General features: G+C 44.8%; 3 protein-coding genes, 3 long non-coding RNA genes and 1 pseudogene across 8 annotated transcripts; 4 read left to right on the forward strand and 3 right to left on the reverse strand.

Annotated features, from left to right (window-relative positions):
- Positions 1-345: 345 nt before the first annotated feature.
- On the reverse strand, positions 346-1,994 carry LOC123603829. The gene is made up of 2 exons (XR_006715061.1): positions 1,763-1,994; positions 346-717 (listed from the first exon to the last, which is right to left on the reverse strand). It is a non-coding gene; the product is annotated as an uncharacterized LOC123603829 (long non-coding RNA).
- Positions 1,995-3,383: 1,389 nt separating this feature from the next.
- Positions 3,384-53,890, reverse strand: LOC123603830. Of its 2 annotated transcripts, none has more exons than XR_006715063.1 (3): positions 53,562-53,890; positions 45,513-45,641; positions 3,384-3,772 (listed from the first exon to the last, which is right to left on the reverse strand). It is a non-coding gene; the product is annotated as an uncharacterized LOC123603830 (long non-coding RNA). The 2 variants fall into 2 exon arrangements; XR_006715062.1 differs by lacking the exon at positions 3,384-3,772 and adding an exon at positions 26,418-26,914.
- LOC123604791 lies at positions 41,726-41,850 on the forward strand (annotated as a pseudogene).
- A 212-nt stretch (positions 53,891-54,102) lies between the features above and the next one.
- On the forward strand, positions 54,103-74,473 carry MEIOC (meiosis specific with coiled-coil domain). Its single transcript, XM_045489186.1, has 9 exons — positions 54,103-54,351; positions 54,931-55,065; positions 58,350-58,507; positions 60,965-61,069; positions 61,984-63,856; positions 64,395-64,529; positions 67,902-68,082; positions 68,506-68,753; positions 74,462-74,473. The coding sequence occupies exons 1-8, from the start codon at positions 54,286-54,288 to the stop codon at positions 68,733-68,735; spliced, it is 2,883 nt and encodes a 960-aa protein (XP_045345142.1). The 5' UTR covers positions 54,103-54,285; the 3' UTR covers positions 68,736-68,753; positions 74,462-74,473.
- On the reverse strand, positions 73,379-82,897 carry CCDC43 (coiled-coil domain containing 43). 2 transcript variants are annotated; one of them, XM_045489191.1, is made up of 5 exons: positions 82,694-82,897; positions 78,669-78,756; positions 76,729-76,864; positions 75,205-75,263; positions 73,379-73,658 (listed from the first exon to the last, which is right to left on the reverse strand). In XM_045489191.1, exons 1-5 carry the CDS (start codon positions 82,895-82,897, stop codon positions 73,471-73,473), a joined length of 675 nt encoding a protein of 224 aa, XP_045345147.1. In that variant the 3' UTR covers positions 73,379-73,470. The 2 variants fall into 2 exon arrangements, with proteins under 2 accessions (XP_045345147.1, XP_045345148.1); XM_045489192.1 differs by lacking the exon at positions 75,205-75,263.
- A 17-nt stretch (positions 82,898-82,914) lies between these two features.
- LOC123603836 lies at positions 82,915-89,619 on the forward strand. The gene is made up of 2 exons (XR_006715064.1): positions 82,915-83,117; positions 89,287-89,619. It is a non-coding gene; the product is annotated as an uncharacterized LOC123603836 (long non-coding RNA).
- Positions 89,620-106,924: 17,305 nt separating this feature from the next.
- DBF4B (DBF4 zinc finger B) lies at positions 106,925-140,542 on the forward strand. Its single transcript, XM_045489190.1, is given in 15 exon segments — positions 106,925-107,390; positions 107,889-107,954; positions 120,860-121,014; positions 124,287-124,472; positions 125,090-125,140; positions 125,911-125,998; positions 128,346-128,422; positions 130,076-130,109; positions 131,556-131,601; positions 134,143-134,259; positions 137,275-137,383; positions 137,510-137,634; positions 138,440-139,108; positions 139,110-139,222; positions 139,225-140,542. Coding segments are annotated over 14 exon segments (1,902 nt in total). The 5' UTR covers positions 106,925-107,390; positions 107,889-107,920; the 3' UTR covers positions 139,323-140,542.
- The last annotated feature ends 2,558 nt before the right edge of the window (positions 140,543-143,100 follow it).

Consider the following 143,100-nt stretch of genomic DNA (forward strand, 5'->3'; position numbering starts at 1 on the left):
AGCAGCTTGAGGTTACCAGCTGGGATAATTGGATGGGTGAGCCATCACTCACCAATGGAAGGAATAAAGATAACATGCAGATTTGAGAGTAGAGAATCTGTTAGGATCATGTAGATTATGCTACAGTAATTAATAACTTCAAAATCTCATTGGCTTAACAAAACAAAGATTTGTTTCGTTTTCTCACTCATACTATAGGTCCTATGTGGTCCACAGGGGTCTCCACTCCATACAGTCACTCAGGGATCCAAGCTCCACCATCTTGTAGCCACACCACCTACAACACATGGCTCCTTTAGTCACGTCCTCAGTTACATGACAGGAGGAGAGAGAGATACTAGAGAATTGTGTACAGGGCTTTTTATTACCCCAGCCCAGACATGACGTATGTTGCTTCCATGCACATTTCATTGGCCAGAACCAGTCTTATGGCCTCTCCTAACTACAGAAGTTTGGAAAGTAGAGGGGAGCACATAGAATACTTGGTGAGCATGATTTTCTCTGTTTATTACAAGAAGGTAATAAACTCAGTTTTGAACGCATTTACTTCAAGCAGAAGATATCCGGTAAGCATTTGGAGATGTGGTTCTGACATTCAGACAGGAGTTGAGAGCTTGAGCTGTAGGTTTGAGCACTGATCTTGTCCCTGCCTTCTGGAGGGTTTATCAGTCAATCAATCTGAGGGATGGCGGCCTGCCTACACCCATGTGAGACATTCTGGACAAGAAGAGAAACATATATATAAATAGCTGTGATCTGCAAGAGGTCAAGTTACATGCTATTTGGCTACAAGCGAAGTGCCATGAAAGGAAAGATGGAGGAGCAGTGAATCCCATGACGGTGAGTAGGAGTGTCACAAGCAAAGGGCAATGATAGCCGACCTCTCAATGGATTGGTGAACTGACACAGGTAAGGAGTGCATGAGAGCAGCAAAGTATGGTAGATTTGGGGAGAGAGGCACCAGGCAAAAGAGAGAAGTCTAGAAGCGGAGGTAGGCAGGGGGCAGATAGTGGAATGTTTTAATGCCAGGTCAAGGAGCCCGGACTTTATGCTGTAGTTATAAAAAAAACCACTGGAGGCTTTGGAGAGAGAGGGGACAGATAGATATGTGAAGAAGAGATGGGAACATTTTTTGGATTACTTTCCTCCCTTCAGTGGAAACCAGGCTCCTCAGTTGCAAGCACATAATGTGTACACACACACACCTTACACACCCCTCTTTTTCTGCCCAGATCCCAGATCCCACTTCTGTATCATAATCCAAGATGATAACTCCTTTATCACTGTTACCAACTAGGCAATTTATGTGACTATCTGCCCACATTATTCCTTCCTCCCTTTTTTCCTCCCTCCCTCCCTTCCTTCCCTTTCTATTTTCTTACTGAGATATAACCTAGAGGGAAATGCACAAAGTGCATGTTAAGTATAGATTAATGAATTTTTACGTGTGTCAACACTCACATAAACACTATTTAAGATATAGGACACTTTCTTCCAGTGAGTTCTGCTCTAGAGGCAACCACTATTCTGACTTCTATCACAATCAATTACTTGTGTCTGTTCAAGAACTTCTAGCAATGAAATAATATAATATTCCCTTGTTTGTATCTAATGGCTATGAGGTCCATCCACATAGTTGAATCCTGGTCTTATCCTGAGCTGTTCCAGCTTTTAAACCAACTTCCTATCCTTCTCTTTCCCTCTCCTCTTCTTTCTTCTTCCCTTCTTCCCTTCCTTTCTTCCATCAGTATGTAGAAAGTACCTTTGCAAAGGTGCTAGGGAAGCAGCAGTGAGCAATGCAGATTTGGTTCCTGTTCCTTTGGAAGGGTATGTTCTGGTGGGAGGGCGAGGTGAAACCCCAGGTAATTACAACACAGCGTGATGAGCACAGTGCTAGTCAAGTCTAGGGTGCTATGGGAATTCACAGAAGAGGCGTCAAACCCCAACTTTATGGACCACGGAAGACTTCCTGGAGGAAACAATATCTAAGCAGAGACCTGAATGATGAATAGAGTGTTGTGAGCAGCCGCCTGTGTAAAACCTGCAAGGCAAAAGAGGAAATGGCGCTTTCAAGGAACTGCAGGAAGGTCAGAGATGTTCCGCTCAGCTGGAGCGCAGAGTGCAAAGTGGGAAGGGGTGAGGCTGTGGGGGCTAGGTGGGGCAGATGCTGAAGGGCTTTGTGAGCTCTGCTAAGGAATCTAAACTTGAAGGTGTCGTGGGCCGTCACTGAGGGGTTTTCAGGAGAAAAATGACACAGTGAGGATTTGGTTTCTTTTGTCTATTAATAAATTTGACTTTGAACCGATTTTTTTAAAGCTTTTCAGTTCTTTTAATTTTTATTTATTAAAAAATTTTTTTAAGTTTATTTATTTGAGAGAGAGGGAGAGAGTGCACCAGCAGGGGAGGGGCAGAGAGAGAGAAGGAGAGAGAGAATCGCAAGCAGGGTCCACACTGTCAGTGTGGAACCTCATGAGGGGCTCAAACTCATAAACTGTGAGATCATGACCTGAGCTGAAGTTGGACGCTTAACCGACTGAGCCACGCATGCACCCCTCATCTGGTTCTTTTTTTTGAAGTTTGTTTGTTTTTCAGTTTTATTTATTTAAGTAATCTCTATACCCACGTGGGGCTCAAACCCATGACCTTGAGATTAAGAATTCCACGCTCTATTGGCTGAGCCAGCCAGGCGCCCCCTGAATCGATTTTTAAAAGGCATTTTAGGGGCACCTGGGTGGCTCAGTGGGTTGAGCGTCCAGCTTCGGCTCAGGTCAAGATCTTATGGTTCATGAGTTCGAGCCCCGCATCGGGGTCTGTGTTAACAGCTCAGAGCCTGGAGCCTACTTGAGATTCTGTGTCTCCCTCTCTCTCTGCCCATCCCCAGCTCATGCTTTCTCTCTCTCTCTCTCTCTCTCTCTCTCAAAATAAATAAACATTAAAAAATTTTTTTCTTTTTTTTTTTTTTTTTTTTTTTTCAACGTTTATTTATTTTTGGGACAGAGAGAGACAGAGCATGAACGGGGGAGGGGCAGAGAGAGAGGGAGACACAGAATCGGAAACAGGCTCCAGGCTCTGAGCCATCAGCCCAGAGCCCGACGCGGGGCTCGAACTCACGGACCGCGAGATCGTGACCTGGCTGAAGTCGGACGCTTAACCGACTGCGCCACCCAGGCGCCCCAAAATTTTTTTCTTTTTAAAGGCATTTTAGTTTTTGGAAAGGTACGCACATGGTACCAAAAGGTGTATCATGAAGCACAGGTCTCCCTGGCTCATCCGTCCCCCACTTTACCAGCCCCCCATAGGTGATCTCTCTGTCTGCAGTGTGGAAAGCAACATGGCAATGAAGCAAGAGTGGAAAACGGAGAACTTCTAGGAAGCTATTGCACATTCTAGGTAAGAGAGAACAGTAGCGGTGGTGGGAATGATTTGAAAGACGCTTAGGAAGCAGAAACAACAGCACTTGGGCACAGATTAGAAGCAGGGGTGAAGGATGACAGCCCAGGGAGGAGGACAGTGCCTTTCAGTGAGCCAGGGGGAACAAAGGGGAGCACAGGGAGGGGAATGTGGTAGACGGTCTGCAAAGAAATGCCTTCTCCATTCGGAGCCTTTCATCTAGTTTTCACTCTCCTTGAATCTGGGTGGCCTTTGACTTGCCTTTATCAATAGGATGCAGTAAAACTGATGTCCTGACAGTTCAGGTGTAGGTTTTAGGAGGCCCGCCACAGCTTCCACTTTGGCGTCTCGGAAGCCAGCCACCATGTGAAGCGTAAGCACGCTGCAGGAGAGAAAGAGGCTACTCAGAGAGGGAGAGAGACACTCTGGAGGATGAGAGACTAGGCAGGAAAGAGAAGCACCCCCATCTCTCCCTGCCACGTTAGCAGAGGCGCCAGACACATTAGTAAGGCCACCTCAGATGCTCCAGGCCCAGCTGAACTTTCCCCGGCTAACACTGCAGGCAAGCCGTCCACACCAAACCCTGTCCAAACTGCAGAATCGTGAGCGCATAAAAGATTGCTATTGTTTTAAGCCACTCAGTTTGGGGTGGATTGTCACCCAATAGATAACTGAAGGAAGTAGGGAGGGATGGGGGAGAGAGGGTATAAGTTCTGCATCCATGGTCTTTCCTTCTTTTCATTCTTAAAATCCTCAGTGTCCCTGCGAAACACCTGCAGCTTTATAATTCAGCTTTATAATCTTCCACCTAGAAGGTTCAGGTGTCTTGGTCTACTGTTTCTCCAGTGCCCACATCAACAGCTCTGAAACCCAACTGCATGTTGATTACTGTTTCCTTGGGTCAACCTAGGGTTGGTTCCAATTCTATCTTTGTTTCGGCGGGGGCAGGGCGGGGAGGAGGAATTTGTTTTTTCTAACATCATACCCCAGGGAGAAATGTTATTTCTTTGTATTCCTCATTTTCTAATGCAGGGCTAACTGTAAAGTATAGTTGTTCACTAAATGCCAGACGAATGACTAATGAGGCTCACTTGGAGAGAATCCTAAATGGGGTTCAATTCCTAACTTCCTGTTCTAACCAGAGGCCTTCAGTTTCTCCATTTATGCAAGAAGGTCTCACCGCACTCCTTCCGACTCATGTACAGTAATGAGTTAAGGGGCTTCAACGTTATCAGAGAGCCATCCGTCTGTGCCTCCATGGAGAAATGGCTGGGCCCAGGAGGAAGCAGGTGATGTGACACAAGCGGGTGTGGGGACCAAGACCCAGAGAGGTCTATGTTCCTCAGCAGGAGAGGGGACGTGTATATTTGCTGCATGAGGGCGAGAGGGTGACTGACCCCATGCTCCCTGTCTCAGTGGCCCTCCTCTGCCCTCACACGGGACTGCCGCCAAGAACTGCCAGTCGGGAGAGCCTGCCATCACTCCCCTCCTCTGGATTGCCTCTCCAGGGAGACCTGGGTACCCTCCATGCAGTCCCTGTTGACTGCTCTTGGTAGCCTGCCCAGAGCCCATTTCTCCACAGGTCTGAGGAGATGGGCATCTTCCTTGTAGCCCCAAACCCAGTTCTAGTGACAGTGGAATCTAAGAAGGAACTCAGAAGACACTCTAGTCTAACTTTCCCATATTCAAGATAAGGAAACTAAGGCCAGGTCAGGGAAGTGACTTGTCCAAACGCCCCAGCTGGTTCATGGCAGAGGTGAGGCCAGCACCCACATTTCTCAACTCCCAAATTGGTGCCCCCTGTTGCTTACACAGCCTCCCACAGGGCCCTCCCCTCTCTGACCTCCCTTTCCTTTTTACTATTCTTTCTCTTCTCAGCCTCTCTCCGGCACATGCCCCACGGAGGGACGCTTCCAACAGGGGAGGGGGTGGCTAGCAGGCAGCCTGTCCTAATGGATGTGGGGCATACAGAAGGCAGATGAGGTGTGTGCACTCCGAACATGTCAAGCGGCGCCACTTAACACAGCTGCTCAGGCTTGGGCATTGATACACATGCACACGTGGACAGTCACACCCCTCCTTTAGGGTCACCTATGCTTTCCGCCAGTCCCCCCAGTCAGATGGACCCTGGCACAAAGTCAAGTCACAAGACTCCTCACCTGGCCTCAGCCCTTGGTGTCCCACAAACTAGCTAAACTGGTGGCACCTGGGTAAGGACAGCTGAATGACCCGTTCTGGCCCTTGATCCAGAGATGGGAAAGAGAAGACAGGTTCAGAGCTGTCATCAACGTGGCACATCTTTATGGACTTAGAACTCCTGCCTCTGGGTCCCTAAATGTCCCTCCCTGAGAGGATAATGGGAGGGTGAGGACCCCACTTTCCTTCTTCTTTCTGCTCCCTTTGCTACCCCCCTCTTCCCGTCTTGATAAGAATCTGTTTGAATGGAGCTCCTGCCAGGCCATAGATTCCATCTGAGACACAGCTGGATCTCTTAAAACACAAGGGGAGATGTTTATCTTTCCTCCCAGCTCTGTCCTGTCACCTACTCCTGGGCATTGCCAGCCAAGGGCACCGCCTGGTGAGACAAATTAGGTAAGTCTGAGCTGGGCCCCTGGTACCTACTGCTAAGAGGGTAAGCAGTGCTGGGGGAGGGGCGGGCCACAGAGCCGAGGGGAGGGGCGGGTAGGGCGGGAACTGAGACGTCCCTTCAGAGTTCGTTCACCTCTTCCCTCCTCCTCTGCTCCCCACTTCACCCCACCCCCAGTCATTCCAATACCCCCCACCTCTGGAAAAGCCAGATTGGGATTCGATCCCCAGCCAGTTGCCGGAGTTCCGGAGCAGCTGTCCCAGGCTTGGGAGGGGGAGGGGGCCAGGAATGCTGGAGCTGAGGCCTGGGCCGCCCCAGACAGAGCAGGCTCTGAATTCTGGGAATGTTTGTGCAGCTGGAGCCCATTAGGGGAGGGAGCCGCGCCGCTTATTAATCCCAGCCTTGTTCCCCGGGAGGGGCCAGGGCCCTGCACACGAGTGGAGGGGGACGGGGCTCTGCTGCAGGAGGCGGCCCCCAGCCCTCAGCCCCCTGCTTGGTTGAGACTCCATCGGGAGCTTGGAGATCTGGGGCCCTGTGCCTGGCTTGCATGGTGCACATGTGTGTGGGGAGGCGAGTGTGGAGGGGTGGGTGTGGGCACAGGTAAGGGGCCTGTGGGGGGTGGGGGACGCGGTGAGGTTCCACAGAAGTGCTCCTACCTGGGGAGGCGGGAGGCACACGGTGGTGCTGGGAGGGGGTGCTGTGTACTCCTCAGGGATCCTCACCTGCCCCCCAGAAGCTCCTTGCTGGCAGGCACTCTTACAGCAGGAGAAGAGAAGGAGGTCATGAATTCCTGTTGGCTTAAGTATTTGAGTGTGTGCACAAAGAGGGCTGAGCAGTGAGTGGGGAGGCAGCCACGGGGGCCACATCCTGCAGCAGCTCCAGGAGTGGCCATTTAGTAACGTGAAGAGCACCTCCGGGAGTGGTGCAGTGTGTGACCTGTGCAGCCACACACAGTGCTCCGGGTGTAGGGAGTCTGGGGGCCTGGGTTTAGTTCCAAGCTAGCACTGCGGATAGGGTGGTGCACTGAAAGTGAAACAAAGGGCCTGGCCTGGGGTCCCAGTTCTACGGACTAGCTGTGGGGCCTGGGATACATTTCTTAGCTTCTCGGAGCCTTGCTTCCTTTATTGGGATAGGGTCTGTCCTATGTGTCTTATAGGATTGTTGTACAGATCATATTCCTTTGTCTCTGTATCCATCCATCCATCCATCCATCCCACAAACTTGATGGCTACTATATGCCACATATTCTGCTAGTGACCAGGGCCTTAAAAGTGAATAAGGACACTGACCGTTAGAAGCTCATCCTTAATAGTATGGGGTGGTGTGGGGTTATCACATACACGGATAGAGTGTAATGTGGCAAGCTCTAACCCTGTGTCATGGAGACTGGAAGAGGAAGCAGTGCTAGCCAGCCCATCACAGGTGTGTTCTTAGGATAACATGTATGAAGGTGCCCTGTACACTATATGGCCCAGCACAGTGTGGAAAGAGGCCGTGGCAGGATCCTCTGAGACAGAACCGAGGTCTCATTGTACTTACTGGCACATCTCCAGCTGGGGCTGGGGCTGCTGGATGCTCAGGGTGATAATACCAGAAAGTTCCAGAATGAACTAGGACTTTGGTAGGTTGGGAGCTGTGACAGAAATCCCAGAAACCCCTTTGAGGGCCAGGGAGGAAGGCTTTATGACCAATTCCATAGAGAAGGTTAGCTTTATTTTTGGGGGAAGCTTTTTTTTTTTTTTTTTTTAACGTTTATTCATTTGAGAGAGAGAGAGAGAGACAGAGGATCCCAAGCAGGCTCATGCCGATATCAGAGAGCCTGATGCAGGGCTCAAATCATGAGATCATGATCTGAGCCAAAGTCTGACACTTAACAGGCTGAGCCACTCAGGGTAACCCCCCCCCCTTTTTTTTTTTGAGAGAGAGAGGGTTAGGTTGGTGCCTTTGCTGAATTTCATTCTGGGAGATGGTGAGGAGGGAATGGGGCAAATGGGAGAGGGAAAGTCAATAAAGGGCTGGGGCCTTGGGAGCTTTGGAGAGGGGTCATCTGCCTCAGCCATCCCCAGAAGCCTCTGCAAACAGGAGGAAGGAAGGTCTCTCCTCTCACCCCGAACCCCACAACAGTCCCTGAGTTCACAGGGTCTCCAGCTCAGGTAGAGCTCCCTTCAAAACGTCAGAGAACTTCCCAGGAGGGCTGCTGGGACAGGAACCATAGAACACCAAGTCTTGTAATTACTCTGACAAAAATTTAGGATCTTGGGATGGGCAAGGAATGGGAACAGTTGTCTGAGAATTCCCAGGTCATGCCTGCAAAGTGTTGGCCCCAATGGCTCCAAATGGCACCAGCCATTTCAGGCATAGATAGCCTCTGAAGTGAGTACTCCTGTCCAAGGGGCTCACTGCTTTTAGGTTCCAGGCCACATGTCTAAGGAACTAAACAAGGGCTATCTCTGTGGAATAGAATCAGAGAGGTGAGTAGGAGGCCCACAAAATTCTGGAGGCTCAGTTCCTGCCTTTGGGGAACCCTAGTCTAAGATGGGATACAGCCCCTGCTCTCAGGAAACTTGTGTTCTAGTGAAAGGGAGACATCATTTGTTCTCCAGGAACATCTAGACGAGAGATATAGCCTTTGTCCTTAGGAAACCTCCAGTCTGCTGATGGATCTCCATCTAAGATACAAAAAATTATGGACATGGGGCAACTATGAGACAAGCTAATGAACCAAGTACCAGTTATGGGCAGTCAGGAGTAGTAGAATGAATGATAGGGGAGAAGAAATATGGAGTTCGCTATAGGAAGCTCCTGGAGGAAGAGGGTAAACAATAAAGTAGACTACAGTCAGTTGGGGGAGAGCACGTTTCTCTGTAGGGATGCCCCAACTATCTCTCCCGTCTTGGGGAGGGGTGTGAAATGTCCAGGCTGCACTAGCTGATCCCTAATATCCCTTTCAGCTTTAACATACTAGACTTCCTGGCCCCAGCCCTCTCACCCCTGCTTCCTCTCCCTCAGAGCCTCCCCCACCCCTGCCCTTCCTCTCGGCCTTCCATTTGGTCTCTCCTGAGGCAGGTGGTCCAGCCAGCTGCTTGGCCTGTGTGGAGATGAGATCCCACCCACAGTGTGGGATGGCGTTCAGTGGGGGTGGGCTGTGACCTGAGGAGCTGACAGCTGGGTTTGGGGCTCAGGCAGGGGGCACAGGGGTGAGGACATGGCTTGTGGCAGCTTTTCCCAATACCCTCAAGTAGGGGAGATTTGTGAGGAAGGAGAGAAGGGTTCCAGGGATGTCCTAGATTCCAGCTGTGGTGGGTCTGGGTCCCTTTGCGGAGGTCTGGGAGGGCCCATCAGGGAAGAACAGGTTGAACTCTACTTCCCCTGAGCTGGGGGACACTGGGGCTAGAGTTGGGCCAGGCTGGGTTGTTCCTGCAGCTGCTGGGCGTGCTCCTTGGGAAGGAGCTGGGAGGTGGGGGGCAGTGTGGATTGGAAAGGACAGCTGGGTCTGCCAGGAAGCCTGGCCTGACATCCCTCCTGAGACACTTCCCCTCCCTCACCCTACACATGTGGGCCATGATGGGGGGGGGGGGGCGGTACTCTCCACCCCAGAACAAGAGGTCAGACAGTGACCCGGGAGAGCTGAGAGCCGGGACTAGGCCTGAGGGAGCTGTGTTATTTCCGTCTCAGCACCTTTCCATCAGAAAGACTTACAGGAAAAGCGCCTGGGTCACATGGAGTACCCAGCAATAGACGGTGGCTGGATGGCTGAATGGAAGACTCAAGTCCTGTTTTCACTGATTCAGCCGAGTACCCCCCACCAGTGATGCCCTCTGTATCACTGGTTCTTAAACTTTAACAGTGTCTAGGAGTTACTTGTTAAACATAATGCCATGAAGTCCACCTCACTTCAGAGATTTTGATTCAGTAGATCTAGAGTGGGGGCTGAGAATTTGAAGTTCCTGCAAGTTCCCAGGTAGTGCTGACGCTCCGGGTCCAAGGCCACGCTTCGAGTAGGATACTACTCCTTCTTTCTCTCTTTCTTCCTCAGCTGTCTCATCCTTCTCCCATCCCCTGCCCGCCTGCCTGCCCCTCCACCCATCAAGCACAAGCCAGCTCAGCTGTTAGTGGCGAAGCACATGGTGGGGGTGGCAGAGGCCAAGGTCAGACTCTCCAGGAGTAGAGCTGGGCTCAGCCTGCCTTCTTCTATTGAACCTAGGCCTGGCAACGTACTGGGGTGAGTCTCTATCCCTTCCTTGCTTCTCTTCCCAGCACAGTGACCTTCAACCTGGGGGTCCCGGAGGATTCCATATGTGGACCAAGCATCACCTGTAGAGTAGAATTTTCCCACCAGGTCTGTGTGTTAATGTTTTTCAAATATGTATGGATGCTGTTGTATGAAAAAATATATACTCATTTAAAAGTCTTAATCAATTTATACTTTCTCAACTTAAAAAAGTTACAAAATACATGATACTTACAAAGCATTTTGGCATTTTGTCAAGATGAATGATCCTCAACATAGCCTAAGAGAGTGTGCATGATTTGTACAGGCTATTGCCCCAGCTCCATTCAAGTTCCCCCTCCTCACCACACAGGCCTTAGTTCAACTGCACAAATTGACCTAACTCCCTCTCCTCCCTCTGGCCTCAGGGCCTTTGCACATGCAGTTCCCTTTGCCTACTACAATCCAATAATCTGTCTCACTTCACAATCCCTTCCACTCCTTAGCCTGGTTAACTTTTACTTTTTCTGCAAATCTAGGCTAATCACTTCCTTAGCAAATCCTTCCCATCTTTCTGATCATGTCATTTCCCCCTTTAGAGGTTGTCACAACATGTATATATATGCGTATTCCTCTGTCTGTAACTCTCAAGGTTGTTTTAGTTTTACGTTATGTGTGTCACTTTAATTTCTGACTTCCCTATCAGTGTGAAATTTCTGTGAGGCAGAGTCCCTTTGCTTCTTCTGCTTATTGCCGTTATAGCTCTAGAGCCGACAACAGTGCCTGGCACTAACAGGGTACTTAATAAACATATGGTTAATGATGCAGTCAATTAGTCAGTTGACAAATAAAAGATCCCCTCCATAGCTGAAGGCAACAGCCAGAGAACTTTGCAGCCAATCTGGCACCCAAAGACAAAAGTTGAAAACAGTCCATATAAACAAAACAAAACAAAACAAAACAAAACAACAAAAAACCCTCCAACGACTGCTATACCTGTACTGCTCCTGATGGGGATTTTCTGACCACTTGTTCTCATTGGTACACCATAGTTTTGGCCCCTTCTGTAGAGGTGAGAGAGAAGCAGAGGTGACTGGCTGGCAGCCAGAGTAGTAGGAGATGGGAGGGAGAGGGAGAAATTGGAGAAGAGCAGATGAAAGAGAAGGGAGAGAAGAAAACAGGGGGAGGGGCACCTGGGTGGCTCAACCAGCTAAGCCTCAGACTTGATTTTGGCTCAGGTCATGATCTCACGGTTTGGGGTTTGGTTCCTGGGATGGAGTCCCTCGAAGGGCTCTGCACTGGCAGCATGGAGCCTGCTTGGGATTCTCTCTCCCTCTCCGTCTCCCCCTCTCTCTCTCTCTCTCTCTCTCTGCCCCTTCCTCGCTGTGCATGCGTGTCCATGCACACTCACGTGCTCACTTGCTCGCTCTCTCAAAGTAAATAAATAAACTTATAGAGAAAAGAAAGGAGGGCAGGAGAGACAGAGAAGAGAAAAAAAGGATGTGAAGAGGAGAAAGAGGACAAACCTCTCCCAAGACAAAGTGAAAAGAAGACAATTTCCAGAGATCAGAATAGGGTCAAGGGTGGAGCCAGAGGGGTGTCATTTGACTGCCTTGCTTTGTGACCTCCTCCTCCACGCTCAGTCATCCCTTCTCTCTTTCCCGATCCCCAGCTCCCTCCCCGTCTGCCCCAGGAGCTGGGCTAGTTTATTTTCCTTGGGAAGGCTTCCTGAAAGGGGAGCCTGATTTGCCTGACACATGAAAAGTGTCTCAGACTGCCGTCTGACCCTTCCCGCAGAGCCCCAGCTCCAGGGAGTTTGTCTGACATGCAGTCACACACGTGGACACACACACACACACACACACACATACACAACCTGGCACATGGCGCACACATGCCCCCGGGGACCCCAGAGTAGGTCTAGGAGTTGTGTGAGCACAAATGTGTATGTACACAGGCACCCCCTCACGTGTAGATAAGATGCAATGTACAGGTACCCAAAGCTTACCGCCCCCCCGCCCCCGCCCCACATGGTGTCTCGTACCTGTGCTCGGCACATAAGCTCACTCATTCACGTGTGAAACGTTATTCCAAACCCCCACGTGTGCCCACTTCCACTCTTTGTTGTGACGCTGTGTGGGGAAGACGCGAGTGTTGGACACATGTGGTGTGACTGGCCCTTGTGCGTGGCTGGTGTGGCCCAGGGCCAGCGGCAGCTTCTCCGGGAGTCAGAGGAGGAGTGCCAGAGAGACCACCCACTGTGTTGGGGGGGTTCCCCCCCACACACTGCCTGGGGATGGGAGGTGGGACGTCTGTGTCCTCAAGGTCCCTGACTTCAGGCTCTTTTTTTTTTTTTTCTTTTTAATGTTTATTCATTTTTCAGAGAGAGAGACAGAGCATGAGCAGAGGAGGGGCAGAGAGAGAAGGAGACACAGAATCCGAAGCAGGCTCCAGGCTCCGAGCTGTCAGTACAGAGCCCGACATGGGGCTCGAACTCACAGACCGAGAGATCGTGACCTGAGCCGAAGTCGGACACTCAACTGACTGAGCCACCCAGGCGCCCCAACTTCAGGCTCTTTTGGAGTCAAGAGTGCCATCTGTACTTCCAAAGGGTGCTCCTAGGAATTGGAAGGGAGTTCTCTCCTGCACACCATATCCCCTGCCTGGCCTCGTTTTGCGAGGTCCAAGCCCACTCCATAGGGCCCAGGGCTCCTGCCCTCCAAGAGGAGACTTGCTGGGGAGTGAAAAGCTCAGGGGCTGCTCCGCCCCCTACCAGTCAGCATCTACTACATTCCACTAGCCAGGTACTTCATGCACAATATCTTAGTTAATATTTCTTTTTTTTTTTTTTTTTCAAGTAAACTTCACCCCCAGTGTGGGGCTTGAACTCCCGACCCAGAGATCAAGAGTTGCATGCTCCACTGACTGAGCCAGCCAGGAGCCCCTGCTATTTAACACTTGGAACTAGCTTGTGAAAGCCTTCTGCTCTTCCTTTAGGGATGGGGAACTGAAACATTGGGGGTATAGAAACGTGCCCCACTCATGAGGCCAAGAGTTGGGATTTGGTCCCAGGTCTGCCTGCCGCCCAAGTCCATGGTCTTGAACACCGTGACATACTGCCTCCAACGTCACTTGTCTTACCTCAGAAGCTGCCCGGAAGGAGCTGAGATGACTATGGTACAATGGCCTGGCACAATGCCTGGCACCTGGAGTGCATTTGAATGTGCCTTCTTTCTCCTTTGGGTTCCTGTGTGGAGGAGAGCGGGGTGTGCAACACTCCCCTGACCAGTGGGAGGGGGCTTCGGCAGCAAGTGAGTGAGGCGGGCAAGGTGGGCAAAGAGGCAAATATAGAAGCCAAGCCCCCCACCCCTTACCACCCCCACCACTTTCACCTCTGGAGCCTGGCCCTGGTGAGAAGCCGAAGAAACCAGGGATCATCAGCGGGCACCCCCAACACTCACCCACGCCCGCCTGCTATGGGGGGCATGGCTGGAGAGGACGAGAATCCTCCACACCCATTGCTCGTCCTCCTTCTCTCTGCCGCCTCCCCCCACCCCAAAAAGAGGCATTCCCAGACTCCCAGACAGAGGGAGGGGAGGGGCTGGGAGTGGAAAGGGAGGAGGGGCCGCCACACACTGAAGCCTTTGTGGGATTCCCAAGAGTCGAGGTGGAAACACTTCATATATCAAGTGTGTTTGTCCCTCCCTGGGGAATGGGAGGGGGGAGGGGCAAGGGGGAGGGAGGACGTGGTGGAGGGCTTAGGGCCTGAAATAGGAAACACCAGTGTGTAACCCGAGTCCGGGAAGGGAGGAGGGGGCTGCCCAGAACCTTTCTTGAGGAACTGACCTGTTCTTGGCTTCTGGGATCCCCACTCTGGGGCTTCTACTCCCCGCTTCTCAGGCCCCTATTCACTGTGCAGAAACACACAACACTGGCCACTCCTTCCAGACCCTGTGTTCTTCCTGCCAGGCTCCATAGTTACCTTCCCTGCATCCCACTCCTGCTCACTCCCTGGCCTGCTCCTTGGTTCTCCCAGAGTCCACTCTTCCCTCACCCCACTTCCCCCACTGAAGTCTCTATTCCACCACCACCCCACCTCGCCATCTTCAGAACTCTGCTCCGGCCGAGCCTCTGAGACTCCTGGCCACCGTCTCCCCTGGATCTCCCCTTTTTGGAGCTCACTCTCTTCAACCACAGCCTTGCCTCCTGCTGCCCAAAACTGTTCAAGGATCCTAGGTCAGTCTTCTCTAAGTCTTGACAGGTTCCTTGCCTCTGTTCCCTCACTCATGTCCCTGACCCAGCCAACATGCCAGATAACAGGGATACTGTATTGAGAGTGACTATAACCCAGCTCACTCAGTAACCTTGTAATGAATATAACTGTGACAATTCAGAAAAGTTATTTAAGAAGTTATTCAAGCTTATTCAAGAAGCATTTACTGAGGGCCTACTAAATGTCAGATCCTCTGCCAGCTGCTGGTCAGGAACTCACAGTACATATCACCCTTGGGCTCTAGGCAAGAGGGTACCCAGTGCTGAGACTCCACAGCACAAAGTCCATGGGATGTGTCTCCCCTGAACCTGCATGGTCCCCTCCACACTCCTTCTAGACCATGCCCTGGGTTCCTGGCCCAGTGCTGTGTGAAACCATACTGATATCTGAGGCAGTAGAAAGAAAGAAAGAAAGAAAGAAAGAAAGAAAGAAAGAAAGAAAGAAAGAAAGAAAGAAAGAGAAAGAAAGAAAGAAAGAAAGAAAGAAAGAAAGAAAGAAAGAAAGAGGGAGGGAAGGAGGGAAGGAAGGGAGGAAGGAGGTAAAGAAGGAGGAAAGGGAGAGAGAGAGAAAGAGAAAGAATGAAAGGAAGGAGGGAAGGGGGAAGGGAGGAAGGGAGGAAGGAAGGAAGGAAGGCAGGCAGGAAGGAAGGGAAAGACAAAAACTAAAAGCCCAAACAGTAGTAACAACAAAAACAGTAATACTGACCCTGTCTTTATTTAAAATTTTGATATTTTACTATGAATATTTTGCATTTAATTTGATTTTTAAAATATTGTGTTAAAATATTATTTATTACTGAATTTTTTGGTGTTCCTTAAATTTTGCACCTGAACTGAGGGCTTCACTGATTTCCCAAATTCCCCATCTTTTTTTTTTAACGTTTATTTACTTTTTTTGAGACAAGAGAGAGACAGAGCATGAACGGGGGAGGGTCAGAGAGAGGGAGACACAGAATCCGAAACAGGCTCCAGACTCCAAGCTGTCAGCACAGAGCCCGACATGGGGCTCGAACTCACAGACTGCAAGATCGTGACCTGAGCCGAAGCCAGCCGCTCAACCGACTGAGCCACCCAGGCGCCCCCCAAATTCCCCATCTAAGTGACCCTAGACTCCCTGCCCCCTCAACCTTGGGCAGGTGGAACTCAAGTGTGCGTACCCTCAGACCTGAGGGGTTGTCAAGGGTTGGCTGTTTGTGGGTGTGAGTAGGGCTTGCACACATGGGCCATGGAGGTGTCCCTGCCAGAGCAGAGCAGAAAGGAATTGCTGGTGGAAACAAGGTGGGTAGATGAGAGGTGGGGCGCCCCCACCCTGTTCCAGTGCAAAACTCCAAAGTCATTATGAAAGTGGATTTGTCAAGGTAAGAGGATAGGATCGATCTTATTTATATTTGTTCACTTGATTTGTACCTCTTAAATATTTAGAAATTTTGTTTGTGGGCTTTTATTTGTACTCTTGTCCCATGCCCCACAAACGTTAGGGGCAGGCCTGCTTACAGGGATGGTGAATGGAAAGATAGAAGTTACCAGCACGGTGTAGACCATTCTGATCTATTTGCTGCCATTGAATTTCCACCCTGTGTACCTTTCTCCTGCTCCTCCCACCACGGACACCTGCCCATCCATTAAATGCCTCTCCTCTCTCCATAGTCTTCAGTGATCCCTACTGCCCTTGGTGGCCTCTCCCTCCTCCAAACTGTGACTTTTACTGCCAGTACCAGTCTGTGGGCCCTCACCCACACTGCCTGCATCAGCCCTCAAAAAGCTATTTTGTGCCATCATCTAACTTTTAGTGTGTGTGCACACGGGCTCATGTACCATGTCCTGGGAGCTGTGTTATCAGTGTTTTTCTCTTCTTTTCTTTTTAAAAAATATTTATTTGTTTTTGAGACACACCCACACACACTCACACACACACAGAGTGTGAGCAGGGGAGGGGCAGAAAGAGAAGAAGACACAGAATCCGAAGCAGGCTCCAGGCTCTGAGCTGTCAGCACAGAGCCCGACATGGGGCTCCAACTCACAGACTGTGAGATCATGACCTGAGCCGAAGTCGGACGCTTAACTGACTGAGCCACCCAGGTGCGCCATCAGTGTTTTCCTTTTTTGTTGTTTATTTATTTAATTTCACACGTGTGAGAGAGAGACCGTGCAGAGCAGGGGAGAGGGGTGGAGAGAGAGGGAGAGAGAATCCCAGGCAGGCTCCATGCTTAGTGAAGAACCAGAAGCAGGGCTTGATCTCATGAACCGTGAGATCATGACCTGAGCCAAAATAAGGAGTCAGACACTTAACTGGCTGAGCCATCCAGGTTCCCCTTGTAAGTGTTTCAATAGCACTGTCAGTGTATTATTTTATTTTTCCAGTTCCTTATAGTGTTAGGCTTGGGAAAGAATGGGTGTGAAGTTAGCCAAAGACTTAGAGTTGATGCTGGCCCTGCCCCTTATTAGCTATATGACCCTGAGCAAGTTAACCACTCTGAATCTCAGATTTCTCATATATAAAACAGGATAATAAGGCCTGCTTGGCAGGGTGTTATGAACATAAGAGGTAATATATATAAAGGGCCTGACAAAGTAGGCAGTCAATAAAATGTTAACCATAATAATTATATTCTTGCACATAATATATTAATAGTTTACATTTTTATGTGCCTATTATATTGTTAATATAACAATTATAATTATGTATTATTAAAGGCCTTACATAAATTAAACAATTGAATGGGATGATCAGGAGGCCTGAGAAGCCTAAGGCAATGGACATGGAATCCTGACTCGAGGCTTTTCTGACTGGGAGAGACCGAGGAAGCCTCCGCCTGAGCTGCTTTGGGGAGGTGATTCCTGGAACCCGTGGTTCCTCCCTGGGCATTTGGCATAGGAGTGAGCAGTACAGGGCTCAGATTTAATCCTTCCACGTGGCTAAAGCCTCTTGACCCTGGGCACCTCATTGAGCCATGCCAGCCACACCCTTGGCACAAGCCCATCTCTGCCCCACTCACAGAGGCAGCTGCGCACCAGGCACCGCCTCCATCTGCTGCAGAGTTGGCCAGTCTTCCCAAGTGGCTCCCCTGCTAGGACACATCCCCGAGTGCCTGCCTGCGAGAAACCATGGGAACGGAGGGCTGGGGGAATAGGAGACACTGGATCCCAGCTCCCAGGACCACCCACCCTGACCTCCTCCCCTATGATTATTAAACACATATTTCCGAGGGATTAGCAACTATGCCAGGGATGTTGATCGCTAAGTCTCAGTCAAACCAATGGTTTTAATCACTAGCTGCAGCCACATTAACATTATTAACTAATGAACAGCCTGCTAAGTTGGGGGTGGGTACAGAGTGAGGGGTTGGGGTGAAAAGGGAGGCACCTGCTGTATGACTGAGCCAAGGGGCCACCCTGGGAGAGTGGTTCAAAACTGCACCCTCCCCCCCCCTCCCCATAATTAGGAGACAAGCTCCTTAGGGGACTGAAGACATTGGTTTGAGGATAGGGAGCCTGTGTCCAGGCATTCTGGATTACCCTCAGTTAGGTTCCCTGTGGGAATGTCACGGAGCAGGGAGCTCACCTATCTATGCTTGGCCAAGTTTCTAGACGGGGGTTCCCTGTAAAGACCTTGCTCTTGGCTCACCAGTGTGTGCAAAAGTGCAGGAGATTCAGACTCAGCCCTTCCCATCATCCCACAGCAGAAGTAATTGCTAAGTCCACTCCTAGTCTTACCTCCCTCTCTCCCAGCCAGGCTACTGTTCTGTTTTTTAGCAAGCAACTGTAAATTATTAGCCAATGGGAGAAAACTGGCCACTGGCGCACTCAGGTTCCCTTTGTCTGGGAGCATTGAGAGAGCAGATGGGAAGTTAAGAAAGCAGGAAGGGCACAGCCCAAGAAAATGATAGGAGGAGAAAACAGAGGCAGCTGAGGTGGTGGAGGGAGAACAGAAACTGGGGAGAGTCTAGAGACCCCTCTGGCCCCTAGGAACCCCCTAGGAAAGAAGGTAGTCAACTCAGAGTAGACTTGTGCTTATAGATCATGCTTGGAAACTTTTGTGTTTAACAACTGGTTACTGAAGACTTGGGCCTGTTACCTGTTCTCACGCCTCTTTCCCCAGCTCTCTCTCTCCCCTTCCCTGTGTTTCTTTGCTTCCTTTGTTCCTGCCCTAGCGAATGGCTAAGCCCTGGAGTTGGTTTCCACTTCACCCGGTGCAGATTTTTTTTTTCCTTGGGAGACTCCTGGGAGCTCTGCCCCCACCCAGGCCATGGGCTCTGCACGCTTGCTAAGAGCCCCTATGGAGCAAGCTCGCCTGGATAGAGAGTATCTCCTCTTCTCTGGGTGCACGCCTGTGCTAGGCACTGAGGAACAAGTCACAGAAAAAGGGGACCAACTAGAACCTGCAGGAATTCAGAAGTAAGAAAGGTGCAGATTCCAGAGCCAAATGGAGCCCAGTATAAGTTCAAATAGCTGGGTGCACATTCAGCCAATCAGATTAAGAGAAAAGGGGGTGAGGTGTCTGGGTGGCTCAGTTGGTTGAGTGACTCTTGATTTTGGCTCAGGGCATGATCTCTTGGTTTGTGAGATCGAGTCCTGTGTCAGCCTCCAGGCTCTGTGTGCTGACAGAGCAAACCTGCTTGGAATTTTTTCTCCCTCTCTCTCTCTGCCTCTCCCCTGCTCATGCTGCTCCCCTCCCCATCTCAAAACAAAACAAAACAAAACAAAAACAAAAAAAAAAACCTTAAAAAAGAAAAGCAGGGGCACCTGGGTGGCTCAGTTGGTTAAGCATCCAACTCTTAGTTTCGGCTCAGGTCATGATCTCATGGTTTTGTGGGTTTGAGCCCCACGTTGGGCTCTGTGCTGACAGTGCAAAGCCTGCTTGGGATTGTCCCTCTGTCTCTCTCTCTGCCCCTCCCCCGCTCATGCTGTCTTTGTCTCTAAATAAATAAATAAATAAATAAATAAATAAACTTAAAAAAGAAAGAAAGAAAAGCAAGGCGGGGAAGGCTCTTCTGAGGAGCGGATGGTGAGGTGGAGAGTGGAGAGTTGTGTGCTTGGAGTGAGCCCATGGGTTCTAAGATGAGGGCTGGTATGGGCAGAGGGGGGATGTGGCCTAGACTTGACCCCTGGAAGCCCAGACTAAAATGTCTGGCACAAATTTGACGGGAATGGAGGCTCCCCTGTGGGGCCCTGGGCAGGGAAGAAGCAGCCTCTCTTTCTGTACCAGGTAGAGGCAGGCATAGGAGAGATAGTGTCCTGGGGGCAACTGCTATGGAAACTGTCCTGTCACTCTCCCCCAGGCAACCTGATGTCTCTGAGACCCAAAGGCCCTAGCAGCCCCTCCCGTCCCCACCCCCCCACCCAAGGCACAGTCGGTGACAGAGAACCATCTCCGAAATAAACACCCTCTAAGAACAACAACCCCCAGAAACTCCAAATGACTTTGATGTCGGGGCCAAGGGTTTTGACTAAACAAACTGGAAGCGATTTAGGCCGGGAACGCTGGCGGCCTGCTGAGGCGGCTGCACTAGGGAATTGATCAGGCCACCAGGAGCTAGTAGGGGATTCTACCCTCCCTGTGTGCTCCCTCCCCGCCCCCCCAACCAGCCACCTGGGAACCTAAGAAACCAGTCCCGAGAGGCATAGCTGTGTGCATCTTCCCCAGTTCCCTCCTTCCTCCCGCCAGAGGGGCTGGACCATCTAAGGACACCAAGTCCACCCAGCGAATGCGGGGCTATGAAGAGCACAGTCAGGCCTTGTCCTCCTCATCTCTTCCCACACAAGCCCCCAGAGCACACATCCACTGCCCTTCATTTCCAGCATGTCTTCTCCCCAGCTAGTCCTTATTTCCAATGTCTCTATAAGGAACAGCTCATTCTGGGAATGAATCCTGCCCCCGTCTGAAAAGTCCTCAACCCTGCAACAGCCACCTTGCTCTGGCACTGACATTGGCACTACTCGGAACATCATTGATTTCCTCCTTAGAGGGTGGCCTCTGTGAGGGCAGGAACTATGACTTGTCCATCTCTGCGTCCCCTCTGATATCTGGCATAGTGTCTAATGAAGGTAGCTAGGAAGTACGTTTGGTGAGTGAGCAAATAAATTACCACTTGGGGGACTCATGGCGGGGGTTAAAGTCCTTGCTCTATCATAAGGTCATTTCCTCTGCAAAAAACAATTCTCAGCTCATAAGTGGTGTTATATACATACATACATACATACATACATACATACATTAAACTGTTGATACCAAATGCGTGTGAAGTGCCCAGCCCAGGGGTGGAGCCTGCAGCAGGTATATCATGACCGGCCATAACTGCTGTTATGATTTAGGCTGCGTCCCAACTGGTCTGTATCTCATTTGTAGCAAAAAGAACCTACATTTGTGAATGTGCATAGAGGGGCTTAGAAGAAAGGGGCTTGATTCAGGCAGGAAGGCAATAGCAGCTCCCTCCCTTGCCCAACCTTGCAAGTGCAGAGAAAGCAGAGCTGTTCTGGTATGTGATGCCTTTCTCCATTAGACAGATGGGGGGAACTGGGGCTTATCTGTACCCCTGAAAAGAGACCCTCTGCCCTGTAAGAAGATTCCCCTTTGCTCTTTCCTCTGACTGTCCTCCGGCTGTTTCTATCCCTCATAGCCTCTTGCTGAAGGTCATCTGCCTTCCTGCCTTTTTTTTTTTTTAATCTTAATTACTGTTTTACATTTAATCACTAAGTCTTGAGTAATAAGATCCAAAAAGAACTACTGAGGTCTCCCCAGGCTAGGCTGACTCTCACAAAGGAAAATAAAACAAGGGAGCCACTCACAGAGACCCAGACACACACTTACACACTTTCTTACACAGATACACACATGCAAGGTCCAGTACACTAACAAAGAAGTACAAGGGAAACAGGCAGATTGCACAAACACATATGTACACATTTAGATATACACACATACTGTCTCAAACACAAGCGCGCGCGCACACACACACACACACACACACATACAGTACCAACAAAGAAACCCCAACAAAGTAGCTTGCGCACATGGACTCACAGGAGGCCCGATGACTATACTTTTAAGCTTCACCTCCCAACCCAAGCCCAAAAATCTGTCTCCAATTATCTGGCCCGTGTTGGGAGCAACAGGAAATCCAGAGCTGCCTCTGTCTTCTGGGGGAGATGCCGGGATTTCAGCCATTTCTCCATCGTTGGATAACAAAAGACTTCTGGCCTTGTGTCTTTCTCCCTGCTTCCAAGTCAGCTGGGGCTAGAAGGGTGTGGGTGGGGGCTGGAGGGGGTGCAAAACTAAGCCTAAGAACATCTTGACTAAGAACAGCTTGGCGAGCCTGGGAAAGGGGCCAGGGGTTTATACACCCTGAGTATGAGCCTTTCCAACTTTGCCCAAAATAATGAATAGGGCACTGGCTTGGGTCAAGAATAGGGGCCTACAGTGGCGACCTTGGAATCAATAATGACCCTAGACACCAGCCTCATAAGGTGGACAACGCAGCATAGTGGAACAACCACCAGACTTGTGATCAGACCTGGGCTCCAGTCCCAAATCTGCAGTGAGCCGGCTGCCAGTGATCTCACTCCTCAGAGCCTCACTTAGAAAACGGAGGTAGTACTAGTGACCACCTTATAGAATGTGAGTGGGGCCAAGAACTTGTGTAGCTGGGGAAAGTGACCACGCAGGTGTTCTTACTGGCTATGGGATGGTCTCCCAACCATCCGACCTCCCCCTAAAATAGGAAGCTCTCCTTGTCTTCTCCAGATGCACTGGCTATTCCCATAGAAGAGAAAATACTGTTTTGAGAAACCTGGTTCTACTCCTTCATCCCCATTCCCTGATTAGATGGAGCGGCTCTCACCATCTTGTAGCTGTCCCACTTGACTGCATAGCCCACTCTCCAACACGTCCAGTCCCTGTGTTCCTCATGTCAAAGACAGTGGCTTGGAGCGGTGGAAAGGCCACTGAATTGGGGGTCTTTCCTGTTTCCTAACCCAAAGGCAGTTTCCCCTAATTCAGCCCAGCCTTAACTTCCTTGGGCAATGGACACTCTCTCCACATAGCTTTGTATGGAGGAGTGTTAGAAATTGTGACCACCTGGGTGGCTCAGTGGGAAGAGCCTGAGACTCTTGATCTTGGGGTGGTGGGTTCGGGCCCCATGTTGGGTGTAGAGATTACTTAAAAATAAAACCTTAAAAAAAAAAAAAAAACAAAGAAAGAAATCATGCCCACATATATGTGATGGTTCCCACAAGGGCTTTAAGGAAGGAGCTTCAGAAAGACACTTGACACGACCCAGTCCCCTCTCTGTGGCTTCAGCACTCTGTAGGATTTGCAGCTGGGAACACACTCTCTATGAAATAATGCTTAACTGTTTTAGTCAAAAGTTCCTCTACGGGACGTGGGTTCCTAGAGACCAAACTCTGTCTCCCCCATCAGACAGGGAGTTCTGGGTCATGCTCTAAACATTCCAGTCAGGTCCCAGCCCTGGCATGTGAGGAGAGCGGGACTGTGTGCTGTGTTAGAAGGGCAGAGGGTCTTCATTGGGTACCCCCTCCTCAGCCTGTGGAAAGGAGCAAGTTTACTCTTTTTCTTTTTAAGTTCTTATTTCTTTATTTTGAGAGAGAGAGAGAGACCACACACACACACACACACACACACACACACACACACACGAGAGGGGGTGAGGGGCAGAGAGAGAATCCCAAGCAGGCTCAGCGCTGTCAGAACAGAGCCCAATGTGGGGCTCGAACTCAGGAACGGTGAGATCATGACCTGAGCTGAAATCAAGAGTTGGATGCTTAACTGACTGAGCCATCCAGGCGCCCCTCAACATTTGATTTTTTAACATAGGATTTTTAACATGGTATTCCCAATGTGGGGGCAAGGAGTGTGAAACAGTCTAGTTCTGGAATTAACAGGTCCCAACTCTGCTTGTCCAACCTGGCCCTCAGAGGATTGCTCAGAGCGGCCCTCAGTCCGAGCGGCCCTCCTTTGAAGGCCAGGCTGAGAGGTTCAGTTTTCCAGACTGCGGCGGGAGTGAGTCACGGTCTAACAATGTGATCTGTCAAGTGCTGCAGCTCCCTGGGCTGGTCTTGCCCACAACCTCTTGCCGCCTGGATTCTTCCTGGGCGTTCCTCAATCTTGCAAAACGTGGAGATCATGCTGGCGGCTTTTCTGTGTACTCCCCACCATCCCCAGAGCCAGTTTACTTTTGGTACAGCAGACCTAATAAGGGCACCCAGCCAAAGAGATGGGCCCGAGGTGGGAAATGCTGGAATTATGGGGCACCTTTTCCAGAATTTGAGTCCTGACTCAGAGAGTTAAGAATTAGGGCAGAGGGAGAGCAGGAAAAGAAACTGAGGTCTAGTGTGGCCAAGTAGACCAGACAGGCATGGCATTTACTACAAGAGGTTAAGAGTGTCTGTATAGTAAAAACCATTGAACAGTATATATTTTTTTTAATGTTTATTTCCTTATTATGAGAGGGAGAGATAGAGAGCGAGCAGAGGAGGGGCAGAGAGAGGGGGAGACCAACCCCAAGCAGATTGCGCACCATCAGCCTGGGAGCCCAACGCAGGGCTTGAACTCATGAACCGTGAGATCATGACCTGAGCTGAAATCAAGAGTCAAACAAACAACCAACTGAGCTACCCAGGTGCCCTCAACTGTACACTTTAAAAATGTGAACTTTGTGATATGTATATTATATATATCAATAAAACTGGTTTGTGGGTTTTTTTTTTTTTTAATTTTTTTTTTCAACGTTTATTTATTTTTGGGACAGAGAGAGACAGAGCATGAACGGGGGAGGGGCAGAGAGAGAGGGAGACACAGAATCGGAAACAGGCTCCAGGCTCTGAGCCATCAGCCCAGAGCCCGACGCGGGGCTCGAACTCACGGACCGCGAGATCGTGACCTGGCTGAAGTCGGACGCTTAACCGACTGCGCCACCCAGGCACCCCTGTGGGGTTTTTTTAAATGAGTGTCTGAGTCGGCAGTAGGTAACTCTGTCCCCACAGGGAGGTAATGCTGGCCGTGTGGGGTGAATAGGGATTAGGATAAGATGTTTAGAAGGACCTGGCTGCCTCCAGGTTTGAGTGGATCTGGGACTAAAGCAGTGGAACCTATGCAGAGGGTGAGGTTGGGACAAGTCCCCACTCTTGGAGATCCAAGGCCCGTCCAGAATTTGTCAGCCCTACTACGAGCCTTCAACCTCCATATTGGACACCCTGGAACACCACCATCCAAGTGACCCCTTCCACTGATTCAGAGAACAACGTACAGTTTCCCAACAACGTTGAGACCCACCCAGAGCAAACTAGGTATGCATTTAACCTCATTTAGGGCTTATTATTACATCTTCACTCTTTTTTTCTTCTGCTTTTAACTCTCATCTTTAATTTATGCTACTTTGCATCTTCTGTATCTTGGAAGCCTCTGTAAACCCATCGCACAGCAAGGCAGGATATAAATAACATTTTGAAAATAAAATTTACAGGAGCGCCTGGGTGACTCAGTTGGTTAAGCGTCCAACTTTGGCTCAGGTCATGCTCTCGCAGTTCGTGAGTTTGTGCCCCGCATCGGGCTCTCTGCTATCAGCCTGCTTTGGATCCTCTGTCCCCTTCCCTCTCTGTCCCTCCCCCACTTGTGCACGTGCATGCTCTCTCTCAAAAATAAATAAACTTAAAAATACGTATAATTTGCAAAACGCTCTCATGTACATTTTTTCTTTTGGTGCTCAGAACAGTCCATGTGGAAGGTAAAGGTAAAGCTATTGCTATTTTTAGGCTGAGAGAGACTGAGGGACCTGGTCAAGCCATTGAATGGAGTACGAACCAAAACTCGTGCTCAAACTCTGAGGTACCACTCTGTCCTCTGAAGAAGGCACCATAAGAAAGCCCTGGAGAAGGACCAGGTTGACTTCTTGTGGCCTTGCCAGTGCACACATCACCACCCAACATTGCTGACAGGCCTTTTAACAGAGAAGCATCTGTGCCTGTCTGCCTCAGGGGAAGGAGAGAGATGGCTTTCCATTTCTCCTTCCAAGAACTTAAAGTGAACAAATGCTCCTCCTTTCATCCGACATATTCACCACGCTCCCTTCACTCCGAAAAAGGGCGAACGGGACACTATTCTCCCAAGCCCTAGGCACAGGGTCCTGCTGTTCTCTGTAGGGCTGATAGGATTTCCTCACTTTATGGGGTGGCTCTGCTTTAAGATCCCTTTCAGAAGAGGGTCTACAGGGATGGCTGCAGCGGTTGTGGAAATGGGTCCCAAACTCTTCTCATTTCTCAAACTCAAAGTAGGAAAGAAAACAGGCCACACGTCAAGGAAAGCCTGCTCTCTAACAAACATTGACCAACTGTAGGTGACCCAAAGATGGGTCACACAGTCTCTGCTTTCCAGTCTTCAGTTTGAGGTGCGGCAGGAATAAGGATGTCAGCAGACATGAGTTATGAGAGAAATATAAACAACAAAGCCCGACTGAGGAGCTGAGCTGGAAATCTGGGGGATCTGAACAGGAGTCTTTGGGGCCAATTACATTTGGAAAGGACCCAGAAGGATATGTAAATTTATCTTCTTTCTAGAAACTTATTACCCTTACTTTTTAAACAAAGGGTGGGGTGGGTTGAGAGAGAGAGAGAGAGAGAGAGAGAGAGAGAGATTGAAGCAGGCATAAGTGATGGAAGGGGAGCAAAGAGGAAGGTGTTCTAGGCACAGGAGGCCCTGCAGGGGCAGAAGCACAGGGATGGAATGTAGGCGCACTTGAGAAGCATTGAGTAATTCAGTTTGATTGGAGCATGAGGTAGTGGAAAGGACTGGAAAGGTAGACCAGAGCCATATCACCACGGGGGCCCCTAAATTCCAAGCTAAGGAATTTGCACTTCATTTAGTAGGCCACAGGGAACCTCCACAAGTGACTGGATTACCAGTGTGCTTTAGGAGAGAAACTCCAGCAGTCGTGCGTGGGATGAACTAGAGGTAGAGGTCCTGTTAGCTCAGCTACTAGAGAATGATGCGGGCCTTCATACAGACGCCATGCTTGGGTATTGGAGGGCAGGAAGATATTCATTCAAAATTCCCATGTCTTGATTCCATCTTTATTCAGAGGACAGATACAAAGATGAACAAAGATGCCAGCCCTAAGCTGATTCATATATAGCCTTATGGAGAAAGCAAGTAAAGGAGCAGCTAAACTGTAACAGGGTTAAGTGCATCACAGGGTCAAGTGCTCTGGGACTGCAAAAAAAGGGGGTGTTGAGAAACGGTTCAGAGGTTTCCCATGTAGAAAAGAACACCGATCCTAACATCTTTTTCTTCCCCACTTTCATCTAAATAGTACTGCTCATAGATGCATTTATGTTTAGCTGACATCTAATCTGAGGAAGTTTCAACCGGCCACTCGTTGAGCAAATAACACCCCTGAACGCAGACAAGTGTCCAGGTACCTGCTCTTTGTTCATCTTCCTCACACCTAGAGGGGAAGGATGGGAAAACTGAAGCAGTGACTGACCCATTGGACTGGATGGTTTGTGAAGCCCCAGGTCTCAGGGCTAATTCTGACCTTAAGACACGTCCCCACCTCTCAGCTTTGCTTAATTGGGTTACAGGAATTAGTCTTGAGAACAGAGAAAAGGCAAGAAACCACATTCTCCTCACTCTTAAGCCTCTAAAGAAGAGGTCAAGTGAGGTCGCCCCTGCTTGACCTGGTGAGGATGGCCAAGCAAGGAAAATGGCTGCTTGGGAGACATGATAAGGCAGGCCAGCATGGGACAGGCAGAAAAGACTGTGAAAGTCAGACCAGGGACAGCGGGAGGAGAAGATGCCCCAACATGGTGCCTGGCACATGGGAGACACCTGCTAATTAATTACAGATTGCATGAATGAATCCCAGAGGTCAGGGGATCCTCATTTCAAGAGAAATGTAATTATAACCGTGGTGAGAAACCATCTTTCACCTATGGGAAAGGCAAAGATCAGAAGTCTTGATAAGATTCTGTGTTAGTGAGGGTGTAGGAAACATACCCTCCAATGCCCTGCTGATGCAGCCATAAACAGGCAGCTTCTGTGCAAGGCAATTTAGCAGTATTGATCAACATTACAAATGTGTGTAATTTGTATTGAGGCAAGCAATCTCATTTCTGCGAACTTATCCTGCAGATACGCACATGTGCAAAGTGACCTACGTACAGTGTATTTATCTGCAGCTTTGTTTGTAATGGTACAAGATAGAAAATAATAGGGATCTGGTTAAATTGATTATGGTTTATCCATTCAATTCAATACAGGTATTATGAATTCTGACGAGGACTGATCTGCTACATAAATTACCCCCAGAAGCTACAGGAAAAATAGTGTGCATAGTATGGTACCATTTGCATGAACAGTAAAAAACAACGCGTGCATGTTTGTATGCTATCATTTGTGTGGGAAGAAGAATACATATTTGCTTACATAAGCACAGAATATCTCTAGAAAGAAACACTAGAAAACTTTTTGGGTTTGCCCCCCAGGATGATGAGCTGGGTAACTGGGGAGCAGGTACCTTGTATGCTCATTTTTACCTTTAAAATTTTGTACTATGTACAAGTAGTACTTACGAAAAAAAATTTTTTTTAATATAAACAAATTAAAAAGAAAAGAACAGTCAGGGAAGCTTCTGGTTGTTTCCTCCAGCAGGGGCTCCCAGGGCAGCACGTCCCTGTGTGCTAGTCTATAGCACCCCCTGGTGCTGTCTGTGAGCACGCACTGCGCAGAGAAGGTGTGGGGGTGACAGAGCAGGGGATTCTTTGAGGAACACTGGGGTTTCTTTTTAAAAAAGAGAGAGAGGAAAGGATAGTGTACAATATTGGAGCCGGAGGAGACTCAGAAAGGACAGTGGCATCAGAGATGTAGCGGGAGAGGCGCTGGGAATGAGTGGTCCTGGGTTCAAGTCCTGACTCTGCCCTCACCCCCTGTGTGCCCTTGGACACATGACCCTCTTAGTAAGTCTCAGCTCTTACCCCATAAACTGCTTTGATAATATCTACCTCTAGGGTTGTTTTGAAGATCAAATAGGGTATGGAGTATGAACAGTGCTTTAGGATTGGAAAAGAGCTATAAAAATCTAGGGGATTATTTTTTAACTAGCCTCTCTCGTTTTATGAGGAAATAAGAGGTAGTATAGGGCAGTGGTTAAGACAAGGACTCCGCAGCCAGAACTGCTGCACTTGGAAGCCCCGTTTTACCACCCACTGGCTTGGGTGATCTAGGGAAAATTACTTAAATTGGAGACCTCCACTTTTTGTCTGTCAAATAGTGTTAATAATAACATTCTCAGGGTGCCTGGGTGGCTCAATCGGTTAAGCATCTAACTCGGACTCAGGCAGTGATCTCACAGTGAGTTCGATCCCTGCTTTGGGCTCTCTGCTGTCAACATGGCACCCACTTCGGATCTTCTGTTTCCCTCTCTCTGTGTTCCTCCCCCGCCCTCTCTCTCAAAAATAAATAAACATTAAAAAAAACAACATTCTTGTAGGGTTGTTGTGAGGATTAAGTGAGTAAATACATGTGAAGCATTTGCACACAAAAAGTGCTGAGTAAGCATCTGCTATTACTGACTTCTAATATATCCAATGCTTATGTCCTTTTTGTAGGTGCTTGATAAATGTGAGCGAGTCTTACCATTTTATATGTGAGGAAATTGAGGCTATGAGAGGAGATGTGCCTCGTTCAAGCTGCCCAACTAATGAGTAGTAATAATTCTCCCTCTAAAGAACCTTAGACATCTCCTGGACATAAGTGCTCTAGTTCAGAGGGCATTTCCAGGTGGGGGTGTGTTTCTTAATCCCTGCAACCGGAAGTAAAATTGGACTGGAAGGGGGATGGGAGAAGGGAGGGCCATGAGGAAGAAAAGCTTTCTTGGGGGAAAGATATGGAGAACAGGGCTTGTGGGGAGACAAGAGGCTGGCCGGGTCAGGGTCTATGAGAATTTAGCAACGAGATGTAGCACAAATAGGAAACTGAGTGTGAACTTGGGGTACAGGACACTGGGAGGGCTTTAGTGGAGAGGCTCAAGGACAGGGGATTTTCAGCCAAGTTCTTGGTAGGGAGGAAGTGAGAACATGATAATGACCATCCTCAGCATGAATAAATACTTCCCGAAACGGGCAATATGGTGTGGTGGGAAGTGCACTAACAACTATTTATCGATCGTCTGTGATGTGCCAGGCTATCAAGCAAACACACAGACTTAACAGACTGCTCTCTGCTCACTGGGTGCCCTAAGGCAGATTACTATACTTTGAGCCTCTGTTTTCCCAACAGACATAGTAATACTTACCTGGTGGGTTCTCACGGAAGATGAAGTTAGGCGACAATGAATGTGAAAACTACCACAGTGCCTGATACCCTGAGGGCACTCACAAACATGGAGTTGAGCATCTCTTTGTAAGGCACTGAGTCAGGTACTGTGAGGGAGACAAGAAGCCTGAGATGGGAATCCTGTGGCCAAAGGGCTTGGAGTCTAGTTGGAGAAACAGGACACATGGAAGATTTAAAAACAAAACCAACAAAGGTCACCACTATACGTTCCAAGGACTGGAAATGAGCAGGTGAACGGTTTGAGGAATGAGCACCCACCAAGGGCTGAACTGCTGAAGGAGGCTCCCCGAAGACATGTGAGTGAGACCTTCTGGGACCTAATAAAGTTGAGAAGAAGGAATGCGGCCTGATGCAGAGCAGAGTAAGGGTGCAGGGGTGCAGGACGAGAAAGGAGTGACGGCACAAGTGCTGACTGAGCGCCCGCACTGGGGTCAGTCGCCACGCCAAGGCTCTCCCCGACCTCATCTTACTGGATCCTCACTGCAGCTTGTGAGGTGCGCATCTCTCTCCCTGTTCTATACATGAGAAATGTTAAGAATCAAGGAGGTTAAGTAACTCACTAACAGTCATGCTTCATAAATGGAAAGTCAAAATTCAAACCCAGAACTCTGGCCACAAAATCCACGGAAAGGGACTAAAGTTGGCGACATGAGGCTAAGGAAATCCACGTTTTACTCACATTCCTTCACTCATTCAACTACTATTTAGTGAGTGTTTACTATGTGTGAGGTATTGTGCTAAGCGCTGGCTGGGCTACTGTGAACGGAACAGATCCCTGCCCTAATGAGACTTTATGGCTTGGAAGCCAGGCAGCTTTTAAATAAATCCACAGTCGAATAAGTGCTATGAAGGAAACAAAACGAGAGGGTGTTATGAGACAGAACAATGCAGGCCCTCAATAGGCTGGGGGGTCAGCCTCTCTGAGTAAGTCACGTTTAACTGAAGCCTGAAAAATGAGTAGCACTGGTTTGTGTGTGTGGGAGGGAGGCAGAATCCCGAGCAAGAGGGGCGTTCCCGGTAAAGGTAATAGAAAATATGAAGGCCCAAAGGAAGAAACTAGAGATCATGTGGAGGAGCCTTGGGAAGGGAGAGGGTGCCGAGGTGAGGCTGGGGAGTGGCACAAGCCACATCTCACAGGTCCACAGACACCACATTAAGAACTTCGGACTTGACCCTCAGGGCAATGAGGAATCGGTGACTGGTTTTAAGCAGAAGAGTGACATGATGCAATTGACTTTGAGAAAGATCAGTCTGCTCCCCGAAGTCTGTCCCCCTGTGTGGGACAGGACTGAAGTGGCTAAGAGTGGAAGCAGCAGCAGCAGTGAACTGCAGTTGCCTCAGAAGAAGGCTGGCGACAGCTTGGATGGGGGTGGAAGTGTGTCTCAGGAGTGGAGAGGTCAAACCGCTCTTGAGGACAAACTGCTTATGAAGAGGGTAAGGAGAGTGTTTGTCAAGGTTCACCCTGAGGTCTGGAAGTGCCATTTTGGAGATGGGAAAGTCTGAAGGAGGAGCAGATTTGGGGCAGCGGGGATGAACCAGGAGTTTTTACAGCACTGTGGGCAAAGGGAAGGTGGGGATACGATTTGAGGTTATTCAATCCTGTTATAGAAGAGAAATAAGTAGGTAGTTTTTAAAACATGAGCGAAACATTTTAAGATGTTTTAAGTATAGGTGAGTAGCTAGTAAGCAACATGTTTGTTAGACCTAGGCCGAGGTCAAGTAGAGCATGTGTGGTAGGACTAAGAGATGACTAATATTCACAAGACGCCTGCATATTAAATAGTCATGGGACACTAAATGCATAAAAGTTACTAAATAGTTATGACATCCTAAACATGCATAAGATACATAAGGCACTAAATATACCAAAGGCAATAATACTCAGGATAGACTATATGTACATGAGGACTCGATGTTCATAAGGTGTTTTTTTGTTTTTGTTTTTAAGTAGGCTTCAGGCCCAGCATGGAGCCCAACATGGGGCTTGAACTCATGGCCCTGAGATCAAGACCTGAGCTGAGATCGAGTCGGATGCTTAACTGACTGAGCCCCCCAGGCACCCCACATGAGGTTTTAATATGACACTTTGGTGACATCTACTCTGGTATGTTCCCTATCTACTCTGCCAAGATATACAAATATACTCATGGCTGCTCAGGAGGCTAAATAGCAAGTTACAGCTATGGCCCCGCATGCTTGTTCATATGTTTGCCACTGGCCCCCAGTGCACTTTCATTCTGTGGGTCCCCTAGCTTGAATTATAAGGACTCTGGTCCTTATAATTTCAACAGAGAAGCCTGATGCAGCACAGAGAGATACAGAATATATAGACACTGCATACCCCAAAATTCAGGTAGTGTGTTCCTTCCACCCTGTTGATAAAGTAGTCCCATCCCTCTCCTTCCCCTTGTTTCTTGCTATGTGTTTTAATTTGACTTAATAAACCATACGATTTGAGCATTTCAACTCAATCTATGCATCCTTTCTATTTTGCGACCTTAGAGATAGCTCACTTGGTCATGAACTTGGGAAGCTACCATTGCAGTAAGCTGATTTCCCACACAACAGAAGTCACGGGCATATTTTTTGCAGTGAAGGTAGCATGTTTCAAGTGGTGTTTTGGAAAGATGATGTGGCAGCTGAGTGTGGCATGGATTGAAGCAGGGAGAGCGAAGGTAGAACTGAGGCAATAGTCCTGGCTGGAAACTCTGAGACCCTAACTCAGGGTGGGAGCACTCAGAATAAAAAGATGGGGTGGACTTTAAGAAACATTATAAGGGTAGGGGCGCCTGGGTGGCGCAGTCGGTTAAGCGTCCGACTTCAGCCAGGTCACGATCTCGCGGTCCGTGAGTTCGAGCCCCGCGTCAGGCTATGGGCTGATGGCTCAGAGCCTGGAGTCTGTTTCCGATTCTGTGTCTCCCTCTCTCTCTGCCCCTCCCCCGTTCATGCTTTGTCTCTCTCTGTCCCAAAAATAAATAAACGTTGAAAAAAAAATTTTTTTTTTTAAAAAAAGAAACTTGCACTCAAAGCAACTGGTCTCCAAGTCTGCTGTTGATGATTTGCTATTGTGGAGGGCACACAGGCCAGAAGAGATGGGCAATGTCCTGTAGCCACATCCGAGTAAGGACACCACATGGCTGTGGGGATGATAATGACGGCAAAGTACCTGGCAAATAGCTGTCCCACGTTCTTGTCAGTTTGGGGTTTGGGCATGGGGAATGTAAGATGAGGATGTGGCAGGGAAGAGTCACCCCAGAAATGGAGTAATAACAAGTTTCCATAGTAGAAGGGGTCAGAGTTAGGGGAAGGCAGGGAAGGCAGCTGAGTAAGTTGTGGGGACAAAAACTCAAATCCTGAGTAGAGAGTAAAGGATGGAAGGAACGAACCATGGGTTAAACAAGCAAGAGGTCAAATCTAGGGGTCCTAGGGAAGAAAGGAAAAAGCAGGTAGCATAGTGTGGGTAGATAGACAAAGCAAATATAGTCTGAGAAATCAAGTGTCAGGGAGCAGGAATCCAGGCTGGGAAACTGGAAAGCAACCAGTGAGGCACCAGGCACAGGGCTGAACCTTAAGGGTCAGAAAAGAGCAGCAAAAATGCAGCCAAAACCATTACAAGTCAAGGGGTCTCCGTTTCCCAACTAGAACCAGACCCATTTCAGGATGTGTGTTTCTTATAGCTTGATGATGGTTGTTCCATTATCATCCTATCTTTTGCCTGGCCAAGGATATTTCTGAGGCTTACAGAAACAGCCATGAACATATTCCTACTATTTCTCCCTATGCTGGTCTGAGTCCAATGATCACTTAGTCATTCCTTTGGGAATGAAATCAGCCTGCTTGTCTCCTGGGGTGAGAAGGCTCAGAGGAGGATAGGGAAGAGACATTTGGAGCTCCCAGGTCTGTGGCTCACTGCAGATGAGCTTGAGATCTGAGAAACCTCTCCATGCAAGCAAGACACCTGGAAGTTTTAAAGAGGTCTGATGTGAATTTTGTGGGAGCCAATTCTTCCCTACCTTACCAGTCAGGCATCAGCCATCTCTGCATTCCCTGAGGACAGAAGAAAAATGGGTGCAAAGTGACCTATTTGACAATGTTTTCAAAGCGTTCTTCAATTAGTTCACTATCATTTACTATTTTATCAAATCACTAGAATGCAAGGACCAAAAGCTGAGGTTGAGCCCCAGCTCAGCCTTAGCTGAGTGGTCTCAGGCAAATTACCTTGTCTCTCTGGGCCTCATTTTACTTATCTGGAAAATGAGGAAATAGGAATTAATGATTCCTAAGTTTCCTTCCAGCATTAAGGGTTTTTAGTCTCCGTGCTCCACCCATCCCCCCATCCCCCAGAGCACACTTATACTCAGCACGGGGAACTGGATCCTGTTATTACTAAATGAATGTATGTCAGAAATCCAGGCTGAAAAGGGGTCATCTGTATAAACATACAGTTATTCATGTTAGTTCTCATCTAACATCCCTTGAAGGAGAAGTCTTTTTTTTTTTTTTTAATCTTTAACGTTTATTTCCTTATTTTGAGAGAGGGAGAGAGAGAGAATCCTAAGCAAGCTCTGCACTGTCAGCACAGAGCCCAGTGTGGGGCTCGATCTCACAAATCGTGAGCTCATGCCCTGAGCTGAGATCAAGAGTCAGACGCTTAAACGACTGAGCCACCCAGGCGCCCTGAAGAAGTCTCATAGCCATTTTAAAAATTGTCAGTCCACTTGACCTAATTTGTTCATTATCATCACTTATTATCTCTCTAAAGTCTTTAGTATGCATCTAAATGATGATAATGGCTTACTAGTTTATAGCAAATTGGAAACATGTCACAAAACCACACAAGCAGGTGGGAAAGATGCTATCATTAAATAACCCCCTGCTTCTTTTAAACAGATGAAGAAATTTACCAGGACCAAGTGATGATATTGTCCAGTCACAAAGGTCGCAAGAGCTGCCAAGTGGCATTACTGCATCCTGAATCCATGCCTCTCACTTCCATATGCAAGGCCTCTGTCCTCTGAGAACACACATCCAGGACTACATGTCCCAGAGCTGGCTGTCTTTCTGCAACTGTGAGGGGCAGGTTGGGCTGATATGGCCCACTTCTTGGAACTTGCTGAAATACCCCAACCCCACCCTGCCATCCTCAGAAGCCCACCTAGTCTTTGTCCCATATATTTTCCTTTCTACTTTAAAATGTGAGTCTCCTCTGCGGGAAAGCCAATCCATATATTTCTGATTCGTTTACACTAAATTTCTCCAAAGTGCTCTCTGACATCCCCAAGCTTCATACATTTTTCTAGAAGAAAAGAGGTAGATGCTACATGTGGGATGACTGAGAAGAGATGAAGCTCCCAGGATTCCTCCCTTTAGGAAAATGATGTCTCCCATCCCTATGGTGGTTGCTGTGCCTGGCTTTGACTCCACATACCAGCTCCAGCTCCAGCCAAGGTGACAGTTTTAACAACTGGGCCAGCCAGCATGGGACTCCATCCAGAACACAGAACATAATAAAGCAAGAAATGAACTTGATCCTTGATAGCTTGGCCAGGGCATGAAGTAAGGTTGTGAGACAAGCACATTCCTTCATGACAAACCTGACTATCACAATGAATGTAGGGGCGCCTGGGTGGCTCAGTCGGTTAAGCCTCCGACTTCAGCTCAGGTCATGATCTCATGGCTCGTGAGTTCAAGCCCCACATCAGGCTTTGTGCTGACAGCTCAGAGCCTGGAGCCTGTCTTGGGTACTGTGTCTCCATCTGTCTCTGCCCCTTCCTTGCTCATGCTCTGTCTCTGTCTCTCTCTCTCAGAAATAAATAAACATTAAAAAAAAAAAAACAATGAATGTAAAAACATTCATTGGGATAATGTGATGGGTAGCCCTTGATGGAGAGACTATATGGACACAACGAAGCATGGTAGAAGGTGCAGGGTAGAACCCTAACCTGGGTTCAAAGTGTGGATCCGACATTAAACCCAGGGACTTTAAGCAAATTATTTCATCTCAGTGGATATCATCAGAAAACCTCCACCCCAGAAGATTGTTGTAAGAATTTTTCAGTGAGTTAATGTGTATGACAGGACAATTAATAGGCACTTAATAAATGGCAGCTAGTAGTATATTATCTGAAAGTAAAATGCTGTATGTTGAATTCCCTCTTAATTCCCATTTAAATCATGCAGCATGCAGTCTCCTGACACCCCACTAAATCCAATATGGAAGTTTTGATAACAATCAATCAACAATATTTTAATGAGACCGTGACTGTGTAAAGCTAGTGCCAGATGCTATGAGGGTGGACTGGAGGGAAAAAAAGTAGCAGGTTTACAAGGTGGTTGAGGAGACATAACACAAGTCACAGATGCTTAAGAAAAATCACAAAGCAATTTAGCAGTGGATTAAAAGAATCCGAGCTGAGTCTTGGGCTACTGGGGACGTAGAAGTAAGCTTGGGGGATACAGAGGCATTCCTTAATCACAAAAGGCTTCTCAGGCACCTGGGTGGCTAAGTCATTAAGCATCTGACTTCAGCTCAGGTCATGATCTCGCAGTTTGTGAGTTTGAGTCCCACATTGGGTGAGCACAAGCCCAACTTTGGGTAAAAAAACATGAGCCCCACTTTCGGTGAGCCCTGCTTCTATCTCTCTCTCTCTCTCTCTCCCTCCCTCTCTCTCTCTCTCTCTCTCTCTGCCCCTCACTCCCTTGTGCCCCCTCTCTCTCAAAAAATAAATGAAATAAAATAAAATAAAATAAAATAAAATAAAATAAATGAAAGGAAAGGCTTCTCTATAATTCTGAACTTGGACTTGGATTTTTAAGCTTCCTTAACACATGGTGGATCTAAAGCCTGGGATTTTTTTTTCATTTACATCCAAGTTATTTAGCATATAGTGCAATAATGATTTCAGGAGTAGAATCTAGTGACTTGAAGCCTGGGATTTTATAATATAAGTTTAATTTTTTGTGTTAAAAATTTGTGTGTGTGGTGGGGGTGGGGTGGGGAAAAACTTGTTTCGTGGGTATGAAGTTTCCCTCTTAGGGTAATTAAAATGTTTGGAACCAGATAGAAGTGATGGTTGCACAACAATGTGAATGTACTAAATGCCCCTGAATTGTCCACTTTAAAATGGTTAACTTAGGGCACCTAGGTGGTTCAGTTGGTTAAGCATCCAACTCTTGATTTCAGCTCAGGGTCTTGAGATGAAGCCTCACGTTGGGGTCCATGCTAAGTGTTAATCCTACTTTAAATTAAAAAAAAAAAAGGTTAACTTTATATTACATGAATTTCACCTCAATTTAAAAACTTGTGGAGGGGTGCCTGGGTGGCTCAGTCAGTTGAGTGTCCAACTCTTGATTTCAGCTTGGGTCATGATCCCGGGGTCATGGGATCAAGCCCCGCATTGGGGCTCTCTCTCTCTCTCTTTGCCCCTCTCTCCCGCTTGCTCTCTCTGTCTAAACAAAAAATAAAAATAAAAAAACTCGTGGAAATAAAAATATTTTTTAAAGGAGTAGTCCTACCAGATATAAGAAAATATCTTTAAGCTACAGAAATTAAAACATTGTGTTATTGGCACAGGAACAGATGACAGATCGAGGGAACACAATGGAGTCCAAAAGTAGACTCAAGTGTGTTTGGAAAATTAGTGTACACTAAATTAGACAGTTAAGGGGCATCTGGATGGCTCAGTCGGTTAAGCGTCCAACTTTGGCTCAGGTCATGATCTCACAGCTGGTGAGTTCAAGGCCCGCGTTGGGCTCTGTGCTGACAGCTCAGAGCCTGGAGCCTGCTTCAGATTCTGTGTCTCCCTCTCTCTCTGCCTTACCCCTGCTTGCTCTCTGTCTCTCAACAATAAATACATGTTTAAAAAAATTAGTTAAAATCAGTGGGGGCAAGATGGACTGTTCAATAAAGGCTGTTGGAACGAGTGGCTGACTATTTTGGGAAAAAAATTAAGTTGGACCCATACCTCACAGTTCATACCAAAATGGATTCCAGATGGATTAAAGAATTAAATGTAGAAGAATGGAAGCAGGAGAGTACGAGAAAGAAAATATGGTAGTACTTTGTATAATCCTGGGGTGATGAGGGATTTTTACAGGCTTGACATGAAGCCCTTGAACCAAAAAGGAAAAGATTGATAAATTTGACTCCACACATAAAACATACAAACAGAAGCAACTTCTGTATATTCTGTATGGCAAAAGTTACTATAAACAAGGTTGAATGACAAATAAGGTGGGAAAATATTGGCAACTCTTATGACAGATAACTAACTTCTCCAATACACGAAGTGCTTTTACAAGTTAAAAAGAGAAAGTCAATTACTTCTATTGAAAATGAGCATAAGAATGGATAGTATATAAAAGAAAAGCTGAAGGGTATATGGGTGGCTTAGTTGGTTAAGCGTCTGACTCTTGGTTTTGGCTCAGGTCATAATCTCACAGTTCATGAGATGGAGCCCTGCATCAGGTTCTGTGATGCTTGGTATTCTCTCTCTCTCTCTCTCTCTCTCTCTCTCTCTGCCCCTCCCCTGCTCACACACACACACACTCTCTCTCTCAAAATATATAAACTTAAAAAAAAATACTTGTAAAAAAAAAAAGAAAAGCTGAATGATCAATAGACATATAAGAAGATATTTAACTTAATTAGTAATTAAAGAAATAGAAATAAAATGAACAAGGAGATTATATTTATTCTTTACCAAATTAATAAAAGAAGAAATATATGATACCCAGATAATAGATCCTCTCTGCACTTTTGGTAAAGATATAAAATGGTGTAACTTTCCTGGAGGGCATTTTGTCTCATGTATCAACATATTAAGTGAACTTAATCTTCAGAGCACCTGGGTGGCTCAGTCGGTTAAGTGTCTGACTTCGGCTCAGGTCATAATCTTGCCGTTCGTGAGTTTGAGCCCCATGTCGGGTTCTGTGCTGATGGCTCGGAGCCTGGAGTATGCTTTGGATTCTGTGTCTCCCTCTCTCTCTGCCCCTCCCCTGCTCATGCTCTGTCTCTCTCTGTCTCTCAAAAATAAATAAATGTTAAAAAAATTTAAATGAACATAATCTTTATAAGACAAGTGAACAAAAATAATAGGTAAAAATTGGGGGGGGGGGGCGGGGTGGAATCCAGAATGTTAATCAATAGAAGATAGGTCCATACTACTGGATTATTCTGCAGTCATTAAAGAAAATACACACTTTGGGGTGCCTGGCTGGCTTAGCTGGTTAAGCATCTGACTCTGGATTTTGTCTCAGGTCATGATCCCACAGTCTGTGGGTTCAAAGCTCACGCTGACAGCATGAAGCCTGTTTGGAATTCTCTCTCTCTCCCTCTCTCTGCCCATCCCCTGCTCATGCTCATTCTCTCTCAAAATAAATAAATGAAAGAAAGAAAGAAAGAAAGAAAGAAAGAAAGAAAGAAAGAAGATACTTTGATAATGTCTCATGATATATTGTTGGTTGAAAATAGTACATTGCAGAATCACATTATACTATAGTATCACCTCATTTTTTGAAAAAAAAAAAACCATATTATTTACTTTTGTTTGTATCAAAAGTAAAAAAGTCTGGAATAGGGTGCCTGGGTGGCTCAGTTGGTTAAGCGTCTAACTCTTGATTTTGGCTCAGGTCATGATCTCATGGTTGTGGGATCAAGCCTTAAGTTGGGTTCTGTGCTGGGCGTGGAGCCTACTTAGGATTTTCTCTTTCCCTTTCCCTCTGCCTCTCCCCAGCTCACACACGTGACTTCTCTCTCTCTCAAAAAAAAAAAAAAAAAATGTCTGGAAGGATACATACCAAACTATTAATAGTAGATACTCTTAGAAGGGAGTAAAGAAACTAGGGGGAAGAAACTTACATTTTATTTTGCACATTTCTGTAGTGTTTTCAAATGTTTTAAAGCAAGTGTATATTACTTTTATAATCAAATAAAACAAATTTGAGAATTAATTATAAATTATAGAAAATTTGCAAAAGAGAATATTTCAAAGGAATATATATCATATATACTATTATATGATGTATATATAATATATACTGTATGTGTATATATATATATATATGTATATATATATATATATACACACACACATATGTATGTGTATATATATAAAATCTTCTTCTAAGTCTACAGATAGAAAGATCTCCATCAAATATTGTCTGGTGAAAATGGCAGATGCACATCACAATGTATCCCCATCTCTTTTATAATATTTTCCAAAAAAAACAACGTAATAACCAGAAGCCCAAAGGGGGGGGATTTTTTATAACCATCTTAAATGTAATAAAACACACACACAAAGATGTACATGAATGTGGTAGTGCATGAACTTATCTATGTAACTATAATTTCACAACTGTCAGGACAGAACCTAAAACTAAAGATCTTGCTAAAACTAAAGCACCATTTCATGGAGATAATATTTACCACTACCATATTAAATTATGCCCCATTGTTTCTATTTGTGCTGTGGGGAGGAAAATTAGTATGACATGTGCTTTCCATTATGCTCATGCATGAGTATACACATATACATGGAAGAGAGAGACTAAAGGCTTTGAGAGTATGATGCGATTCCTAGGGGCTTTTTCTTTTTTTCTTTAACCTATTCTATATTGTTTAACCTCTCCACAAGCAGTTGTTAGCCTTGCAAAGTGGAAAAAAATATTTACGGAAGAAGTGAAAATTAACATAAAATGTATGTATTTTTTTTTAGTTAAGATTTTTTTAGTAACTGCTCCCAGCATGAGGAATTCCTGAAAGTGTTTTCTGATAGTGCACTGGCCAAAGAATATGTCAAAGTCATGACCCATGCAACACCCCTTCCCTCAACGTATGACATTTTCCTAAAGCCCAAAAAGAAAGCTCCAACAACAAGAAATAAATAATCAAGATGGGGGGGTTTGTGTGTGAGGCTGGGAGTACTGGCTAAACAGAAACAGCTGAACTCGCCAGGCAGGGTTTAATCTTAATATCCAGTGAGGGGACCTGTAAACCACATCACCACAATCCCCTTAGCCCTTGAAGATCATGTAGCATCTCTGACTAGTACAGATCATAGTTCCCCACCAGAGTTTATCAGATGGAATCCTCCTTTCTCCTAAATCACAAAAATGCAATAACCATACAGATGACCAGACAAAACCAGGTCACACAACTTCCCTCCAAGTACTGTTTATTCAGGGATTTTATCTGTACAATCACCGAAACAGCTCCATGATTGGTAGAATTTACTGCACTCACAAAAATAAACCTAGGTAGGTACGTCAATAAAATATCAACACAACCCATTAAAAAGTGGAAAACTTTCAGGGACAATGAAGGAGAGTAAAATCATGGGGAAGAGAAAAAAGAATGTTCTCCTTAAAAAGAAAAAAAAAAAGGTGGAAAATTTCAATACCAGTCTAGTCCACATAATACCAAATAACTGACTTTGATTTTCAGTTCAAGACATTGTGATTTGTATTCTAGTAAATCTAACTAGGTTTCTGAAGTCAAATAGGGTTTTTTTTTTTCATATTATATGCGCATACATTTAATGGGGGGAGGGGGAGAAGCCCCAATCATTTATAGGAAAAATTGTTTCAGAGTCATACTCAGGGCTTAGCGCTTTCCAATGGCTCTTGTGAGCATTAGCGTAAGGTTCTCACCACTGGTTCATACTGCCTTAGAAAGTAGGCCCTCCAAGGCCGCCTAGGTGGCTCAGTCACTTGAGTGGCTGACTTTAGCTCAGGTCATGATCTTATGGCTTGTGAGTTCAAGCCCCATGTTGGGCTCTGTGCTGACAGCTCAGAGCCTGGAGCCTGCTTCAGATTTTGTGTCTCCTTCTCTCTCTCCCCATCCCCTGCTTGCACTTTGTCTCTCTCTCTCTCTCAAAAATATAAATAAACATAAAAGAATTTTTTAAAAAGTATGATCTCCATACTCTGGTTTCTCTTCAGATTGCATAAAATTTTTCACCTTTTACTGAAGATTTCCATGGAGAGAAACAATTCTGGACTCAGAATTGTTCACTGATTTTTTGAGAACTTGCTGGGAAAAAAATAATAAAATAAAAAGTATGGGGCACCTGGGTGGCTCAGTTGGTTAGGCAACCGACTTTGGCTCAGGTCATGACCTTGCAGTTTTGAGTTCGAGCCCAGTGTCAGGCTCTGTGCTGACAGCTCAGAGCCTGGAGCCTACTTCGGATTCTGTGTCTCCCCTCTCTCTACCCCTCCCCTGCTCACGCTCTGTGTCTCAATAATAAATAAACATTAAAAAAAATAATAAAATAAAATAAAATAAAATAAAAAAGTATGATCTCCAAAATCTAAAAACAAAGACAAAAAAATGGGTAGGAGATTCCACTCTTAACCATACTGTTCCCACATATGAAGTCTTTAGTTCTGCTTTCCATCCCTCTTCCCCCCAATGCTGTTCAGACTCAAAGCTATGCCATCTCTTCCAGGAGTGGAGAGTTGCAGAGAGAGCTGCTTAAAAATTTATCAACATCACAGTTATGAAATCGTTCATTTCTGGTTATGTAGTTACCATGACTGACCTGCTGTGAGGAGAGAATATTTCATGACCTATCCCTCTTAATTGGAAGGGCTGCAGGAAGCCAGGCATCTCACTCTTTAAGATGTAGAAGGTAGAAGAAATGCTAGGGACAGACAGGAGGCTAAGAAGTCTGGTCTTTCATTTCCAGCCAACAATGTTGCTGCATAATTGAAGTTGGAATCTATAGGATCAAAATCTTTATTGCCTGTACTACCAGATGAGCAAGTTCCATCAGGATATACCCTAGCTTTTCATATTCAGACCAGAGGGAATAAATTACCTAACAGTTTGTCTTTTCAATATGATGATAATATTTAGTGAAACATATGCCTGTTTTCTAAAAGTATAGTAAATTTGCATGGCTATGTCCACGCTCTCTCATCTTACACTTTGAACATACTGAAAAATAGCTGGCTGGCATTATGAGGACACATGTGGTTGAAGAGCAATGACATTAATGGAAAGTTCTAATCCTTTTGGCCAAATGACCACTGGAAAATGTCCATTTGAAATCAGGTAGACATTTGCTGAGAAGATTGTTCTGAAAGCAAAAGGGAAGCAGTCGCTATCAATGTTAATTTCATTGTCATGAAAAGCTTGGGGAGGCTGGAGGTCAAGGTTCTGGTCCTGGTACTGCAGTTAAGAGCTATGTAATCATGGACAAGGTAAATCACCTCTCTGAGTCTTGGAGTAGGAGGGAAATAATATATTTTCTGCACAAAGACAGGGGATGGCCCAGGTAATCTCAAGTTCCCCTGTCAAAAGCTCTTGGAACCCCTGATCTCAGCTGAGTTAGCATTTAATGTGATAACAGGATAGTAAAGTTGTTCTTGGTCTGGCTTACAGGGACCAAAAATAACACCAGCCAATCACCAATCAGTATTCACCTGCAAGCTCTTGGCCAAAAGGCTTAGGTAGAACAGTAGTTCTCAAAGTATAGTCCTGAGACCAGAGGCATCAGCATCACCCCTGGACTTGTTTAAATATGCAAATTATGGGACCACACCCCAGCTCTATTTAATCAGAGACGCTGGGGGTTGCACATTTTGTTTCTTAGTATGTCCTCTAGGAAATTCTGAGGTAGGCTAAAGTGTGAGAGCCACTGGCAGAGATTAAAAACAAAACAAAACAAAACAAAACTATTCAACTGATGTTTGGAGCCAGTCAGGTTGTTTATGACACAAAAAGAATCATAGTGGTAGATCAGAATAAGATCATCAGCCCAGAACATAGTTCCCAAAATTTGTTTGATTACCAAAATTTGTATGGCTATTGCCACACATACAAAACTGGTGTCTTATTCCAAAGGTTCCTGGAATTTGTATGTTAAGAAGCCACTTTTTATTTTCCTGGAGAATATGCTACTTATAAAGCATATATATATATATATATATATATATATATATATATATATATAGAGAGAGAGAGAGAGAGAGAGAGAGAGAAAACATTATTGTATATTATATTCTCCTTCCTACCAAAGAAACTGGGGCTACCCCAGGACGGTTGCTTCTAAATTTATGAGGAAATACCTTACTAGTCAGGGAATCTGATCTACATGATGCCAAAACATCTAGGTAAAATATGAAAGTTTCTGCAAATAAAATATTCACCAACTTTGGTTTCAAAAAACTTAAATTTTATCTCTTTAAAAAAACAGTACTAAGGTGGTCCCACCTGACCCACATTTTACTGATTATTTCCAAAAGACAACAGCACTATCCTGGGTAGTAGCAAATTCTCTCAGTGATCAATGATTATGATGATGATTACATGAGTAGATAATTATAAGATGATGCCTTACTACAGACCAAGAGTTGAAAACAAAGTGCCTGTGATCTTGTTAATGTCCCTTTCTCCAAGAGGCAATCCTTTGAAGGAAACGGGAGTTCTAGAGTCAGCTCTGGCACCACCAGCTCTGTGATTTGTGCTTCTCTGAGCCTCATCTGGACGCTTAAGGATTGGGTCAAATGATCCCCAAGAGCACTTCTAGATTAAAAAAAAAAAACTTTAATTCTATGGTTATACTAACTTGAAATTTTCAACATTTTGAACCAGAACAACTTAGAGTTGGAAGGAATGTTACAGGGTGATTTATCACACCCTTTATTTTACAGATGAGGAAATTGAAGCCCAGAGAAGGTAAAGGCCAGAAATCTGGAGATCATCTGGAGAAAAGCTGGAATAAAACACTAGGCCACTTGATCCCCCAGCTTACTTTCCAACAGAAACCCTCTGATAGATTTCCCTCTTGATGCCCCATATTTAAGATGAGCTAGGCAGGAAAAGCCAGATTTGTGTAGGGTTTACCTACGTGAAACAGTTCCTGCCTCTTCCCACTCGCAGCCCAGAGTCTAAACTCAACTCAACTACAGAATCTAAAGATAACTGACTAGAGGAGACAGTTCTTAAGTGAACAGAGATGCAAGACCTCTCCTTAACTTTGACAATGAACTATGGTTGAAATCGGGAATAACACCTCTCAGTGAGGCCTCTTCTAATTATTAATATTCACATCATTACAATGTTCAGGGAGTGTGCAACAAACCAGCTCATATTAGAAAGTTAAATAGTCCAGGTATAATCAGTAGAGCAAGGAAAAAAGGAACGAAGGGCCTATGGGTGGGGCTGGGGGAAGAGAGGAGAGACAGAAAGAGAGACGGAGAGAGAGAGGTGAGAAAGAGAGAGAGAGAGAGACAGAGAGAGAGAGAGAGAGAAACTCCAGACTGGTGCCAATCTACTCAGGAATGATGCTATTATTATGGGTGGAAGGAGTAGGTTAAAGAGGGAAAGCCAGGAAGAGTACTGTTGCCAAGAACTGTTATCAATTAACATTCTGGAAAACACAGCCATATTTCTCTTCTTTGGGGATTCTATAAAATGAGACCATATAGATTCATTGAGCCAACAAGACTTTGGTTGCATATTGGTGGGGGCGGTAAGGAATAAGGATCAAGAGGCTCACAAAGGGATCCAGACGTCTGCTTCACTGGAGTGGAAAAAACCATCATAATAATTTCCACAATATATCTGGCAGAACAAGGTGCTGCAGAAGCCAAATACACTGGCTGAGAGTAGGCATAAGCTGCACAGAGAGAGTGAGAGTTTTAATTCAAGAGGTGTTGCTGAGTTATTAAAGAAAGGGGACAGCCCTAAATCATAGGCTTACCTCTCAGTTTGGTGGAGCTATCAATCTGACGTTCTCTCATCCTTAAGAAGGAAGGCCCCGCATTTGGAGAAAGAAGCTACTGAGCATCTCTCTGTTCCTTTTGCTGGGTCCATAGTTCCTTGTGCAGTTCTGGAAGGCAAGAACATTATTGGTCTACCTGTTTGTAGCCTGAAAAATGCATAGATCAAATCTTGCAGCCCCAAAATACCACTGAGATTCGGGTTGTAAGGGTCAAGGAGTTGGGCCTAAAAGGTAAGCAAACGTTGGGAACAAAGAATAGGGGCAAGTTAAAAGCAGGGTCCTCTCCTAGACAGCATGTGGAAGCTGACAGTCTAGAACAGAGCTTAGCAAATATTTTCTACAAAGCACCAGATAGTAAATACTTTAGACTTGTAGGCCATAGGGCTCTTGCCACAGCTAGTTTTCTGCCACTATAGAGGAACAGCAACCATAGACAATACAAAAATAAAAGAGTGTGCCCACAGTCCAATAAAACTTTATTTATGGACAATAAAACTTAAATTTCATATAATTTTCACATGTTATGGAATATCATTCTTTTGTGATAATTCTTGAAAATTTACTTTCAATTGTTTAAAAATTGAAAACCATTCTTAACTCATGGGCCATATAAAAACAGGCAGTAGGCCAGATGTAGCCCACAGGTTGTAGTTCACTGACTCACAGTCTAGAGTAATGCTAACAGAAATACAATGAGAGCTACAAATGTAATTCAAAATTTTCTAGTAACCCTATGTCAAAACCAAAAAAAAAAAAAAAAAAAGCAGGGGAAATTAATTTTAATAATGTATTTTATTTCACCCAATATATCCAAAGTATTTTAATTTCAATGTTGTTGATATAAAAATTACCAACAAGGTATGTTGCTTTTTCTTTTTTCATACTAAGTTTTCAAAATCTGGGGTGCATTATGCACTTAGAGGACATCATAATTCATTCTAGCCATATCCCAAGAGCTCAATAACTACTTTTTTGGAGGTTATCATGTTGAACAGTACAGGTCTAGAACAGTGTCTTCAAATTTTAGCTTGCATCAGAATCACTTGGAGGGCTGTTAAAATAGAGTTTTCATTCAGTAGGTTTGAGCAAGGCCCCCAAACTCCATTTTTAACAAGTTCCTAGGTGGTGGTGGTGTTGATCTGGGGACCAGATCTGAGAACTACTTGTCTAGAAGCTGAGCAGTAAGAAAAAGAAGAGAAACAATGAGGAGCCAGGAATATGTACAAGCAAGAGGTAAACAAATGTAAAACAATGAGATACCATTACATACCTATTAGAATGGCCAAAACTAAAAACACTAACAAACACCAAATGCTGGTGAGGATAATGGAGCAACAGGAACTCCTGTTCATTGCTGGTGGGAATGCAAAATGGCACAGCCACTTTGGAAGACAGTTTGGTTGTTTCTTACAAAACAAAACATACTTTTGCTGTATAATCCAGCAATCATGCTCCTTGATATTTATTCAAATGCGTTGAAGACATGTGTACACGAAAAACAGCACATGGGTGTTTACAGCAGCTTTATTCGCAATTGCCAGAACTTAGAAGCAACTAAAATGTCCTTAAGTAGGTGAATGTATAAATTGTGCTACATCCAGACATGAAATATTTATGCAGGGCTAAAAAGAAATGAGCTATCAAGCCATGAAAAGACATGGAGGAAACTTACATGCATATTATTAAGAGAAAGAAGCCAATCTAAAGAGGCTACATATTGAATAATTCTAAGTATATGACATTCTGAAAAAGGCAAAATATGAAGACAGGAAAAACATCAGTGGTCACGAGGGGTTAGGAGGAAGGGATGGATGAGTAAGTGGAGCACAGAGGATTTTTAGGGCAGTGAAATTTTTCTGTATGATACTATTATGGTAGATACACATTATTATACATTTGTCAAAACCCACAGAATGTACAACACTAAAAATGAACCCTTATGTAAACTATGGATTTTGACTGATAGTGATGTGTCAATTCATCAACTGTAACAAATGTACCCCTCTGGTGCTGAATACTGATAATGGGGAAGGTTGTGCATGTGTGGGGCAGGGAGTATATGAGAACTCTCTGTACTTTCCATTCAGTGTTGTTGTGAGCCTAAAACTCATCTAAAAATTAAGCCTATTATAAAAAAAAAAAAAAAAAAGAGCAGGAGGGAGCAAGCACCAGATCATCAGGCCAGACAAGCAGTAGGACTCCAGATCAGAGGTAAAGACCTTGGGTAAACCTCCCATGCTCTGCTTTCCAAGAGTCAAGGAAGTAGCTTTTCCAGGTTTCAACTTTGTAGGTACCCTAGGGATGGACAGCCTGGAGAACCCTGCCTGATCAGGGGCCAGCTCAGAACCTAAGCCAGGTTTTAAAATCTCTTGCAATGGAACAGCTATCTCCAGGCTCTGACAACTTGAAAAAGATGCAGAGTCTCGGGGCGCCTGGGTGGCGCAGTCGGTTAAGCGTCCGACTTCAGCCAGGTCACGATCTCGCGGTCCGTGAGTTCGAGCCCCGCGTCGGGCTCTGGGCTGACGGCTCAGAGCCTGGAGCCTGTTTCCGATTCTGTGTCTCCCTCTCTCTCTGCCCCTCCCCCATTCATGCTCTGTCTCTCTCTGTCCCAAAAATAAATAAACGTTGAAAAAGATGCAGAGTCTCATTATTTAACACAATGATTTCTAAAACAACCCAGTTTTCAGACTGAACCTATAGGTAGGTGCTCTCACAGTATCTTAAGGCTGCTCAAACAGAATATAAGATAGATGAAATAATATAGAAATTTGTGCTGCTTAAAGATTGCAACAATAAGGTGAGCTGTGAGTTTTCAGGAAGATTCTATAAATACAGAATTTTTTCCCACCTTAAGGGTATATAATCATCGAATTTGGAAACCACAGTTTTCATGAATATTCTTTTTTTTTTTTTTTAATTTTTGAGACAGAGCATGAGCAGGGGAGGAGCAGAGAGAGAGGGAAACACAGAATCCAAAGCAGACTCCAGGCTCTGAGCTGTCAGCACAGGGCCGAATGCGGGGCTCGAACTCACAGACCATGAGATCATGACCTGAGCCGAAGCCGGACGCTTAACCAACTGAGCCACCCAGGTTCCCCTTTTTTTTTCTTTTCCATAAATGTTCTTTTAACTTAATTACCATTGGGAAGCAAGCTTACTTGCCGTGGTACATCACAACACACAAAGCTTTGCTAGAGCTTTAAAAATAGACCCCTTCATAACTTCTTGAACTCTGTAGCCTAAATTAAAACTCTGGATCTTAAATTTTTTTTAAGGAGCTGTTTTCTGGTTCATTGTGTCAGAAGACCCTTATATGGTCTGGGGATCCCTCAAATTCAGGAGAAATTTAAAGGCCTAAAGGAAATTTATAAAGACAGCTTTAAAAGATGTTTTTTTCTGGTGGCACTCTTCTATGAACCTCTTCTAATGTCTGGTTCCAATAAAACACTGAGAAATAGAAACTCAGTTCTGGAGGGCAGTGAGACAGATATTCAGAACTTTTCATTTTATAGTGAAAACTCTAGTTCAATATATATGTATATATATATATAAATATATATATAAATATATATATATATATATATATATATATGAAGAAGCTATAAATATGCTAGAGAAACAGAAAAATACTAATTTGAGTAATTAAAAAAGGGAGTAGTTTCAAATAGCTCTGATAAGGAGCCTTTTGTAAGGCTTCTGTCATCCTTTTTATTTTTTATTTTTTATGTTTTATTATTGAGAGAGAGACAGCATGAGTGGGGGAGGGACAGAGAGAGAGGGAGACACAGAATCTGAAGCAGTCTCCAGGCTCTGAACTGTCAGCACAGAGCCCGACATGGGACTCGAACTCACAAACAGCGAGATCATGACCTGAGCTGAAGTTGGACACTTAACCAACTGAGCTACCCAGGTGCCCCCTGTCATCCTTTTTAAAAGAAAAAGGTAAGCCATTCAGCCAACAAAAGAGTTTTTTCAGGAATAGCAGGAAAACTGCAATTCAGGACAAGCAAACTCTGGCAAACCACAAGCAAGTCCTGAGAACAAAGTGAGAGGGGTCCTTCATAGAGCTAAGGAGGAAGTTGAGGGATGCTTTGAACAAAAGTTCATTGGAGGAAAATGAGAGCTGGAAGTGGTGACAGCCTCTCATTGGCTGCAGGTGAGGGTAGCTTGCTGTTGTTGGGCTGAGAGAAAATCTTCCTTCCTGCTGGACTAGGCAAGTTGGGAGGAATGGTTGTACATGTGTGAAAGCTTGCCCTTCATGTTTTCCCAACTCCAGTTTTGAGTGAAGTTTCCTTAATACATTTTCACTCTTCCCACAACCTGTTGAGGTTGAGAAACCACATATGGAAGCCCAGTTAATTTTCAAAGGTATAATTAAGATAATTTAACCCCTCAAGTCAGAGAAGCCTATAAAGAATTGCATGGTTTGAACTGAGGTAGATTTGCAGTCCATTTAAGTCATTGGACCACTAGTCCACTAGGAAACTGGAAAAGCAATTCATTTAATACAGATGTGAGCATAAATAATAGTCCTGCAGTGATATATAATTAATTATATACAGACTTGCAATTATATGATTGCTTTCTATGAAGAATTAATTCAGAGTTCTCTCTTTGGCATTGAGACTGTGCCCCTGATACACCTTGAACTTTCAAAAATATGTATTTTATTTGAACTTGAAGTTTTAGTTGGGAGAATAATGAAATCCTATTTATTTTATCACTCAAAACATTTCTAGGGGGCAGACTGACTTTTTTCAATGAAACTGATTATTTTTGTTACAAAACAAAATGTTTAAGTATGTGTAAAAGTATAAAAAGGGTTTCACTAATGTAACTGAAGAGTACCACATTGTACATTGTCTCCCAGTTATAAAACAAAAACCCCCATGGGGCGCCTGGGTGGCGCAGTCGGTTAAGCGTCCGACTTCAGCCAGGTCACGATCTCGCGGTCCGTGAGTTCGAGCCCCGCGTCAGGCTCTGGGCTGATGGCTCAGAGCCTGGAGCCTGTTTCCGATTCTGTGTCTCCCTCTCTCTCTGCCCCTCCCCCATTCATGCTCTGTCTCTCTCTGTCCCAAAAATAAATAAACGTTGCAAAAAATATATATATATTGAAAAAAAAAAACAAAACAAAAACAAAAACCCCCAACCTTGTATATTTTGATGAAGTGTGCATTCTGCACTAATTTTTAAGGATGGAATAGGTTTAAAACGTTTCCAGTTATATCAAAGAACGTTCTTAAATATCTTTTAAAAATCCAATCATAAGTTCAGATTCACTTAAATATCCCAAAATAACAAGGAAAAAAAGGAGTTTACTTGAGGGCACCATCATTCTGAGATGGACCAAGGTTATCAAAATGTAATCAATTTTATGACATAAAATTCTTTTATGGTTGCTCCTATATAGGAACATTCAATAAATGGAGAAAGAAGGTCACCATTCCCCCCCAAAACTAAATTCAGATGAAGGCAGAGAATACATAAAACAATTATGTAGGTATTTCTAACTCCTCATTTTAATCTGAGGTTTGTATATATCTTTGGGTATGATTGTGAAATCCATCCCCCCCAACACATACATGAAGAATGAGACCTTCTAGAGGTGCCTGTGTGACTTAGTTGGTTAAGTGTCCAAATTCGGCTGAGGTCATGATCTTACGGCTGGTGAGTTCGAGCCCCTTATCGAGCTCTGTGCTGACAGCTCAGAGCCTGGAGCCTGTTTCAGATTCTGCGTCTCCCTCTCTTTCTGCTCCTCCCCCACTCATGCCCTGTCTCTCTCTCTCTCTCTCAAAAATAAACATTGAAAAAAATTTTTAAGAAAGAATGAGACCTTCTAAAAAAGAAATACAAGAGCTGAAATAAAGAACTACTTACATACTAAATACTTGCCCTGCTTCATAACCAAAGTGTTCTTGTAATAATGTATTCACTTGTGTTCAACGGAATGTTAAATTTTCCTATAACCTTTGGGTTTTTTTTAATGTTTATTTATTTATTTTTGAGAGAGACAGAGAGAGTGAGCATGAGTGGCGGAGGGGCAGAGAGAGAGGGAGAGAGAGGACCCCAAGCGCACTCCGAGCTGTCAGCACAGAGCCCAACGTGGGCTCGATCTCACTAACTGGGGATTATGACTTGAGCCGAAATCAAGAGTCACATGCTCAATGGACTGAGCCACCCAGGCACCCCAATACCCAAAAGAATTAAAAAAACAAGAAATCAGATACTTATACACTAATGTTCATAGCGGCATTATTCACAATAGTGAAAAAGAAAAATCCCAAGTATCCATTAACTTATAAATGCATGAACAACATGTGGTATACATGTACAGTGGAATATTACTCAGCTATAAAAAGGAATGAAGTTCTCACACATGCAACAACACTGATGAACCTTGACATTTGCTAATGAATAAGAGTCACAAAGGGACAAATATTGTATGATTCCACCTAGGTGAGGTACCTAGAAGAGGCAAAATCCAAGTGACAAAAATTAGAATTGAGGTTATCAGGGGTTGACGGGAGAGGAAATGGGGAGTTATTGTTTATCGAGTGCAGAGTTTCTGTTTGAGATAGTGAGAATTATCTGGAAATGGATAGCAGTGATGGCTGCACACTAGGAATGTACTTAATGCCACTGAATTGTCCACTAGAAAATGATTACAATGGTAAATTTTATGTATATCTTACTACAATAATGAAGATACATAAGAGGTTTCATACTTGTTCAAAATTGTTTTGGGTACAATGGGGGAGGGAGAGGGGTACAGGACGCTGTCAATGAAAGGGGAGAATGAGCTGCACATCAGCCACTTTAAGGGTGAAGTACGGAAAGAAATTTAATTGGTACAGCCACTTCACCTGATCAGCTTGCTTGCTTTTCTTTCTTTCTTTCTTTCTTTCTTTCTTTCTTTCTTTCTTTCTTTCTTTCTTTCTTTCTTTCTTTCTTTTTTTTTATTAGGGATGCCTAGGTGGCTCAGTTGATGAAGCGGTGGACTTCAGCTCAAGTCATGATGTCACGATGGGGCACCTGGGTGGCTCGGCCGGTTAAGCGTCCGACTTCGGCTCAGGTCATGATCTCGCGGTCTGTGGGTTGGAGCCCCGCGTCGGGCTCTGTGCTGACAGCTCAGAGCCTGGAGCCTGCTTCGGATTCTGTGTCTTCCTCTCTCTCTGACCCTCCCCTGTTCATGCTCTGTCTCCCTCTGTCTCAAAAATAAATAAACGTTAAAAAAAAAAAAGTCATGATGTCACGGTTTGTGGGCTCAAGCTTCACATCCAGCTCTGCACTAATAGTGCAGGATTCTCTCTCCCTCCTCCTCTCTCTGCCCCTCCCAACTCACACACTCTATCTCAAAATAAGTAAATCAAGAATACACATACACACATACATATAATTTTTATTATATTTTAGGGAGAGAGAGAGAGAGAGAATGCACAAATGGGGGAGAGGGGCAGAGGGAGAGAGGGATTCTTAAGCAGGCTCCATGCTCAGCACAGAACCCTCTTGGGGGCTGGATCCCAGGGCCACCCTGGGATCGTGACCTGAGCCGAAATGGAGTCCGACTCTCAATGGACACCCAGGCAGCTCTCCTGGTCTGCTTTCTTAAATCAAAGCTGGGTAGAGATCCAAAATAACTATTGGGACAATATGCGCCAATAAAACTTATCCCCCTGTACTACTTCCGTTTGTTCCTGAATTAAAAGAACATCTTTCACCTTACTGAGCGCTTCTCAGGTTTTGATTTTAAATATAAACACCTTAAAGGTGTTCGCAGCCTCTAGGTTTCTCACCTTCCATATTTCAACGCACACAACATTTAGCATTTTTCTGAGACTATCATATCTCCAAATGAGACTGCCCACGTAAATGGCCTGTCTGGCGCGGGTCAGAGTGAAGTATGTTCAGGAGTTACGTTAAGACCAAAACGCCTTCACCCCGATTGTAGCCTGGGTCCTAGAACAGAGGGCAGCTCTGCCTCGGGAAGGGGGTGTCCCAACAACACCCAACTCCATACGGGTTCCTCACCTTCTGTAAACGGGCACGTCTATTATTCTCTTGGCTGTTCCAAAGGACTCTGGGAGTTAGGGAAGGGCCCAAGGGCCAAAAATGAAATGTTGGCACAAGGTGCGCAGCGATAGGTTTAGATTATCAGCCAGTTGCTGAGTGACTTCTCAAATCTTCCCACCACCTCCACCGCTTCTCCCACGGGGTAGGCCTGCTCTCTTTCCTTATCTTCCACGCCCCGCCCCTCCGCCGCCCTATTAGCCAATCATAGAGCTGTTGCTTGCCAATCAGAGCCAATCCCGAACAGGTTTACTTTGAGCGGGAAAGATTCAGAAGCTGCGGGAGAGCGAGGTCAGTTAACGGCCCCTTCTAGGCTTTGTCTGGGGTGGGGGGGCGGAGGGGGTAACAGGCCCTGGAGGCGGTTGCCTATTGGCTGGGCAGCGGGCCAATGAGGGGGTGCGAAGCGAGGGGCGGGCCTCCTAGGAGGGAGGGGGGCGGGGCGGGCTGGTGCAGGGTCGCGTGCCGGGTCTCGAGCAGGGGTAGGCAATGTAACGGCCTCTTCCCCCGCCCCACCCTCCCCACTCCGGTCCCCTCACCCACAGACTGGCTCCAGGCAGCGCCCGGGGCGGCGGCGACAGCGGCGGCAGCGGCGGGGTGCGGGCTGAGGGAGCCGGGCTTCGACGCCCCCCCCCTCACCCCCGTACCCCAGGAGCTGTACCTAGTCCAGGAGGGGCTGGGGGGCTCCATGGAGGTGAGAGGCGGAGTCACCTGCCCGCCCTCTAGCCCCCCAGGCCTGAGGGAGGGACTTGAGGTAAACGGTGGGGACGGTCAGGGTCCGGGGGCGGTCGAGCTTGGAGGATGGCTACGGTGAGGAGAGGCGGAGAGCGGGAGCGTTCCCAGACGCGGTTCTCTGAGGAGTCCGCGGCCGCGCTGGAGAGTGCAGGTCGTCGGGGAGGATCCCCGACGGGACGCCCCGTCCGGTCGAGGCGCCGGTGCGGGCGGGGGGCGCTTCGGTCGGGGCCGGGCTCGGGTTGGGGGGCGCGACGCGGGCTGATAGGACGGGCGGGCCGGGCCGCGGTGGCCGCGACGCCGGGGCTACGGCCATCTCCTCCGCGTCGGGCGGCGGCGGCGCTGAGGCAATGGCCGGCGGCGTGGGCCTGTCACGGCCGTCGGGGGCCGCGCCTTTGCGGTCGGCCCGCAGGCGGCCAGAAGGCAGAGAGGGAAGCCCGGGGACAGAGGCGCCGGCCCCGGGATCGGGATCGGTGTCCTCAGAGCGGATTCCGAGTGGAGTGGCGAGAACAACGGCGGTGCCCCAGCCGTCCGTCGTTTCGGTCCTGCCTTTGCACTGCGTTGATGCCTCTCCCGCTTCCTCCCTGTCCGTTTCGTGCAGCCCAAGGTAGCGTTCCGTGGAAGCGCGAATCGCTGCTGGAACCTCGGTGCCGACCCCAGCAGTAGGCTAACGGACGTGTTCAACGGCGTGATGCTGACCGGCTCCACGTCCTTCTATGATTGCTACAAATCGCAGGTCCATCCTTTGTTAGAGGATTTTTTTTTTTTTTCTTCCCTATATCAAACTCGTTTCCCGGAGCCCATTCATATAAGGTGTTGAAATTGCTCCCAAGTTTAGGACCAGAAAGCCAAGAACATTCTTTCTTTCTGTTTAAAAGCCGGTAATAATTTCAGTACAGAGTCTGCGCAGTTCCATACTTTGCTTTGAAAACAAGATCTTACATTATTCTTGTTTTCATTTTGTCCTCAGAAATGTAAGAAAATCCATACTTAGTAAGACCGTAAAATAGTTGTTGCTGCAACATTTAGTGCAAGTCGGCACAAACATACCTTTGTTAATTTGAAGGTGAAGTTTTTCTTTACTGCTTCGCTTTCTGGCTTTAACAGGGTCTTAGATTACATGCTACCTTTTACTGCATCTAAAACATTTAGTTTTATTAATCATATTAAACTAGGCTTTGGGTAGTGTAAGTCATTTTCATTTGAAATTATTTATCCAGGACATCAGTGTTGATATTGTTATACTTTGAATTATAACAATAGCCCAAAAGAAATCATTTTATTTAATCCTACAACTTTGTATAATATTACACCTGCTATACAGACTGAGAAGCTGAGGCTCAGCTTGATTCATGTCTTAAGTGACAAAGCCTAAGTGGACCCTAGGTCTTTTTCCTGCCAAGACCAGCATTCCACTGCTCTCCATATTGTTTTCCCAGCTACTAAAATTTACGTGAATTTAATTTCAATCAAGTACATTCAGGGTATATAAGTGATACATTTTGCAGTTATCTAAACTGATTATTATGCCAAACCCAAGCATTTGGGAATTTAATTCCCATAAATGTTTAAAACATTCCCATAAATGTTTTAATTTAATTCCCAGATATTTAAAATATAATTATGTTTTATTTTAGCTGTTTGTTTTATCCTAGAATACGAAATTGAAATCAATCTTATAAACGGATTTATTGCTAATACTCAGATCTTACTTTAAAATGTAAAACAAACTTGAAAGAATACTCCTAAAATGCCTTTAGTTTCAAATATTGTGTATCTTGTTTGATATTTTTGATATTACATAATCTGAAAATACTTCTTTTAAGTCACTATCTCAAAAAGATGAACAATTACTTATGTCACTTTGGATGTTTCACACCTAAAAGAGAATTAAGGTGGGTCTATGATAAAAATTTCAGAACTACAGGAATAAAATTATGAATGATTCCAAAGATAAAAGCCTTTGCAAAAGTTATTGCTAGCTAAGAAATTCTGGAAAGTAGTTTTTAGTGACACAGCAAAATTATTTCGGTTCCTCAGTTTCCCCAGTTTCAGAATAGTCAGCATTATATGTATATATATGTATATACAAGACAGTTATAACATGTAGTTTTCAAATAGCAGTCATAACCGCAATTTAAACAAATGGTTGTAAAGTATTTGACATTTTTAAAGATTGGTGATTGGAAGATATTAATTTTCATATTTTATTGGTATAGTAAATATTTTGTTGGTATAGTGTTTAAATTTTTTTTAATGTTTATTTATTTTTGAGAGAGAGAGAGAGAGACAGGGAGAGACAGCAACAGCGTGAGCAGGGGAGGGGCAGAGAGAGAGAGGGAGATACAGAATCCAAAGCAGGTTCCAGGCTCCAAGCTGTCAGCACAGAGCCCAACGTGGGGCCCGACTCACTAACCGTGAGATCATGACCCGAGCCAAAGTCGGACGCTTAACCAACTGAGCCACCCAGGTGCCCCAGAAACTTAGGGTTTAAAGAGTTGTATTTCAATTATGTCTATGAAGAACAAAAATTTAAGAATACTTTGATCTAATATGTCTTCTCTATGTAAATTTTGTAAAAGCAATTAGAAAATATTTTTATCTAGGATTATATTTCCTCTGTATAAGAAATATTTCCTCTGTATTTCTACTGTGTCTAGATATTTATAGTTATTACATCTCAGATTTCATTTGGAGAGTTAAAATATGTGAATGTATACTTTCAGACCTCTTTAAAGAAGCATTTTCAGAATAAAATACATCTAAATAAGTTTAATCTTTATTATTTACATTCATTCTATTTTAAGTATTTAAAATTATTTTCACTGTATATCAATCCCTCTTGAAAAGAGGCAGTATTTTATTTGTTTATTTGCTTATTTTTGAGAGAGAGAGAGCATGCATGTGAGCAAGGGAGAGGGGCAGAGGGAAAGAGAGAGAATCTTAACTAGGCTCCAAGCTCAGGGCAGAGCCCATCATGGGCCTTGGTCCCACAATTGTGAGATCATGACCTGAGCCAAAATCCAGAGTCAGACGTTTAACCAGCTGAGCCACTCAGATGCCCTAAGAGGCAGTATTTTAAGTGAATAAAATCTTAAAACTCAAACTTTTACCTTATTTACTCAAATTATAGAACCATTCACAAAAAAAGAAAAATGACACCTAGTGAGTATTGATACTTCGATCTGAGTGAAGAAAGAAGAAAAAGAAAAATGAGCTTGTATTTTTCTTCTAATTGTAGTAATAGCTTTTAAATTTCTGAAGACATAAAATTTTATATATCATCATTTTTATAATATCTCTTAGAAATAGAAACTAGGCTGAAAATTAAAAGATATTCTTTAAAAGTTCCTACAGTAGGAGTTAGAAGGCCTTGAGTTTGGGTTTAGTTTTGTCACCTATCAGCTCAATAACTTGTAGCCTCAGTTTCCTTGTTTTTATAGCACAGTACTCTTGTCACAAGGTTGACTGAATATAATGTTATGTAGAATTTCTTTGCAAATTCCATATGAATAAATGTACGTTCACCTTTTTTCCCCCCACAGATTAGGGGCATTAAGACTGAATTTTGTAAATGATTTCTTGAAAATAACACTGCTAGTGTCTACATAACACTCATCTGTTAAAATTATAAGTGCAGTAATTGTGGGTATTTCATACCAGGGATAAGCAACAAATACTGATCAAATCTGCTGAGTGCCTGATTTTGTAAACAAAATTTTATTGGAACATAGCTATGCCCTTTACATATTGTCTATGGTTTGCTTTGGTGCTAGAACAGCAGAGTTGAGAAGTTTTGACAGAGACCTCACCAGCCAGCAAACCCTAAAATATTTATTGTGGCCATTTACAGAAAACATTCATGAACCCCTAGTGGAAAGTAAGTTTAAGTGGCTTAGTCTAGATTTTAAGTCTCCCAACTCCTACGCATGTGTTATTTCCTCTCGTATCTCATTATTTCACTAATATTCTGTGTAATTTTGATGTGTTTGATGTGCAAACATGTCTTTAAATTTTCAGAGTGAAGACAGTGTTGACCTAAGGCAGACCTATACTCCACTTTCTTCATCAGCAGAATATTCAAGTTCTATAGATTCTTCACTTTTCTATGCACCATGGTCTACTTATGGAGATGATACTAAACAGCCTTCTAATTCTCAGATCAATGTAAAGAACAGGTAAATTAATAAATCATCTTTTTCAGGCTAAATGAAAACTTTTAAAGTTTGATTACATGGGAACCCAGTTGTATTAGCTCTTTATTCCTTACATCAGCATTTTAATGTTATGGCATTACAATATTATGTTTATCAAACTTTTAGAAACCCTACACTGGGCAGTTCTGTGTTGTAATTTTTAGCTCATTACTTTTTGTTTATTCATTAGAGGCAACCCTTAGTAAGTAAATCTTAAGTTCCTCTTTCTAAAGATGACTTATATACATGGGTTATCTTTAGATCTATTTTTCATCCAATTTAATCTAAATTTTCAGTAATTATTTCCTTCACAAGTGTAGAGCAAGCAGGATTTTATTAAACATAAGATTGATTGATTGACTGATTTTTTTTTTTCAACGTCTATTTATTTTTGGGACAGAGAGAGACAGAGCATGAACGGGGGAGGGGCAGAGAGAGAGGGAGACACAGAATCGGAAACAGGCTCCAGGCTCTGAGTCATCAGCCCAGAGCCTGACACGGGGCTCGAACTCACGGACCGCGAGATCGTGACCTGGCTGAAGTCGGACACTTAACCGACTGCGCCACCCAGGCGAAGTCTAAAGGAGTAACATCTACCTTTATTTTAATTATGTATAAGGGAGCAATTGATAGAGGCTGATGCAGCTTTAGTTTAGTTGGACAATAATTATTTTTAAAATCTTATATGTTCTTTTTTTTTTTTTTAAGCTTCTTTTTAAACTCTATACCCAACGTGGGGCTCAAACTCATGACCCCGATATCAAGAGTCATATGCTCTACCAACTGAGCCTGCCGGGCTCCCTCCTTAAAAATCTTATTAATTAAAAAATGTTTTTAAAATGTTAAAAATTGGGGTGTCTGGCTGGCTTAGTCAGTGGAGCATGTGACTCTTGATCTTGGGGTCATGAGTTTGAGCCTCATGTTGGGTATAGAGATTACTTTAAAAAAAGTTAAAATTTTGAAAATTTTGGTGAGTTCTATATAATAGTGATCTTATTAGAAAGACTATATAATATATAATTCTACAAAAATATTTTTTCAGTTGATATATGTTCATTGAAAAAATTCAGACTTTACAGAAATCATAAAAGAAAGTGGAAGTTCACCTTAACCCTTAACAGTTCCCAATAACAAGTATTAGTAGTTTAGTATATATTACATTGAATTATTTTAGAGATATACTAATATATTATTATATCAAAAAACTTATCCAATCTTTTTGAAATAACATGATATAGTAGAAAAAGCATTAGACTTGTTGGCAGACCATTTGTTCAGCAGGTGTACAGTATGACAAATCACATACACTTGTAAAATACAAGTTTCTTAAGATCTCAAATGATCATTCTTCAATAGCTGAATGCTTACTAATACCTGCCCATGTTATGTTATGAAGATCAATGAACTACTTGAGTATTATGCAAATATAAAGGTATTTTTATTTCTAAGATGTCCTAACACTATGAAATGTTAGAAATAAAGTACGAGAAAATAAGAAGCTATAACTTAAAGCAACATATTACTTCTAGGAACAGATTAGTTGAAATAGATAGGACATTAAATAGACAGGACATTAATAGATAGGCACTAATTTTCCATCTCCTTGTGGTTTTTACATTTTGTATTATTTAGACAGCATTAGTCACAAGGTGGGATTTCAGATACATAGAGCTCCAGTTACTTTAGTAAGGATTTAGGGATAGCCAACAAATCTGTTAGATTTAACTGACAACTGTAATATTGCTGTGGTATCTAGGATGACCATATCACATTTCACTTTTTAAATCCAACATTTGGTCTAAAGAGTCATAAAAATAGAGTAGCAGATTCGTATGGTTTCCAAATCACAAATGAAAAAACTGAGCAAGTGTTGACGGAATAACGTATAATGGGACCAGATATGCTTTTAGAAGCAGCCGTGGTGCCAAGTGTGTCTAAAACATCGTAAGTCAGAGATTTATATCTTGGAACTTAAAATGAATAGCATGTGTTTGGGAGAAACAAGAGTTAAGCATACATTGCAAACTAGACATAGGATTTGAAATGGAGAAACATGTACCATAGGCACTATGCTAAAGTGGAAAATATTCTTTAAAAAAAAAAAAAGTGGGAGGTGCAGAGAGAGAAAGGAGAGAGAGAGAATCACAAGCATGCTCCATACCACCAGCACATAGTCCAACATGGGGCCCAAACCCACTGTAAGATCATAACCCAAGCAGAAATCAAGAGTCAGACGCTCAACTGACTGAGCCACCTAGGCTCCCCTAAAGTGGAAAATATTCTTGAGTTTCTGTTGCCTCTTTATTTTAAATGATGGGATAAATTCAATCCAGATATTTTATAGAAAAATAATGGTATAAGAAGTCTGGAAATAGAAATCAATATATTGAATTTCAGTATGAGGAAAATAATTTACATGTGATATTCATTTATTTTTAGGATTCAAACGGAAAGAAATGACTATGGCAGTGAAACAGACTTATATGGACTTGTGTCTAACATTTTGGAAGAACAAGACAAGTCACAGCCATATTTTGCTGAGGGGTTAGTATATTATATAAGCTATATGGTATATAGTAAGCTTTTAAATTCACACATACTAGATTACTGTATTTATTAGCTTTTATTTTTACTTAATAGGGGATCATCTGACAATAGACATCTTAATTCAAATATTTGTTTCTAGCAGCCTTGACTTTGCTGAGGTACTTGCCATACAATTGGAAGTTTCAGACTTTAATTTGCTATTAAGAACTTTCCTTTGGAAAGTTATTCTTGCATAATTCAGAGCTATTTCCCTTGAGTTCTAAAGTTTGGGTTAAAGAGTACAAATTCCAAAGAGCTTTTATACATCTATCCTAAAGAATAAAACTATCATTGCTGGTATGCAGAAATACGTATGGACTTTGTTCTTATGGTAAAAATTTTTTAAATACACTTTGATTGATTTTTCGGGGATGGAGGCCATATTACCCAAATGCGGTACTTCATAAATAGGTAAATATGCAGCACACATGTAACCAATTAAAATATTTTAATTTTAGTAATAGTTTTATCAAAGTACATCTTTTTCATTTAAAAAAATGTGGTCAACAACATTTTTGTATTCTATAATAACCTAATTAAAGGAAAAACTTATTTTGTTTTCTGTTTACTGTAGATAAACAATTCATGCAAGACCATGTAGGCCCCAGCCTCAGGCCTCAGTTGATGCCTCTTGGGAAAGTATACTGAAGACATATTAAGATAAAAACGCATATTAATGTAGTATGTGGCACATTTCAAGTGATAGAAAATTATTTGGATGTAATGGTAATTTATAAGGCAAGGTTAGAAAGGATTAGATAATGGGGAAGTGAGGCAATATAAATGTTTTGAGAACCTGTTCTACCTTCTCCACTGAGAAAATAAAGTCATTTAAAATCTGAGTTGTAATTAAATATATTTACTTGTTCTAGGACCTGCTCCTCCAATTTAAAGTCAGTTTGGCCAGTGAACACAAGCAGATTTGCAGATCACCATGACCTCTTAACAGAAACCAAAAGGCCAATAGATACAGCCATCTCTCAGCAAGCTTTTTATAGTGGTGAATCTGTGTCAGCAGTGGAAAAGCAATACCTGCATAATAGTAATCTAACACCACAGCAAAAAATAGATCAACTTTATCATGGATTTACTGGGTTAGACCTTGAAGAACAATGGATGTACCCCTCACGAAGTGATCATTCTAATTGTTACAATATCCAGACAAATGATACAGCTAAGACAACATTCCAAGATTTTCCATTTATCAAAAACTGTTTTACATCACAGACTGGTCTGTCTGACATCATGAAAGAATCAGGAATTGATACTTACCCTTATGGAAGAGAGAAAATATGTGCTAAAGGTCTTGAAGCACCATTACAACAAAAAAGGGCAGAGATGTTCCTTTCTCAATTTAATAGATACAGCGAAAACACAGGTTATTGTAGATACCCAGAATATGTTCATCCTAATAAGGTTAAGCTTAATAAGTGTTCAAATTTTAATGTCCAGGATAGTAAAAAAATAGCCAATGGCACACCTGAAACACCAACTATAGAAGCAGACACCTACACAAAGTTATTTCAGGTTAAACCAGCAAATCAGAAAAAAATGGAAGAGACAATAGCTGACCAGCAGAATTTCACATTTCCAAAAACCACACCACATCTGACAGAAAAACAGTTGGCAAATGAAGCAGCATTCACTGCTGATTTTGGCTTAAAATCAGAATATGGACTAAAACCTCATGCGGGTTGTCCAGCTAATAATGATTTTGCTAATGTCACAGAAAAACAACAGTTTACTAAACCTGACCCCTCAAATTCTGAGTATTTTAAATCTGTGAATTTATTATCAAACTCAGCAACACCTTCAGGAGGTATCAGCTTAAACAGACCAACTTGGATGAATGTCCAAACAAAAAATAACACTCCTATTCCTTATCGAAATCAAGGTAACTTGATGAAATTAAATAGTCACTTAAGTGTAGCTTCTAAAGGTTCTAACCATTCTTCAGATTTCCCCCAACTATCATCCACAAATTTAACCCCAAATAGCAGTTTATTTCAGAAGTATTGCCAAGAAAATCCTTCAGCATTTTCTAGTTTTGATTTCAGTTACAATGGTGCAGAAAGAATTCAATCTGTCAATCACATGGAAGGACTGACAAAGACTGGAGAAGAAAATCTCTTTGAATCAGTTACTGATAAAAAAATAAAGCAGCCAAATGGATTTTGTGATAACTATGCAACTCAGCAGTATGGGATCATTGAAAATGTAAACAAACATAATTTTCAAGCTAAGTCTCAGAGTGGACATTATGATGCTGAGGAAGGTCCAAAACACTTAGATGGCTTATCTCAAAATACGTATCAAGATCTGTTGGAGTCACAGGGTCATTTTAATAGCCACAGACAGGGAAGTGGAGACAACAATATTAATAGCCGTGTGAATCGCACACAGCCATCATGCTTTTCTAATAATTATATGATGGGAGATTTAAAGCATAATCAGAGTTTTCAACAAGTTGGTTCAAATGGGTTTCCCCTAAGATCCACTCACCCATTTGGCCATTCAGTTGTTCCACTGTTGGATTCTTATGATATGTTTTCTTACGATGACTTAAGCCATTTGTACCCTTATTTTAATGATATGATGTATGGTGATAATTCGTTTTCTGGTTTCGTGCCAACTTTTGGATTTCAAAGACCAATTAAAACCAGTAGTGGACCAGCCAGTGAACTTCATATTCGACTAGAAAAGTGCTATGAACAATGGAGAGCATTAGAAAAGGAGAGAAAAAAGGTAATACAAATCTATCCATTTAGGAGTAACTTGGGATGTTCTCTCTGCCTATCTTCATTTTGTTAGTGTAGTTCAAGAGTACTTGGCCTTATTTCTAAGCTGAATTCTTCCATAATGTACAGTATTTAAGTCCATGACTATAAGGAATTAGCTGACATAACTAAAAAAATGTGAGGCTTAAAAAATTATTTATATAAAGTTGGGGGGTTTTTTGCCTGTGAAGTAGACTTTTTCCTTAATGAGCCAAGAGTTTACTACTATTGGGGCTCCTGGCTGGCTTTGTTGGAAGAGCATGTGACTCTTGATATCAGTTTTATAAGTTCAAGTCCCACATGAGGTGCAGGGAGACTTGCAGGTATTTTATATGCATTAAATATAGAAAATACAGTGGTGTTGTGGTTTGCATTTGTTCTGTTTGATACTGAAACAATTTTAAAGTAGTCATTTCAATTTATTTATTAGGCTTATGAGAAATGTCACTCATAACTGAATCATATTTAGAAAACTCAGCATCTAAAAATTATATAATTTTTTACAGACTGAATTGGCCCTGGCCAAGAATTACCCAGGAAAAAAAGTATCCAGTACTAACAACACTCCAATTCCAAGGCTGACCTCCAACCCATCACGAGTTGATCGCTTAATTGTGGATGAACTTCGAGAACAAGCCAGAGTAAGCTGTAAAAACATCCAATGATGGATTTTTTTCATTGCTTGATAAAATTTTAAAACATTTCAGCAAGTCAGAGTTCTGAATGATTTTTAAATCACATTTATGCATAATTCTCTGAAATATTATCTTTTCCATGCTTGGTCCTTACAACTATGATTAATAGTCAGGAAAGGAGAAATAGCACCCCCTCAATCCTTTAAAAAATTTTTTTAACATTTATTTATTTTTGAGACAGAGAGACATAGCATGAATGGGGGAAGGTCAGAGAGAGAGAGAGGGAGACACAGAATCTGAAACAGGCTCCAGGCTCTGAGCTGTCAGCACAGAGCCCCACACGGGGCTCGAACTCACGGAGCACGAGATCATGACCTGAGCGGAAGTCAGATGCTTAACCAACTGAGCCACCCAGGCACCCCTCAATCCTTTTAAAAGTAGGTTTAGTAGGTGCACCTGGGTGGCTCAGTTGATTAAGGGTTCAACTCTTGATTTCCCCTTAGGTCATGCTCTCACAGTTCATGGGATCAAGCCATGCATCAGGCTCTGCACTGACAGCGTGGAGCCTGCTTGGGATTCTCTCTCTGCCCCTTTCCCTGCTCTCTCTCTCTCTCTCTCAAAATAAAAAAATGAACATTAAAAAAAAGTAGGTTTAGGAATTTAAATGGTTTCTCTTTAAGAAATCTATATCAGCAATACAGCTAACTCTCAACAGAATTTTAAAGCAAAAATAATGTTGCATATTATTTATAAAGTCCCATTTCTCTAACAAAACAAAACCAAAAAAAACCCCATTTGTTTTCTAGCTAGATGAGCAAGCTGTATTTGCATTATACAAAATGGGACATTAACAGGGAATTACTGTTTTCTTAACCCTGCACACTTGAGTTATTCAACAAACATTAAGTGTATCCAACAATGTATTAAATACTGATAAACTGAAAAAATACTGAAGAATGTAGGTATGCATAAATTTATAAAATAGCTTTGTTTTAGAAAAGTAGTATATCACTTCAAATGTAAAGAATCCTGACGTTAGGTCATTTTGTAATTTAACAAATGATTATTTCTATTACCTCCTTTGAAATTTCAGAATTTACTAGAATTTAATACAGTAGGGTAAAGTTTTTCTTTTTTGACCTTCCTCTTTTAAAAACTTACACTGTTTTTCAAATATGATAAAAGATTCCTGGGAGGGGCGCCTGGCTGGCTTAGTTGGAGGAGCATTTGACTCTTGATCTGAAAGTCATAGGTTTGAGCCCCACACTGAGCATAGACATTACTTAAAACAAAAACAAAAACAAAAACAAAAACAAATTCCTGGGAAAAAGCACGCAGTGAAGACAGCTTGCTTCTATGATTGAATAAAAGCCATTTTAGGAACTAGAAAAATCAACATAGCAGAGTCTGTTTTATTGAACATCAGGTTCATCTACTTTGCTGTCTTTAAAATATAGATATGAATTACTTCAATGGAAAAGAGTGATTTTTACCTAGCTTTCAGTTGGTCGGTTGAAATTCTTTTATCAAATTTGTAAATTCTTACAATGGATTTATCAGTATTATAGTCAGATACCAACATGGGTTACAGCCAGATGTTAATAAAAACTTCAATCTTTTATTACTTTTTCTTAAAACCATTCCAAGTTAGGGGTGCCTGGGTGGCTTGGTCGGTTAAGCGTCTGACTTCGGCTCAGGTCATGATCTCACGGTCCGTGAGTTCGAGCCCCGCATCGGGCTCTGTGCTGACAGCTCAGAGCCTGGAGCCTGTTTCAGATTCTGTGTCTCCCTCTCTCTCTGCCCCTCCCCTGTTCATGCTCTGTCTCTCTCTGTCTCAAAAATAAATAAACGTTAAAAAAAAAATTTTTTTTTTAAATAAACCATTCCAAGTTAAAAGTCCTTTTTCTCAGCAACACATTTCTAGGCAATTAATCACGGAATTGCAAACTTTAAATAAACTTTTTCAGCTTTGCTTATGCTTCACATTAATTTAGATTATGTTTATAGCTGTTGTAATAATATATCTATATTTAGCAACATTAGGGGCACCTGCATGGCTCATTCGGTTAAGCATCCGACTTTGGTTCAGGTCATGATCTCATAGTCCGTGAGTTCGAGCCCAGTGTCGGGCTCTGTGCTGAAAGCTCAGAACTTGGAACCTGCTTTGGATCCTGGGTCTTCCTCTTTCTCTGCCCCTCCCCTCCCCTGCTCATGCTCTCTCTCTCTCAAAAATAAATAAACATTAAAAAAATTTTTTTTTATATTTAGCAACATTAGACCGATGATCACAAAGGGCAAAAATATTTTTACATGTACTATTTTCTGGTTTGCAGGTTTTATACAATTCTGAAAAGAACCACCTTTTTTATTAAAAATCACCTGTGCAAATTTATTTACACTTACCATTTATTTAAATGATTCTTATTTTAAAAATACATAGTTAGAAAAAAATGTGTAATTAGTAGCTCACTGGAGTTTTTCTATGCGATTTTTCCTTTTTTTTTCTTTTGTTTCCTCCTCAAAGATCCTGGTGGGTTCTGTAATTGGGAGGAAAATATTTAATAACTGTGTACTTATGTTTTCTCCATAGACCCAAAGTGGCATTACTCCAAAGAAACTTGAAATGAGCGTGAGGTTAGAGGCATTCATTCAGGTGCCATTAGCTTCTTCATTGAGAGATATTTTTCTACTCTCCCCAGTCACTGAACACCAAGGTCTTCTGTGAATTTTAAATCATTTAGTTCCCAAAGGCAATGACTATATTTATTTGATGTTCAAGTCCTAATTATTGAAAAAGTTCTCTTTCCATACACCTTTCAAGTTTAGAATTTGAGATATAGGTATGTGCAACTATGAATTGTACTCCCCTTACTGATCCTACTGGATTAGGGATTCCTTAAAACTACCACTAGTATGATCTGAATATTTCTGATTTTCAAAAGGAGAATATTGAAAGCCCAGAAAGGACTTGCCAAGGTCAGGATTAATCAGTCTAGGACTTCTCCCTTTTTAGCTCAATGTTTTTCCCTTTAGATTACACTACCTCCTAAAAATGTTTTATTTGCAGTCTGTTCTCTTATTTGCCAAAAACAATATTAGATCTTAAATTTACACACCCTGTCAGTGACATAGAAATGTTTAAATGTTTGATTTTTTAACTGTTTATTCCCAGTAACTGATGACCGAAACAAGTAGGTACAAAAGACTGCCTTAACATCTTTATTTTCCCCAGCATGGTGTCAGTACACAGTAGGCATTCAAGTATTTATTTGATGAATATTATTGCTCTCATCTCTATTCTACTTCATTGAAAATTTGTTCTTAAAGACAGAGCAATGTGGTTACATGCCTTATCAAAATTTAAAATGTTTCTCTCAGGTTGTGACTCTACTAGGCAAAATGGAACGTCTTCGAAGCTCTCCCCTTCATGCCAATATCTCTACTGCTCTTGATAGACACTTGGAGTCCATTCACATTGTACAGTCACGTAGAAAGGATGAAATTGTTAATGCTTCAAATCGGCAAAGGCAAGGAGTTCCTAGATGCCAAGATGACAGAGGTATAAGTGTTAATGCATATTCTGTTGATAAGGCAGTGAGATAATTTGAATGTTGTTAAAATCAGATTCTGAGTTTAAAGGTTGGATTTCCAAAATCTACACTTAGCTAAAGGTAAATTGGTAAATCATGCCCACATAATTTACTCCATAAGTACTTTGGTCAGTTTTGTTAATTTTACCCATTTAATTACAACTCTGTCAAAGTCTGTGTTCTCCCTAAAGCATAGTCATTGTCACACAAGTCAGAAACAGTATCAACACTTTTTGATATTAAGTCAAATAGTTAACTCAGTCAGTAGCCACCTATCTCTTATGAAAATAATAATGTTTGATCATTTAATAGCACAGCATTGGGCTTTTTAAGAGTTAAAGGATACATAAAAGGTATCTAATATGAACTGACACTGAGTGTTTTCTTTACAGATGTTTTTGCCCTTGCTTCAGCAATTAAAGAGATGTGTGTGGCTACTCGGAAAGCACGCACTACCCTGTGGTGTGCACTTCAGATGACCTTGCCAAAAACAGCCAGTACAGCTGGCCAAACAGATGTGGAAAAGGCTTTACAAGATACAGTAAACTGTGAAGATAAAGTCCATGAAAACATAAATAACAGCAATCCAATGAACCAGAGAGGTGAAGCAAACAAACATTAAGGAAATGCCAGCAGAAGAGTAAAAAGCTGATAAGTAAATGTATCAAGACATGCTAAAAAATTTTAATGAACTTGTCAAACTTGAAAACTTCAGTACATTAATTTTCTTCCAGATTTAAAGTTAGTACCTTAATGAAGTTTAACTTCTATTCAAAAATCTTCTACTTGGAATGGATCAGATACAATAGTTTAAGGTGAACTCAGAGAGAAAGTTGACTACTCTAGGGAGTTCTGAGTAGTCACAGATAACAAGTTTAAGTTAATTAAATATTTCCTAACAGCTAAACTATTGCTTAAGCCCATTTGCAGTGCAGGTAAATGCAAATGCAAATGTGAAATTGTTCTAGAAGATAAGTTTCATTTAGCTCTGCCTTAGTAAGTATAATTCCAAATAATGAATCTAAGTGACTGTAACCCAATTATGGCTACAGTCTAGTAACCAAGACAAGTTTTGATTGTGATATAACTGTGTTTTCCTTACAAAACTGGATAATACCTAGGAAACCAAGGAAAACAAGGATGAACCCAATATTCATGTAAAAATTTAATATTTAAAAATACTACCATATTTATAAATTTGAAATCTTAGTGCCTGCGTATATGGAGGGAAATGCATCTGATTCTCCTAAATTAGTGATAAAAGTGCCAGTGTAAAAACCATGCAAGTTACTGAATATAAAACCTGTTCAAATCATTTGTGTATATTCTTTAAAATTTAATTATACTATCAATTATTAAATATTTCCAGTTTTAAAGTATTTAAATTGAATCAAAAACAAAACATTTCCTTTATCTGGATCTTTTAGACTTGATGCACAGTAACTAAAATAATGACTATTGTTTTAATACCCCTATGAGGTAATAATACCCTTATGAGCATTTTATGAGGGTATCACGAAGTTCTAAAATATACTTTTTTAAGGTTAATCTTTAGTTTGTAATTGGTTAGTGTATATTTTGTGTAGTTGTGTTCATTAGTTAGCTTCTGTATTTTTTTAAAAGAGCTCTTGAAAGCTTGGCTTTTTCTGTTTCTCATCACTTAATATCTTTGTATGAAACCCAAGTAATTTATTCATTAATATGAAATGTTGGTATTATGTGACTCAGAAGATCTTGGGTTTTAACATTTCTAGCATGAGTTAAACTATAATATAATGCACTGATGAAATTTAATTGAACTATCCTTGACTGGAAACACTGATGTTTTAAATGGTGTTTTTCCTAGTTTTAGAAATCCTGGTATTAAAGAGTGTAATCACACCACATAAATTTTCTTTAGATGATGTGCGGAAGAAACTGATTGAGAATGCAGGAGTAACTGTAGGAAGAAACATTTTGATCACTGATATGCTTTAGAACTACCCAAATGAATTACATTGAGGGTAGTCAAATAAAATAGATCACCCCACCACAGTCACTGCATGGAAAGTGGTTAAGTTTGACATAAGACATGTTGGATGTTATGAAAACAAATACTGTACTGAATTTAGTCTCTCAGGAAAAAATTAATAAATTACTTTGTTGAAAATATTTGGTTTCATTTTTTTACATCTCTGTATTAGTTTCTAACCTTAAGTATCACAAAGGTCATAAAACCAGTCAAATTTCATTTCACTGATAAGAACTGGAGCCGAGTTTTATATTTCATCAACAAGAATATTGGTAGACAAAGCAATGCCATTCAGATATCCTTGCATTGAACCTCCCCTCCTTCAAAGATGAAATTTTTGCTTTGCCTTTATACTCATCCAGGCAAACCAAAATAAAAATTCTGGATAAGTTTTTACATGACCGTTGTCAGAAATGAAACACTAGTCTATTCATAAAAACCAAACAAAAATTATTTGAAATTTTGTTAATCACATCACCCTGCAGATAATTCTCAAATTAGTTGGTTATCCCCTTCTATAGGTATATTCTCAAATGGATGGTCCTTATATACAGTACTTCTGAATTACAATCTATAAGAACATAAAATTAACATCACGCATAATCTGTAATGAAACTGATGTTCCCATTATTTCTCATCCAAAAGAATTTGATGTACTCCATTTCTTTTAATAAACAAAGCAATTTATACAAAAGTAGTTGAAAACTACCTTGAATTATATCAGTGTCCTTCCACTTGAACCATCCGCTACTTTATAAAGTTTTAGAGGGTTGGGAATTAATGTTATGACTGAAATTCTGATTTTGGCTTAAAATGTCAATCACACTATAAAAGATACAGTTGTTTAAAATCTGCCCTTTGCAATACTGAACATTTTAGACATAAAGGATTTCTCAGCACCTGAATTAAGTGGCTAACCTTACTCAAAGTCTAAGGAGATGACCCTTTTTTCTTAAACATTAGCTCAGGATATACCTAACTGTAGAATACATAATAGAAAATACATAATTGCAAGTACTCTTCAGGGATTCATGGATATAACCTGACTCTGCTGCAGAGACCAAAATCAAAGTGAGAATAAACCAAAAATCCAAAATAAGGGTTAATAAAGTTGGCTCCCTCATACCCTATCTGTAGCCACAGCCTATTGGGAGTCTTAGTACTCCCAAATACTAAGACTCCCAAAGTACTTCCAAGGCTTTCAAAGTCAATTTACTGACTTACAAAAAAACACAGTAATCTTTCTGACCTCCTAATACCTAACCTCACAGAAAAGAAAACTGAGGCAGAGAATGTGATTCTAGGAAAAGGTTCTACTATTAAAAGAGCATATTGGGGCGCCTGGGTGGCGCAGTCGGTTAAGCGTCCGACTTCAGCCAGGTCACGATCTCGCGGTCTGTGAGTTCGAGCCCCGCGTCGGGCTCTGGGCTGATGGCTCAGAGCCTGGAGCCTGTTTCCAATTCTGTGTCTCCCTCTCTCTCTGCCCTTCCCCCGTTCATGCTGTGTCTCTCTCTGTCCCAAAAATAAATAAACGTTGAAAAAAAAAAAAAAAAACATTTAAAAGAGCATATTGGACTAAACAAAATAAAATACAGAGCAAAATTCATCACATTCCTAAGTGACTATTCACACAATTCATTTCCATGGATAGCTGGAAGGAATCAGGATAAATCAGAAAACAGTGATTTAAATAGTTTATTTAAAAGGTGGTTACTTTTTTAAAATGCAATGCCACGCTTATAGGAGTGTATAGAGGTGACATATCTTTTCCTTAACCATGCTTCTTTTTACCTTCTGCACAAAGGTAAAAATTTTTGTTAACCTCATAGTTAATAGTACAAAACAGAGGTCAGCAAACATTTTCTCTGAAGGACCAGACAGTAAATATTTTAGGCTTCACAGGCCTAAAGTTTTATCACATGTTTCTTCTTTTACAACACTTTAAGAATGCAATATTCACTGTTGACTCGCATTATATAAAAACAGACTGAGGGGTGCCTGGATGGCGCAGTCGGTTAAGCGTCCGACTTCGGCCAGGTCACGATCTCGCAGTCCGTGAGTTCGAGCCCCGCGTCAGGCTCTGGGCTGATGGCTCAGAGCCTGGAGCCTGTTTCCGATTCTGTGTCTCCCTCTCTCTCTGCCCCTCCCCCGTTCATGCTCTGTCTCTCTCTGTCCCAAAAATAAATAAACGGTGGAAAAAAAAACAAAAAACAAACAGACTGGGCCAAATTTGTGTGTCTGCAGTAGTTTGCCAACCTCAGGTATAAAATACCTACTTTCTGTCTTGTCAGGGAGATGCCTCCCTTCAGGCTTCTTGACAGTCCACTGCCTGAAGTAGAGAAAGGCCGTATTTACAACTGAATGTGGCTTGTGACCAAAGTAGATAAAGAGTTCCCGCTCACTTTTGACTCTCCTGGTTTCTCCATTCATTCAATAAATTTGTTGAGCACCCACAATGTACACTCCTAAATATCTTTGTGTTCGCAGAGATTTCCAGTGTTTGTTCCTTAAATGCATGGTTCCTGCAGTTTCTCTCAACCTGTAATTATCAGGTCTTTATACTCATGTTTTAGGGCACATCAGGATTAAAATCTCTACTAGTGCTCAAGAGGACACATGATTATAAAAAATGAATCTAGCTAACAATGATCTCCTTCCACCCAATTACACATCCTTCTTCAAAACTGCAGCCTTGATGAGGAAAAAAATATGTGACTATCTACACTTAAAAAGATACTTCTTTTCCTCCCATAAGCTGAAACTTAAAAAAAATTGTTTTCCCCTCAAATCTAGAACATCCACCAAATAATTTCTTCCATTTTCATAGGTCATTGCCATGTTAACATAATATCTAGACCCAGGTAGGGCTCTTCATTAGTTTTCTCTTTCAACCATAAAACAATACATTTAGGGGTAAATAGTACTTTCAAAGTACTTTATGCTCCCACATTTCATCTCGGGAAAGGAGTGGTCATGATTCTGCTCCTTTAGGATGAAAACTGTAACTGTCAGCTTTCTGAATATTTCTGTTATTGATCCTAGGTAAGGGAAGACTTTTTAAGTAGCCAAAAGGAGCCAGAACTTCAAGATTAAAATATAAAGTTGCCGCCATTCCAGATCTTTGGTACAGACATCAACTACAATAATCTGATTACCCACACCACACAGACATGGCACATTTTGTAATTAGAAGTGTTTGTGATTTTCCTTTTGACCATGTAAACAAAAGGGACATGCCTTGGGAAACCACTCTGCAATGTTCTCTCATTTCTCTTAAATACACATGTGCACAATCAGCTCTCCCTTTGATCAAGTCCATGAGGAGAAAGAACAGAGTGGACCAAGGTTATCGCTTCCGCTCCCCTCTTTGTGTCCTTTTCTTTTCCTTTTCCTTGCGTTCCTGCTTGGCTAGTTTGTCCCTCTCCCTCTGCAGCTTGTCCTGTTCCTTCTTCCTTTGGGACTCATCCCGAAGTGAGTCTCGTTCCAGTTTTCGGGCATTGAGGACATCTTCCACATTGGTGTTTCGGAACAGAGCTACAGATGAGTTAAGGGATTAGGGTACAGGTCACACAGGCCTCAACTACTGCTCTTTCCTTATTCTTGCTGTCCTCCCTCTACATGTTCCTAATCTTTACAAGAAAATTCCTTATGATAATTTATCTTTGGTCTAATGGGAAATCCTGAAACTACCATTACAAACGTTTAAAATTAATCCTCAGAATAAAAACCTCAGACTTATCTAAATTTAAATGTTAAAATATTTTATGAAAATGAAATTTCATTCCAGAATAAGCACTTAGATCATGGCAGACTATTGTTGAAGTATCTAGGCTACTTTTAGTCAACAAGAATATCAATGTAACTGGCAAAATTTTTATGTACTTGGCACTATTAAAAATGGCTGGCTCACTCAGTTAAGCATCTGACTTCGGCTCAGGTCATGATCTTGTGGTTTGTGGTTTGAGCCCCACATCAGGCTCTGTGCTAACAGCTCAGAGCCTGGAGCCTGCTTCGGATTCTGTGTCTCCCTCTCTCTCTCACCCTCCCCCACTCATGCTCTGTCTCTGTCTCTCTCTCTCTTTCTAAAATTAATAAACATTGAAAAAAAATGCTTGAAAAGAGGTAAATAAGTTGTTTAACCTTACTAAACTTTATCAATTTGCTTTTTTCCCTACACCACTGAAGCTTAAGCAAAAACTATGTCCTAATAACCACAAACTCTGAATTTATAGAAAATACAAAATAAGTTTAACCAGTTAGAAAATACCTAGCCAAAAATTTTACCCCTCATTTCTTAGGACTTTAAAAATACAACCTGGGGTGGCCGGCTGGCTCAGTCGGAAGAGCGTTTGACTCTTGATCTCAGGATTGTGGGTTCAAACCCCATGCTGAGTGTAGAGATTACTAAAACAAACAAACAAACAAAAAAAACCAAAAAACAAAAAGCTTAAAAAAAGAACCCCTGTTACTACCAAACAAGCTCCTTCCTACTCTTAAAACATAACTTTTATTGCTTTAGTGCTTTAAAATAAGTCAGTCTTCCTCTTCTGTGATAATCCACCATACTTGTCTTTAAGAAGGTGGGTTCTTAAAAAAACAAACAAACAAAAAACAGTGGATTCTAAATGTAGAAACTTCTCATAAGTGATTCTTTTGGGACGTTCCTCAGCACTTGTTTCCACCTGTCCGTAACTTTAGCTCAAAAGTATTCAGTGTTTGTGTTCTCTTTCTGACAAATTATAAAGTCTTTGAGGACAAAGTCACATTTTAATCTTATTTTAGTTTGCTTCCATCACTGGGGATCCCAGTGCTATACACAGGGTGTATTGATTCTTATTTTCCCTTAGAAATTCTTAAGAAACCCTTCCTCCCTTCACAATACAGGTGAACATGTTTTCTTCGGGAAAAGTTCTTGTTAAGAGTGACCATTTATGGTTGTCCTAGCAATGGGGCTCACACGCTGGCCTGACATGAGTTCCTATTGGTAAAAGGGAGGCCCCAGCAATGACAGCAAAATAAAAACTGTTCCTCAAGAGTATTTGATGGAGAAACACTTGGGGATGGACACAGAGAAGGATACATTTATCAGAACCAATGTTCATTGTGGTGGCGCCTGAATCATCCTTCTCATCTGCTTCGGTGAGTGATGTCAAGGAAAGTCCGATGGAAAACAAAGGCTAGCACATCCCAACCCAACATCAGAAAACATTCGACGAAGTGATGGGTAGGAAAAGCATGCTGAAGAAAAACTGTCAGGGATGTGGTGGTAACCCCAGGAGAGTCATCTTTAAAAATCTCAACATGGGGAAAATTATTCAGAGCTACTATAAGATCCTTATCTCCTGGCAGCTGAAAAGAAACTTAGCCTGGTCTGGGTGGACTGGCCCAGGACTTGGAAGCCAGGGGATGGCGAGATGACTTCTAAAACAGTGCTTCTCAGGGGCACCTGGGTGGCTCAGTCAGGCGTCCAATTCTTAATTTTGGCTCAGGTCATGAACTCATGGTTCGTGGGTTTGAGCCCCCTCATTGGGCTCTGTGCTGTCCACACAGAGCCTGCTTGGGATTCTCTCTTTTCCTCTCCCTCTCCCTCTCAAAATAAAAAAAAATATACTTAAAAAAAACCCAAAACAAAACAGTGCTTCTCAAAGCATGGTTCCCAGATCTTCCTGGCAACTTGTTAGGAAAGCACATTCTTAGGCCCCACACTGGACCTACTAAATCAGAAACTGGGGAGTGGGGCCCAGCAATCTGGATTTTAACAAGTTCTCCAAGGGAACCACTGCTTAAAACATTGTTCTTTTCTAGCCCAGGAAATGAGACTGTGTCATTGGAACCCTAGCTCTGCTGACCCTGGCAATAAAAACATCAGGAGAAGAACAAATTGGCCCAAAAGAGCCTAACAATTATTTCCTAAGCTCGTGACGAAACAACATTTCCAGTATCATGTCGACCACATAAGGCACCACATACTCCAGTCAAGCAGGCTCTGGAAGCTAAGCATCTCCTAAACAATTTCAAACTCAAAGGGAACCAAGCCTGTCTCTGGTCAAGGGCAACTGCCTTTGGCATGGTGCCCAAATTCCAGATTTGGGGGTGTGATCTTTCAATTATGTGGTCACTGGAGTATTAAAAAAAATAATGAGATTCAAATGAAACTGCCCCAAATTTGGGAATCCTTCATCCAAAATGATCTGTATTCTAGTCCTGGTTTTGCCACTAAATCTATGCATATCTCTGATTACACATTCCACTCTCACTGTCTCCGTTCCCTCATCAACTGGGAAACGAATATAAAGACTGGTTATACGTATGACACTGTACTAGGCAGAAAGGTATTATACAAATATAAACATACAGCTGCATCTTAGTTTCTGGAAATACAATATAAACAGTCCATTATTAAGGCATTATTTCTTTCACACTGACGTTTCCAACTATCCCAATATCAATTCTCACACCCACGAAGGGCCAGAGATCAATGCCATTTCAGAGAGAAAAATTAAACTACACGGAGAGATTGGCAACTTCCCAAAGCTCACTGCAAACCAGCAAACATGTCTGACTTGAGCCTCAGGGGATGGACCCAAGACTCCAAAAAGGATATTCTTCTTCATCTGTCACATCAGCATACTGGGCCAGGAGGGCAGCTTTTCTCTGTTTCTCTTCTTCTGACACCATCCTGGGCTTCACCACAATCTGTGCCTGCTTCTCAATTAGGGTGGCAATGGCCTGTACCTCATCTGGGAGGGGAAGGGAAGGGAGGGACAGCAAGGTTGTATGTAAGAGAAAACAAGCTCACCGAACCACCAGTCCAACCAGGCAGTGCTTGCAGGCAAGGCAATGGCATCTGCTGATTCTTTAGGGCCCTGGGGTTCAAAGGAGGTGCCTCAGGGGCCAATGAGAAAGGAAAGAAAAGGCCCTGCAGGCTAGGCTTTAGGTCTTGTATCTATCTTCAATCAGAGCAGCCGTGCTTTAACCTGTTTTATAAATTGAAGTTTTGCTGCTTTACCAAAAAAAAAAAAAAAAAAAAAAAAGTCAGGGCGCCTGGGTGGCTCAGTCGGTTAAGCATCTGACTTTGGCTCAGGTCATGATCTCATGGTTTGGGAGTTCAAGCCCCACATCGGACTCTGTGCTGACTGTGCAGAGCCTGCTTTGGATCCTCTGTCTCTCTCTCTCTCTGCCCCTCCCCTTGCTTGCGAGCTCTCTCTCTCAAAAATAAATACACATTAAAAAAAAAAAAAAAAAAGTTGGGGCGCCTGGGTGGCGCAGTCGGTTAAGCGTCCGACTTCAGCCGGGTCACGATCTCGCGGTCCGTAAGTTCGAGCCCCGAGTCAGGCTCTGGGCTGATGGCTCAGAGCCTGGAGCCTGTTTCCAATTCTGTGTCTCCCTCTCTCTCTGCCCCTCCCCCGTTCATGCTCTGTCTCTCTCTGTCCCAAAAATAAATAAACGTTGAAAAAAAAAAAAAAGTTGAAAAGCACTGCATTAGAACCATAGAAAATTTGACTGCAAGCATGCAACTCTCTCTCCTCTCAAACCAGAAACATAAGAAGGAATCTAGAATCAACTTATGCTGGTCCCTTTCATAATGATGATGATGCCAGGTGAAATATGTAATTTTTTTAAACGTTTATTTTTGAGAGAGACAGCATGCATGAATAGGGCAGGGGCAGAAAGAGGGACAGAGGATATGAAGCAGGCTCTGTGCTAACAGCAGCGAGCCCAAGGCAGGGCTGGAACTCTCGAACCACGAGATCATGACCTGAGCTGAAGTTGCATACTCAACCGACTGAGCCACCCAGGCAACGCCATAGATTATTTTAAAATAAAGTCAACTAAGTTCTCCATTCTCAAAGAAAGGGGGCAGTGGTGTCCAGTAGTGGTTTTTATGCCTGGACTCACACTAGAATCATCTGGTGCAGCTTTTTAAAAAATGCCAATACCTGAGCCCCAACCCCAAAGACGTTTCTACAACTAGTCCATGGTATGGCCCTAGCACTGGCACGTTTTAAAGTATATCAAGTGAGTCTAATGTACAGCCAAGACTGGGAACCAATGTGTAGTGTAGAATAGATTCAAGTTTGGCTTCTAGGATTTCAGTTTTCTGCAGTTAATCTGTCATACTAATGGTGAGTATATTAACCCACTTCTCTTTCATTTCCAGGGGTGACAAATTTAGCTGAATAAAGCAAAACATCAACCACAACTGTTATGAAATGAGAATACGGAAAAGGTAGGAGGTGGGAAAATATAGTTGGCCCCATACCTGCCATGAAAATCTACAAGGGACAGTAGTAAGAGGATGAAAAGGAAGAAAGCAAAAGCCACAATGGAGGGGACTATGGTCAGGTGGAATGGAAAACTGTAAAAAAAGAAAAGGAAACCAACATCCAGCTAAAAAGTTCCAGTAAGCTGCTGGGTGTTTGCCAGCTTAAATTATCTTATGCAAAATGCGTAGAAAATAGCGAAAACTCAAAATTCTCTAACAGCTATACAGTAAAGGTCATTGGAAAAGGCACTGCAGTTTAGACAAACTCCCAACTCTACCTTCTCTTTTCACTTTGGTGACAACATTCTGACTTTCCGACCATCGTTCCACAATCTCCTTGCAGATGTGAAGAAGAGAATCTTCCTCCTAGTTGGAGAAATAGACCAATTAATTTCCCGAGGCCCTCAGCCTGAACAAAGCCCATGCACAGGGCACAGCTTGCCTGCTGGTGAGGAGAAGTCACGGGGAGGATCTGGGGGCCACAGAACAAAAAGCATGTTTCTGTTTTGAGGCTCTGCAAACAGAAGTAATCCTGTGTCTGAGGCCCAGAATCCACACCTGCTAGGTCAAAAGCACCCACTCCATCCTGCCAAGCACCAGGGGAAAGGATTCCCAATAATTCAGGACAGTCTTCCTCATACTTTTGGAGCAAAAACCTGTTGCCTGAATCAAAGCCGTGAAATCTTTCTTGGCTGCTACACTCAACTCAGTACATTCTCCAAGGTTCATCCACTTTCGAGCTGGAACGTATCCGTGACCTTGCTGAGCTGACCCACCTCCTTAGGTGATAAATGAGTAGATGGTCTCCTATCCAACCATCCTTTTGTTCACTTTACACAAGCACACGTATCGTCCACACACATGCCGATCAATCTTCCTTACCATGGTATAAGAAAAAGGATGTTGGCTTTGGTGTCAGACATACTTAAATTCAAACCCAGATCTATGAGCAAGATTCTTAACTTTCTGAGCTTCACGTCTTCCCAGGATTTTAGGAAAGATGAAAGAGAATGTGTACGAAGTCCCTACCCTGCTTGGCAAAGAATAGGCATTTCAACAGATATAGGTATTTCCCTCCATTTTCATTATGGCTGCTTCACCATCTTCATGCTCCACTCTTCAGAATGAGCTGTCAGAGTTCACATTTACTAAGTGCTTAGCATGTGCCAGGCACTGTTCTAAATACTTCACATAAGAACTCTTAATTCTTAAAACAATCCCAAGATATAAGTACCATTCTCAGTTTATGGATGTGGAAACCAAGGCCTAGAGGTTAAGTAACTTGCCCAAGGTCATTAAGTAATAAGTGGACTAAAAAGGATTTGAACCCAGCAGTCTAGCTCTGAGCCCATGTTCTCAACCATTCTATTATACCATCTCTCAAAGAAAGCGAGGAGAGACAGAACACAGACTTTTTTTAAGATTTTACTGGTTTTTTAAAAGTAATCTCTAGGGGCGCCTGGGTGGCTTGGTCGGTTAAGCGTCTGACTTCGGCTCAGGTCATGATCTCACGGTCCGTGAGTTCGAGCCCCGCGTCGGGCTCTGTGCTGACAGCTCAGAGCCTGGACCCTGTTTCAGATTCTCTGCCCCTCCCCTGTTCGTGCTCTGTCTCTCTCTGTCTCAAAAATAAATAAACGTTAAAAAAAAAAGTTTTAAAAAATAAAATAAAATAAAATAAAATAAAAGTAATCTCTATACCCAACGTGGGGCTCGAACTCACAACCCTGAGATCATGAGACACACGCTCTACTGAATAAGCCAGGCAGCCGACCCTATTTTGGATTTCCTTACTTTCCACCGAACAAAGGATTATATTCTCTACCCTGTGTCCTTTTTGGCACTCATGCCAAACATACAAAACTTCTTTGGTCCACAATTTCTTTCTTTAATTCAAGGAACCCCAGCAGGAAAAGTAAAGGAAGAAGAAGAAAAAGAAGGAAAAGGAGTGGCGAAGACTAAGAGAAAAGATGCTCTTGGAGGATGAGGTGGTTCATTCTCCCAGGGTTCACCCAGACCAAAGTAGTTCATTCATCCATTTGTTCATTTATTTATCCAGATACTGCCTGCCATGTTGAAGGCACTAAGATAAGTGATAAGAAATGAGTGAGAAACAGTCCCTGGTCTTAAGACACTGACAATTTAGAAGGCTAGTGTATAAATAGCTGCCCTAAAGTGTTACTACCCCCATTAATGTAATAATCCTACTTAAAATTACAACTCACCCCTCCATTCCACTTCTGATTCTCTTATAATATTCTTTTTTTCCCAGTACTTACTATTTTCTAGCATATTATATAATTTACTGCTTTTTTTTTCCCTCCTAGAATGTCACCCCATAAGGGGTGACAGGGATTTCTCTTTTGTTCCCTAAGGTACCCCAAGCACTTAGGGCAATGCCTGGTAGAGAGTAATCCATCAATAAAAACTTGATGAATCAATCAATCAATATAAATGCTACTGGAAGGAATTTTAAAAATGATAATAGAAAGCTTTTATTATTAACTGCTATTTGTTCCTGACAATATACACTGTCCTTGAATCTTAACTCAAGTTGCTGCTGACAAACTTCTTAATTCCTAATATTGAATCCGAGCCCAATCTGGTAGCTGATTTAGCTATGCCTTTTGTTTTTCCTAGAAAGGGATTTGGTACAATAGTCAGGGTCTTTTAGATACAGCCTGACTGACAAAAAGCAAGCAACACCGTGAATTATACATTTGACGTATACCATGTTCATTGGCCTTGCTGCTCTTTAAAGTTCCTTCTCAGGTGTTTCGTGTACAGGACCCCTGCCTCACCATATGCTTCCTGGCCAGTTCTTCCCAAAGCAATTTCCCATATAGAAGGGCTTGCGAAAATCAAGAGAAAATTAAGAATGGTGTGTGAATCAGGCAGAGAGAGCGAGAAGCCACTCTTAAAAATGTCTGTCTTCTGTAGTTCATGTAAACAAGAAGCAAACATAGAGAAATATGGTTCTAGATAACTCTTCTCACTTCTACCAAGAGACTGCTGATAGTCTAAGGCAAATTCATGCTTGCCTTCATCAACAGATGTGCAGTTCCAAATAATGACACCATGAAAAGAAGAGGTCAAGGAGCTAGTACCAATGAGTATCCAAGTTACTTCAACCTCTTTTTCACGGAGTCTTTAGAAACTTCCCAACTGGAAATAAAAACTAACTTAAACTGCTTGCCTTACACTCTTCCCCCCACCAACCTGCTATGTCAGGGTCCAGGAAAAGAATTTACTACGGCGTTCTATCCCCACCGAACTTATAAGATGCATCACAAGCTGTGTTAAAGCTTTCCCATTTATAGGTCAATCTCACCAGAGCAGACTTCGGGACTAAATGGGGCACCTTGCCAGGAGAACCTGAGACAGCTGCACTAGTGTTATATTTCAACCCTATGCCCAATCATCAAACTGTGTTTCCACCAAGTAAGTGTAAATGGAGATGAAGGCAGCAGAATGGTCAGGTTGGAAAAGTGGACAATCTGGTGATTTACTACTTAAACACAGATTAAAGTACACGTCTCAATTCTTGAATCTGCTTTTAAGAAGCTGGGTACCAAAAAAGAAGAAGAAGAAGCAGAAAAAGAAGAATACCAAGCTTCTCTCCCTCCCTTAAAACTCTGACCTTAATGGTCGCTTTGGCAGCACATATACTAAAAGCTGGAATGATAAAACTCTGACCTTATTTGCCACCTCCCCCAGCAAACATGGATAGTCACTGCATTTCTAAATACTGTAAAAGATCAAGCACAATATTTGCTTCCGTTTGGCCTAGGCCTACACCTATACCTAGACTTCTACCTCCAGCTTACCTTTTTTGAACTCCTACCTCCAAAATAGGAACCCAGAAGGTACTTCCTGCAGGCTTTTGTCATGGGATAGCACTGGGCACTGTCTCTTAAAGACCACAGACATCCCAGAGCACTTTACTCCTCTCTCTGAACACTGTCAACGGATGGGAATGAAATTGGTCGTTAGGCGTCTATGATAAAATTCTCATTTAGGCATTTCAGTGCCTTCGGAAGAAGACTCACTCAGCTCACCCACAGGGATCCAAGAGGGCCGTGTCCCCAGGAAAAAAGGAAAGCCACTCTTCTCTATGCACCTGCAACCTTCTGGCTTCCTAAAACCCTGGTTGGTGAGCAGCCCCCTTCCCCCGCGTCCCAGAGCTCAGAATATTCCTCTCCCATGGGAGACCACTAATCCTCTGGGACACAAGGTATGGGAAAGGGGGTACGAAGTACTGACAGGGGCCGCCAGGAAGCTAAAGGAACGTGTCCCGGCTTCTCACCAAGAAAGCAGAGAGGATCCCCTGCAGAGCATCCAGCCTCTCCTCTTCCTCCTCCTCCTGCAGGACACCCAGGATGTAGGCGCCGTAAACGGCTCGGTCCACTCCCAGCGCCTCCAACCGTCCGTCCAGCCACGACCCAAAGCCGCTGCCCCCGCCATCATTCTCGCCGGAGGCAGCCGCGGCCACTTCGCTGGGCGCCGCCATCTTGGGGTCAGGGTCCTGCCAGCCTCCAGGGCGCCTACCGCAGTGCCTGACGGGCCGCGCCGCGGGCGTACTGCGCATGCCCCTAGAGGTAACACACTCCCCGGCCCGTCTGGCGTAGAGCCAATCGACCAGTAGTGACCGGCTTGGGTATTTTGCACCTTCTAAATACAGCGCTAGTTGGTGAGCGCATGGTTACGTCATCGCTCGGAAACCCTGGCAGGTGAGTATTCTTAACAGACTTTTTTACAGTTGGGGAAGTTCTGAGGTTCGGTAACTTGGCTAAAGTCACGCGGCTAGGAAGGGGGCTGGGATTCAATTTCGATTCCAGCGCTTCGGTGCATCTCACCGAGCTGCCCTTCCGCGCGCCTCGGTAGATACTACGCCGCGCATTCCCACACAGCTTTCAATAGGGAACCTGCTGACTCTGTTCAGAGTGTTGGGAAAATAAGTAAAGTTCTGCACCATAAGATGGCGACGGGACTAAAACAAGCTCTAGTTCCTAGCTTGGAGACTCCTTTTCCTAAGGCTCTTCCTGCCCTGTTTGCAGCGCGGGAAAGCCACCACCAACGTGGAAAACGACGCTATAAATTACCCTTCCCACCTGCATTTGGGGCTCAGATCTTTGGAGAAACTGTCTCCTTTGAGCCTGCAGGTATTAAATAAATCTCCAATCCACCAGGATCTCCGAGTGCCGCTTGGTTTTTCCGCCAGCGTTCCAGCCTGGTTCCGTAACATATTTGGTTGGTTCCCTGACCAGGAAACCCAACTGCGCTGGCCCACTGTTGCCACCGGTTTGGGAGATGGGCGAGGCGGTGACGGAGCGAGGAATCGCAGAGGAGAAGGGGAGCCCTGCCTGATTTTCGGCAGTACCCTCAGTCGCCCAGGCTGGCCCTGCTCCGTCTTTCCTGCGGTACTCAGAGAGACCTGGTAGGTGAGGACCTGGACCCGATGTCGGAACCAGTAAGGCTGGGGCCCCAACCCAGTCAGGGCCATCCAAAAGGCTGGAAGGGGGACCTGATCACTCCCCGGAGACCTCAGTGGTCTCACAGGTAAAAAATTCTGTGGGAGAGAATGTAATAGCCTCTGGTATATGTGTGTGTAAATGTGCAGCTCAGCCAGGCTTGCCAGTCGGTTCGAATTTGTGGCTCCACAGATGGGCACCCTTAAGGTCCCCAAAAGTCTACAGAGTCTGAGTGGTGTCTTGGTGAAAGGCATCAGTCCAGGGTGGCATCGAATTAGACTCTCATTGTAAGTCACAAAGCTGAGCCCACCACGGCCAAGCCTTACCTAAAGTTTCCCTCCAGACCGCAACCAGTGGAGCATCTGTTTGGTCCTCTCATCTGAGGGGATAACCCCTTTTTTGTCTGTCTCTGTGACACTGAACACGAGAAAGGGATTAGTAATGGAGTCAAAACAGTAAGCCCAAGATTCTTGAAGTCCTGCTTAAAAACTTTAAGGGATTCTTTAAAAGGGATTCTCAGGCGACTATGAGATGAAAATGATACCCAGGAAGCTAAGAACCTTTGGTGAACTAGAATGGCCCACGTTCAATGTAGGATGGCCCCCAGAAGGGACATTAGATGCCCAGGTGCAGCGGGTTTGGCTAATAGTCACTGGGAACCCAGGTCACCCTGACCAATTTCCATATATCGACTCCTGGCTTGAAATTGCCTGAAATTCCCCACCTTGGGTGCGATTCATTCATAACAAGCAGAGTCAGGCAAAGGGTTTTAGCTGCCTCACCTGGAGACTCACCTGGAGAACCAAAGAAGCAGCCCACCGCTCCCCCGGTATTTGCGGGGGACCCAGAGGAAGGCCTTGTCTTTCCGCCACCTTATGACTCTCCGCCCCCTGCCCCCCACCTTGCCCTGGGGCTTAAAACTCCTCCTCCGTCGATCTCTCCTCCAGCCCAGATCTGCCATCCATCTCTCCTTACCCCCAGACCTGGAGAACCCTCTCTCACCAGGGCCAGCAGCCAGATTGCAACCCAGACCAGACCTGATGCCCTCCAAATGCCAGTAAGGGAGACGAGAGAACCTGAAAGAATGAGGACGGAACAGTCCAGCCCAGCCGTTCCATGGTGTATTATCAGTCCTTCTCTATAACCGACCTTCTTAATTGGAAGCACAGCACTGCATCATACTCTGAAAAGCCACAAGCAGTGGTCGACTTGATGGAGTCCCTCTTCCAGACCCACCGACCGACTTGGGAAAATTGCCAACAGTTACTCTGTACCCTGTTTAATACAGAAGAAAGAAGGAGGAGGATGAGGGAAACGCGACAGTACCTAGAAGACCATGCACTGCCAGGCATCAATGACCCTGCTGCCTGGGCTTGAGCTGCCGTGCCTGACATGGGACTTCACCACAGAAGAAGGACAGGCTCACATCCATTGGTACCAAAAGGATCTCCTTCAGGGAATTTGAGCTGGAGCCAAAAAGCCCATGAACATGACTAAAATAACATCAGTCACACAACAGCCTGGGGAGTCTCCCGGAGACTACCATGAAAGACTGTGTGAGGCATACCGTGTATACACCCTGTTTGATCCCGAGGCACCAGAAAGTCAACAAATGGTAAATACCTCCTTTGGCACAGGCTGCCCTAGACATCAGGAGAAAATTCCAAAAGTTAGAGGGCTTTGCCAGAATGAATATCACTCAGTTGATAGAGGTCGCCAATAAAGTTTCATGAACAGGGAAGTCACAGCTGAGAGAGAAGCTGAAAAAAGACTAAAGAAGAGGGCCACCCTTCTCGCAGCAGCACTGAAAGAAACGGAAACCACCAAAAGGGGGAAAGGCCAGAGCCCCCTTAGCAAAGACCAATGTGCCTACTGCAAGGAAAAGGGACACTGGAAGAATGAATGCCCGAATCAGAAGGGGCTCCCAAAACCCAGCCAATATTGAGAGCAACCCTGAGATGGGAACCTCATTGGTCTGGCTGAGCTAGAATCAGACTGAAGGAGACCGGGCTCTTTCTGTCTTGGCCCCCATGAGCCCACGGTCAAAATGAAAGTAGGGGGCCAAACAATAACTTTCATGGTTGACACTGGGGCTGAACATTCAGTTATCACTTACCCGGTAGCCCCTTTCAGCCAAAAGACAGCAACCATACTTGGGGCTACTGGGATGCGGGCAATACAACAACTTTCTGTCAGGCTCGACAATGTGAACGTGGGGCCACAAGGTCTGGCAGGAGTTCCTCTACTTGCCTGACTTCCTGATTCCCCTCCTGGGCCGAGATCTGCTCTCCACACTTGGGGCCCAAATAACTTTTGAACCCACTGGACACACTAAGCCTCCAATTAAACCTGAGGCAGAGGGAAACCCTGGTCCTGGCAATTACCATGCCAAGGGAAGAGGAGTGGAGACGTCTGTGCCCAGGCCCAACCCTGTAGTCCATCAGAATTCAGGCTTGCATTCCCCTCTGTATGGGCCAAAGATAACCCACCTGGACTAACCCGGAATTGGGCCCCCATTGTTGATCTGATCCCTGGAGCCCAACCCCAAAGACAAAGGCAATATCCCCTTCCACTCGAGGCTAGAATGGGCATACAGGAGCACCTGATCAAGCTCAAAGAAACAGGTATTCTAATTGAACACCAATTGGCTTGGAATACCCCACTCTTGCCAGTCAAGAAGCCAGGAGAAGGATACCGGCCAGTACAGGATTTGAGGGCCATTAACAAAGTGACTTTCCTTACAGCCAGTGGCCCTGAACCCGTACAGCCTCAGCCAAGTTCCAGGGTCAGCCAGATGGTTTACATGCCTCGACCTAAAGGATGCTTTCTTCTGCCTCTGCCTGGCTCCTCAAAGTCAACCACTGTTCGCCTTTGAATGGACTGAACCTGTTACAGGCCACCAGATGCAGCTGACCTGGAAACTTCCCCAAGGCTTCAAGAACTCTCCCACTCTTTTTGGGGACGCACTGACTGCAGACCTCGCCAACTTTCCGAGGGAAACCACAGGATGTGTCCTCCTCCAATATGTAGATGATCTCCTCCTTGCCAATGACACCCAAGAGAACTGTGCAAGAGGCACAAAGGCTCTCCTGCAGCTCCTGTCCAACTTGGGGTACCGGGCCTCTTGGAAAAAGGCACAGATTTGTCAACAGCAGGTCCGATACTTAGGCTTCCTCCTCACAAAAGGAAAAAGAGAACTAGAACAGGAAAGGAAAAAGGTTATCATCATGTTACCACAGCCCCAAACAAAACGAGGCTTGTGTGAATTCTTAGGAGCTGCAGGGTTCTGTCGCATTTGGATTCCCGAATTCTCAGCCATAATGAGGCCCTTTTGACCAATTGGGAGAGCCATAGCGGGAGCTCCCCACCTGGACTGAGGAAGCGAGGGCCGCTTTCGCAGAAGTAAAGTCGGCTCTGGGACGAGCTCCAGCCCTGGGTTTACCTGACATAGGAAGACCTTTTAACCTCTTTGTATGTGAAAAAGACAAAATAGCCCTTGGAGTTCTCACTCAGAACATAGGGCCCTGGCAACGGCCAGTAGCCTACTTGTCGAAAAAGCTTGATTCTGTGGCCACAGGGTGGCCCCCGAGTCTTAGGGCACTAGCAGCCACAGTCCTGCTCATCAAGGAGGAGGACAAACTCACCCTGGGACAAACACTTAATGTTAAGGTTCTGCACGTGGTCACGTCCCTCATGAACACCAAGGATATCGTTTCCTCTCCAACTCTTGGCTGACACAATATCAAGGGCATCTCTCCGAAAACCCAAGCGTCACTCTCGAAATAGTGAGGACACTGAATCCAGCCACTTTCCTCCCCACGGAAGAAGGGGAACCTGACGATGACTGTTCCAAAGTAATAGATGACATCTATACCAGCCACCTGGACCTCCAAGACCAGGCTATAACAAGCCCAGATATCACCCTGTTTAGCGATGGGAGCAGCTATTTACAAGAGGGCACGCGAAAAGCAGGATACGCAGTAACCACAACTACCGTAGTTTTAGAAGCCAAGGCATCGCCAGAAGGATGGTGGGCACAACAAGCTGAACTGTACGCCCTGACCCGAGCCCTCATCTTTAGCAAAGACAAACGAGTCAACATCTATACTGACTCTCGGTATGCCTTTGCTACAGTGCATGTACACGGGGCCATATGTAAGGAAAGAGGCCTCCTTACTGCTGCAGGAAGAACTATTAAAAATGAGGAAGAAATACTAACCTTCTCAATGCTGTATGGCTGCCAGACAAGGTAGCTATCCTGCACTGCAAGGGACACCAGAAAGAAAACAACGCCATAACTCAAGGAAATTGCCTGGCCGACAAAGCACCCAGAGCGGTTGCCTGTGATGACCCAGGCGAAGCTCCCATCTACACTATGACTCTCGTACCCCCAAGGGAGGCCTTCCTGCTCCTTTACACAATAGGAAAGAAGTTGGGCCTCGACAGAAGGGGGCACACTAAGCAAAAAGGGATGGTGGGTCATGCCAAACGGGCGCATCTTTGTCCTGTCATCTGTGGGAAAACACCTAGTCAAGGAATGTCACCAACTCATGCACCTGGGAAAAACTGCACTAGAGGCCCTCCTCAAAAAGAACTACTGTGTCAGCAAGCTGCTGGCATGCCGAGCTATCAGTGAATGATGTGTCACGTGTGCCAAAAACAATGCCTGGTCTGCCCCATGGCCCCCACCTGGCATACAAAGGATGGGGGCCACCCCTTTCGAAGACTTGGAGGTGGACTTCACAGATAGACAACCAAATAGAGGATTCAGGTATCTTGTAATAATCTGCACATATTCAGGATGGGTCAAAGCCTTCCTGACCAGGACGGAACGAAGTCGTGAGGTGGCCAAAGCTCTCCTATGGGAAGTTGTGCCTCGGTTTGGTCTGCCCTTAACCATAGGGCAGTGGTGACAACGGACCTGCATTTGTGGCAGACATTATACAAACCTTGATCAGGTCCCTCAACATTACCTGGAAACTATACACTGCTTACCAACCCCAGTGCTCAGGAAAGGTAGAGCAGATGAATTGCACCCTTAAGGAAACCCTGGCTAAGTTCCACCAGGAAACTAATCTCCCATGGCCATATTTACTGCCACTGGCCCTCTTGCATGCCCGATGCATGTCTGGGGCACTGGAATTCTCCCCCTTCAAGTTACTATATGGGCGGCCTCCCCCACGTTTAGGAAAACTCCCAGGAGACCAACACCAGATTGGAGATAAGGAAATAAGGGAACAGCTTCAGGCCTTGAGGGCAGTCCTAAATAAGTTACAAAGATACACCATAGAGAGGGCTCCAATTTCTTTAGGGACCCCCGTTCATCCCTTTCTGCCAGGGGACTCTGTATGGGTCAAAGATTGGAAGAGGGAACCTCTTAAACCACTGTGGACTGGGCCCCATACCGTTATTCTAACAACTCCTACAGCCCTTAAATTTCAGGTATCACCCCATGGGTCCATCACTCCAGAGTTAAGAAGGCCAACTCAGAGGAACCCTCAACCTGGTACAGTGATCCAGATCCAATCAACCTGCTTAAACTGACCCTCAAAAAGACACTGTCCCCTGAGGTCTCCAGCCCTGCTCCAGCCACACCCCGGAAGCTGGCTGGCCTGCGCACGGCAGAAGCTTGAGGAATCAACGTGTGGACCGAGCCTAGGGGTTTGGATGCAACTCTCCCAGCCCTTACCCCTTACTGGAGTCATAGCCCTGATCTTGCTTCTTGCTGTTGGGCTAATAGAGACTGCATCAGCAAACTGGACAAAAGATGAATGTTGGGTCTCACATACCTCCTCTGAATGGGAGGACTATTAAGTATTGCCTGTATATTATGCTAACCTCTCTCACCCTCACGACTGCCACATACCCACCTTGCCCCCAGGATTGTTATAAGACAATAAGGACAGTATCCCATGGTACCAGGAACGCAAGGGCATTCAGCTCCCTCACCTCCCTCCACAAAGATTGTTATAAGGGAAAGACACCCACCCTCTGCCAGTCGCCAGATGCCCAAGCACGTAAGTTTTGGACCGTAGAAATAACCCAAAATAGCAGAAGCCCATGTAACAAACAGAGTCTCCAGAAAGGAAAGCGAGTCTGCTATACATATCTTCCCCAACTAGGGACATCGGACGGGGGAGGAGTGCAAGATAGGGCCCTTCAAAAGGTCATAAAGGACACCTGGACCAGGCTGATACAGGCTGTAAAGGCAACCACTCCCCGGCATCCTACCAGGGTTTAAACCTTTAAGCCCTTAATTAAGTGCTTACCAATTCCCAGCTCCCAACGCTGGGCCAACACTATAAGTCCTTCACAAAGTGAATAACCACACCCAAACCTGCTGGATGTGCTTGCCGCTCAGCCGGAGGACTTACTTAGCCACTCCTATCGCCTTGGCCTGGGAAACTTCTGACAATCTCACAACCAACACCACTTGTCTTGATTGGACCTTGGCCACTGGGGTCCTTCTCACGAATGCTGGTAATCTAACTTGTACGGTCCCTGAAGGTATGAACGGCACTTCCCTATGTGGGAGAAATACAACCTTAAAAAAGAATACAACCCTATGGGGCGCCTGGGTGGCGCAGTCGGTTAAGCGTCCGACTTCAGCCAGGTCACGATCTCGCGGTCCGTGAGTTCGAGCCCCGCGTCAGGCTCTGGGCTGATGGCTCAGAGCCTGGAGCCTGTTTCCGATTCTGTGTCTCCCTCTCTCTCTGCCCCTCCCCCGTTCATGCTCTGTCTCTCTCTGTCCCAAAAATAAAATAAAACGTTGAAAAAAAAAAATTAAAAAAAAATAAATAAATAAAATAAAATTAAAAAAAAATACAACCCTATGCTCAACCCCTGGGGTATTCTATCTGTGCTGCAATTCGGCCTACTGATGCTTGAAGGCCAACTGGACTCAGATGCGCTATTCCTTCTTCCTAGTTCCGGAGATAACTGTATACACTGAAGATCAGTTCCTAACAGCCTTTAGCCCCAAGTCCCGGGCTAAACGGGCAGTCCTCCTACCCGTCCTGATAGAAGCAGGAATTGCAAGGGAATAGGAACTGGAATAGGAGGCATAGGTTCATCCGTAAGGCTGAACCACAAACTATCGAGAACTAAATGAAGACATGGAACGGGTAGCAGACTCCCTGGTAACCTTACAAAGCCAAATAAACTCCCTGGCAGCAGTGTCCCTCCAAAATAGGTGAGCCCTCGACTTCCTCATTTCAGAAAAAGGAGGGACTTGTATCTTTCTGGGGGAGGAATGTTGCTATTTTATAAACCAGTCAGGAATAGTCACGACTAAGATTAAGGAACTCAAGGAAAGAATTCAACGTAGACAACAGGAAAATATCAGTCACTGGAGAGGATGGGATCTCACCGACTGGGCATCCTGGCTGCCTGCCGTGGCAGGGCCCCTCCTTTCCATGATTTTACTTGTGATCATCAGCTCCTGTATACTAAGTACCTTGGTAATTTTATTGAAAACACTGTTGCCAAACTGCAGCACGTATCTTAGCCCTCCAGGGTACCAACCCCTAGAGCTAAAAGGTGATGCTTAATGAAAGATTTTTAAAAAGGAATCAAAGGTGGGGGGAGGGGGGCGCCTGGGTGGCTCCGTTGGTTAAGCATCCGACTTTGGCTTAGGTCATGATCTCGCGGTTTGTGAGTTCGAGCCCCGCGCCGGGCTCTATGCTAACAGCTCCGAGTCTGGAGCCTGCTTTGGATTCTGTGTCTCCTCCTGTCTGCCCCTCCCCTTCTCATGCTCTGTCTGACTCTGTCTCTTAATAAATAAACGTTTTAAAAAAAAATTTTTTTTTAAGGCATCAAAAGGGGGAATGTTGGGAAAATAAGTAAAGTTCTGCACCATAAGATGGCCAACGGGACTAAAACAAGCTCTAGTTCCTAGCTTAGAAACTTCTCTTCTGGGTACTTCTGCCCTGTTTGCCACGCATGCGAAAGCCGCCACCAGTGCAGAAGATGACGCTATAAATTACCCTTCCCATCTGCATTCAGGGCTCAGACCTTTGGAGAAACGGTCTCCTCTGAGTCCGCCGGTGTTAAATAAATCTCCAATCCACCAAGATCTCCGAGTGCTGCTTGGTTTTTCCGCCAGCATTCCAGCCTGGTTCTGTAACAACAATACCTGTCGTCACTATCGACTAGCACCACCTTTGCCTTTCCAAGCGCCTCCGGTATCAAAACTCAAGCTCCAGGAAACCTTCCGTGGTTCCCTGCAGTCTGTGTTAAGACCACTCTAGGGTGCTGCAGTTGCTTCTCTGTACTTAGCATGCTGCACTTAACGTAGTACCGGATGCAGTAGGTGCTCAATAAATGACCGGGCAACCTCAAGTCATTTTTTACTCGTTCATTCAACACTTAAATGCATATCTTTGAAGAGACTTCTCTACTCTTTTCCAGGCACTGTGCTAAGAGCTAAGTATCTGTGAAGAGGTGGTTTTAATGTCCCTGTATTAAAGGTAAGGAAACTGAGGCAGAGAGGCCCACAGCTACGGGAAGCCTAACTAGAGGCAAGGGCTCATGGATAGCAACCAGAGCTTCAGCTGACTCTGCAAAACACCTGGCTCTGGGCTGAAAGGAATTATCCAAGAACCTGGGTTGGCTTTTCCTAGACTGCAGAGAGGCTGGTAGGTCACTGGCCTGACTCCTGCATTCACTAAATATTTATTATCTACAGCGTGCATTGCTGCTAGCACCGAAAATGCAAAGATAAACATCACAAAATCTCTGCTCTCAAAGGATCTTCAGTCTGGTGGGAACAGGCATGTTTAATGACAATATAGCAAGATAAACGTTTTAATGGAGCCTTGTCCAATGGAGGTTGTAGTAAGGCGCACAGAAGATTAAGTCCTGTTGCAGTGGGGTTAGAAGCTGTGGAGATGGGGGCTGCCTAGTGGAAATGGTACTTGTACTTTTTTAGAGAATGAATCAAAGTTCTTTTTTATAATTTTTTAATTTTTATTTTTTATAGATTTTTTTTAACATTTTACTACTTACTTTTGAGAGACAGAGGGAGACAGCACGTGAGCAGGGGAGGGGCAGATAGAGAGGGAGACACAGAATCTGAAGCAGGCTCCAGGCTCTGAGCTGTCAGCACAGAGCCCCACGCGGGGCTCAAACCCATGGATCATGAGATCATGACCTGAGCCGAAGTCGGATGCTTAACCGCCTGAGCCATCCAGATATCCCGTGAATAAAAGTTCTTTAGGCAAAAAGACTAGAAGAGAAAGAGAGCAGACCCCGATGAAGGGAACTGTGTGCAAAAGTTTGTTAGGGACCTCCAGAGATTTATGTATAGCTTGAGCAACACAGTTCAGATAGAAGATTCTCAGGAAGTGACAGCACAAAGAAAGGTGAGCTTCTATACTTTGCAAAGGATCTCTTGAGAGAGTTCCCCATATTATTGAGATAATGTAAATGGATGGGCATGGAACACTAAAGCTAGGAAATATAAGATAGTGTGAATATTAAATCCATGACTGCTGTGTGCTTAGAATGTGACGGTAATGCAGTCAAAAGCCAAAGTCCTCCCCCAAAGACTTGCCCCTGTTTCAGTCCTCAAATACACCTTTTTTTTTTAAAGACTTTATTTTTAAGTACTCTCTATATCCAACATGGGGCTCAAACTTACAACCCCAAGATCAAGAGTCGCATGCTCCACTAATCAAGCCAGTCACGTGTCCCCTCATACACCTTCTAACCCAGTGGCTAACTTGCAGGTAGTGCTTGTCAGTTGGCCAACTTGGGAGCCATCATGACTCAAGGATCATAGCGTGAGGTCAGTACAGAGCCCCCAACCAGAAAAGTGCCATGAGGTTTTGTTAGCTTTTTTTTTTTTAACTTTTTATTTCGAAATACTTACAGACATCATGAGAAGTTGCAAAAATAGTACAAAGAGACCTGTGCCCCTTCTTCCTCTTTCCCCCAGTAGTACTATATAATTATAGTACGATATCAAAATCAGGAAATTGATATCGGGACTACGCACAAAAGTTTTTGAAGGCATCACGAGCTTATCACAAAACTGAGTGAAGGCTGCTCAGACCCTCCATTATAAAAAAAATGCTGGGGTGTCTGGGTGTCTCAGTCGGTTGAGCATCCGACTTTCAGCTCAGGTCATGATCTCACAGTCCGTGAGTTCCAGCCCCATGTCGGGCCCTGTGCTGGCAGCTCAGAGCCTGAAGCCTGCTTCGGATTCCGTGTCTCCCTCTCTCTCTGCCCCTCCCCCACTGACACCTTTGTCCCTCTCTCTCTCTCTCTCTCTTAAAAGTAAATAAACATTAAAATAATTTTTTTTAAAAATCCTTATTGGCCATGTTATTACAAAAGTTCTTGCTCATAGTTAAAAAAAATTTACAAATGGACAAATGACAATTTATAGGAAAAATCAATACAACGTTTTTCACTATAAAAAGATGCTGATGCATAATTTTTAAAATATGCAAATTAAATTTAGCGATGAGTTACCATGTTTGCCTCTCAGATCAAAAAGTCTTGGGGCCGGGCGCCTGGGTGGCTCAGTCCTCTGTGAAGTGTCTGACTCTTGATTTCTACTCAGGTTATGATCCCAAGGTGGTGGGACCATCCCACGTTGTTCTCTGTGAGTGTGGAGCCTGCCTGAGACTCTCTCTCCCTCCACCCTTCCCCCTCTGGCCCTCGCTCTCAAAAAAAAAAAAAACAAAAACAAAAACAAAAACAAAAACAAAAAAAAACTTTACAGAAAGTCTGATAATATGCTGTGTTGATCTGTGATTGGGTAGCAGGCACTGGAAAACGAAGCTGGAAGTAAATCAGTACAATCTTGTTGGAGGGCAATTTGAAAAGATCCAGCATTCTCCTTCTGGGAACTTATTATAATATGTGCATGTGTGCACAATGACATATCTTCAGGGATATTCATTACGGTGATACTTATTGCAGTGAAAGGACAGAAATAGTCTCCATTCTGTTACCGGGAGACTGGCTCAAGCTACAGAAAGGAGTACTGGACAGCTGTAAAAATGGAGGAAGCTCTTTATGTCCTGACAGGTAACAAAACTCAAGATAGATTGTTAAAGACAAAAGTGAGGCTCAGAACAGTATGTGATGTTTGCTTCCATTTGTGTTTGAAAGAAGGTGGGGTACAGAGAATACATACACATATGTATCCGTGCATGTGCATAAAATAGCTCTGGAAATATACACAAGGGGTGGGAGGGTGGTTGTCACTGAGGAAGAGAACACTGGGAGACTAGTTTCAAAACATCTTGTTTTAAAATTATGAGCTTTTTGTTATATTTATTTACCTTGCATTTGTTTTTAAAGAAATAGGGGTGCCTGGGTGGCTCAGTCGGTTGAGTGTCCCACTCTTTTTTTTTTTTTTTTTTCAACGTTTATTTATTTTTGGGACAGAGAGAGACAGAGCATGAACGAGGGAGGGGCAGAGAGAGAGGGAGACACAGAATCGGAAACAGGCTCCAGGCTCTGAGCCATCAGCCCAGAGCCCGACGCGGGGCTCGAACTCACGGACCGCGAGATCGTGACCTGGCTGAAGTCAGACGCTTAACCGACTGCGCCACCCAGGCGCCCCGAGTGTCCCACTCTTGATATCGCCTCGGGTCATGGTCTCACTGTTGTGGGATCCAGCCCTGTATCAGGTTCCACACTGTGGGCTCCAGACTGAGCTTGGAACCTGTTTGGGATTCTCTCCCTCTTTCTCTTGGGATTCTCTCTCTCTCTCTCTCTCTCTCTCTCTCTCTCTCTCTCTCTCTCTCTCTCCCCAACTGGGCATGCCAGTGCCCTCTCTCTCTCAAAATAAACAAACATTTAAAAAAGAAAAAAAAAAAAGAAACCCTACTTGAATACTTCCTCCAATCTCATTTTCTTCCCTTCCTCCCCAGAGGTAACCACTATTCCTGAATTTGGTGTTTATCTTCCTCTTGAATGTTTTGAAACATAGTATATCTTACACAGTATGATATACTGTGTATGTATGTATGTGTATGTGTGTGTATGTATGTATCCATACATATATATGTATCCATAAACAGAATGTCACATTGTTTTGCATGTTGGACTTTTCATTCTACAGTGTGCTTTTTTTCACATAAAACTGTTAAAAATATTTATGCATGTTGGGCACCTGGCTGGCTCAGTCAGTGGAACATGTGACTCTTGGTCTCAGGGTGTAGAGATTACTTAAAACTAAAATCTTTAAAATATTTACCCATGTTGATACATACAACTCTTATCCATTCATTTAAGCCACTGTATAGTATTCCGCTGCTTGAATATATCTAGTTGATCCATTCCTTTGTTGACAGGCATTTATTTATTTATTTATTTATTTATTTATTTATTTATGTTTTAACGTTTATTTATTTTTGAGACAGAGACAGAGCATGAATAGGGGAGGGTCAGAGAGAGGGAGACACAAAATCCGAAGCAGGCTCCAGGCTCTGAGCTGTCAGCACAGAGCCCGACGCGGGGCTCGAACTCACAGACCGTGAGATCATGACCTGAGCCGAAGTCGGACGCTTCACCGACTGAGCCACCCAGGCGCCCTGACAGGCATTTAGACCAGTTTTCCAAATAGTGCTCCAATTCACATCTTATAAATGTCTCTTTGTATGTTTGTGGGAAAGTTTCAGTAGGCCAGTAAGCATCAAACATATTTTTGCCACATACTCTTAGAAGTAAAAATAATTCACCATGCATTTCTAATGTATGAATGTGTATTTATTTATGAATTATATATGTGAACCACTATAACAAATTAGTGTGTCCATGATAAGACATAAAACATATAAAAGGGGGGATTGAAAAGTGAAGGAAGGGGCTCCTGACTGGCTCAGTCCATAGAGTATGCCACTCTTGATCTCAGAGTCGTGAGTTTGAGCCCCACATTGGGAATAGAGATTACTAAAAAAAAAAAAAGTGAACTAAATAACATATTATAAATATCCTACATATTGCAAAAATCTGTAGTCAAAATAAGGTTGCATATGCTTCATTACTTTGCCCACTTCTTTTTTTCTTTTTTTTTTTTATGTTTATTTATTTTTGAGAGAGAGAGAGAGAGAGACAGAGTGCGAGCAGGGCAGGGGCAGAGAGAGAGGGAGACACAGAATCGGAAGCAGGCTCCAGGCTCGAGCTGTCAGCACAGAGCCTGACATGGGGCTCAAACCCATGAACCGTGAGATCATGACCTGAGCTGAAGTCGGACGCCCAGGTGCCCCACCACCTTAACCGTTTTTGACTGGACAGTTCAGTAGTGCTAAGGATTCATTACTGGCAAGAATTTCTCTTGAACTTCAGTGATTTTTTTCACTTGTTGGCCAGCTGCCTCCCTCTCAATGCTGGTTGGATTTTCATTGAACCTGAGTGTTTGTACTTGGAGCATTCACTTGTGAGTAATCTAAATCTTGCTCCTTTGAACCAATTTTGTTAAATCCTGTGTCCACTTTGGAGGGTTAGGAAAATCAAATCCAGATAACATAATCTGGATTATGTTTTAATGTTTAATCCATCTATCTGGTCATATGTAAACTACATAGAATTCGAACACACAAACACACCACAGAGCTGAAAGAAAACACACAATACCCCTCCAGATATGAAGCTTCCACTTCCCCTTCCCCAGGTAACTCACCTGACTTACTACATAACCAAGGTGTGTGACAAGAGAGGCCCCGGGGAGGGCACCAGTGTCAATCGATTTACGACAGGTTAGCAAAGCTTACTTATGTTTATTCTTTTAGCTAAAAAATAAATTTAGGGGCACCTGGGTGGCTCATTCGGTTAAGCGTCTGACTTCGGCTCAGGTCATGATCTCGCTGTTTGTGGGGTCGAGCCCCGCATCGGACTCTGTGCTGAACGCTCGGAGCCTGGAGCCTGCTTTGGATTCTGTGTCTCTGTCTCTGCTTCTCCCCACTCATGCGCGCTCTCTCTCTCTCTCTCTCTCTCTCTTAAAAACAAACATTACAAAAACTTTTTAAATAAATTTAATTCTAATGTTTCCTTCCAGCAGCTCTGTGATTATCTTGTGCTGGGGGGGTACACACCTCTCTCTGGAGACTAGGATATACCTAGAAACAATTGCTGGGTCGAACCGCACATACCATATTGGATGTCTTGAAATTGCTCTCCTAAGGTTTTGTTCCAAATTATATTCCCACCCTTTTCCTCACTTTTTTTAAAAAAAGAATTTAGGGGCGCCTGGGTGGCGCAGTCGGTTGAGCGTCCGACTTCAGCCAGGTCACGATCTCGCGGTCCGCAAGTTCGAGCCCCGCGTCAGGCTCTGGGCTGATGGCTCAGAGCCTGGAGCCTGTTTCCGATTCTGTGTCTCCCTCTCTCTCTGCACCTCCCCCGTTCATGCTCTGTCTCTCTCTGTCCCAAAAATAAATAAACGTTGGAAATTTAAAAAAAAAAAAAAAAAAAAAAAAAAAGAATTTAGTATAGTGTTTCACACAGTAGGTTTTTAAAAAAATTTTTTTAATGTGTATTTATTTATTTTTGAGAGGGACAAAGAAAGTGCAGGGGATGGGGCAGAAAAAGAGACAGAATCCCAAGCAGGCTCTGAGCTGTCAGCACAGAGCCCGACGCGGGGCTTGAACTCCCAAGCCACTAGATCACCACCTGAGCCAAAATCAAGAGCCAGATACTTAACCAACTGAGTGCCCATGCCCCCCTCCTCCTCACATTTTTTTTTTTTAATTTTTTTAACGTTTTATTTATTTTTGAGACAGGGAGAGACAGAGCATGAACAGGGGAGGGTCAGAGAGAGGGAGACACAGAATCTGAAACAGGCTCCAGGCTCTGAGCTGTCAGCACAGAGTCCGACGTGGGGCTCGAACTCACGGACCGCGAGATCATGACCTGAGCTGAAGTCAGACGCTCAACCTACTGAGCCACCCAGGCGCCCCACTCACATTTTTGTTAAAACTTGGTTTTGTCATAATTTTTACAGTCAAAAGGGTGTGAAATGGCATCTATTTAATTTGCATTTTCCTAATTACTAGTGAGTTTGAGCATTTTTTATATGTTTATTATCCATTAAATTTTCCTCATTTTTGAATTGCCTATTTATATCTCTTGTAGACTTTTCTGTTGGATTGTCTTTTCCATACTGATTTGTAAGAGTCTATTTTTCTTTTTTTTTTTTTTTTCTATTTCATCATTTTCTATTCTTTATTCTTTCTGACCACCTGCAAATTTTGAGTGTACTCGTTCTTCATGTTCTGACTTCTCAAGGTGAACAGTTAGCTGATTCATTTTCATTCTGTCTTATTTTCTAACAGCATATCCATTTACGGTCATACATTTCCCTCTAGTTACTTTAGCTGAATTTTACAACTTCTTAAACAGCTTTTGATATGTAGTGTTTTTGTTTTTGTTTGTTCCTTTGGTTTTTGTTTTGTTTTTAGGTAAGCTCTACACCCAACATGGGGCTGAGATCAGGAGTCTCACACTCTACTGACTGAAACAAGTTCTCCTGATACATAGTTTTTCACTGTTGGCAATTCTCAATATATTGCATTTCCTCATTGTTTTAGTCTCCTATCATGAATTATTTGGAAGTATGGTTTTAATTTCCAGGGGTATGCATTTGGTTTTACTCCCTTAAAATTTTTTTCTTTATTGATTTTTTTTTTACTGTTTATTTTTGAGAGAGAGAGAGAGAGACAGAGAGACAGAGCATGAGTGGGGGAGGGGTAGAGAGAAAAGGGGACAGAGGATCTGAAGGGGGCTCTGTGCGGGCAGCCAGAGTGGGGCTCAAACTCAGGAACCATGAGACCATGACCTGAGCTGAAGTTGACTGCTTACCTGTCTCAGCCACCCAGGTGCCCCTTTTTATTGATTTCTAACTTAATTATAATATGGTCATAGGAGATGTTCTATATGATGTTGATTTTTTTGGTATTCGTTGATACATTAATGGCATAATGTAAGTCTATTCTTATACTCCTCCGTGTGTACTTGAAAATCATATTTATTTTCTAATATTTGTATATTAAAGTTTGTCATATCATTTAATCTTTTATATGTTACAGATTTTATTTTATTTTTGTTTCATCTGTCTTTTCGGGGTAAAAATCTGTTAAAATGTCCTACGATATATGTAGATTTCAGTCTTCCCTTGTATTTCTGCCTTAAGTATTTTGAGGCTCTGTTTGTTAGATTCATATGAATGCTAGGTTTTACCTAGTTCCTAGTGAATTGTTTATCATCAAGCAATGATACCTATATCCCTAATAATTCTTTTATCTCTTAAGATCTGTTTTGTGTGCCTGGGTGGCTCAGTCAGTTAAGCGTCCAACTTCGGCTCAGGTCACGATCTTGGAATTTGTCGATTGGAGCCCCACATGGGGCTCTGTGCTAACAGCTCAGAGCCTGGAACCTGCTTTAGATTCTGTGTCTCCTTGTCTCTCTAACCCTACCCCGTACCCCACTCTGTCTCTCTGTCTCTCTCTCTCTCTCTCTCTCTCTGTCTCTCACAAAAATAAACATTAAATATGTGTGTGTGTGTGTGTGTGTGTGTGTGTGTTTTAACAGATTTTAATATTGCTGTGTCAGTTTTCTTTCTTCATGTTGCCGGACATTGAGAGGCAGCACAGAGCCGTGTTAAGAGCATGGCCTCTGGGGCGCCTGGGTGGTCAGTCAGTTAAGCGTCCGACTTCAGCTCAGATCACGATCTTACCCTCCATGAGTTCGAGCCCAGAGTCGGGCTCTGGGCTGAAGGCTCAGAGCCTGGAGCCTGCTTCCGATTCTGTGTCTCCCTCTCTCTCTGACCCTCCCCCCTGTTCATGCTCTGTCTCTCTCTGTCTCAAAAATAAACAAACGTTAAAAAAAATTAAAAAAAAAAAAAAAAGGGCATGGCCTCTCTAGTCAAACTGCCTGGGTTCAAATCCCAGCCCTAATACTTTCTGGCTGTGTGACCTCAAGCAAGTTATAACCTCAGTGTTCCCATGTAGAAAATGGGCATTGTTAACTACTCACCTCACCAGGTTTTTAGGAGGATTAAAGTAATTACTATTTTTAAGGCACTTTGGGGGCCCCTGGGTTGAGGGTCAGACTCTTGGCTTCCGCTTAGTTCACGATCTCACAGTTCACAGGAGTGACCCCATCACACAGTCAGGCTCTGTGCAGACAGTATGAGCCTGCTTGAGATTCTGTCTTTCCCCTTCTCTCTCTGCCTCTCCCCTGCCCGTGCTTGTGCACTCTCTCTCTCTCTCTCTCTCTCAAAATAAATAAATAAATTTTAAAGCACTTGAATATCATGGTATAAGAGCTACCTATGTATTTATAAAATAGAGTAATTAAATATATCTGCGTTCCTTTTCTGTGTCATCATTTTATAGGCATTCCTCTGATAAACACCGTATATAACTGGTAGATACTGCAGTGCTGCAGTAGATATTACGTAAGTCCTAGCACATATGTGTATGTGTGTCTGTAGAGTAACTCCTAAAAATGAGATTGCCAGGTGGAAAGATGTACATCTGTAATTGTGCTAGGGAGGGCCAAATTGCCTTACACAGGAGACTGGTACAGCCCCAATGCAAGGATTTTGGCACTATCTAGCAAAATTGATCTTTGCCAGTCTGTTAAATGAAAAATGGCATTTCAGTGTAGATTTCATTTGCATTTCCCTTATTTTAAGTGAGATTGAGCATATTGGAATGCTCTTTGTATTTATTTTCCTATGAATGTTCCCTTCCCCATTTTCGATTGGGCGGTTGTTCTTTTCTAGATCTATTTATGCAAGTGTTTTAGATATTGGGAGGTCCTTGTTCTATGATGAGCTGAATTTTTTTTTTTTTTTTCACTTTAAGCACTTTCCTTCAGGAATCAAGAAAAATGCTGAGAAAGAAGATTTTGAAGTACTATCTCAAAATATTTTCTGCCAGATAGTAAAAGGTACCTTTTTCTGGTCACTGACTTTGCACTAAATGCATGTTTAATATTCAAAACCTCACTCTGCGGGTGGCTAGGTGGCTCAGTGGGACTCTTGATTTGGGCTCAGGTCATGATCCCACAATTTGGGAGATCGAGCCCCATGTCAGGCTCTGTGCTGACAGCATGGAGCCTGCTTGGGATTTTCTATCTCCCTCTCTCTGTCCCTCCTCTGCTCACGTGTGTACACTTTCTCTCTCTCTCTGTCTCAAAATAATAAACTTAAAAAAAATTAAAACCCCATTTTCTGTTAGATAATGTTATCTTCCTATTAGAAATGAAAAAACTAAAGATCAGAGAGATTCAGTCATTCAATTCGTGCAACAAATATTTAGTAAGCACCCACCAGGTTCTTCATTTTGGGCAAAGAGCAGTGAGGGAAACAGGAAAGGTCCTTCACTTTGTTGTCTTGCATTCTGGCTGGGGAAATATAGACAACAAACCGGTAAACAGATAAGATACTTTCTGAGAGTGTTAAGTGCCGTGAACAACATAAGCCAAAGTGGCACACCCGGCAAGGAATGGGGGAGCTGCTGTTAGGTTGGATGGTCTCTGCAGTCCCATATGAAAAAGTGAGATCCAATCTGATGCCTAGAAGGAAAAAGAAGAAATGGGAAATGGAGCTGTTAGTGCAAAGGCCCTAAGGCAGCAACAAGTTTGGCTCATTCAAGACACTGGGAAGTTTGGGGGGGCCTGGGTGGCTCAGTGGGTTAAGCAGCTGACCTTGGCTCAGGTCATGATCTCCCAATTCACAGGTTCAAGCCCCGCGTCGGGCTCTGTGCTGACAGCTTGGAGCCTGGAGCCTGCTGGGAATTCTGTGTCTCCCTCTCTCTCTGCCCCTCCCCTGCTCACACTTAGTCTCTCTCTGTCTCTCACAAAAATAAACATTAAGAAAAAAATTTTTTAAAAGACACAGGTAAGTTTGGTCAGGGGAGCAAAGAGGGAAAGCTGCTGGGTGGGTTGGAAAGGGAGGGTAGTTTGACTGGTTTTATTTGTCAGTCAGGATAAGCTAGGTTCGCAAATTCTGAAATGGGTTTGCTTTGGTTTCAGCCCCCTATTTTCTTTTTTAAAAATTGAGGATTCCAAACAGCTTTTTTTATGCATTTATCAGTTATCTGTTGCTGTGTCACCCCAAAATATGACTTAAAACAACGCCAGGCACTGACTTTCTCTGGGTTGTCTGTGGGCCTGGAATCTGGGAGCAGCTTGGTTGGGCTTTTCTGACTTGGGATCTCTTGTGGGATTGCAGTCATCGAAAGCTTAGCTAAGGCTGAAGAATCCATCTCCTTGTGAGATGGCTCCATCACAGTAGGGGGTGCTGCTGTTCGCAGGAAGCCTCCATTCCTCTGTCTCCACAAGAGCCTCTCCACAGCATACTTGAGTGTTCTCAAGCCATGATTGCTGGCTTCCCTCACAGCAGGTGATCTAAGAAACAGCAATGTGGATGTTGAAATACTTTTTATGACCCCGTCTCAGAAGTTGCACATCCTTATTTCCTCTAATGGTAACTCACCCTGTTTGATGTGGTCATGACTACCAGGAATTGAATATCCTTACAGGCCATCTGGGGAGACTGGCCACCACAATGTTGTAGAGGCCATTTTTAGGCCACAGGCTTGAACGATGGAAACCTGAGTAAGGTAGAAGAGCCCAGGGTGACCCCAGCTCTCTGGCTGAATACAGAGAGGCCCAGCAGGCTACCCACCTCAAAATATCCATAGGCCCTAACTAACCAATGGGCTATTTACAAGCAGGCACAGTTACCAAAAAAGGGAAAATTCCACAGGTCTTTATACCTCTTCACCTTCTCTCTTTAAAAACCGCCTCCAGCCACTGCCTCATTACCAACAGCCTCTCCTCTGCTGTCTTGCCCACCGCGCCCTTGTAGTGTATTTAATAAATTTTCTCCTTTGTTCTGCCTGGGGTGAATCCTTCCACTGCCTGTGCCCCCGGCCCTCACCCTATCAGAATGCCCCACATTTGGGGGTCCCTATCCAATCGAGAGAGACACCACAAATGGGGGTATTTTTCAATTTAAATTTATAAATTGGGGTGGTTCAGTCAGCTAAGTGTCCCACTTCAACTCAGTTCATGATCTCGTAGTTTGTCAGTTGCAAGCCCCGTGTCCTGTCAGGCTCTCCACTATCGGCTCAGAGCCCGCTTTGGATCCCTGTCTCCCTCACTCTTTGCCCTTCCCAGCCTGTGCTCTCTCACTGTCTCTCTGTCTCTGTCTCTGTCTCTCTCAAAAATAAATAAACATTGGGGCGCCTGGGTGGCGCAGTCGGTTAAGCGTCCGACTTCAGCCAGGTCACGATCTCGCGGTCCGGGAGTTCGAGCCCCGCGTCAGGCTCTGGGCTGATGGCTCAGAGCCTGGAGCCTGTTTCCGATTCTGTGTCTCCCTCTCTCTCTGCCCCTCCCCCGTTCATGCTCTGTCTCTCTCTGTCCCAAAAATAAATAAACGTTGAAAAAAAAAATAAATTAAAAAAAAATAAATAAATAAACATTAAAAAATTTTAATTTATACATAGAAAGATTTTATATATTTGAATATATATTTAGGAAATAAAATCTGTGATATTTACCACATTAGAAATTAAAGTTTAAAAATATTGTTGATTGGGGCACCTGGGTGACTCAGTGGGTTCAACTTCAGCTCAGGTCATGATCTCACAGTTCCCCAGTTCAAGCTCCGCGTTGGGCTCTGTGCTAACAGCTCAGGGCCTGGATTCTGTTTCAGATTGTGTGCATCTGACCTTATCTCTGACCCTCCCCCACTCACGCTCTAGTTCTCTCTCAAAAAAAAATTTAAAAAATTAAAATTAAAAAAATAAAAATACTGTTCATTGAGGGGCATCTGGGTGGCTCAGTCAGTTAAGTGTCCAACTCTAGATTTCAGCTCAGGTCATGATCTCATGGTTTGGGAGTTCGAGCTCTGCGTTGGGCTTATGCTGGCAGTGTGGAGCCTGCTTGGAATTCATTCTCTCTCTCTCTCTGTCTCTCCCTCCCTCCCTCCCTCCCTGTCTCCTCCTCTCCACTGCTCACGTTCTCTCTCTCTCAGTAAGGAAAAACTTTAAAAATATATTGTTCATTATGTCCATTATGTGTTAACTTAAATAATGCACTTTTAATGAAAAAATATTTTCCAAAACAAAAATAATTAGAAGAATGGCATTGTTTCTAATATTTTAAACAGAAGAGTGTTAGATTCTTACTTTTGCTTCTGCATACTCCACTAAACATTCATGAGAGAATGAGAATGAAAAATGGAAAATAATGTTTCTGTGTTATTACCAAAATAGTTTTGACTTCATGGAACCTTCTGAAAGGACTGTGCTACACTTTGGGAACCTTGGACTTGATTATGATATAGTAACAAATGATACCAAAATCTCAGTAGCTTAAAATAATAAAGGTTTATTTCTTGCTTATGCTACAAATCTATTTGGGGTTGCCCCTGGTTCTGTTCCCTGTCATCTTTACTCAGGAACTCAAGCTGACAGGTCAGCTTCTAGCTAGGACATTGCCTGTCATTGTGATGGGATAAAAGAACTTGGTAAATGATCCTGTCTCTTAGAACTTGTGCTTGAGGGGCACCTGGGTGGCTCAGTCGGTTAAGCGGCCGACTTCGGCTCAGGTCATGATCTCACGGTCTGTGAGTTCAAGCCCCGCGTCAGGCTCTGTGCTGACAGCTCAGAGCCTGGAGCCTGTTTCAGATTCTGTGTCTCCCTCTCTCTGACCCTCCCCTGTTCATGCTCTGTCTCTCCCTGTCTCAAAAATAAATAAAAACGGTAAAAAAAAAAAAATTATAAAACTTGTGCTTGAAAGTGATGTCATTTTTTTTCTTTTTTCATCAGCCAAAGCGAGTCACATGGCCAAGCTTTAGTTCATCAGAGCTGTTATGTATAGTCTAGTGTAGGGAGGGGCCCCACTGGAAGGGATAAAAGTGTGTATATATATGTATATATATGTATATATATATATGTGTATATATGTATATATATGTATATATATGTGTATATATGTGTATATGTATATATATGTATATATATATGTGTGTATATATATATATATACACACACACACACACACACGTATATATAAATAATATAGTGCTTAGAGAATGGATTATTTGGGATGGATGTAGGAAGCTACTCGAGTAAAAGTAGTGTTGGGGTGCCTGGCTGGCTTAGTCAGTAGAGCATGCAACTCCTGATCCAGAATCATGAGTTTGAGCCCCACACTGGGGATAGAGTTTACTTTAAAAAAAAAAAAAAGAAAAAGCAGAAGTTGTGTTAAAAATTGACACAGTGCTTCGGGCAAGCAGGTATGGTGGCTTGAACTAAGATGGTAGAGGTGGTCTGATGCAAGATGTACTTTGGAGTTGGTAGAATTTGTTTCTAGAGTGGGAGTGGGGATAAGCTGAAGTAGGATAACCTCTAGGTTTTTGTCTTGAACAACTGAGTGGATTATGTGACATTTACTGTGATGGAGAAGAATACCTGGGGTTTTTTGAAGGGTGGGACAGTGAAAGAAATGTTCTGTTTTGAATGTGTTGAGCCGGAGGTGTGCATTAGACATACAAGCAGAAATGTCCAGTATCCACTTGAATATAGAAGTCTGGAGATCAAGGGAGAGATCAGAACCAGATGTAGAAGTTCTGCAGGCATTAGCACAGAACTGATTGTAAAGCCATAGAGTTGAATGAGATCTCCTGGGAAGGAAGTGGTAATATGGAAGAGAATAGGACTAAGGGCTAAAGCCTTGACATGCTGCAACATTATAGGTGGAACAATGGCTTCAGATTCAGCAAAGGAGATTGTGGAGCCATTAAGGGAAGGTGCAGGCTCGTAGAAATAGGAGCAAAATGAAGAAACTGGCTCAGGAAGGAAGGAATAGTCTCCTTTAATGTTCTAGAAGTTGGATCAGTTGAGTACAGCAAAGTGACCATAGGATTTGGGAACGTGGAAGTTACAGTTGACCTAGACAAGTACAGTTTTAGTGGAGAGGTGAGGGTCACACTAATTACATGAGTTGAACAAATGAGGAGACACCTCTTTTGAGATTTTTTTTTTGTTGGGTGGGTAAGTGGAGAAAAGGGAGGGAAACAAAGATGTGAAGATGAAATGATGTGTATGTGAAATCTTTTTGTAAATGCTCCGTGATAGGCCTATTTTGTTATTATCGAACTCCTAGGAATTTCAAACCAGCTCAGTGTGAAGAATCATGAAAACTAGGCTACCACTAGTCCTCAACTTCCTGTCTGTTAAGGCGCAGAGTATCTCCACCCAATGAAAAGCCAAGAAATGAAGGGAAGGGACGGATGGAGAACGGCGGCCGGAATAGGAAGGGAGAAGGGAGGTTTTGCTGAGGTTAACATTGACCTCGCAGGGCCACCGTAGGGCAGACCCTCGCAGCTATTACGCTGTATTAGGGGCGGGGCCGACAGGAAATTTAAACCCGAGCCGCGGCCCAGGGCGCCTGGAGACTGGTCGTGTACTTGCGGAGAGGCCACGGCCACTCGGTCGTTGGAAAAAGCTCATGGAGCCCGCGAATACACTACGGAGACCTTGAGGAGGGAGCCAGGAAAGGGTACGGATGCCGGGAAGGGGAAGATGGGGTAAGAAGGAAGGTGGAAGGAAGGGGTTAAACGAGTGTAGAGAGGATAAGAGATCGGGAAGGTGCACAGGAATTGGGGAGCTGATAGGGGCAGAAGCTGAGGAGCGTAGAGGGGCCGAGAAGAAGGGCTTACTGGCGTTGAGGAGGTAGAGGTCTAAAGGTGGCAAGGGACTGAGGGGACAAGAGCCTGGAGGGAAGCACGGGGATTGAAATACAAAAGGGGTGGCCAAGAGGCCATGGGAGTGAAGGCGCAGAGTTCTAGAGGGGGCGGCGGGATTGAAGGACAAGAGGCACGGGAGGTGAGATGGGATATGGATTGTGATGGAGTTCAGTCTTCCTTCCCCCCCTCCCCGGGAGCTGCGCTGGGGGGTTTGCAGGAATTGGGAGGCCGGGGATGGGGGTTGGGGGAGAGGGTAGTAGAAGGTCGAAGGCTAATGAAGGTGGTTCTGATGCTGTTTTGTCCTCTCTCAGGTGACGGCAAATTCTCAGAGCTGCAGAGTTCTATGGCTGAGAGTAGGCTCCGGGCTCCTATCGTAGGTAGGTAACAGGTCAGAACTAGGGATGCGAGGTCGAAGTTGGTACTCCTGCACCAAGTCTTTTGGGATGAAAATCATGGTCGGGAATTGTTAGCGCTATTGAGGTTTCCTAATTACTTAGTGGCTTTGAGTGTGTGTATATGGAGGGATGGCATGAATCACTTAGGAATTCATGGTAAAGGTCAAGTAAGAGCTTTCAGTCTGATATTACTAACAAGATGAGCAGATGGAGAGTCAGGATAGAGTACCTTATTAAGCTCATATTCATGGTTATTTTTACCATAAACCCACCGAAATAGACAAGTATTGCAGCCATACTCACTTCCGTCACTTCCCTCCCCTCCCCTAGTTTCTTCTAGTTTTAGTTCTGGATTGTTAGAGATACAAGCTTTGGTTGCCTTTGAAACAGCAATACACTTTACTAAGTTATTTACTCTTTGTTTGCTGGAGGACTTTCTCCAAGAGTGTTTTCAAAAGGGGGCTTTATGTGATAAACATTCTGAAGCTTGTATGCCTGAGAATATCTTGATTTCTTCTTTGTGTTAAATTCTTGAGTCAAAGTTTTTTTCCTTCAGCATTTTCTTCCTGCAAAAAGTAGATGTTGTTGGGGTGCCCAGGTGGCTCAGCAGGTTAAGCACCCGACTTCAGCTCATGTCATGATCTCACCGTTTGTGAGTTCCAGCCCCACATGGGGCTCTCTGCTGTCAGCGCACAGCCTCTTTCAGATCTTTTCTCCCTCTCTCTCTCTCTCTCTCTCTGCCCCATTTGTACGCATTCTCTCTCTCTCTCTCAAAAAAAAAAAAGGTGTTGTTGATAATTGATGTAGGTCTGATTCTTGTTTCTTTGTAAGTGATCTGCTTTTTTCTTTTTTTTTTTTTTTTTTTAATGTTTATTTTTTATTTTTGAGAGAGAAAATCCCAAGCAGTCTCTGCATTGTCAGCACAGAGCCCAACGTGGGACTTGAACTCATGAACCCGAGATCATGACCTAAGCCAAAATCAAGAGTCAGATGCTTAACCAACTGAGCCACCCAGGTGCCCCCTTGGCCTACTTTTTTTCATTGGAAGATTTTAGATGATTATCTTCATATTTGTTCTTAAAATTCACTGTAACATGACTATGAAATTTGAAGGGTTTTAAAAAATTTTTATTATAGTTTTATGGTTTCATAATTTTAAGAGGCTAGGTCTATGTCTATGTCTCTGCCTCTCACACACCCACCCTCGCCTCCTGTTTCCTACTCTCTAGAGTGCCATTGTTTACAGCTCTTACAGCTATTTCTTCTAATATTTAGCTACTTATTTCTAAATAGCATGCCCATACTGCCTTTGTTTTCTTTTTTAATATTTAAAAAATTTTTTTTCCTAATCTTTATTTATTTTTGAGAGAGAGACAGAGCGTGAGCAGGGGAGAAACAGAGAGAGAGGGAGACACGGAATCCGAAGCAGGCTCCAGGCTCCAAGCTGTCAGCACAGAGCCTGATGCGGGGCTCGAACCCACGAACTGTAAGAGCATGACCTGAGCCGAAGTCAGACGCTTAACCGACTGAGCCATCCAGGCGCCCTTTAAGATTTTATTTTTAAGTAATCTCTACACACAACATGGGGCTTGAACTCACAACCCCAAAATCAAGAGTTAAATGCTCTTCCAACCCAACCAGCCAGGTGCCCCTGCTTTTGTTGTTTTTAACTTAAATTATATCTGTTGACTTCCTAGTATGGAAAATAAAAATTTTTTTTTCTGTCTCCCCACTTAGCACACACAAACACACACATTTTCCTCCTCTCCTCCTCCTAGTGCATATGTAGTCATCTTTGATTGGTCATTTATTTATTTGCAGTATCCTGATTATGTTTATTCACAGATGACCCATGTAGTAAACTAGGAAATATGCTTCATTTTCTTTTCTTTTTTTTTTTTTTTAATGTGTGTTTATTTTTGAGAGAGAGACAGAGCAGGGGAGGGACAGAGAGAGAGAGGACAGAGACACAGAATCCAGAGCAGGCTGGTTCCAGGCTCTGAGCAGTCAGCACAGAGCCTGACGTGGGGCCTCGAACCCACAAACCGTGAGATTATGACCTGAGCGGAAGTTGGACGCTTAACTGACTGAGCCCCAATATGCTTCATTTTCTATGTATGATCCCTAATTCATGTTCAGACTCTTACCAGAAGTATAAGCCTTCCCTCAGTATTTTCACGCTCATCTGAGAATCCATCAGTTTCTTCTTTGTCTGGAGAACATACCTTCTGAAACCATTTATCTTAGTACTCTAGTCTGGTCCAGCTGAGCGCTAGGCTTGTTGCACTGATTTCATCCTAGAAACTCCCTTCATCGTTCTGGGGATTTCCCTTGGTTTTTCCTGTGTAGGATCCCCTCTATCATAAATTCCTATGTTTTTCTCTCTACATTTACTTCCTCATCTTGATAGAGTACCCCTTCTAGTATAGCTTCCTGAGAAAGGGTACTAGACAAATTTTTCAAGACCTGCAGGTCTTACAATTCTTTATGTTAACTTATATTTGAATGATAGTTCAGCTGGTTAAATAGTTCTAGGCTGCAAATAATTTTTCCCCAGAATTTTGAAGACATATTCCACTTTTTTCTTTTAAGTGTACAATCTTTTTGTTTTCTTTAATTTTTTATTTTGGAGGGGGTGGGGCAGAGGAAGAGGGAGAGAGAGAGAATCTTTTTTTTTTTTTTTTTTAACGTTTTTTATTTATTTTTGGGAGAGAGAGATAGAGTGTGAGCAGGGGATGGGCAGAGAGAAGGAGACACAGAATCGGGAGCAGCTCCAGGCTCTGAGCTGTCAGCACAGAGCCCAAGTGGGGTTTGAACTCACAAACTGTGAGATCATGACCTGAGCCGAAGTCGGATGTGGACGTTTAACTGACTGAGCCACCTAGGCGCCCCGTGGAGGGAATCTTAAGCAGGCTCCACACCCAGCTTGGAGCCCAACTTGAGGCTCAATCTCATGACCATGAGATCATGACCTCATCCAAAATCAGAGTCAGACGCTTAACTGACTGAGCCACCCAGGTGCCCTGTTGTAATTTTTAATTCCAGTATAATTTACATGCAGTATTCTGTTGTTTCATATGTACAATATAGTGATTCAGCCACTTTCCACTTGTAGTTTGTAGTGTAGGGCGAAGTCTGATTCTGTGAATATTTCTACCTTCCTCCTGACACAACAAAGGCCTAGACTGGTCTGTCTCTGAACCATCCCTGTCCCCATCTATAGCATTATTGCCATCTAGCAGCAATATGATTATTGTGTGTCTTTTTTACTTCCAAATTAGTCATTATTATCATTATTGTTTTATACAGTGATTGTTTAGATTTATACATATTTTTGGCAAATTTTTGGCATTTCAGTCCTTCCTTGTGGGTCTAGCTTCCTTCATCCCAAAGTATACCTCTGCGAAGTCCTTCAGTAAGAAGTGGTTGGGGAATAAATGGATTTTCTTTGTTTGAAAAATGTCTTTATTTTGCCCTCATTCTTGAATAATTGCCCAGTCAGATATAAATTCTAAGTTGACATTTATTTTCTCCCAGCATTTTAAATACTTATTTTAGTGAAATAAAACATTTAATAATTAAATTATTTTATGGTCTACAGTGACCCTAAAAGCTTCTATTGGAAGCTGTTGGGGATCTAATTTTGCTCTTTATTTCTGCTGATTCTTACCCACAGTGGTTTGTTTCCTTCATGTGTTTTATAATGTTGGAGGGTGAGTTAATGTTTGATGATGCTTTATATGAGGAAATTTGGGAACCCTGAGCTAAGCTGTGCCTCTAGAATTGATTTGCATTTAGTTACTTGAAAGTATGCCAAAGGTGTTAGGAGCTGGGATTACTTTTTATGTTAATTTCTCTGTTTGATGGTGATGATAGTGGATTCTTAGACCACATAAGTAATGTGAATTTGAATTCCAAATTCTTGGGAGGCCTATGGTTATGAATTCTCAGAGAAGACATTTTTCTTGCAGAGCCAGGCTAAGAAAGTATTCCTTTTAAAAGGTCTCTTGGTGGATGGATTATTTTCTGATTTACCTTTTCTCCTAGATTCATGTGGAATTTCTCAATTCTAACTCCTCACTCTAGGCAGGTGCAAGACCTTATCTCCTGATCTCCTGGGCGTGTCAGGCTCATCAGTCCCAAACCCTTTGCTTTTAAGCCCACAAACTCCCTCAGGGCAGTCAGCATTGGCTTTCCCCACTGTGGTTTTCAGTTTTCTCATTATTTGGGGGCATTTGTGGAATCTTACTTATTGATTTTGTGAATTTAGCAGTTAGGTGGGATTTGTATTTATATTTTAACTGGTATTTTTAGATATTTTGTATTAGAAAGGCTTTTTTTGTTTTGTTTTTAATGTTTATTTATTTTAACAGAGAGAAAGAGAGCATGTGTCGAGGAGGGGCAGAAAGAAAATCCCAAGCAGGCTGCACACTCACTGTCAATGCAGAGCCAAACTCGGGGCTCGATCTCAGGAACTGTGAGATCATAACCTGAGTGGAAATCAAGTCACGCTTAACCCACTGAACCCCTGTATTAGGAAGGCTTTTAAATTACTGGTCTCCAGTATTACCTGAAATGAAGCCCAAATCCTGTGTTTTGTGGGGTTTTGTTTTGTTTTGTTTTTTCCTCTTTCTCCTTAATGTCCTGAAATTTCTTGACAGTGTGCCCTGATGGGGGACTTTTTTCATTCATGGAGCTGGTACTCGGTGGAAACTTTCATTCTGGAAACTCCTTTTCGTTCTGCAACATTTCTTTCTTTCTTTTTTTTTTTTCATATTATACATTTCTAAAAAGTTTTTCTTTTCTTTTTTTTAAATGTTTGTTTATTTTTGACAGAGAGAGAGAGAGAGAGACAGAGCATGAGTGGGGGAGGGGCAGAGAGAGAGGGAGACACAGAATCTGAAGCAGGCTCCAGGCTCTGAGCTGTCAGCACAGAGCCCCCATGCGGGACTTGAATTCACAGACCACGAGATCATGACCTGAGCCGAAGTTGGATGCTCAACCAACTGAGCCACCCAGGCGCCCCAAAAGTTTTTCTTGTGTTTCATTTTTTATACTTGTCTATGTGTTTATGGAACGCAATGTATTCCTTTATTTCTCTGAGGATATATAGGGTATTGTTTTTAGGTTTCTTCTGCTTTCCTGTATTTTCTCTATTTCCTCTAAGCCTTTTTTCTGTTTGGTAGTTAGATTTCTTGTTAGAAGCTTTCTTTAAATATCTGATCTTTGATTACCCATTCATATTTAAAAGTGAGGCAATGAAATGCCAATTGGAAGGGGGTTATCAGTTGGTAGATTTCATTGTAGGTAATCATGCTGGAACCTGGCAATTTTACGAGGGGGGGGTGTCTTTTTTTTTTTTTTTTTAAGTTTATTTTTGAGAGCGTGAGAGAGTACACAAGCAGAGGAGGCGCAGAGAGAAAGAGGGGGGACACAGAATCCGAAACAGGCTCCAGGCTCTGAGCTGTCAGCACAGAGCCCCATGTGGGGGGAGCTCAAACTCACGAACCATGAGATCATGACCTGAGCGAAGTCAGATGTGTAACTAACTGAGCCACCCAGGTGCCCCTGTCCTTTTTTTTTTTTAATATTTACTTATTTATTTTGAGAGAGAGAGAGTGTGCCAGCATGGGGAGGGGCAGAGAGAGAATCCCAAGCAAGCTCTGCACTGTCAGCGCAGAACCCAACTTCAGGGCTCAATCTCACAAACCATGAGATCGTGACCTGAGCCCAGATGCTTAACCGACTGAGCCACCCAGACACCCCTTGGGGGATATCCTGTATTTCAGGCTGCTATAACAAAACATGGTAGACTGAGTGGCTTAAACACATTTATTTCTCATATTACCAGAGGCTGGTAGTCCCAAGATCAAGATACCAGTAGATTTGTGTTCTTGGTAAGGGCTCGCTTTTAGCCTTGCACATGACTACCATCTCACTATGTGGTTCACATGAGCTCTTCTTTGTGCCCTCATGGATGGAGAGAGAGCACACGCTCTGGTCTCTCTTCTTGTAAGGACACCAGTCCCCTTAGGGGAGCTACACCTCATGATCTCACCTAAACCTAACTACCTTCCAAGGGGTCACTTCCTACTACTATCACATTGCAGGTTATAAGTGTGGTTGTCCGCATTCTGGGAGTTCATTAGGGGATGAGATCTACAGGTCTCACTGTTCATCATGTGGACATCCTCTTAATCTTCTGTGTTTTCATTGGGACTTTATCCCTGCTCTCACCTGTGCTCAGTTTCCTCTAGTCCAGGGATTTTTCATTCTCAGCATTATTGACGTTTAGGATGAGATAATTCTGTTGCAGGGGGTTGTCCTGTGCCTTATACGATGTTAAGCAGCATTCCTGGCTTCTATCGGCTAGAAGCATACGCCCTAACAACGAAAAATATTTCCAGACATTGTCAAATTTCCCCTGGGGGCAAAATCTCCCTCAGTGAAGAACCACTGCTGTAGTTTTGTTTGTTTTATTTATTTATTTATTTATTTATTTATTTATTTATTTATGGATTCCTTGTTCAACATGAGGCTTGAACTCACGACTCTGAGATCAAGAGTCACAAGCTCTACTGACAGCCATCTAGGCACCCCACCATTGCTGTAGTCTTCTGCCAGGGTAGGGGAAGGTTCTGGGTATCTAGCTGTTCCTTTGAAAGGCTTCCAGATAACCTCTTTTTCAGCCCCCCATTTCACTCCAGCATTCTCTTCTGGTCCCTCCAGTTTCAGGGCCTTTCAGCTCCAGCTTGCTTCTCGTTGGCCTTAGATGCCACTTTCTCTGGTCTCCTGCCTGTTTTCCACTCATCCATCTGCTTTCCAGCTTCCACAGTTTACTGGCATCTCTTGTCTCTTGTCATCTTGCCAGTGTCTTTGTCCATTTTTATTCCTTTTTTTTTTTTTTTTGTCATTTTTAGTAGGATTTAAGGAGAGAACAAAAGTTCTCATATTCCTCCTCCATATTTATTCAGAAGCCTAGACCGTTGCTTCTTCAAATGTTTTCTTCTCTCCATTCTTTTTTTCTTTCCCTTTGCAGCCCCTCTGTGATGTTGCTTACACTTCTATTTCCGTCCTCTCCATTTCTTTTTTTTTTTTTTTTTTTTTTAATTTTTTTTTTTTTTCAACGTTTATTTATTTTTGGGACAGAGAGAGACAGAGCATGAACGGGGGAGGGGCAGAGAGAGAGGGAGACACAGAATCGGAAACAGGCTCCAGGCCCTGAGCCATCAGCCCAGAGCCTGACGCGGGGCTCGAACTCACGGACCGCGAGATCGTGACCTGGCTGAAGTCGGACGCCTAACCGACTGCGCCACCCAGGCGCCCCTCCATTTCTTTATCTCCTCTCGATACCTTCTGGAAGAGTCCCTCCACCTGAGCTAGTAGCTCACACTGTGTTACAAGATTTAACTCCCATATATTTAGAGTTTGGTTTTTTCCCTGTTCATTCTTCACTTTAAAGAAAGTTCAGACTTAGAAATTTCAAAACCGGGGGTTCCTGTATACTCCTAGCCCAGCTTCTTCCAAATACTTACATCTTATGTAACCATAGTACAATTTGAAAACTCAGGAAATTATAATATTGATAAAATATTAGTTAGTCTATAAATCTTATTCAGATTCTACTAATTGTTTCCTGGCATCTTTTTTTCTGGTTTATGATCCAATCCAGAATCACGCCCTGCTTTGAGTTGTCATATCTCCTTAGCCTCCCTTCCATTTGGGAGGAGGTCTTCTTTATTTGTTGTTCATGACTTTGGTACTTCAGAAGGACAGAATGCCCCTCAATTTGAGTTTGTGTACTATGTCCCTATGGTTGGATCTAGGTTGTGCATTTTTGACAAAGAAGTGATGTTGTGCCCTTTGTAGGATGTGGTGTCAGAAAGCACATGAGTGGCTAAGGCTCATCACTGGTCACGTTAACTTGATCATTTGATTAAAGTGGTGTCTGGAAGGTTTCTTCAATCATAAGTTACCATTTTACCTTTATAATAGTAAGTATCTTGAAACTATACAAATACCGAGGTTTATTTATTTATTTATTTTTTTACTTTGATCATAAATGATCTTTACTGAAGCATGCCTATTCTTGTAGCTCAAAACAAATATTTTGAAAGAATGATATACCTAATAAAAATTGACATGAGTGTTTTATTTAAAATTATTATAGGGAAAAAAATAACCAAAAAAATAAAATAAAATAAAATTATAAGAGGGGCACCCGGGTGGCTCAGTAGGTTCAGCAGCTGACTTTGGCTCAGGTCATGATCTCGCAGTCCACGAGTTCCAGCCCCGTGTCAGGCTCAGAGCCTGGAGCCTGCTTCATATTCTGTGCTTCTGTCTCTCTCTGCCCCTCCCCTGCTCACATCTGTCTCTCCCTCTCACAAAAATAAATTTAAAAACATTAAATTTTTTTTCATAAATAAAATCATATTAAAAACAAATAGACATTTAGAAGATATTTGTCATTTTAGAAAACACAGGCAGTAAGAATTAAACTAACTTTCCAAACTCACTGCCAGAATTAAAATTGCGTATCACAGAAATGTTTAGTAAAAAATATTGACCAACAGATTATAGCACAAAAGTTGAATAAATAAAAGCCTTTCTGATTCTTTTACCAAAAAATCATGAACTATTGAATTAACAATAGAAAGTTCACATTAACTTCAGAAAAAAAGGGCATCTACGCAAAGCAGTCAAGGTGATCTGTAAAATGCAGTGTTGTATTTACACTGTGTATGATCAACTGAATGCAATAAATTACTCTGGAGGACTTTTTTTTTTTTTTTTTTTTTTTTTTGTATTTATTTTTGAGAGAGAGCGAGACACAGCGAGACAGAGTGTAAGCCGGGAAAGGGCAGAGAGAGAGAGGGAGACACAGAGTCTGAAACAGGCTCCAGGCTCCTCACTGTCAGCACAGAGTCTGACATTGGGCTTGAACCCACGAACTGTGAGATCACGACCTGAGCCAAAGCCGGACGCTTAACAGACTGAGCCACCCAGGCGCCCCTGTATTATTTTTTTAAATGTTTATTTTTGAGAGAGAGAGTGTGTGCTAGTTTAGGAGGGGTGCAGAGAGAGAAGGAGACAGAGGATCCGAAGTGGGCTCTGAGATGACAACAGAGAGCTTGAGGTGGGACTCCAAACTCCCGAGCCGTGAGATCATGACCTGAGCCAAAGTTGGACACTTAACTAACAAAGCCACCCAGGTGCCCCACAAATATCAAATTAAAAAAAAATTTTTTTTTTTAACATTTATTTATTTTTGAGAGATAGAGAGTGAGCAAGGAAGGGGGAGAGACAGAGGGAGACACAAAATCCAAAGCAGGCTCCAGGCTCTGAGCTGTCAGCATAGAGCCTGACGCAGGGGCTCGAACCCACAGATTGCAAAATCATGACCAGAGCCGAAGTCGGACATTTAACTGACTGAGACACCCAGGCACCCCTAAAAATTGTTTAACGATAGTTTTTTATTGAGGTATGATTCATATTCTATATAATTCATCCATATTATCACAATGCCTGTTAAGTATTTAAATATCCCCTCAATACGATTATGTGACACAATTTACAATATTTGATTTACTGCATATGGACTGTCCAAAGGGGGTGGGTACTAATTATTATCACTCTTTCAGAAGTGAAGAAATAGAGATTCAAAGACACGAAGTGAGATTGTGACTTGCCTAGAGTTACACAGCTAGTAAGAAGCAGAGCAGGGACTCACAACAAGGTCTCTTCTGTGAAATGTCAAGGTGACTTTCCAGTATTTTCTGTCTCTGAACTAGGGCTTTCAGGAAGAGAGAGATTTAGGGGGCCAGAAGGTAAGTGCCTGAAGGTCAGGTGCCAGCTGAGGATGGGAGAGCAGGCTCTGGGTTTGGGGGAATAATGCTGCTATGTAAGTCAACATCTCTTCCCTAAATAGTTCCCAGTCTGATGGGGAGTCCAGGGGTTCATCCTGAAGGAGTAAACAAGAATATGAAGCTGAAAAATACTAAGAGGAAAGATAATAAGTAATGTGGAACTCAGAAGAAAGATACTGAGGAGGTGCAAATGAGTCTGACTGGGCAGTAGCAAGGAGAGATGCAGGAATTTATGGAGTCAAGGAGTTTTAGGAGATTGACAAAAATATCTGTTCCAAACCCCTCATTTATTTATTTTTTACTTTCTAATTTTTTTTTTTTTTACATTTATTCATTTTTGAGAGACAGAGCATAAGCGGGGGAGGGGCAGAGAGAGAGGGAGACACAGAATCAGAAGTAGGCTCCAGGCTCCAAGCTGTCAGCACAGACCCCGATGCGAGGCTCGAACTCGCAAAGCGCGAGATCATGACCTGAGCTGAAGTCAGACGCTTAACCCACTGAGCCACCCAGCCGCCCCAGTTTTTTAATTTCTAAACGGCCAAGTCAATGACCCGGTGTTTTCAAAGTTTATTTATATACCTTGAGAGAGAAGGAGAGAGAGAATCCCAAGCAGGCTCTGCACTATCAGCGCAGAGCCTAATGCGGGGCTCGAACTCACGAACTATGAAATCTTGACCTGAGCAGAGATCAAGAGTCAGATGCTTAACTGACTGAGTCACCCAGGCGCCTCAAACCCCTCATGTAAAATCCAGCAGTTTTATTAACTATATCATAGTGTTTGCTGTTCTGGGTCCATTTTTTCAACTATGTGATAAACTCTTCGAATTTGTTAGTTCAAAACATTTTTTTATTTCAGGGAACTATGATTTTTAGTATTCTGGGATTTTTGTTTTATTTTTTGTCTTCAGGGACTCTCATCTGTATATTAGAAGTTCTTTGCTTCAGGGGCGCCTGGGTGGCGCAGTCGGTTAAGCGTCCGACTTCAGCCAGGTCACGATCTCGCGGTCCGGGAGTTCGAGCCCCGTGTCAGGCTCTGGGCTGATGGCTCAGAGCCTGGAGCCTGTTTCCGATTCTGTGTCTCCCTCTCTCTCTGCCCCTCCCCCGTTCATGCTCTGTCTCTCTCTGTCCCAAAAATAAATAAACGTTGAAAAAAAAAAATTAAAAAAAAAAAAAGAAGTTCTTTGCTTCAGGGGCGCCTGGGTGGCTCAGTCGGTTGAGCGTCCGACTTCAGCTCAGATCATGATCTCACGGTCCATGAGTTCGAGCCCCGCATCGGGCTCTGTGCTGACAACTCAGAGCCTGAAGCCTGCTTCCGATTCTGTGTCTCCCTCTCTCTCTGCCCCTCCCCTGCTCATGCTCTGTCTCTCTCTGTCTCAGAAATAAATAAAAACATTAAAAAAAAAAAAAGAAGAAGAAGAAGTTCTTCGCTTCAGTGGTTGTCACATTCTCTTGAATCCTTTTTATCTCTTCAAGTTGTTTTTTTTTTTAAGTTTTATTTGAGAGAGACAGAGATAGTGTGAGTGGGGGAAGGGCAGAGAGAGGGAGAGAGAGAATCTCGAGTGAGCTCTGCACCATCAGCGCAGAGCCTAATGCGGGGCTGGAACTCACGAAATCGTGAGATCATGACCTGAGCCAAAACCAAGAGTCGGACACTTAACCAACTGAGCCACCCAGGCACCCCTATCTCTTCAAGCGTTAAGGTTTTTTTATGAAAGTTTTCAATCCTGCAACAAAGTCTAAAGACTTTTACATTGAGCATTCATATACACACCATTTAGATTTTATCATTGACATTTTAATATATTTATTTTATCATGATGGATTTCTTTTAATGTTTATTTTTGAGAGAGAGGGGAACAGATGATCCAAAGCAGGCTCTGCACTGACAGCATCGAACCTGTTGTGGGTCTCAAGATCATGAGATCATGAGATCATGACCTGAGCTGAACCCGATGCTCAACCGACTGAGCCACCCAGGCGCCCCTATCATGATGGATTTCTATCCATTATATTTTTGATACATTTCAAGTGATTTGTAGACAGTACCTTTCTCTCTAAATAATATAGCATGCATTTCATTGATCAGAATTCCATATGTATTTATAGGTTTTTCTCTTTTATATACAAAGAAATGCACAAATCTCAAGATTATATTCACTGAAGGGTTGGGTGTTTTGTTTTTTGGAATTTTTTTTTTTTTTTTAGCTTTATTGAGGTGTAACTTACCCACTATAAAATTCATTTGTTGTATGCTTTCAGTGATTTTTAGTTACTTTACAGAGTTGTACATCTAATACAATTTAATTTTAGAATATTTTCATTACCCCAAAAAGAACCTCATGCCCATTTTCAGTCACTTCTTATTCCCACCCTCGGTCTTAAGCAACCGCTAATCCAATTTCTATTTCTGTATCTTTTCCTTTTCTGAACATTTCATATAAATGCAATCATATAATATGTGGTCTTTGTATCTGGCTTTTCTGACTTAGCATGTGTATGAGATTCATCCTGGTTGTAGCATTTGTCAGTGGCTCGTTTTTTTGTTTGTTTGTTTTTTTGTTTTTTTATTGGCCCAATAATATTCCATTGAATGGATACACCACATTTTGCTTATTATTTTATTTACACTTGAATTATTTCCTATTGGCTGAATGAATAATGCTACTATGAACATTCTTATACATGTTTTTATCTGGACATACAGTTTCGTTTCTCCTGGGTTTATGCCTAAGAGTGGGATTGCAGAGTCGCATGTTAACTTTATGGTTAGCATTTTGAGAAGCTGCCAAACTATTTCCTCAAGTGGCTGCACCATTTTAGGTTCCTGCCATCCACGTACCAGGGTTCTGATCCCTTCACATCTGGGCTTCATGAAGGTAGGAACGAACGCCAGTCCCAGGTTCATCTTTATGTGCCCAGGGTCTAGCGGGGGCACACCACAGAGGCTGTCGTTGAGCGTTGTTCGGCTTGCGTGACTCTCAGCCCATGCTTCTCACTTTGTTCCCTTTTGTTCTTTCCTAGGGGCTCAACTGGAAGTTTCCAGTTGTCTGGAAAAATGCCGGATGAGCTCTGCAGATGCTGGGAGGCAGCCCTTCTCTGGAAAGTCCTTTTATCTGGATCTGCCTGCTGGCAAGAGTCTCCAGTTTTTGACGGGGGCCATCCAGCAGCTGGGTGGGGTATGTAACCTGCTTGTGACTTGTGATATCATGTGCCTTTGTGGGTTATCGGGCAGGAGCTGGAGAGGGATTGTATCTGTGACTTCTAGGTATTTGATATCTTTGCTTCTAGTGCTCGCTTCGGCAGCACATATACTAAAATTGGAATGATATCTTTGCTTCTGGACTCTTAGTTTTCACAGCTTCATTTTATTATTATTTTTCTTTTTTAATATCTATTTATTTATTTTGAGAGAGAGAGGTAGAGAGCGAGCAGTGGAAGGGTAGAGAGAGAGGGAGACAGAGAATCCCAAGTAGGCTCCCCACTGTCAGAATGGAGCCCAATGCAGGGCTCGAACTCACGAACTGTGAGGTCATGTCTTGAGCTGAAATCAAGAGTTGAAGGCTTAGCACCCAGGTGCCCCTTTTTTCACCGCTTTCTTGAGATGTAATCCATATACCATACAGTTCACCCATTTAAAATGTACAACTCAATGGTTTTTGGTGTATTCACAGATATGCAAGCAGTGTGAATACACAATTTTAGAACCTTTTCATCACCCCAAAAAAGAAACCCATACCCGTTGTCGGTCACTCCCCATTTCTCCTCAATACACCCAACCTGGGTAACCACTCCTCTACTTCTGTCTCTATTCTTTTTTTTTTTTTATGTTTATTTTCTGTGTAGCTATGTGATCATGAATACATTTTTGATTACCAACGTTTTGCCCATAACCTTAAAGCAGTAGCACTTTGCTATCGTTATTATCCCTCATGTTATTTGTAATGAGAATATATTTCTTTGAGTGGATTATTAATTTGCCTAATGGTTACTCTGTGGACATTGAGATTATTTCTAAATTTTAACTCTTTTACATAACACTGGTGAAAAACTTCCCGTAAGAAGCGTTTGCCGTATTTGAGTCCTTTAAAATATTTTTAAGCCATGTGTGTGCCGCGTGGCACTTTTAGTAAGGGGTTGACATGGGGAACTCTCGAGTTTCGAAAATGGGATGATAGTGCTCGGCTCCAAAGAGGCGGGCAACTAGGGAAATGACTTGAATAAGCTTGGAATGCAGAGGCTCTTTTCTGTCAAATGAACAGAAGCTCAGGAATATAGAAGCTTGGCAATGGGGAATGTACCAAGTCTTGATTATACACCCAAACTGGCCCCAAATTACCTTTTGAACTTTTAGTCTCTTCTTTCATTTAGCCTGTGCTGTGTGAAAAAACCACCCCAGAACTGGGGCTTAAAACAAGTTATTTCTTACTACTCTGTGGAGCAGCTGGGTGGTTTCTCTGTTGGTTTCATCAAGGCTCCCGCCTACAGCTGCATTTGGGTGGAGGGTCAGCTTGGCTGGAAGGATGGAGTTGACCTCACACATCTGGGAGTTGGTGCTGGCTGCCTCTCTATGGCTTCTCAGGTGTCGTTTGAGAGGCTTCTTACATATGTTGTATATACGCGTAACATCATACGTGTATACAGTAAGCTAGACCAGCCTGTTGACACGGCGGTCTCATGGTAGCTTTCTAAGAAGGTGAAGGGAGAAGCTACACGACCTCTTGAGACACAGGCTCTGGAACACGTTTCACTACATTGTGTTGTTCCAGAGGAGTCTGATTGAAGGCGATGGAAGAGGGGGCTCTGCCTCCTGATAGGAATAGCCGTCACATTGCAGAAGAGTAGGCAGACTGGAGTGGGAGCCACATGCAGCCATCGAACCATCGGCCGTGTTTATAGAGGACAGTCATTGTCCTCCTCCCCCCCCCCCCCACTCTTTGTTTTTGCCATATTAGAGAACGTAGGTACTCTCATTCAAGCCATAACTTTAAAGATTCTTTTTGTGATAAAACGTACACAACATAAGATGTGCCATTTTAATCCTTTGTAAATGTACGGTTTTCAGCATTAATTACGTTCACGCAGCTGGGCCGCCGTAACCACTGTTTCCACAACTTTTATCACCCCAGACAGACACTCTGTAACCAGTAAGCAAGAACTTCCCACTTCCCTTTTCTGCAACCCCTGTCCGATCCACCGTCTGTCTCTGTGAATTTGCCTATTCTAGAGACCTGTCAGTGGACTCACAGATAGTCGTTCTTTTGTGTCTGCCGCCTTTCACTTGGCGTAATCTTTTCCAGGCTCATCCACATTGCAGCGTGTATCTTCACTTCATGTCATGACTGAGCAATATTTTGTTTTATGTACACATCACATTTTGTCTATCATCTGTTGGTCACTTGAGTTATTTCCATTTTTTGGCTATTATAAATAATGTTGCGGTGAGCAAGGATGTACAAGTATCTGTTCAAGTCCTTGTTTCCAGTTCTTTGGGGGGCGTTCCTAGAAGCAGAATTGCTGTGGTAGACGTTGGTAGACCGTGTTTAGCTTTTTGAGGGACTTAAACAGTTGTTGGTTTTTTTGTTTTGTTTTTGTTTTGTTTTAAGCTCAGTGCTAAGTTTCTCATCCAGTCCACCCTTCAGAGAGGGCCATCATTCATCCTGACTTTTAGTGGTGTGCTGGAGGTGGAGCCAGTTGTTAGCATCTCTTTCCAGTTCCACGTCCAGTAACGTCATGTCAGTAGCTTGCAATCAGCCATAGTGGGAGTTCTTACCCCCCAGAAATCAGCACATGCTTTGTGGCAGGGATTTTTCCCTGGCGAGTGGGTCACTAAGCATTGGCCACCTCGCCACTGCTTATTTCCATCTTTTCTTCTCCCCACAAATGTGAGTTGAGTGTCCTTGTGCTTCAGGCACTGTGTTGGGCCCTTGGGATACAAAGATGAGTCAGACCCGCTCAGTGCCAACGAGGAGCTTACAGATAGGATGAGCGGATACCTGTGCAGCTCAGTAGCAGCCAAACTCTTGTCTTGTTTCATGTTTTTGTTCCTATTTTTGGTAGTGTGGTCAGGATCACAGGCGCGGTGTCTGGATGCCCCCGAGTGTCTTCACAGGAATGCCATGGCTTAACCAGCTACTTTTAATCCTGTTGGGCCCCGCCAGTGTGCTCTTTCTCTGTGCAGACTCAATCTGGTCAAACCACAGAGCCTGTGGCCTTCTGCTGCTGGGTCAGGAGCAGCAGTTCTGGAGACAAAACCTGTATTATATATATAAACCCTATTATGTTTCAGGATGATGTCTTCTTGAGGGCTCGGTACAAAACTGCACTTGGTCTATTTAAGGACATTGATTCTGAAACTTCTGGCAGCCAAGATTTCCTTCCCCAACCTCTCAGAATCGATAATTCTACATCTGCCTTCTGGTTTTCAGCCACCTCTGTGATCTGGTTTCAGGTAATTGAGGGTTTTCTGAGCAAAGAAGTAAGTTACATCGTGTCCAGCCGCAGGGAAGTGAAGGCAGAGAGCAGTGCGACAGGCCACAGAGGCTGCCCCAGTCCCAGCGAGGTCAGGGTGCAGACACCGTCCACGGCCCATCCGAAGTGCGGCCACCCCCGGCCTCCACAGAAACCCACAGACTCGGTAAGAACCTCGTCAGGTAGGAAAGGTGTGTTTTCTGAGCAACGGAAATAGGCCTCAGTGAGCCGTTGTGGGCAGTCTCTGGCTTTAGTTCCATCTGGATTAATTTAACCTCTCATTTGAATTCAGAGACTGAAAATATTTTATCATAGCTCTAGATCTAAAGACCTTCGCAACCGGTTATCCCCACGCTGTCCCTTCTGTGATACATTTCACTTCTTAAGGGACTTCAGAGTCAGAGGGTCAAAAGCAATAGGAAGGTCCTCTGTAAACCAGAGAGGGCGTGTTGAAATTGGCCCAGACCTGTCTGCTGGGGGTGTGGAGACTCGTAAAGAGAGGTCTGAGAGTACTGGTGACACTTTGGCCTTGGGTAGATTCAGAATGCGCTTCTCCACCTGGGTCCAAGCTGCAGCTACCTGTGGGTGACCCGGGACTGTGTGTGGCTTTACCTTTACCTCCAAAAGGTTCTCTAGGCTTCTGTTTCTGCTGCTCCTCAGCTGTCAATGCTCCCAGCTTTCCAAGACACATGACTCCCAAGCCCTCACCAGCACCTGTGTGAACATCTGTTTGTGCACAGGTGGGCTGCACAGCGTAGCTCATTGCCCTTCTCTTCCTGTCAGGTGCCTTTGAGCAGAGGGAAGGAGCTACTGCAGAAAGCCATCAGAAACCAGGTGAGCGGAGTGGGGCGGGCTGCAGGTGGACGTCTCTGGCACAGGGGAGGATCTAACCTTTCTTAGGAGGGGCTTCTGAAGTGCTGACACAGAACGCACAACCTGTGAGACGTACCGTCCTTCTTTTCTTCTTACAAATGAGGAAGTAGAGCTCAGAGAAGTTCAGTGATTTGTCCAGGGTTACCCAGGGTGGCGGTGGTAGAGCCCAGATTTGACTCCCTAATCCTTCCCACACCAGAGCCTAGCACGAGCACCTTGGAGGGGATGCCGCGCTGCACATAAGCCGGACTTTGTGCATCTTTTAGCAGTTTGTCCCTTTTGTGGGACCCAGAGCCATGAAAGTGAAGCAGCGGGGGGGAGGAGTTCAGGTGATCTCGGGAGCACAGTGGGTAAAGTGGCATCGAGAAGGGGGCGCAGGCTGTGGCAGGGGAAGGCCGTGTGCCGTCCTGGGGCAGCAGGGCAGGAACGGCCTGAGGCCAGCACAGCTTCCTGCTTGATGATGGTGACGGTCGGTCGGTCGCCAGTATTTATTGTGAGAGCTTTCCTCCAAGAGGCCCTCCTGACAGCTCTCTGGGAAGCCTGTGCTGCTTCCTGGTCACAAGTGCCTGGAGCAGCAGCCCCCGCCTCCCGCTGTGGCCAGCGCTTATGGAGGAGAGGGTCTTTCAGGGGACTGGGGTAGACTCTCCCATAACGTCTCTTCACGGGGTGCCTCAGAGCCGCTCAGGCCTTGGGGAGTCTCTTGCTCCTGCCTGACTGCTTTGTCTTCCCAGGGGAGCAGCAGCGGAGGAGGTGGCGGGAGCAGCAACAGTCTCCTGACCAGTGCCCGCTCCTGGGGAGTGAGGATCCTGCATGTGGACGGTACCGTTTCTGCCCAGGGCTTCTGGAGAGGGGTGTTGGTGACTGACTGGGAACATCCGCTTTTAGAGGGATGTCAGCCAGTATGAGCTAGCTGAAAGCCGAATGTACCCACTCATCATGTGGCCCCACAGCGGTGGGGGGTGTGGAGACCAGCAGTAGTCCTAGCAGGTGCTCGGTCCTAGCACCTAGGACGGTGCTGCTTTGTGGAATGCCCTACAGCTCTCCTCAAGCTGGTGTGATGACCCTTTTCACAAACCGGAAACCCTCCTGGTAGCCACAACCACTTACCAGCTGTGACTCTGTGCTAGGAATGAGCTCAAGTCAGTCCCCACTGCAGTCGTTTGTCCATTGTACAGATGAGGTAATTGAGCCTTAGATGTTAAATAAATTACCCATAGTTTCATCAGAAGCGAGGGGGGTGTGGGGCGCCTGGGTGGCTCAGTCAGTTGAGTGTCCGACTTCAGCTCAGGTCATGATCTCACGGTCTGCGAGTTCAAGCCCCGCGTCAGGCTCTGTGCCAGCAGCTCGGAGCCTGGAGCCTGTTTCGGACTCTGTGTCTTCCTCTCTCTCTGCCCCTCCCCCGTTCATGCTCTGTCTCTCTCTGTCTCAAAAAAATAAATAAACGTTAAAAAAAAAAAAAATAGTCATATAAAAAAGAAGTGAGGGGTGTGGCCCACATTCCAACCTAGTTTGACCTGACTAAATTTCATGTACTTTCGGGGAGCCTCTCTGGCTCGGTGGGTAGGGCATGCAACTCTTTGATCTTGGGGGTGTGAGTTTGAGGCCCACATTTGGTATAACCTCTAATTTCTTAAAATTATTTTTATACAAAATTTTAACTAAAAACATTTTTTTTTTTAAATAAAATCTTAAACTTTTTTCGTGGGGCGCCTGGGTGGCTCAGTCGGTTAAGCGGCCGACTTCGGCTCAGGTCATGATCTCGCGGTCCGTGAGTTGGAGCCCCGCGTCGGGCTCTGTGCTGACAGCTCAGAGCCTGGAGCCTGTTTCAGATTTTGTGTCTCCCCCTCTCTGACCCTCCCCCGTTCATGCTCTGTCTCTCTCTGTCTCAAAAATAAATAAACGTTAAAAAAAAAATTAAAAAAAGAAAAAGAAACTTTTTTCGTATTTATGTAGGGTTTCCTTGCTGTAACCACCTGTTTGCAGGCTGTAATAAATTTACATTAGAATAGCTATCCTAGGGGCAACTTGAGTGGCTCAGTTGGTTAAGCAACTCATCCCAGTTCATCATCTCATGGTTCCTGAGATCGAGCACTGCACGTTGGGCTCTGCGCTGACAGCACAGAGCCTGCTTGGGATCATATCACTCTCTCTCTCTCTCTCTCTCTCTCTCTGTCTCTTCCTCTCTCTCCCTCTCTCTCACCCTCTCTATCCCTCTCCCTCCCTCTCCCTCCCTCTCCCTCCCTCTCCCTCCCTCTCCCTCTCCCCCACCTCCCCTGCTCATGCTTGCTGGCACACACAACATGTGCAGACTCTCTCTATGTCAATAAATAAACTTTTATTTTTTAAGTTTTTATTTATTTTGAGATAGCACAAGTGGGGGAGGGGCAAGGAGAGATTGGGAGAGAGAGAATCCCAAGCAGGCTCTATGTTGTCAGCACAGAGCCCGATGCGGGGCTCAAACCCATGAACCATGAGATCATGACCTGAGCTGAAAACAAGAGTCGGATGCTTAACCAACTGAGCCACCAGGTGCCCCCAAATAAATAAACTTAAAAAAAAAAAAAAAAAAAGAATCAGCTGGCAGTGACTGACTCTCACACCCAGCTCCACCTTGAGTCTAGGGTTTTCTCTAATCCATTGTAGGGGGCTGAACCCTATCCAGCCCAAGATCTGCCAGGGCAATAGAAAACTGCTCAGGAAGGTCCTAGTCTGGGATGTGGAGGGCTCCATTGTCACTAGAAAATCAGCCATTTCTGACGTGGTCTAATTTCCTGCCTTCCAGTGTGTTAGGGAAGCTCCTGCTGGGTCTGCCATATACAGCTACATCTGAGTAAGTCACATGACTGGTCTCCCCCCAATGGAAGCAGCTCTTCAGTGGTACATTAAAGCCCTTGTGAGCCATAAGGCACCTCCTGTTCAAGAGTTGTGTTCAGTACTACAAAACAGAGTGGGGCCAGCTTAGGTACTTTTCCCAGGATAGAGGACCCAGCCCTTTCTTTTATTATCAGCAGGTGCAGAGGTGACACATAGCCAGAAGGTGGCAGGCAAGGCTGGTGTGATCCAGTGGGCCAGGCCAGTGAAAAGTATAGCCCCTGGCCCCAGGAAGGGGCCACGCTGGGGAGATGAGGAGTGGCAGTCTGGCCACAGCCCTCTGTTTCTTCCACAGAAATGATGATGCACGTGCAACAGCTGTCTCTTGACGCCTTGCGTGTGAAGAAACAGGGGCCAAAGAAGAAGCCAGAGGTAAGTCATCCTGCTGAACTGAAAGGAAATAGATGATTTGTAAACAGTGAATCTGTGACAACTTTGGTAAATCAGTGCCCTGTGCAGCCGTGTGTTCTTGGCCATCCTGGATCACGTACAAGAAGTGCAGCCTCTCAGCACACCCCTGATGTCCACAGCCTCCCATTGCCCTGTTCTCTCTTCCCTGTGTTACCCACAGATCTCCCGTGGTATACTGAGGCATTCACCGTGGCCTAGGCCGGGGACTGCCTGTGGGTAGTCCTGGCCTAGATAAAACATAAATGATCATGGCCTGCTGGCCAGGCTGCTGTTCTGGGGACAGCTCTTGGCCAGGGATGAGCCTGCAGATTGCATGGGTGGGGGCAGGGGATGTTGTGGTTTGAAATAGCTGTCACCTTCCAAATTCTTATTTGGCTTTTCCTTCCTTTGCTGGAGTTGGAACTGTGTGTACCACACACCAAAACCCAGGCTGATTTTTAAAGTCACGGTGTCTTCATCCAGCCTAAATCTGAGAAAGATTAAGCCTTGCAGGGCCTGGCACCCAGGAATAGGACCAACAGTGGTAGTAGACCACAGCCATACCAGATGGAACCTCTGCCTCAGCTCCCCTCGCTCCACACCCTCTGGTCTGGGAGTCTTCGGGGTTTTGCTGCTGCTATTAAATAGATTTTCATTGTTCACAATTCAAAAGGTTATGCAATGAGTCTCTCTCCCCTGCGACTTCTCTTCCCCAGCCACCAGGCTCCCTCCCTGAGATAAACAGTGCAAACAGTTTTTCAGGTTTCCTTCCAGGATCCGTGCATGTACAAACAGATATGTCAAAGTCCCCCCCCCCCTTTGTGCAAATGCACAATATTTTTACTTTGCTTTGTTCACTTAATAATCTATTTTGTAGATACTTAGGGATCTTCCAGAGTGAGTTCTGGGTGCAGTCTGCTGATGTTTGAGGAAATACGGAAGCTGCTTTAGGTTATGTTTGCCCTGGAGGTGTGGCCTAGAAGAGAATCCTAATCTCACTGGGCCCAGAGGCACAGACAGTCATGGACCCACTAGATCTCTCCTGCCCGCCCCCACCCCAATTCTACCTGATTTCTTACATTTTTCCATTTAGTTTGTAATATTAGTTTGACCTAGGCCTAAACGTTGGTCTTGACCAAGAGAGTCCTAATACACAAGACAGGGCACAGGAAGGCAAGAGGCAGTCTCTTGACACTTGTCCTGTAAGCTGATCTGGGATGCCAGCAGTGCCTAGGAAATGCAAGCTGCCATTTAGTGAGCACCTGCTCTGCATCAGTCTGTTACCTACTTTCTTTGCATTTGTGCCACATCGGCCAGGTAGGGAGGTGCTTGTCATACCCCGGGTGGCACAGCTCCACTTGGTGCCCAGGCCTGGGGCTTCTGTGGCTCTTGCTCTTCACTGTCCTGCATTTCCTCCACAAAGTCAGCTGCCACTGAGATGCACACACCGCACTCACCGCTCCTCGTGTCCCTGGGGAGGCAGAGGGAGCCGTCCTGTCAAGTTGGCTCCGCTCAGGGCCCAGCCCATAGCAGGAAGCAAAGTGGGGCAGACTCCCAGCGACTCGGTTCACCGGGCCCTCTTCCTCGACCCTCTAGCTCCCTCGCATCCTTAACCTATTTTCCCTTTCCATTTAGGGAACGCGTCCAGCAGAGTCAAGAACGCGGAAAGGTCAGTGTGGTAGCTTTCCTCATCTAATTGCAGTCCCTCCCTCCTAAACGCTTCCCCACGGCTCCCTCTGTGGCAGCATCTGCTCACTTTTCTGCGGCAGGAAGTGAGTCCAGGTTGTGTTGCCCTGTTGTGTTTCCAGGGCCTGAGCTTTGCAGACAGGAGGGCAAGAGAGGGGTACCCATGAGCAAGTCCAGGGCTGCCCAGCCGGGGCTTTTCCTTGGCGCCAAGACCCCACGCAGCCGCTCTGGCTCCTACGTCCCCTGCCCGTTCTGGGCATTAACTGAAGTTCGGCTTCCTTTTCCTTCTGATTCAAGAGCAGTTTGGGGTGGGCAGTTTGACAGCTGCCTACCACTTTCCCAAATGCCAAACTCCCTGAAATTGACAAACAGGCAGATTGACAGCCCGGCTCCCAGCCCCTCTTGGACCGCAAGAGAGTTTCTCCCCCTGGATGTTTCTCCCAAAGATGCTCTTTAAGTGGCATTTATTCGTGCACAAGCAGGAGCTAAGAAAAGTCACTTGGCACCTCTCATGTTCAAAATTCAAGGAAATCTGTGGGGGAATTGATTTTAATCACTGTCTGAGTTAATTAGAAAGACAAGAAATCGCCCCCAAAAAGTAATTAATGGGAGCTGCTGCCATGTGAGGAGTGAGGCTGCTTTTTGCTTGGGCGCTGGTGGAGCCTGGAGTGGGTCTGCGAGCTGGGAGGCGCCAGCCTCTGGATGGGGTCTGGGGCTGTTATCTCTGACAGGGCTTTGGTCACTGTGGGAAGTAGAGGTGGTTCTTAATACCTAAGAGGTTTTAGAAACTGTGTGAATAATTAGCTAGTAGAGGATGAATCTCCTGATTAACTGAGCAAATTTGTCTTCCCAGCACCCCTTTCCCTGTTCATTCAGGAACGAGATTTCACCCTTGATACGTTTTTTTTACTGCCCTCTGCTGTGATCCCTAAACACTCTTTAGCTCTCTTCCTCCCTGCTCTCCCCCAGAAAACCCAGGATCCTCCGGGAGTGTTCTGCCTGGGAGTGTTCTCAGGCCCCTCAGGATTCTGAGACTCCCAAGAGGAAAGGTCAGGGAAGGACCCAGGGCTTTAAGCAGAAACCAGCTGGGGCTGGGTTCTGCCCCGCAGCCAGGTTTCTGACCTGCAGCTCACAGCCTCCAGAATCCACACACGGGAGGGTCCTGTACCCTGCTTTGGGGCTCGGGGCACCCTGCGGCCTCTCCCCAGTGGGGGAATTCTCTCTCCCAGGGTAGAGGCCGGAGGAGATGGGAATGGGTGTCCTGCCTCAGCCAAATGGAAAGGTGTGCCTCGGGGTGGCGTAGGCTCCCGCTCTGAGCAACTCTTAAACCTTGGCAGAGCCTTACCTCTCTAGCATTTCCTGTGTGTGTGTGGTGTGGGCCCTGCATCGGAGTCCACAGATGGCTGACGTGTGTGCTTTTTCTTTCCAGTGGCCAGACTGAAGGCACCATTCCTCAAAATTGAAGATGAGAGCAGGCAAGTGGTGGTGGTTGGCGGGGGGTGGGGGGGCCTCTCCCCTTTCCCTCCCCTCAGACCCACCAGGCCCGCACAGAGGAGAGGTGCTCAGGGGCCCCAAGCTGACGTGGGGGTCATGGAGCCCCTCAGCCCTGCACCTTCGTCTTCCCCAGAAACCGCTTTCTCCCCCTGTCATGGAGAAGTCTCCCACAGACCAGGAGGAGCCTCTGAAGGTGGCATTGCACAGGTGGCACTCCTCTTGGTCATGAGTCAGAGGTTAGTGACCCTGTGTGTGAATTACCTCTTTCTAATGCTCTGCTTTTATGAGCACATGACGTCCCATCCAGGCTCATTACTGCTCCTCGTTTCCCTGTGGGCGTACACTGATGCTTAATACCGAATTGTTGCTGGCCCAGGACAGTGCCAGTATGGTCCTCGTGGCCAAAGCCAGGGCTCTTGGGGTGGTGTTGGAGACTCCCTTGTCAAACCACCCTGTACTGGAAGCCTTTCTGGTTGGCTGTGCAAAACCCTTTTCTGACACCTGCTCTCTCATGAGGAGAAAGACTGGCATGAGGAGACTCTGCCCTTTTCCTAGTGGGGAAATCAAGGTCAGAGAAATTAAGAGACTTGTATACGGCCATTTTGCCAATGAATCTTAGCCCAAGGCCAGAATCCAGATGTCCTGCCTGGTGTCCTTTTCACTCAGCCCTAAATGTCCACCAGTATGGCCCCTTCTTACCTAGAGCAGGAGGGTCACATTGGTTATAATCTATGAGCTGTTAGTCACCTTGGTTATTACTGACTCTTCGATAAGCACTAGATCAAAAACCTGCGAATCTATAATTATCTCAGAGGTTTTTCTTAGGGAGAGGGAGACACAGAATCCAAAGCAGGCTCCAAGCTCTGAGCTGTCAGCACAAAGCCCAATTTGAGCCTCAGACCCACGAACCATAGGATCATGACCTGAGTCGAAGTCGGACACTTACCCAACTGAGCCACACAGGTGCCCCTAAAGATTCTTTTGTTTTTTTGATTTTTAAAGAAAAAGCTCATGTGAACCTAGCAGAGATTCCCAGGACCAGAGCTTTCTGGGTCCCTAAGCCTCAGGCAGGGCAGCTAAAAGACCCGGTGCTGGGAGCCTGGCATGCCTGCCTACCCTCCAGCTGGACCTAGATTTCCTTCTCAGTACCTGACCACAGTACAGAATTGGCTTTGGTGACCCAAAAATTAGCAGAGGGAACACAGAAAGGTAATGAGGTGCTCTCTCCTTCAGTTCCAGTGGCGGGGGGGGGGGGGGGGGGTACTTCCCAAACTCAGCCCCTTCACTACCAGTTAAATACAAGTAGCGATGACTCATACACAGCAGCATGAGACGCCACCAGTGCCTCAGCGTCTCACTGCACGTGGCACAGGCGACGTCACTTACTGGAGTGGTGTCCACGTGTTTGTGTGCCCCTGGCATCACAGGCAGGAGTGGAGATGACGTTTCTTGTGGTTCTGTTTATGCGCTCTTCTGAAGCCTTGTAGCTTCACCCACCTCAACTTTGCAACCTTCTAAGCAGAAACAAAACATTGAGGAGGAAGAAAGAGGGGTACTGGGGTGGTGAAGTGCACCTCCTTCTTCTTAAGGATCCAAGAAGACCCTGTGGGCCACAGGGCTCCCACCATGCCCTGCCCGGGGAACCCATGGCCTGCACTCTCTCCTGGAGTGCCCACTGTTTCAACCAAACATGGTTTCCAAGCCTGGCAGTTCTATGAGCAGGCTTTGCTGAGTATCCACAGATCCCCAGATCTGGTTCTGAAAGTTTCTGGAACATGAACAACTTTAGGCAAACCACCAAAACAACTCAGTATAGATCTGACTACCCAGAACCTTCACTGTGCTTCTCTTTCCCATTCAGAATACCTCCACTCGGGTGGTACAAAGGAGCAGCCCAGAGCAAAAATGTTCCTCTTCTTGGAATAGGAAAATCACTGTTCTGGTTTAAACCTTCCTCCATTTAGGTCTGTCAGGCTAGAGTCCTCAAACATGGTTTGTTTTACTTATTTTGTAAATACTTTATTTTTAAATAATCTCCACGCCCAATGTGGGGCTCAAACTCCCAACCCCAAGATCAAGAGTCGCATGCGCCACTGACTGAGCCAGCCAGGCGCCCCCTTAAAGGTGGTTCAGGGTCAGGAAGCAAAGTAGAGAGATAGATCACTAGTTGGGAGACATGCCCTGTTGCCTGGTCTTGACCACTCACCAGTCATGAGCCCTTGGGCAAGTCACAGAACCTTTTGGGCTCCGTTTCCTCTTCTGTAAAAATGGGCTAAGAACCACTTGTTCCCGTTAGCTCAGATGAGGCAGCGAGGTAAACTGAGCTTTGATGAGTAGACCGGGAGAGCATAAATATTCATCTAACCAGGAAGGCTGGTGAGGGTTTGGTTCTAGACCCGAAAACCCTGTGCAGGGGAGTGGCCGTTTTATCAGGATTGGAATTCTAGGGGGTTGGGACTGGCCGCTTTCCTCATCCTGTCCTTGCCCCACTGTAGTCAAAATGGAAGTTTTCTGTGTTTCAGGAAGTTTCGTCCTTTCCACCATCAGTTTAAATCCTTTCCTGAAATTTCTTTTCTGGGACCCAAAGATGCAAGCCCTTTTGAAGCCCCGATGACCCTGGGCAGCTCGCATCATGCCAGGTGGGTCTTTCTGGTCTGAGTACCAAGGGCTGGTTGCAGGCAAGGTCCTTCCCCTCCAGAGCCTGCTGGTCTGATTTGGGAATGGCCATGTGTTCGCTCCTTAGGCAAAGTCTATTCTGGGAACTTAGCCCGGACCCTAGGAGTCTTCATCCGTTTTACTTGGTGCTTTCCGTCCCTACTGAAGAATTTGACTTGTGTCCAGAGGGCAGTAGACTGGTTTCTAAAAGGTCTACAGACCATCTTTATCAGAGTCCCCTGGGGTCCCATTAAAAAGGCAGGTTCTCATACTCCACACCTACAGAACCACAGTCTCTGATGATGAATCCCCCAAAACTGCATTCCTGTGAGCTCCCAGGTGATTTTTATGCACATCAGGGCTGGAGGCCTTTGGGGCTAAACATCAGGAATAACTAAGGGGCAAGGAATCTGGGGACCCACCGCATTGTGTGGCCCAGAGTGGTTCATAGGCTGTGGGTGTTCTTCCTCCGCAGATGTGTGAGAATGTGAACCTTCACTGAGCAGAGTGCAGCAGGGAGGACTACAGGGAGAGAGTGGCCCAGGGGCGGGGGCAGAAGGGGCGAGCTGGAGAAAATCTGTGGGAGGAAATGTTTAATATTTTTCATTTTTAAATTATTGTATTTTAGTTCCAAATTCAGAAGTTACAGAGGGTTTAAAATGGAAAGTCTGTATTCCACACCTGCCCTCTAATCTCCAGAGTGTGGGTCTGTGTCCAGACGTAGTTTATGTATCCTTTTCTCTTATATAAAGAGTAGCATAACGTTGGGCTGTTTCTATCTTTTTCCACTTGATGTGTTCTTTTTTTTTTTTTTTTTTAATGTTTATTTATTTTTGAGACAGAGACAGATCGTGAGTGGGGAAAGGGCAGAGAGAGAGGGAGACACAGAATCTGAAACAGGCTCCATGCTCTGAGTTGTCAGCACAGAGCCCGACATGGAGCTCGAACTCACAAACCATGAGATCATGACCTGAGCCAAAGTCGGATGCTTAACCAACTGAGCCACCCAGGCTCCCCCCACTGATGTACTCTGGATTAATTTCCTATTGGTCCCTAGAAAGCATCCTCATTTTTTCATGATTTATTTTTTTTAATGATTTATTTTTTTTTTAATATATATTTTGTAACATTTATTCATTTTCAAGACACAGAGAGAAACAGAGCATGAGTGGGGGAGGGACAGAGAGAGAGGGAGACAATCTGTAGCAGACCTCAGGCCCTGAGCTGTCAGCACAGAGCCCGATGCAGGGCTCGAACTCACGGAGCACAAGATCATGACCTAACCTGAAGTCTGACGCTTAACCGACTGAGCCACCCAGGCACCCCAATGATTTATTTATTTTTGAGAGAGTCGGGGGGACAGAGGATCTGAAACCAACTCTGCTGCGCTGATAGCAGTGAGCCCAATGTGGGATTTGAACTTCAAGAACCGTGAGATCATGACCTGAGCTGAAGTCGGAGGCTCAACCAACTGAGCCACCCAGGCGCCCCCCCACCGATGTACTCTAGATTAATTTCCTATTGGTCCCTAGAAAGCATCCTCATTCTCTTCTGTGGCTTCAGTGTCTTCCATTGTGTGGTCTTACAGTATTTTATTTAACCAGTCTCTTACTGATGGATGCTTAGATTATTTCCAGGCTTTTGCTATTATAAATAATGCTATAGTGAATAGTCTTACTCAGAGTGAATTTGTAGAATAAATTCCTAAAAGCGGAGGTGCTGGGTCAAAGGGTACCTGCATTTATAATGTTGATAAATGCAGCCAAATTGCTCTTCGTGGGGGTGATGCCAGTGTGTGCTCTCACGCCCTGGCCCTGAGCCCATCTCCCCTCTTGCCTTGGCTGGTACAGTGAGCTGTCCGATGTCCTGACCTCTGCCAGTCTGATAGTTTAAAAACTGTATCTTAGTGTAATTTTCATTTTCATTTTTCTCATTATGAATGAGGTTAAGTGGGTTCATATGTTTGATCGTTTGACTCTTTTCGTATGAACCTTCTTTATATCTTTTGCCCATTTTTCTTTTCGGTTATTGATCACTTTTCTTATTGATTTGTAAAGAGCCCTTCATGTATTAGGGAAATGAGCCCTATTAGTTATAAATACACCTCCCCCTCCCCCAGTTTGTGATTTATCTTTTATTTACATTATCTGCCATGCATACATTTTTTTAGATTGCGTGTAGTTGAATTTATCAGCTTTTTCCCATGTTTTCTACATTTTGCAGAATGCTTAGAAAGTCCTCAGAGAGGGCTGTTTTGGACTTGGTTGAGCTTGCTCATACAGCCAAGCAGCCACTAGAAAGATGGGCCTGGGGGCGCCTGGGTGGCGCAGTCGGTTAAGCGTCCAACTTCAGCCAGGTCACGATCTCACAGTCCGTGAGTTCGAGCCCCGCGTCAGGCTCTGGGCTGATGGCTCAGAGCCTGGAGCCTGTTTCCGATTCTGTGTCTCCCTCTCTCTCTGCCCCTCCCCCGTTCATGCTCTGTCTCTCTCTGTCCCAAAAATAAATAAACGTTGAAAAAAAAAAAAAAGAAAGAAAGAAAGATGGGCCTGAAATTCAGACGAGAAGACACGTTTGAGAAAGAGATTGGAAAGTCCTCAACGAAGGTGGTGGCATCCATGCAAGGAACAAGCCAGTGTGAGGGAGGAAGCCACCTGAAGCAGGGGAAGGGGACATTCGGGGTAGAGGAGGTTGGGGGCAGTATGGTGCCCTCACTACCACTGAGGCCCTTTGATTCTGCAGGTCAGATGAGCGTGGGTTTGAGTGTCAGGCTGGAACTGCCCTAGGAGGCCTTTTTGCTGCCCCTGGCACACGCCCTCACCTATGGTTTGAGATGTGTGGGCAGGGACCAGACAGGGTCCCCTCTGAGAGGTCTCGCCTTCCTCGTTGCCTGGATGGGAGGTGCCAAGTGTAGGCAGGTCTGCCTGACTGTTCTGGTCCTTCCCTCCGAGGGCCCCAACAGTGACTGCTTTCCCCCACCCCCACCCAATGCTTTCCCCCAGAGAACCCAAGGACCGAGAGCCAAGCCGGCGATTGGCCACCCGCACCCCACCCAGGAGAAGGAAGGGCTTCTGTGAGTGCTGTCAAGAGGCCTTTGAAGAGCTCCATGCGGTGAGCCTTCCCTGCCAAGCAGCTGCTCCCAGGCTGCTCTGACCGCGCTTTTCCTGCCCGCCTCCACCCCACTCGCATCTCACTCTGGCCTTGACTAATGCCCTGTGCCCCTCTCACCCCGGGCAGCATCTCCAGAGCGCCCAGCACCGGGACTTTGCCCTAGAAGCCCACCCATATGCAGAAGTCGATCGGGTCATTGCCCAGCTCGGCCACAGCTTTGCTGACACCCCCTCGCAGGCCAGCCTCCCCAGGTGAGCACCCCGAGCGGCCCTGCTGGCATGGTGGGCACTGCCGTGTCCTCACCGTCCTGCTGCTGCCCACTCCAGAGGGGAAGGAGCCAAATAGGACCAGGGATTGGTGGTGGTTGGAAGCCCTCCATTTGTGGCTTCAGCTGATGGGGACTGGGCCAGATCAGCACACGGCTCCCATCCTGATGCATAGCCATCACCTTGGTTGTGTGGGTAGGGAGGGCAGCTCAGCAGTGGCTGCTCCTGGCATGTGCCTGCTGATGTCCCTGTGTGGCCTTCTAAAAGTAGCGAGGGGGATTCCTGGGTTCCTCCCAGACAGGTAAGATGCAGTATCTTTCAGCCTCTCTGTAAGTTACCCCCAGAAAGGATTGCAGGGGGATCTCCAGCCCAGCTTTCTCTGCTGCCACCAGCTTGCTGTGGCTTCTTTCCTCTTGACCCAAGTCTTCACCTCCCTGGGCTCAGCTTGGAGAGCCAGGCTCTGTGCTGCATTCTCCAGCCGCCAAAGGGCACAGCCTCTGCTGTGGAATTATCAAATGGAACAGCCTCTAACCTGTTCCTCTGGCCAGCCCTGACCACAGGCCACAGAGCCAAAAGAGACGCAGACAGCACTGGCCGCTACTGCAGGGGCAGCCCGAGAGCAAGCCTCTCACAGAGCCCCAGAGCGGGCCGCTCTCTTCATGCCAAAACTGAGAAGGGTAGTGCCATGCATGCCCCACCCATACCCTGCCCTCAGCCCTGACCCAGAAAGATCCCAACTTGCCACCTGCTCTGGAGTTGAGCCCTGAGGCCCAATGTTTCTGTCCCGCAGGCAGCCAGGCTCCCCGTGTTCAGATCGTGACCTGCTGTGTCCTGAGACTCCACCTCCTAGCCAGCCCTGCCATCCCAGGGCAGCATCTCCCAGGATGAAAGAGGAAGACGAGCATCAGGCCCCAGGCACTCCAGAGCAGGATGGGACGGTGGGCAGCATGAAGGCAACCGATGAACCTGTGGGGGCTGGTGAGATGCTGGGACCAGTAGCAAGCTGCCAGGAGCTGGGAGGATCAGTTGATGTCATTGCAGACCCCCCAGAGACACCAGTGTCCAGGAGCCCTGCACACCAGAGCCTCTTGACAAGCTCTGGTTCTACAGAACTCTCTGGCTCGGATGTCGCACTTTTTGGCCACAAGCGGAAGATCCGGCTCCCCAGTGGCAATCCTGAAAAGAGGTCAGGGGTCTCCCGGCCACAGGCCTCATTCTTTGTTCCAAGAGCCACCAGCCCTTGTGGCGCCAGGACAGCCAGTGGCGGGCACCCTCTCTTCCTTCCCCCTCCTGATTGTGAGCACAGGCCTCTGGCCCCTCTCCTCCCCTGGTGCCACCCACAGACCTGCCTCCCCCTTCCCACAGATGGGCCAGCAGAGTGCTGGGCCACACAGCCCCCTTGGCCAGGGGAGGACAGCCCCCTGGGATCTGAGGATTCTGAGTGTGCCGCCCCTGGCCCTGGCTGACCAGCTCCCTAGCTGCCCTGTGGCTCCAGGCCCGCTGTCAGCCCACCTGCACTCAGCAGCTGACGTGCAGCCTGCAGGAAGACCCACAGAGAGCCCGTCTACCTCTGTACCCTGCTCTTAGCCAGCGGGGGAGCCAGCTGCTCCCAATGGTTCTGGGCCTCCCAGCCTCCCTGTCTCAGCCCTAGCCCAGTGCCAGCAGAGAACTGATACCATGAGTCTCCTGGGGCACGCAGTAGCTCTCTACTTGAGGGCCAGATACACAGAAGTTATACTCTGCTGAGTGCTGCACAGCCAGCAGGGGCCAGACCAAGCACAGGGAGGACAGCACCTCAGGGCCTCCCCACCAGAGCCAGAAGAGCCGCTGGCCTGGCCTTTGAAGTCCAAGAGAACAGCAGTTGTCATGGCCAAGCTCTGTAGGCTCGACAGAGCCAGTCCTCCCACTCACTGGGTCTTAGGTTAGGACCAAGAGAGTCTGGGCTGGGGGCTGCCCTCTACCCCTTCCTCCAGCCAGCTCCCTGACCAGGCAGCAATCTGATGGGCTTGCTCATCCCTGCCAGCTGCCCACACCAGGAGGCAGAGGCAAGGTTGGCATAGGGAGGGACCACAGAGGATCTAGAACGGCAGGTGCCCTGGCCTGGCTTCCTGTCCCTCTGAAGGCACTTGCCTCTTGCAGGGCCCGAGTTTTGGTGTTCCCCACCCCCACCCCAGCCTCCTTTCCCAGGAGCATGTGGCTCTCCTGCTTTCTGAAATGCCTGTTTGTCCCCTCCCCCAGCCCCCCACGCTCGTGCACACAGATCCTCAGGAACATACGAAGCAGAGGAGGGGCTGGGCTGCAGCACCTCCAGAACTCCCTCACCCCCCTGCATTTGGTGGGAGCCTGGCGCTGAAATGACCTTTCTCCTGAGCCCAGGATATGGCCAGAGCCCCCTCTGGGGACCCCTCTGCTCTTCCCTGGCTGCCCTCTGCCATTTCTGCCGTTCCAGGGTCGGGATTCACCTGCCAACTTCTGCATCACCCTCTTCTCTCCCTCCTTCCCCAAGGACCTCCCCCCATTTCTTTCAGCCAAGCCATTAATCTGGAGACGAGATGGGTTTGCTATTGATTCTTTGGCCACTTTTTTTTTTTTTTTTTTTTTTTTTTTTTACATTTTGTGCTGTGGTTCTTCTCACCCTTCTCTGCGTCTGTGTGTTTGTTTCTTTAAATGTTGAAGCTACAAGAAGCCTGGTGCTATTCTGTGTCTCATTTTGGAGGAAGAAAGGGGGGCCTCGCTGTGGGTGAGGACCTGAGTTGTTAGTTTGGAAATAGAGCAACTGTGTGTACAACCCTCATAGAGGTCATGTTTGGCCTTTTTATGCCATTCCTGTTAAATTTCACAATTAATCTTGGTTCAGGAACTGTAAATAAATTTGTTAATAACAAATAGCAAAGGGATAGGGCTGGAATGCAGTGTGTCAGGCCTTGATGTGCCCTCCAGTGACCCAAAGCAGGACTCAAGCCCAGCAGATGTGGACAGAGTAAGTGGATGGCCAGATAGGAGCCCCCTGCAAGTGGGAGAGCATATGTCACAGCCCCTGAGGGCCGAGGGGAGGTCAGGCGGCATCTGTCCAGTCTCTGGTCACTCATTTGGCTCTGCTGCTAAAGGGGGCCCCAGGAGACCTGAGGCCGGACAGATGGGTGCTGCCCTCAGTGGCTCCTTGGCATGGGGACTATTCAAACCCCTTCCACTCCTCCGCAGATGACCTTGACTCAGACTCCACAGGCATTGCTTCTCCTTGCTCCTGATCCCCTTTCCACATCCAACTCCTACAAAGGAAGCAGTGTCCTTCCTTCCTGTCACTGTCCCTGCTCTCCAGTCCACCCAGCCAGCCTCATCAAATTCCTTTTCTTGGGTTTGCCATCTCTTCCCTCTGCCCTAAAACTCCATCCTGGAAAACACTTGCATTGATTCAGCAGGCTCCCCCCACTGTTCTCCAGCTCCTTCCTGCGGTCTACAGCCACTGCCTCCATGTCTGCACCTTCTTGCCCTTCCAAACCCGCGGAGGCTCTGCCTGAAGCGCTCCATTGGGCTTGTCCTTTCCAAGGTCATCGCATAACCTGATAATTCTCAAAGGCAGATTCACTTTCTCCTTGTCCACCTTGAAACCTGGCTCCCCTGCTCGACCCCACTCTAGCCTGGTCCTCCCCTCCCCCAGCCTCTGCCCTCTTGTACCAGCCCCATTCAGCACAGACCTCAAATGTCTGCCCTGAGTCAGCTCCTAGAGCCCTAACCAGCCCTCTAACACCCCTGCTTCCCCAACCTGGGCCTGGGGGACCTTTGTCCTCACCTCTGCACACCTTCACAGATGTGACCTGGGTGGAGAAAGCTCCACCCAGACTCCTTTTCCGAATTCTACTCTCCACCTGTGCAAGGTGGGAAGGCAGGGAATCTAGCCACACCCTGACTCGGTGTGTCTTTGGGGGGTCCCTTTACTAATCTGGGCCTCTGTTTCCTCATCTTTCAGTGAGGGGCTTAGATGACATGACCTTCAAAAGTCCTTTCCAATAATAAAATGCCCTGATGGCCACCGGCTCCCTTAGATCCCTCTGTCCTTGCCACCACCACAGACCTACTTACCCAAAGACTTGTTCCTCCTTCCGAGACCGGCTCCCCTTCCCCCTTTGTCCTGCGCCTCTCCTGGAGCCCTCTACCTCAGCTTCTCCCATCAGGCTGAGGTCCTCCTGGTCACTCTCCCTGATGCCCATCCTCTCCTTACAGCCACCCTATCTCCCTGGTCTCTGACACCTCCTGTCCCCAGACCCTGTCCAGCCAGGCTGGTCCCTTGTCTGGCCACCGTGGGCACTCCGGCCCTGAGGCTGCTCTCTGACACTGACCTGGAATCCCCCTTGACAACAGCAAGGATGCCCTATGATTCAAGGTCCAGATTCCATACTCTGAGAATCCTATAGTGTAAGTCACACAGGCCTGAGTTCACTTCCCAGTCCTTCCCTTAACTCTGACCTGGGGCAAGGCTTCTGAGATGCTGTTTTCTTAAGCTGAAAAACAGAGATAATAGTAGTTTCTGCCTTACTAGGAAGTCACAAGAATGAAATCTGGTTATGATGTTATAAACATTCAACAAACTAACTTTTTATCCTCCCCTCCCCTCTGCAACATGTACCTGTGAGGCCTCTCTTTTGGACCTTTCAACAGAGCTCATTTTCACTAATCTCCCACCTCATGACCTATGGCCCTATCTCCTTGTGTACTTGTGGGTGAAGCTGCTAAGGGGTTCTGTGAGACGCCCTGTCCCCAGGCCCGCCCCCACTTTTCCAACAACTGGTTCTCCACAACCCGAGAAATCCCATGTGAGGGGGAGAAAGGGGAGTGGGGTGTATGCCGCACCCCCCAACCCCAGGATATTGGGCCCTCGGGAGCATGACTACATTTGTGCACTACAAACCTCTCAAAGGATGGATGCCCCTGGGACCCCAGGCTCCTCCAATTCCTCCCTGAGCTTGAGATTGCAGGAAGGGTTCTCAAGGACAACTGAGAGGGAGGAAGGAGCACTAGACTTCCCTCGGGAAAGATCTCATCAGGTGAGGAGAGTGGTTCTTTCCCAGTGGGAAGGACAGGGCACTGGGCTGGGATCTGGGAGGAAGCAGAAGGACTTTCTGGTCCTGATGGTCTGGGCGTTTTCTCTGCTCCCCACCCCTCAGCATCCTGTCAACAGGCAGTCTCTCCATGTGCAGGATAGAGGGCCCCAAGACCCCAAGCCACAAAGGAGTCCCTTGGGTCTAGGACAAGGGCCAGGAAGCTGTTATTCTCCGTGGCACCTTCAGGGCCACATGGATGGTGCGAGCCCAGATCGAGGGAGCATTTCTGTACACCAGGTGCTGCTCTGAGGATTTGACGCCAGCCACTCATTTACCCCCTGCAACACTGTCGCGAAGGGGCATTCTAACCCCCATTTCACAGATGAGGAAACCGGCTTGGGGAGGCCGGGAG

Source organism: Leopardus geoffroyi, chromosome E1, assembly GCF_018350155.1.
Source record: "Leopardus geoffroyi isolate Oge1 chromosome E1, O.geoffroyi_Oge1_pat1.0, whole genome shotgun sequence".
Taxonomy (NCBI): Eukaryota; Metazoa; Chordata; class Mammalia; order Carnivora; family Felidae; genus Leopardus; species Leopardus geoffroyi.

Excerpts from the sequence above, each read along its gene's own strand:
- MEIOC (XM_045489186.1), top strand. The coding sequence starts at position 54,286 with ATGGAGGTGAGAGGCGGAGTCACCTGCCCGCCCTCTAGCCCCCCAGGC. Across the intron at positions 54,352-54,930 it reads GCCTGAGGGAGGGACTTGAG|CCCAAGGTAGCGTTCCGTGG; the intron begins GTAAACGGTGGG and ends CGTTTCGTGCAG. Across the intron at positions 68,083-68,505 it reads TAGATGCCAAGATGACAGAG|ATGTTTTTGCCCTTGCTTCA; the intron begins GTATAAGTGTTA and ends TTTTCTTTACAG.
- CCDC43 (XM_045489191.1), bottom strand. The coding sequence starts at position 82,897 with ATGGCGGCGCCCAGCGAAGTGGCCGCGGCTGCCTCCGGCGAGAATGAT. Across the intron at positions 78,757-82,693 it reads GGATCCTCTCTGCTTTCTTG|GAGGAAGATTCTCTTCTTCA; the intron begins GTGAGAAGCCGG and ends TTCTCCAACTAG. Across the intron at positions 73,659-75,204 it reads GAACATTGGTTCTGATAAAT|CTCTGTTCCGAAACACCAAT; the intron begins GTATCCTTCTCT and ends ACTCATCTGTAG.